We start from the raw sequence: 144179 nt of genomic DNA, 5'->3' as shown, positions 1-144179 counted from the left end.
ATAGGAGATCAGAAGATAATCGGCCCCATTTAAATGGATCGATTGTCGTGGATTGCCCAGATGAAGGCAGCACGGTAGCATTGTGGATAGCACAATTGCTTCACAGCTCCAAGGTCCCAGGTTCGATTCCAGCTTGGGTCACTGTCTGTGCAGAGTCTGCATATCCTCCCCGTGTGTGCGTGGGTTTCCTCCGGGTGCTCCGGTTTCCTCCCACAATCCAAAGATGTGCGGGTTAGGTGGATTGGCCATGCTAAATTGCCCTTAGTGTTGGGTGGAGTTACTGGGTTAGGGTGGAGGTGTGGACCTTGGGTGGGGGTGCTCTTTCTAAGAGCCGGTGCAGACTCGATGGGCCGAATGGCCTCCTTCTGCACTGTAAATTCTATGATATCTATGAAGCCAGACTTTCTGACACCTAGATTTCTCGCCTTTACCTTATATGGGACACGATGATGTGCGGACAATGCACCTGAAGGTGGACGGGATGTGGTGGAGGTGAGGGGGGAAAGTGGGAGGGGAGGGGTGGGGAGGACTTTCCTGGTGTCCTGCCGAGTTGCAATTAGCAACTCAATTGGGTTTTGGGATCCCCACCCAGCGATCTCATTGGCTGAGGGCCAGAGAAACATCTGGAACGGCATGTAAAGAGGGATAAGAGGGACCCTCCCCAGCGAAGACACGACGCAGAGGCAGCGGAGAAGACTCCAGGGCGGGCCAGAGGACGGACGGAAGTGGCGAGCGAGACCCACCGTCCCAGACGCGGGTCCTGAGACAACTAAGTCCCAGAGGATTGGACCCGCAGCTCGGTCCAGTTCATCGGTACGGGTGGTGTTAGAATCTTGGACAGATAATATTTGGGATAATTTGGGTGGGGGGGGGGATAACAATTTTGTCATGTTTGTGAACAAACTTGGGTTGAACCGTGAACCTGTGTTTGACCTTTGTTCAACTTGCAAATAGGGGCACCTGGGTAAAATGTTTTAATCATAAACTCGTCGAGGTTTCTGATAAATTACAGACAACAGGGACATTGACACTGGACCCGATGTCTTCTCGATCCACTGCAAGCTCCCGACTCTCGCCTCAGGTAAGGTTTGATTTATTAGTTATAAAAAGTATTGGAGATAGGAAAAAGGACTGATTTTTCACCTGGTTGAAAGTCCAGGCACAGGCCCAGCCAGTGTCGCCCACGCTACCTTGACAACACACAGCATAGGGTGGATGTCTGGCCTGAAACTTTACCTAGAAGGGTTGCTGATTAGGAATCCAGGTGCCGAGGCTGTGCTGTATCCTGAACTGCCTGCAACCCTTCAATTAAATATTAGCAAAGTGCCATCAGTCCTGGCAGTTTCCCCAATGTGATTAACATTTAACCAACATTCGAAGGAACTCGCATTCACTTTGTGCTTTTTTTAACACCTCGGGACATCACAAAGGGCTTCAGAGGCAATGAAGTCTGTGAACCGCAAGTTGTTCCTTGGCCTTGAAATGTTTTGCGAAGCCCTGAGCATGTGACAGGTGTTGTACAAATGTAAGTTATTTTCTGATTCGCCATCTGTTTCTACTCCTGTGAAGTGCTTTGGGCCAGCTACGCTGTAAAGACATAATGGAAATTCAGGGGCTACGTTATCATTCAAACCAGCCAGTTCTGCACCGCTCAGATGAGGGCCTCTGATATAACAGCATCTTAAAATTGAAGGTACCTGCAAGTTACCCTCCAAGCCACTCACCAGCCTAACTTGGAAAAATGTCGGCTGTTCCTTCACTGTCAGCACGGTAGCACAAGTGGCTAGCACTGTGGCTTCACAGCGCCAGGGTCCCAGGTTCGATTCCCCGCTGGGTCACTGTCTGTGCGGAGTCTGCACGTTCTCCCCGTGTCTGCGTGGGTTTCCTCCGGGTGCTCCGGTTTCCTCCCACAGTCCAAAGACGTGCGGGTTAGGTGAATTGGCCATGATAAATTGCCCTGAGTGACCAGAAAAGGTTAGGAGGGGTTATTGGGTTACGGGGATAGGGTGGAAGTGAGGGATTAAGTGGGTCGGTGCAGACTCGATGGGCCGAATGAAATGAAATGAAAATCGCTTATTGTCACGAGTAGGCTTCAATGAAGTTACTGTGAAAAGCCCCTAGTCGCCACATTCCGGCGCCTGTTTGGGGAGGCTGGTATGGGAATTGAACCGTGCTGCTGGCCTGCCTTGGTCTGCTTTAAAAGCCAGTGATTTAGCCCAGTGTGCTAAACCAGCCCCAGTATGGCCTCCTTCTGCACTGTATGTTCTATGTTGCTGAGTCAAAATCCTAGAGATTCCCTCACTAACAGTGCAATGGGCGTACCTACACCACATGGACTGTAGCGGTTCAAGAAGGCGGCTCCTCACCGCCTTCTCATGGGGCAATTAGGGAACGGCAATAAATGGCAATAAATGCTGGCTGACCCAGCCGTCCCCATATCCTACGAAAGAATATACATTTAAGGAAAAAATTAAATGCTTGAAAACTGTGTCAGCATTCATGAAGAATAAATACAAGTCGAGGTTTCAGGGGTATTCCCCTCAGAAGGTCCACATTGAAACTTTCATTTGAATATTACTGAAAAAAGACATGGAGAATGCACCAGTTAATGGTGACTGACAGTTAACTGACAAACCGTGCCCTAAGAGCAATGCCTTCAACAACCAGAGTCAAGCCGCTTGGTTTAAATTTGCAAACGATGCTTGGCAGTGATGCACTATCAATTACGACGAGACGAGAGTAGAGAGTAATCGAGGCTTTATTACGCAGAGATGTGTTGCCTCCTACAGCTCCGGCCGAAATAGCTGCAGCTCGGTGAGCACACACATTTATACTCTGCCTACTGGGCGGAGCCAGCAGGCAGGGGTCTAGCCCCGTACCTGTAGTACAGGAGCCTTACCATATTACATCACATGTGTGTAATATATACAACAGTGGTGACTACCACATTCACTTCCTGTTAGAAAAGTGTCCAGCGGGGGTGGTGGAAAACTATTTACATGTAAGTGAGCATTTTTAAGGTGTACAGTTTGGGAAAAGTTCACAAATTTAGCCAGTCGGGTGCCTTAATCCTCCGTTGTGAGCGCCGCAGTCCCGGTGGCGATGCAGGCGCCGGCTTGGTCGCCGGTGTCTCCGGGAGCGGGCAGTCCTCACCTTCATCCCCGTGTGGAACCAATGGGAGGATGGATTGTCCTGGAGTGGGGGCTGTGGCGAGGTGCGCTAGGGGGAGGATGGGTGGCGCCAGGGCAGTTGGAGGGTGTGGGGTGGGGACCCAGCTGGTGCCAGGTCCCTGAGGGAGACTGTGTCTTGGCAGCCGTCGGGGCACGCCACGTAGGCGTCCTGCAGGTTTGCATGGAGTAGCTGTACCCTCCCGACCAACGGGTCTGCCTTGTGGAGCCGCACGTGTTTGCGGAGGAGAATGGGTCCTGGAGCGGCCAGCCACGTTGGGAGCGAAACCCCAGAGGTGGACATCCTAGGGAAGGCAAGGAGACGTTCATGGGGGGTTGCATTAGTCGCAGAGCAAAGTAGCGATCGGATGGAGTGGAGGGCGTCGGGGAGGACCTCCTGCCAGCGGGAGACCGGGAGATTTCTAGACCGTAGGGCCAGCAGGATGGCTTTCCAGACCGTCCCATTCACTCTCTCCACCTGCCCTTTTCCACGGGGGTTGTAGGTGGTCATCCTGCTCGAGGCAATGCCCTTGCTGAGCAGGAATTGACGCAGCTAATCACTCATAAATGAGGATCCCCGGTCGCTGTGGACGTAAGCGGGGAAACCAAACAGAGTGAAGATGGTATTGAGGGCCTTGATGACTGTGGCAAACGTCATATCGGGGCATGGAATGGCGAAGGGAAATCTGGAGTATTCGTCGATCACGTTAAGGAAGTACGTGTTTCGGTCGGAGGAGGGGAGGGGCCCTTTGAAGTCCATGCTGAGGCGTTCAAAGGGGCGGGAGGCCTTCACCAGGTGTGCTCGATCTGGCCGGTAGAAGTGCGGTTTGCACTCCGCGCAGACCTGGCAGTCTTCGGTGACCGTCCTGACTTCCGCAATGGAGTAGGGTAGGTTGCGGGCCTTTATGAAGTGAAAGAACCGGGTGAGCCCTTGGTGACAGAAACCATCGTGTAGGGCCCGGAGTCGGTCCACTTGTGCGCTGGCACACGTACCTCAGCATAGGGCATCGGGGGGCTCGTTGAGCTTACCGGGGTGATACAAAATCTCGTAATTGTAGGTGGAGAGCTCGATCCTCCACCTCAAGATTTTATCATTTTTGATCTTACCCCGCTGTGTGTTGTTAAACATGACGGCAACTGACCGTTGGTCAGTGAGGAGAGTGAATCTCCTGCCGGCCAGGTAATGCCTCCAATGCCGCACAGCTCCAATGATCGCTTGGGCCTCCTTTTCGACGGAGGATTGCGGAATTTCAGAGGCGTGGAGGGTGCGGGAAAAGAATGCCACGAGTCTGCCTGCCTTGTTGAGGGTGGCGGCCAGAGCGACGTCTGATGCATCGCTCTCAACTTGGAAGGGGAGGGTCTCGTTGACAGCATGCATCGCGGCCTTGGCGATGTAGGCCTTGATACGGTTGAAGGCCTGGTGAGCCTCGGCCGTCAGGTGGAAAACTGTGGAGTGAATGAGTGGGCGTGCCTTGTCCGCATAGTTAGGGACCCACTGGGCATAGTATGAGAAGAACCCCAGGCATTGTTTGAGGGCCTTGGGGCAGTGGGGGAGGGGGAGTTCCATGAGGGAGTGCATGCGGTCGGGGTCGGGCCCTAGAACTCCATTTTGCACCACATAACCAAGGATGGCTAAGCGGTTGGTGCTGAACACGCACTTCTCCTTGTTATACGTTAGGTTCAGGAGTTTGGTGGTGTGGAGAAACTTGGAGAGGTTAGCGTCGTGGTCCTGCTGGTCGTGGCCGCAGATGGTGATGTTATCCAGGTACGGGAAGGTGGTCCGCAGTCCGTACCGGTCAACCATTCGGTCCATCTCCCATTGGAAGACCGAGGCCCCATTAGTGACGCCGAAGGGAACCCTAAGGAAGTAGTAAAGACAACCGTCTGCTTCGAACACAGTGTATTGGCGGTCCGCCTTGCGGATGGGGAGCTGGTGGTAGGCATATTTCAGGTCCACTGTAGAGAAGACCCAGTACTGTGCAATCTGATTGACCATATCAGATATGCGTGGGAGGGGGTACGCGTCGAGCTGCTTGTACCGATTGATGGTCTGACTGTAGTCAATGACCATCCTGTGTTTCTCCCCAGTCTTTACAACTACCACTTGGGCTCTCCAGGGGCTGTTGCTGGCCTCGATGATACCTTCCCGCAGCAGCCGCTGGACCTCCGACCTGATGAAGGTCCTGTCCTGGGTGCTGTACCGTCTGCTCCTGGTGGCGACGGGTTTGCAATCTGGGATGAGGTTCGCAAGTAGGGAAGGTGGGTCGACCTTAAGGGTCGTGAGGCCGCAGACAGTAAAGGGTGGTAGGGACCCGCCGAATTTCAGAGTTAGACTTTGGAGGTTGCACTGGAAGCCCAGGCCGAGTAGCAAGGCAGCACAGAGGTTGGGGAGGACGTAGAGCCGGAAGTTGCTGAACTCTACGCCCTGGACAGTGAGGGTGGTGGTGCAGAACCCCCAGATCTCCACGAGTGGGATCCGGAAGCCATGGAGATTCGTTGGGTAATGGGGTGCACCGTGAGGGAGCAGCGCCTTACCGTATCGGGTGGATGAAGCTCTCCGTGCTCCCGGAGTCGAGAAGGCACGGTGTCTCGTGGCTATCGACTTTCACTGTCGTTGTCGCAGTTGCAAGGTTGTGTGGCTGGGACGGGTCGAGCGTGATGGAGGCGAGCTGTGGCTGGTGTTGGCCCCGGGCTGGTCGGCGGCGGTTGCGGGCGATGAGTGGCCCGGTGAGGTGCCCGACAAGCAGGGGTCCTGAGGCGCCATCCGAAATGGCGCCTAAGATGGTGGCGTTAAAGATGGCGGCGCCCACGGGCCGCATGAGTCCATAACTAAGGCGTCCCTGATTAGGAGTTCGGAATGTTCAACGGCCGAAACTGCCGGGCAATCACAGTTCCTTACCAGGGCGTGCAGGGCACGTCAGAAATCTTCCAATGACTCACCGGGAAGTTGTTGCCGCGTGGACAGGAGGTGCCTGGCGTAGAGTTTGTTGATCGGCCGTGTGTAGTTCTCTTTCAGAAGCGCCTTGGCCTCAGTGTAGTTGGGCGCGTCCCGGATAAGAGGAAAAATATCGGAGCTCAACCGTGTGTACAGGACCTGCAGCTTCTGTGCTCCTGAGGGTGGTTCTGTCGCTGATCCGATGTAGGCTTCAAAGCAAGCTAGCCAGTGGTCGAGGGCTGACGTAGCGTTGTCTGCTTGAGGGTGCAGCTGCAGGCGATCTGGCTTGATGCGAAGGTCCATCTCTGAAAAATCTCTGCGTAATAAATTGATGCACTATCAATTATGGAGAGACGAGAGTAGAGAGTAATCAAGGCTTTATCACGCAGAGATGTGTTGCCTCCTACAGCTCCGGCCGAAATAGCTGCAGCTCGGTGAGCACACACATTTATACTCCGCCTACTGGGCGGAGCCAGCAGGCAGGGATCGACCCCCATACCTGCAGTACAGGAGTCTTACCGTATTACATCTTGGGCGAGATTCTCCGACCCCCCACCGGGTCGGAGAATCGCCGGGGGCTTGTGTGAATCCCGCCCCCTCCGGTTGCCGAATTCTCCGGCACCAGATATTCGGCGGGGGCGGGAATCGCGCCGCGCTGGTTGGCGGGTTCCCCCCCCCGGCGATTCTCTGGCCTGGATGGGCCGAAGTCCCGCTGCTAAAATGCCTGTCCCGCCGGCGTAGATTAAACCACCTACCTTATCGGCGGGACAAGGCGGCGCGGGCGGGCTCCGGGGTCCTGGGGGGGGGGGGGCGCGGGGCGATCTGGCCCCGGGGGGTGCCCCCACGGTGGCCTGGCCCGCAATCGGGGCCCACTGATCTGCGGGCGGGCCTGTGCCGTGGGGGCACTCTTTTCCTTCCGCCTTCGCCACGATCTCCACCATGGTGGAGGCGGAAGAGACTCCCTCCACAGCGCATGCGCGGGGATGCCGTGAGCGGCCGCTAACGCTCCCGCGCATGCGCCGCCCGGAGATGTCATTTCCGCGCCAGCTGGCGGGGCACCAAAGGCCTTTTCCGCCAGCTGGCGGGACGGAAATTCATCCGGCGCGGGCCTAGCCCCTTAAGGTTGGGGCTCGGCCCCCCAAGATGCAGAGGATTCCGCACCTTTGGGGCGGCGCGATGCCCGACTGATTTGCGCCGTTTTTGGCGCCGGTCGGCGGACATCGCGCCGATACCGGAGAATTTCGCCCCTCATATGTGTAATATATACATCAGTGGTGACTACCACAGGCAGTTAACTGTCAGTCACCATGAACTGGTGCATTCCCCATGGCATCGCCTCCACCAATCAGAGTCCACCTGCCAACTCTCTCCCCATCCAGTTTAAAGTTGTTGGGCGCGGAAAGGCTAATTTTATTAGAGATCCTAAGCGAAAAATACCCGGAGTCACAAAATCATAAGCGAGGAGTGAAGACCTGCAGCTCATCATGACACATCCTGAAACACTCGGACATCTCCAATTTCAACATCCAAGGATACCACGTTTTCTCACCTGTACCTCTGATTCTGAGGGTCCAGCTGAAGGGATGGGAGTACGAGTAGTCCATTCAGTCCCTCAAGCTTATCCGCCATCCATCTTATCAGGATCGCTCCAAACCTCAACTCGTTTTTCTGCCTTACCACCATATCCCCTTGTTAAAACAAATCTGTCAGTCCTAGTCTTGAAAGGTCCATTTTGTGGATAATATTCCAGATTTCTGCTCTCCTTGGTGTGAAGAAATACTCCTGATTTACTCTCTCAATGGCCTACTTCGAGTTTTTCCAAATTATTTCCCCCCTGTCCCATTCCTGATTGCCCCACTGGGAGAATTAGGCGGGATTCTCCAATCCCAAGGCAGAGTGTCCTCGCCGTCGTAAACATCGTCGCGTTTTACCATCGCGTGAACGGGCCGCTGCCAGGCCTAATTCTGGCCCCTACAGGGGGCCAGCTCGGCGCTGGAGCGTTACACGCCGCTCCAGCTGCCGATCCCGGCACGAACTGTGCGCCGTGGGATCCGCACATGCGCAGTGAGCTCCTTCAACACGCTGGCCCCGACGCAACATGGTGCAGGATTACAGGGGCCGGCGCGTAGGAAAGGAGGCCCCCAGCCAGAGAGGCCGGCCCACCGATCGGTGGGCCCCGATCGCGGGCCAGGCCATGTCGGAGGCCCCCCCCCACTGGGTCGGAGACCCCCCCCCCCCCCCCAAACACAGGCCGCCACCCGACCGTTCAACGCCAAGGTCCCGCCAGCTCAGGGCAGGTTAGATCCCCACGTAAGATTGCACAGCAATTGCCTGGGAAGCTCAAACGCCTGTTGGGCAATTGCCCTGCAAACGGAACCATCCGGAACAGGAACTGTTGGAGAATTAAAACTACTTCCACATTCTGGGTAACTATAGTAGTGACCAACTCCCTCCCCCAACCCCTCCGTGGGTCATCACCCCCCCCCCCCCACCCCCACCAGAGGACACCCTCTAAAGCCTCCAATGCTCGGAGTACCTGGCTACTACGCGTCCTGCCCCCCGCCCCCAACTCCCCGACAATCCTATGGACTCCCCAGACAATCATAGAATTTATCACAGAATTTACAGTGCAGAAGGAGGCCATTCGGCCCATCAAGTCTGCAACAGCTCTTAGAAAGAGCACCCTACCCAAGGTCAACACCTCCACCCCATCCCCATAACCCAGTAACCCCACCCAACACTAAGGGCAATTTTGGACACGAAGGGCTATTTATCATGGCCAATCCACCTAACCTGCACATCTTTGGACTGTGGGAGGAAACCCACGCACACACGGGGAGGATGTGCAGACTCCGCACAGACAGTGACCCAAGCCAGAATTGAACCTTGGACCCTGGAGCTGTGAAGCAATTGTGCTATCCACAATGCTACCGTGCTGCCCCTACAAACACACAACCCCCCTACAGGACCTCCCCAAATGCTCTCCCCAACCCTGATTACCCCTCCCCTGACTACGTGAACCCTAGTACCCCTCCTGACATCCCTCCCCTATCTGCCTTCCCCATTCCCAACCACCTTTCACCTATCCGCCTCCTGACTACCCCCACCAGCCCTTGAATTTACCCAATGGCTCCAGCCCCTCCAACTACCCTCCCCATCCCCTGACAATACCACCCCCTACCCCAGGTTACCTGCATCCGCTACACCCACCAGACTACCTTCCTCACCCACCCCACTGACCACTTGACCACCTCCACTGACTTCATCCCTACCACTGACCACCCTTCCACTGATCATCCACATAACCCCATGACCACCCCCTGACAACCTCCCCCCCCCCCCCCCCCCCCCCCACACACACACACACACTCCACTACTGAACACTCGGTCCCTCCTACCACTGACCACTCATCTCTGCTGACCACCGACCAACCCTCCCCTCCACTGAACACCCACAGACAACGTGCCCTAGCCCCCCCACTCCCCCAGTGATCAACCAATCCACCCTACCCCTATCCACTGCCAGCCCTACAATCCTGCCCTTTTACCTCAGCTGCTCCCTGGCTTTTCAAACTGACTGGACCTTTAAACCTACCCGCTTTATGGCAGCTGGTGCTGTAAGAAAGGTGGGCGTGGCTTCCTCACGTCCAACCCAGCTGCCCTCGGCCGACCCTCAGGATCCGCCTGGGTATCCTCAGGATCTAATCCTCCCGGCCTATTTCATATTCATACGTATTGGGGCAGGACGGTAGCACAACTGATTAGCACTGTGGCTTCGCAGCGCCAGGGTCCCAGGTTCGATTCCCGGCTTGGGTCACTGTCTGTGCGGAGTCTGCACGTTCTCCCCGTGTCTGCGTGGGTTTCCTCCGGGTGCTCCGGTTTCCTCCCACAGTCCAAAGACGTGCAGGTTAGGTGGATTGGCCATGATAAATTGTCCTTAGTGACCAGAAAAGGTTAGATGGGGTTATTGGGTTACAGGGATAGGGTGGAAGTGAGGGCTTAAGTGGGTCGGTGCAAACTCGACGGGCCGAATGGCCTCCTTCGGCACTGTATGTTCTGTGTTATTCATGGTGCAGTGTGCGAAGTCGCACTTCCTATTATCAGCCCTGAATATGCTTTTATTAGTTTCGCACTCTGTCAGAATAAACATTGCGGGAATTCAGAATTTTTTATATTGTAGGATTTAACATATTTTTCAATGGTATTTCTGTGCGCTGAAATAGCACTCGAAACACGGAGAAAAAGTGTTAAAACTGAAGAGGTTCCGTTGCCATGGAGATAACAGTGATAACCTCAATGCAGCACCATCTGATAAGATCCAACCACTATCTGTGAGAGTGCATTTTGATTCCAGAAAAGAAATCTCCTGTCAGAGGATGTGAGGGGGTTCAATATGGTTTTTGTGTGTTGGTATTGTCATTGAAGGAGTAATTCAGAAACCCAGGGTCTGGGGACCAGGGTTCAAATCCCACAATGGCAGATGGTGAAATTTGAATTCAATAGAATCCTGGAATTACAAGTCCAACGATGACCTTGAGACCACTGTCGTAAAAACCCATCTAATGTCCTTCCCGAAAGGAAGGAAATCTGCCATCCCTACATGGTCTGGCCTACATGTGACTCCAGATTCATAGCAATGTCGTTGACGCATAAATAATGTCCTCACAGGCAGCACGGTGGCGCAGTGGGTTAGCCCTGCTGCCTCAAGGCGCCGAGGTCCCAGGCTCGATCCCGGCTCTGGGTCACTGTCTGTGTGAAGTTTGCACATTCTCCCCGTGTCTGCATGGGTTTCGCCCCCACAACCCAAAGATGTGCAGGGTAGGAGGAATGGCCACACTAAATTGCCCCTTAATTGGAAAAAATGAATTAGGTACTCCAAATTTTTTTTAAAATGTCCTCACACCCAGGTAAAGGGCAATAAATGTATCATTCACACAGAATCCCTACAGTCCCTACAAAAGGAGACCATTTAGCCGATCGAGTCTGCACCAATCTCTGAATGATCACTCTACCTAGGCCCACACCCTCACCCTATCCCATTAACCCCACCCCCATCTTTTGAGGCACGATGGGGCAATTTAGCACTCCATCTAACCTGCACATCTTTGGACTGTGGAAGGAAACCAGAGCACGCTGAGGAAACACACAGGTAGAACGTACAAACTCCACACAGTTACTCAAAGCTGGAATCGAACCCGGGTCCCCGGCGCTGTGAGGTAGCAGTGCTGCCCATGGAATAATTTTTTTAAAATTCCAACGGTCATGTCCTGAGCTCTGCAGCCAGGTCAAAATCATGGAACTCCCTCTCCAACAGCACCGTAGGTATTCAGGTTTCAAGATCTTCCGAGGCCTGTGGAGTGGAGCCGATGACCCGATTCCTCCCGAACCGGCATAATCAAAGACCCCTCCCACCCGGCTTACTCACTCTTCCAACTTCTTCCATCGGGCAGGAGATACAGAAGTCTGAGAACACGCACGAACAGACTCAAAAACAGCTTCTTGCCCGCTCTTATGGACTGACCTGACTAACATAGAACATAGAACGATACAGCGCAGTACAGGCCATTCGGCCCACGATGTTGCACCGAAACAAAAGCCATCTAACCTACACTATGCCATTATCATCCATATGTTTATCCAATAAACTTTTAAATGCCCTCAATGTTGGCGAGTTCACTACTGTAGCAGGTAGGGCATTCCACGGCCTCACTACTCTTTGCGTAAAGAACCTACCTCTGACCTCTGTCCTATATCTATTACCCCTCAGTTTAAAGTTATGTCCACTCGTGCCAGCCATATCCATCCGCGGGAGAAGGCTCTCACTGTCCACCCTATCCAACCCCCTGATCATTTTGTATGCCTCTATTAAGTCTCCTCTTAACCTTCTTCTCTCCAACGAAAACAACCTCAAGTCCATCAGCCTTTCCTCATAAGATTTTCCCTCCATACCAGGCAACATCCTGGTAAATCTCCTCTGCACCCGCTCCAAAGCCTCCACGTCCTTCCTATAATGCGGTGACCAGAACTGTACGCAATACTCCAAATGCGGCCGTACCAGAGTTCTGTACAGCTGCAACATGACCTCCCGACTCCGGAACTCAATCCCTCTACCAATAAAGGCCAACACTCCATAGGCCTTCTTCACAACCCTATCAACCTGGGTGGCAACTTTCAGGGATCTATGTACATGGACACCTAGATCCCTCTGCTCATCCACACTTTCAAGAACTTTACCATTAGCCAAATATTCCGCATTCCTGTTATTCCTTCCAAAGTGAATCACCTCACACTTCTCTACATTAAACTCCATTTGCCACCTCTCAGCCCAGCTCTGCAGCTTATCTATATCCCTCTGTAACCTGCTACATCCTTCCACACTATCGACAACACCACCGACTTTAGTATCGTCTGCAAATTTACTCACACACCCTTCTGCGCCTTCCTCTAGGTCATTGATAAAAATGACAAACAGCAACGGCCCCAGAACAGATCCTTGTGGTACTCCACTTGTGACTGTACTCCATTCTGAACATTTCCCATCAACCACCACCCTCTGTCTTCTTTCAGCTAGCCAATTTCTGATCCACATCTCTAAATCACCCTCAATCCCCAGCCTCCGTATTTTTTGCAATAGCCTACCGTGGGGAACCTTATCAAACGCTTTGCTGAAATCCATATACACCACATCAACTGCTCTACCCTCGTCTACCTGTTCAGTCACCTTCTCAAAGAACTCAATAAGGTTTGTGAGGCATGACCTACCCTTCACAAAGCCATGCTGACTATCCCTGATCATATTATTCCTATCTAGATGATTATAAATCTTGTCTCTTATAATCCCCTCCAAGACTTTACCCACTACAGACGTGAGTCTCACCGGTCTATAGTTGCCGGGGTTGTCTCTGCTCCCCTTTTTGAACAAAGGGACCACATTTGCTGTCCTCCAGTCCTCTGGCACTATTCCTGTAGCCAATGATGACATAAAAATCAAAGCCAAAGGTCCAGCAATCTCTTCCCTGGCCTCCCAGAGAATCCTAGGATAAATCCCATCAGGTCCCGGGGACTTATCTATTTTCAGCCTGTCCAGAATTGCCAACACCTCTTCCCTACGTGCCTCAATGCCATCTATTCTATTAGCCTGGGGCTCAGCATTCTCCTCCACAACATTATCTTTTTCCTGAGTGAATACTGACGAAAAATATTCATTTAGTATCTCGCCTATCTCTTCAGACTCCACACACAATTTCCCATCCCTGTCCTTGACTGGTCCTACTCTTTCCCTAGTCATTCGCTTATTCCTGACATACCTATAGAAAGCTTTTGGGTTTTCCTTGATCCTTCCTGCCAAATACTTCTCATGTCCCCTCCTTGCTCGTCTTAGCTCTCTCTTTAGATCCTTCCTCGCTACCTTGTAACTATCCATCGCCCCAACCGAAACTTCACACTTCATCTTCACATAGGCCTCCTTCTTCCTCTTAACAAGAGATTCCACTTCCTTGGTAAACCACGGTTCCCTCGCTCGACGCCTTCCTCCCTGTCTGACCGGTACATACTTATCAAGAACACGCAGTAGCTGATCCTTGAACAAGCCCCACTTATCCAGTGTGCCCAACACTTGCAGCCTACTTCTCCACCTTATCCCCCCCAAGTCACGTCTAATGGCATCATAATTGCCCTTCCCCCAGCTATAACTCTTGCCCTGCGGTGTATACTTATCCCTTCCCATCATTAACGTAAACGTCACCGAATTGTGGTCACTGTCCCCAAAGTGCTCTCCTACCTCCAAATCAAACACCTGGCCTGGTTCATTACCCAAAACCAAATCCAACGTGGCCTCGCCTCTTGTTGGCCTGTCAACATATTGTTTCAGGAAACCCTCCTGCACACACTGTACAAAAAACGACCCATCTATTGTACTCGAACTATATCTTTTCCAGTCAATATTTGGAAAGTTAAAGTCTCCCATAATAACTACCCTGTTACTTTCGCTCATATCCAGAATCATCTTCGCCATCCTTTCCTCTACATCCCTAGAACTATTAGGAGGCCTATAAAAAAAACTCCCAACAGGGTGACCTCTCCTTTCCTGTTTCTAACTTCAGCCCATACTACCTCGGAAGAAGAGTCCCCATCTAGCATCCTCTCTGCCACCGTAATACTGCTCTTGACTAGCAGCGCCACACCTCCCCCTCTTTTGCCTCCTTCTCTGAGCTTACTAAAACACCTAAACCCCGGAACCTGCAACATCCATTCCTGTCCCTGCTCTATCCATGTCACCGAAATGGCCACAACATCGAAGTCCCAGGTATCAACCCATGCTGCCAGTTCCCCTACCTTGTTTCGTATACTCCTGGCATTGAAGTAGACACACTTCCAACCACCTACCTGATCACTGGCCCCCTCCTGCGACGTCAAATCTGTGCTCCTGACCTCTATACTCTCATTCTCCCTTACCCTAAAACTACAATCCAGGTTCCCATGCCCCTGCTGCATTAGTTTAAACTACTACGGGTGAAGCATACACTCCTGTATGCTTCACCCGATGTCAGTGCCTATGTAGTTACATTGTGTACCTTGTGTTGCCCTATTATGTATTTTCTTTTTATTTTATTTTATTTTCACATACTAAATGATCTGTTTGAGCTGCGCGCAGAAAAATGCTTTTCACTGTACCTCGGTACACGTGACAATAAGCACATCCAAGATAAGTTCCAATCCAAGGTCTAACCAGATGGAGCATAGCAGTTCAAGGAGAGAGCTTATTGCCACCTTTCCAAAGGCAATGACAATTAGGGTTTGGGCAATAAATGTTGGTCTTGTCAGCAATGCTCATCTTAACCCCCCCCGCGCCAACCAACCCCATGAGCAAATATCAAAAAAACTGTTATGGGAATGGGAACTTAGACAAAAAAAGGTATGGGATTGAAATTAGACTAAAATGGCTCCCATGGAGGTAACTGGTACAGTCAATAGTTTACTGTTGTGCTATTATGCTCCATAATTCAATGGAAACATGAGAGAAAATTGCAACATTACTGGAGGGGAGTGAAATTGCAGAGGAGTGGAACTAATTGGATGATCCTTTCAAACGCGCAGCACTAGCATGACGGACCGAATGGCCTCATGCTGTGCTGTAAGATGCGACAACTTTATCGGCGGGTTAAGCAATCTCATTAACAGCTCCGATCTCACCTGCAGCATTGCGACCATGAGCTGCACAAGGCTGTCACCTTGGTTTATACTCCGATACTGTGACTCACTGCTCTCTGCATGCCAAACATTCCCTGGTCTCTCGGTGGACGTTTTGTGAAGTGTTAAAGTGTTCACTCCCTGCCAGTTCATCTGATGATATTGGAGCTCCCCTCATTCTCATGATGTGCCATCATGTCACTTGATATAGGTTGGAGGCTCAAATGTTAGCCAAAGTTGTCCAGTGTATGCTTGCTGAGCCCTTCTAATGTGATGACTTCAATGGGCAATGATTGTCCGGCACCATCAGGCATTGGCCATCTGCAGTTAAGGCTTTCATCATCTCTATTGCTATTATTAGACAATACAAAATTAGACAGTGAGACGATCATATCAATCTTTATTTTGCATTTACCAAATTCTCTTGGGGCCACACGGTGGCCCAGTGGTTAGCGCTGCTGCTTACGACGCTGAGGATCCGGGTTCGAATCCCAGCCCTGGGTCGCTGTCTATGTGGAGTTTGCACATTCCCCCCGTGTCTGCGTGGGGTTTCACCCCCACAACCCAAAGATGCGCAGGATAAGTGGATTGTCCGCACTAAATTGCCCCTTAATTGCAAAAAATAATTGGGTACTCTAAAATTTAAAAAACATATAAAATTCTCATCTAGTGGAGTTGGGTATGTTAATAGCTCCCTTAAAATAATGGAATCAAGAATCCTGTATGAATGAGTCTAACTCATAAGATCACGCATAGTTATTCTCAGCTGTTTCTTGTCTCATGGTGATAATGGGATTGGGATTTTCCTCCCAGATACCTTGTGGATCAAGGTGATTTTGCTTCTCGACAAAATAGTTCATGTTTAATTTTAAAGACTTGGATTAACATCCCAACCTCTGGTGGTAGTGCTCAGAACCATTATTGCAGTGCCAAGATATGATTAAATACCTTACCTAGGATTGCTTTCCGACAGGTACAGAGACAGCCAAGTGTTCAGGCACTAATATTTCATAGTGGAGCAGTTGTTAGGAATTGGGGAAAAGGAAGATAAAAAAAACCAAAGAGTTGATGAGCTCTGATTTCACCGTTCAGTGGAAAACAAGTATTTTACATTTGTGGCTAGAGAAAACATTGGGGCTATCAAGGTGGCAACTTCAAAATGGAGAGATAAGGGTGTTGACATGCATCTGCGAAAAGTCAGCTCCACAGGGTGAATAGCATCAATCTGAAAGAAATGGTATAACTGTAGAATACGAACTAAGGAACAAGAGAGAGACAACTAACATCAAAACGGCAACAGTCTGCAGATAGTCGAGAGAAAGAAGCAGCCAATTTCCGCCTTCTCTGAACCTGAAGACTATTTCCCAGATGTGATCACCTTAAAACGGGTGTGGTAATTATTGGCTGGATTTAGCTCATAGAGTCACTTAATATTGGATGTTGTTTGAGGAAAAGGAATGTCTCAGAAGTAAGGTAACTTTGGTAATTGGGGACCAAGGGATGGTTTAATAATAATAATCTTTATTGTCACAAGTCACTGCAATGAAGTTACTGTGAAAAGCCCCACATTCCGGCGCCTGTTCGGGTACACGGAGGCAGAATGTCCAACTTACCTAACAGCATGTCTTTCGGGACTTGTGGGAGAAAACCGGAGCGCCCGGAGGAAACCCACACACATACAGGAAGAACGTGCAGACTCCGCACACAGACAGTGACCCAAGCTGGGAATTGAACCTGGGACCCTGGCGCTGTGAAGCATCAATGCTAACCACTGTGCTACCATGTTTAATGCAACATTGTGTGTGTTTAGTCATTGGTATTCTTAAGTGTCACAGTGTATTGTAATCCTTCTTGTCGTGGGTGTTTTTGTCTTTCTTTTCCATTCAGTGTTCCATGTTATCCTTCTGGGTTTTGGAAAGCCCTCACATTTAACATCAGCATGGTTTGTAACAAAAATTGGGGGCTCATGCAGGATTTTTAAAAGCAGCATTCCGTAGGTGTAGGGAATTTATGACTTTTTAAATGTAATGAGAGTAGTGAAAACGAGGAACCATGTGACGAGGTGTGTGATTTAAAATAAGGTGACTGCAAATATAGTCCTTACACTGGCGAAGACTTGTACGGGAGTAGACAATGTAACCTTGGAAAGTTTGAAAAGTGTACCTAAAGCTAAATTGATGGAATTGACAAATCTGTTACAATTAGGCACACCTACAGGTAATAAGAAAGCTGAGGTAATTCAAGAAATAGCAATGCATTTACATGTACAAGGGCTGTCTGGCAGACTAAGTATTTCGAAAAGTGAAAAAATTGGATGAGCTAAAATTCAATTGCAACTTGAAATGAAATGCTGGCTATACTTGAACGGGGGAGGTGGTGGAAGCAGATACGATGGTGACTTTTATGGTGCGTCTTGACAAATACATGAATAGGATTGGAATGGAGGGACATGGTCTCCAGAAGGGTAGGGGGTTTTAGCTCAGATGGGCAGCATGGTCGGTGCAGGCTTGGAGGGCGGAAGGGCTGTAATTTTCTTTGTTCTTTGAAATGCCGGAAAAGCAAAACAAAAGTGAAGAGAGGGAAAGAGAAAAAGAGGGAGCTTTAAAAAGGGAATTGGAAATGCATACGTTAGCAATGGCAGAGGGGGAAAAGAGAGAGAGAAAATTTCAACTTCAAATGCGGGCAGTAGGAAAAGAGAGAAGGGAGCAGGTGGAGGAAAGAAGTAATTCTAGACATGAACCTAGTAGAGAGATGGTTAGATTTGTGCCGGCACTTCCAAAATTTGAACAGGTCCTCAAGCTTTTTTCTATTCATTGGAGAAAATGGCTAGACAAATGAAATGGTCGCAAGATATTTGGACACTGCTCTGACAGAGTAAACTTGTAGATAGAGCTAGTGAAGTCTATAAGTCTTTGTCAGAGGCAAGGTAATAGGGAAATCGTAAGGTACAAGAAAGCCAGCACTGTTGATCCCTGTTCCAGCTTTCGAAGAACCTTTTGCAAGAGTTCTAGTCGACTGTGTAGGACCGTTGTAAAAAATCCAAAGTGGAAATCAATTCTTATTAACTATTATAGATATACCCTCTCGATTTCCTGAAGCCGTACGGTTAAGAAAGATCACAGCCGAGAGTGTGGTTGAGGAATTAACTAAGTTCTTTACTAGAAGTGGCTTACTGAAAGAGATACAATCAGATCAAGGGTCAAGTTTCATGTTCGGATTATTTAAAGAGGTCATGAATGTAGTGTTGGGTGTTCTGATGAACCAACACGGTTGTATTTGGTACAACGCTGTTTTATTTCAACTTGTTATTTACAGTTCTGTCTTGATACTCTGCCAGTGGTGACTCCCTGTGTGTGATGTTAATCAGGTCCTGTCCTTGTCCTGGTCTCCAGATCTATTGGCCACCAGGTGTCGTGTTTCTTCTCTTATACTGTCTCTGTCCTTGTCTATGATTGGTTGTGGTGTTGTGTGTGCTGATTTGTCTGTTGGCGTGTCTATCATGATGTGTGTGTTTGAATATCATGACAATGAATAGCCTGGAACTAAAACAGTAACAGTCATCGGCGTATCGTCCAGAGTCACAGGGAGCATTGGAAAGGTGGCATCAAACTTTGAAAACAGTGATGAGAGCGTATAGTCAAGATTACCTTCATGATTGGGGCAAAAGGATTCCATTTTTATTGTGTGCCATTAGGGATGCACCAAATGCTTCTACCAGATTTAGTCCTTTAGAATTGGTCGATGGACATGAAGTTAGAGGACCACTGAAATTAATGAAAGCAACTGAATAAGAAGTCAGTGGATGAGGGGAAGGGGTGGAGGGGGGGGGGGGGGGCAAGGCTCTGAGCCCAAGCGGCCAAAAATCAGCCAGCACTGAATTGCTGTCATAGTCTGCAGCCCTAAGGAGCAATTACTTGAGTTCTACAAAAACGAACTCTCAAAAATGCCCACACTCTTACATGGAATAGACTCTGTTAAGGACCACTGGGTAGGCCATGTAATATCTGGAACAACATGATCCTGCAATACATTGATCCTCCCAGTTATGGGAGGACATTTTTGCTGCTTCTGCTACACATGATGTGTCGTGACGTCAGCAGAGCGTTTGCACGGAATATGAGCAGATCGCCACCTTGGCTGTACATCCTGGATAAACCTCTCATCGTATTTTACAAGAATACAGAGTGTGGACACCCCCATACATTTATCTTTGTAGCAACAAAGAAATGTAATACTCCCATACGTAATTGCAAGTGCAACTGGGGCACAATAACCAGAGTTGAACCCCAACTGGCATACTTTAAACAGTTTTTCACCCGTTTTGCACTGGACGTGCTAGGTGCCCATTTAAAGATCAGGTTGGGGATGAAATCAAGCAAGCCATAGGTCTCAAGGGTGGGGAGCGTGAGTAGGAGGCAAGGTGCCCATCCCATTTTCCCCTGCCGCTTGCTTTGGGGTTTTTTTCAGTTGCAAAATTGTCAGCCGGCATTTGAAAATCACCCCTCCCCACCTTAGAATGGACTTGCAGGGCTTGCAAGAGAGAAGATTGGCTCAAGGATAACCGGCCTACAAAGTGAATTTCTCCACTAAGCCAACAGAGATGCTTCATTTAACATAGAAATAACATAGAATTTACGGTGCAGAAGGAGGCCATTCGGCCCATCGAGACTGCACCGGCTCTTGGAAAGAGCACCCGACCCAAGGTCAACATCTCCACCCTATCCCCATAACCCAGTAACCCCACCCAACACTCAGGGCAATTTTGGACACTAAGGGCAATTTATCATGGCCAATCCACCTAACCTGCACATCTTTGGGCTGTGGGAGGAAACCGGAGCACCTGGAGGAAACCCACGCACACACGGGGAGGATGTGCAGACTCCGCACAGACAGTGACCAAAGCCGGAATCGAACTTATGACCCTGGAGCTGTGAAGCAGTTGTGCTAACCACTATGCTATTTTCTGATTTCTGTTGGTTATTGCAATGCAGTTAATCCAAAATCAGTGGAATCGGTGCCAAACGTTGCACAAATTGTGCAAAGTATGTATTGGGCCAGGGTTTAGAGAACCCCAAAGTGTATCATGGAGTTCACCTGACCCACAACTTTTAATAGATTGTGGTTTGGGGAGCACATGGCCCACTCTACAGGTGTGGTACAGCAGAAATGGAAAAGTATTTTTCAAAGCAAAACAATGTTTATTCTATGAACTCAAGTTAACCTTTTTAAAACATACAGTGAACAGCTTAGCAACCATTAATTCAAATACAACCACCAAAGAATACAACACTAAGTAATCCTTTAAGCGTTCCTTTAAACATCCATAAGACTTAAAACACCTTTTAGCAGAAGTACATCAGATTAAAGTCATTACTGTTGTGAGTTTTAAATCACCAGGATCGATTTACAGTCTTTAGATTACAGAGAGAGATTCATACACCTTCTGGCTGTGACTGCAGCTATTCAGCTCTGAAAACGAAACTAAAACACACCCAGCAGCAGTCTAAAATGAAAGTAAAAAGCTGACAGACAGCCCAGCTCCACCCGCTATCTGACATCACTGCAGTAATACACACCCATTTCTTAAAGATACTCTCACATGACAAGTGAATGATCCAGTTTCTACAAACGTTTTGCATTAGTTTTAGAGACATCAGGCTAGAAGTAAGGCCTGTCCATAAACACTGTAGGGTAGGTGGTATTGTCACAGGACGAGTAATTCAGAGCCCCTGGGTTCAAATCCCACCATGGCAATAAATATTTGTAATTCAAAGTCTAATGATGACCATGAAACCATTGTCTACTGTCGTAAAAAAAACCAGCTGGCTCACTAATGTCCTTCAGGGAAGGAAATCTGCCATCCTTACCCGGTCTGGCCTACATGTGACCCCCAGACCCACAAAGCGATGCAGTTGACTCTTAACTACTCCCCACTGAAATGGCCGAGCAAACCACACAGTTCACGAGTAATTAGGGATGGGCAACAAAGGCTCCCACATCCCAAGAACGAATAAAAGAAAACTGGAATTAATTACCAATGGGATTTGCCACAAATTGTACTCTTTTGCAGGTATCCATGGCAGCGCTACAAAACTAATCTGGATCCGGGGGAAGCGGTGACGTTGTGTTATTGTCACTGGACTAGTAATCCAGAGACTCACGGTAATTCTCTGGGGACCTGGGTTCAAATCCCACCACGGCAGATGTTGGAATTAATGAAGGGGAACAAATGTGGCCCGGCCAGCGATACCCACATTCCGTAAGGAAAGAAAACAAAATTGATCACAAAGCACACTAATAGGTGCACTTTCAAAGGTTTTGAATATACACTTTAAAACAAAAAGAAGAAACTGTGGTGGGATTCTCCGACCACCCCCTGCCAGCACCAGAAATTTGGCGGGGGCGTGAATCACGCCGCGCCGGTCCGCAGGCCCCACCGCGGCGATTCTCCGGCCTGTGATGGGCCGAAGTCCCGCTGCTGTCATGCCAGTCCCGCCGACGTGAATCAAACCACCTACCTTATCGGTGGGACTGGCGGCGCGGGCGGGCTCCCGGGTCCTGGGGGGCGCGCGGGGCGATCTGGCCCCGGGGGGTGCCCCCACCCCCCGGTGGCCTGGCCCACGATTGGGGCCCACCGATCCGCGGGCGGGCCTGTGCTGTGGGGGCACTCTTTTTCTTCCGCCTCGGCCACAGTCATCACCATGGCCGATGCGGAAGTGACCCCCCCCCCTGCACATGCGCGGGGATGATGTCAGCCGCTGCTGACGCTCCCGCGCTTCCGCGGACCTCCGCCGATCGGCGAAGTCCTTTCGGCCACGGCTGGCGTGGCGCCAAAAGCCTTTCCCGCCAGCTGCCGGCGTGCCAACCACTCCGGCGCGGGGCTAGCCCCTCAAGATGAGAGCTTGGTCCCTAAAGGTGCGGAGATATCCGCACCTTTGGGGCGGCCCGACGCCGAAATAATTCCCACCACTCCATCCCGCCCCTGGTTTCTGGGGGGGGTGGGGGGGAATGGGGGGGAGGGTGTTTTGAGTCTTTCTTTTTGTACTCATTCTGTTTGGGGTGGGGTGTGTTTTTTTCATTACGTATAAAACGTTAAAATCTGAATGAAAATATTGCAAAAAAAAAATTCTGGATTCTAATCTAACTAGAAAATGTGATAATAATATTAATCTTTATTATTGTCACAAGTAGGCTTACCATTAACACTGCAATGAAGTTACTGTGAAAAGCCCCTAGTCGCCACAGAGGGAGAATTCAGAATGTCCAATTCACCTAACAAGCACGTCTTTTGTATATTTGTTAAAGACAATTCCGAGGCGTTGGAGTAGCACGGTGATTTAAAATGCAGATCTTTTGCAGTCAAGCCATTTTCAGTGGTGCTGATGAAACTTGCAGTGAGTTACGTCATGCATAGAACATAGAACGATACAGCGCAGTACAGGCCCTTCGGCCCACGATGGTGCACCGAAACAAAAGCCATCTAACCTACACTATGCCATTATCATCCATATGTTTATCCAATAAACTTTTAAATTCCTTTTAAGAGCAAACTTGTGATTTCTGAAAGAAATTCCTGTTTGCCGTGCCCAATTATTGGTTGAACAACAGATTTTGCGTTCAGAAGTACGCAAGCGAGCTTGAGCACAAAGCATGGGGGTGCACACTTTTCAAAATCAACGCAACTTTGGGCAAAACGTGCACTGGAATGGGATGACTGCACCTAAAGCAGAGACTTCATTCAAAGGCCTTTATGGTCCAACCACTGAAATGCATTGAATCTCCCGATGAAAACTATATTCAGTCCATTCATAGATTTCAGATCCTCCTCCAGCCGGTTTGCTGAATTTTATTCAGTCATTTTTATAGTGCTTTGCAATTGAGTTACTGCATGGTTGGAGATTGCACAGAGGCTCCAAAATCACAATATCCAGTCATTGCTACACCTCTGTGTTTCCACTATTTTTTCATTAGATATTACACAAGAAAAGTGATCTTGCATCTGTGACTGATAAGTGCCACTTGAAAACATCTGGGGCAGCCTAAATCTCTCAAGCATCAACTCACACCATTCTGCCTGTTGACAGATGTTGGCTTTTTTTCTCAACATGAAAATGGGATCAGCATTTGGAAGTCAGTGAGCAGGTGGGGGGTGGATGGGGGGGGGGGGGGGGGAGGTGAAGTGTACACATCAGGGGCAGCACGGTAGCATAGTGGTTAGCACAATTGCTTCACAGCTCCAGGGTCCCGGGTTCGATTCCCGGCTTGGGTCACTGCCTGTGCGGAGTCTGCACGTTCTCCCCGTGTCTGCGTGGGTTTCCTCCGGGTGCTCCGGTTTCCTCCCACAGTCCAAACATGTGCAGGTTAGGTGGATTGGCCGTGCTAAATTGCCCTTAGTGTCCAAAATTGCCCTTCGTGTTGGGTGGCGTTACTGGGTTATGGGGATAGGGTGGAGGTCTGGGATTGGGTAGGGTGCTCTTTCCAAGAGCCGGTGCAGACTCGATGGGCCGAATGGCCTCCTTCTGCACTGTAAATCCTATGAATCTATGAACTGTCAGCAGAGTTTTGCCGGGTCTGAGTAGAGGGCAACCTGGAGCAGAAGAACTTAGGTCTGCAGTCAAAGCAGGTGTCAGTTTAAAACTTAACCTTCAGCATCACTGCACTTTTAAGCCAGTGAATTCACAATGGGGACTTGCGGGGGAAAAAATACATTCTTTAGGTAGAAATGAAGTCAGAGGGTTGACTCTGAAACTCTTAAAACGGATTGCCCGGGACTCCCTCGCATACCAATTAACCCCCCCCCCCCCCCCCCCCAACTACTCCTTGACAACCTGTTTCCTTCACATGATACAATGATACAACAGCCTTTAGCTCGATCCCCACAGAGTTGACGTAACTGAACGCTGTCTGCATCACAGGAGCTGCCGAGGAATAATGGGATAGCTAATCGACTGCAACAAATTCTGGTCAACAGCTAACAAATTCCGGCCAACCGCTCCAGCCGATTTAAACATTCACTTCTTGCCGGAACCAGGGGTGGAGAGGTGGGGGTGGGGGGGGGTATGCAGGGGGGGGGGGGGGGGGAGGAGACACAAAACCCTCCCGCTGCCCTAATGTCATGCTTGATCACTCAGGAGTCGCATGGAGGAATTCCATTCAGCATTTTGCAGGTCAGTTTACAAACAGCGAGCATCCTAGGCTGCATCATGCATGTCAATGATGTCAGAAGTGGAGAGAGGAAAAGAGAGAGAGGAGGTGGGTAACGTTGAAATTAATATTGCATTAGCCTGATGGTAATGTATTGCAGGCAGAAAGGACTAGCTGTTTTATGGAAGAAATACTGTAGGTGGGTACTCGGTTTTCTTGATATAAACATATTGTAGTGCATTCCATGTTCACGAAGGGTGATTAATCATTTAATTATTTTGCCTCTTAAAACTTCACTGGTCCGAAAAGCGTAAGTGGTAATTATGCAAAAAGTCTGAGTGTTTATGCAGCGATGGCAGTGCTAAACCTTGGTTAATCTATCAGCTGAACGTGGTTAAGACATAATATGAATGGACAGGGAGTGACATGTGCCAAAACTAAAAGCAGAAACACTGCAAAGCCCCTTTTATCGTACAACCATCATGTGTCCATGCAAGTCTGGCGTCTGACGTGAGGTTGAAATGTTACATAAAATGTGCTACTCTTACCCCCCAAACTGTGTTCCAAACACCTGTTATGGTAGGTTCCTTAACAAAAGAAATGAGAAATGCTGGAAATACACCCTGGTTAAGCCAGCATTAGAATGAGGTCATGGATAATGGTTCATTAAGGTCACTGTTCATCAGTGAGTATGTCACATTTTGGGGCTCCGGAAGCAAGAGTATGTCATGATATGCAAACATGCAACCAATGAACACTCAGGATAGGACACAGCCAATGGGCAGTCAGGACACTCCGAGGTGGCATCACCACAAGGGGGCATGACATAAACACTATAAAAGGGATGAGGCACTCACACCCTGCCTCTTTCCACAGCCAGACATCTAGAGAGTGAGACAGGGTTGATCAGCAGCATCACACCCCAGCACGTGGCTTAGAGCAGGCTGCTACAGTTAGACTGAGTTACTACAGTTAGATTAGCAGAGAGTCGAACTTATTTGAGAACTGTGTTAATAGTTCAATAAACACGTTGAACTCATTTCAGAGTCTGGAGCATCCTTTAGTTAAGACTGCATCAAGTAGCAGCCTGTGTTATCCAAAGCAGCATAACACAACAGAGTTCGGATTCGTGTTGGCAACAACAGGACCAAGCCTGTGGCAGGTGGACTGAGGGACCATAGACCCGTGTCTCCTGTCAGATCAGAATAAGAATCGAACCTCAAACGTTTCCTGCTCCACACCTCCCAGTGCCACACCAGGCCTCCCGGAAAGTCAAAATGTTACTTGCATTGTTAGAAAATTAAAAATGGAGACAATTTTTTTTATTATGCATGCTGACACATTCGAGGAGAAGGAAAGACTGTTGTTTTTATTCGGTGCCTCAAAATCATCCCCAAGTGCTTCACTTGCAATTAATGTTTTTGTCTGAAATGTTAACCTGTCCTACTTGTTGATTTGCCTCAAGCTTTTACATTAAATTTCCTGAATTTTCATACTTCGGTTTGTAATGTCTTTTGCGCTGTGACAACGCTCAGGCGACGCACGGGCACGACCCCATTGATCTCCATGTGGGGCTCGTGGAATACGAGCTCCCCCACTGATGGGCGGGGGCCTTTCAACTGGGGCTCATGAAATCAAACCTTAAAAGCCGGCCCAGGTTGGGACTGGCATGATTGGCAGCCCCGATTGGGACCAATGTGTTGTACGTCGTGTTGTGGCCTTTTGTTTTGCTTAGAAATAAACCGACATCTGAACCACCTTCTCGGGACCCCTGAAGCTTTTACACTGATGATGAGGAAAAGCTACGGCTGCGATTCTGGATGTCCGGACCGCACTTGAATTCCTCTGCGCAAGAGCGAGGTCGGAGAGAATTTTAAAATGCTGCCTTTTGGAAGGCCAGGGGCCTTTGAGGCAGGCGTGGGAGATTGGGCCCAGTATACCGAACGGATGCGATATTTCTTCCAGGCAATGCTATTGAAGGAGATGATCGGCAAAAGGGAATAATCCTGACCGCCTACAGAGCCCAACTTTCAGCGTGATCAAAATCCTTACCTACTTCTTATCTGGCAGTACCAGATTCGAAGACCTTTATGAGCTTGTAAAGCTTGTCGCAAACCATTACGACCCTAAACCATCAGTAATCGTGCAGAGGCACCGTTTCAACATGGCTTGGTGAACCCAGGGGGAATCGGTCACTAAATTCCTGACATGCCTTTGCACTCATTGTGACCACAGGTCATCCCTCCCAGAGATGGTGCGAGATCGCCTAGTAAATGGAATGTATAACATGGTGACCCAATGGAAATTGTTGATGGTACTATCCTTGGATCTAAAAAGAGCCATAGAACAATTGCTCTCAAGTGAAAATTCAGAAAAGGGAATCCAGGATATTCTAGGGCTCCATGGACTAGGATGTGCATAGCATTGGCTGCCCCCATTCTGGCAAGTAACACCTCCCTGTGGGACTCAATCGCCACCTGAGCAACATCATGGTCAGACCCATTGGCCATGACGCGCCGCAGCCCGATGTGACACCTACCCTGAGGTCCAGGAAGAAGACGCGCAGTAGAGCTTACTTGTGGTCGCAGAAACCGTGGGACCGGGCTTGCCAGAACTGACAGCGAACACGTTGCCCCGGTCGGGTGATACAACCACCCCAAGCCAGGGCCCTACATTTAGCCCAGCCCGATGAGGATGATTGCCTGAAACCAAATTGCATCATGGCACCAAAAGTATCCCCCATCAAGATCACCATCCATGTGAATGGCCACCCTTTAAAGATGGAAATAGATACAGGGGCTGCTGTCTCGGTCATTGAACAACAAACATACGGGAAAATATGTTTGGGGATCCAGCAGCTGGGCCTAAGGGACACTCAGGCATGGGTGGCGATGTATACCGGAGAACCATAAACCATCATTGGGACAACGATGACTCCAGTTACCTACGGACAATAATCACTTTGACTGATTAGTGGTGCAAGGGCCCGGACCCAGTCTTCTGTGCCGCGACTGGTTACAGAGACTCCACCTAGATTGGCAACAGATCTTTAGAATGAGTACAGGCGGATTGTATGAGGTCCTGGGAAAATACTTGGAAATCTGCCAAGATGGCTTCGGGAAGATTAAGGGGGTCATGGCTAAAATTTACATTGACCCAGAAGCCAAGTATTGCAGGGCCCTGCCCAGTTCCGTACACCCTGCTGGCGAAGGTGGATGATGAGCTGAGCCGACTGGAGAACTTAGGGATTATTCGACCGGTCCAATTCACGGAATGGGCAGCACCAGTGGTCCCAGTGCTGAAGCTGCTTGTGTGGCAGCTATAAAATGGTGGTCAGCAGGGACGGGGACCCAATGCCACATGTGGAAAACCAATATGTGAAGCTGGTTGGAGGCCATTCTTGCTACTAGCTACATGTGAGCCATTAAAAACTTCCAGCTGGAATTGAACACGGTGTCCAGAAAATACATAACTATTAACACCAACAGTGGACTGTATGAGTAAACCAGGCTCCCATTTGGGAGTATCATCCACTTGTGCAATCGTCCAACGGGTTATGGAGGGCATTATTCAGGAACTCCACAGGGTGGTGGTCTACCTAAACGACGTGTTGACTACAGGAGCCTCTGAGAAGGAACCTCTACACAACCTAGAAGATGTCTTCTGCTATTTCTTGGAAGTATGTGTCTGCCTGAAAAGGGGCAATTGCATCTTCCAGGCGAGACAGGCCATATACCTGGATACCGGGTCAATAGGATGGGTTGCATCCACTGGAATGAAAGTCCGAGCTATTAAGCGGGCCCCAAGGCCAGAGAATGCGACAGAGTTAAGGTCATTCCTAGGGCTGGTTAGCTATTATGGAAAATTTATTCCAAATCTGGCAACCATACTGGTGCGGCTACATGTGTTCTTAAAAAAGTACCAGAAATGGGCATGGAAGGCGCCACAAGAGGAGGCATTTTCCAAAGTAAAGCGATGACTATTATCCTTCAGGGTCTAAACGGCTCATAATTACATGTGATGTCTCCTCATATGGCATCGGGGCGGTGCCCCATCGGTGGGAAGATGGGACAGAGCGGCCGGTAGCCTGTGTTTCAGAACCTTAGCTGACGTAGGGCGCAGGTACGCCCAAATTGAAAAGGATGGACTGGCCGTAATCTTTGCAGTTAAACAGCTTCATCAGTATGTCTGTGGACAACACTTTGCAATGATCACGGACGACAAGCCCTTACTTGGCCTTTCAAAGGAGGCAAAGGGGCTGGTTTAGCACTGGGCTAAATCGCTGGCTTTGAAAGCAGACCATGGCATGCCAGCAGTACGGTTCGATTCCCGTACCAGCCTCCCCGAACAGGCGCCGGAATGTGGTGACTAGGGGCTTTTCACAGTAACTTCATTTGAAGCCTACTTTGACAATAAACGATTTTCATTTCAAAGTGACACCGCCGATAGCTTCGGCCAGGATCTAGCAATCGGCATTGCTGTTGAATACTTTTGAGTACCACACAAGTCCTCAGATTGTGCACATGGATGTTCCTAGCCAGCTCAAACTCCTATACGCTCGCCTTCCAGCCAGTGGCGGACAAAGTTGTGTTGGCACATAGTTTTATGGAAATATTGCCTGACACGGTCTCACAAATTCATGCGTGGACTCCAATCGTCGGCAAAATTGCGCCACATCGTCCTAAATGGGGGGGGGGGGGGGGCTATTGGGGACACTGCCTGAAGAACTGCGAGCATTCACAACCAGTGTAAAGCATGGCATTCTCCTGCGGGGAGCCCGTGTGATCGTCCCGAGGAAAGGCCGAAAAAACATTCTCCAGGACTTGCACAGTGAACATTCGGGGGTTTCCAAAATGAAGATGCTCGCCAGGAGCTAGTGAGGTGACCAGGGTGGAGATATTGAGAGGTTGGCGTGTCGTGCCAAGAACATCAAAAGCTCCCATCATCAGCCTTGCTCCACCCATGGGAGTGGCATGGGAGCCCTTGGGTGCGTTTCCATGCCAACTTTGCCAGGCGCATTCTGGAGCCCATGTTTCCGCTGTTGATCGATGCCCACTCAAAGTGGATGGATGTATACCACCCACCACTTTTCAAGCCACCATAGAAAAGCTACGCCCATCATTCAGCATCCACGTTATCCCGGAGGTTCTTGTCACAATAACGACACCCCCTTCACAAGTGAGGAATTTCTGGGTTTCATACAGGTAAAGCACATTCGAACCACCACATATCACCTTCAAGAGCGGAATGCCAAAACAAACCACAAGGTCAGTTGAAATGAACGGACCACGCCTTTTGTTTAACCATCAGACCACGCCATATGTGATCACCAGGGTTGCGCCAGCAGAGTTACTGAGAGGCCGACAGCTCCGAACCCGTCTAAGTTTGACATTTCGCAAACTTGATGGGAAGGTGGAGAAGAAACACAACCTCCAGGACACAGGGTTTAAGCCAGGGAACGTGATATACGTCCGAAACTTTGGGGACAGTGCCTGGGGACAGTGCCAGGATCCTGGGGACTATAGTGGAGAAAACAGGACCAGTCTCCTAGACGGTCAAAACCAGAGAGCGCACTGTATTGAAGCATGTGGACGATCTCAAAGGCAGGGAACCCGCACCGGAGGCAGCCCCACTGGATGGATCAGTCCCTCGTCGTGTTGTCCATCATCCGTGAGCCAGGGAGCACAACTCTCCAAGGACCAGGGCACAGGTCTATATGAGATGGAAGACTCTACAGAGACGGAATCCTCCATACTCTCGGATGACAGTATGGTCAGGGACGGACCTCTAGCAGGACCTCCCCAATGGTTGGTGTGGAAAAAGCTCCCCGCCGCGTTATCCACGCCCCGGCCCAGCTCCACAGCCTTTTGGAAGACCAGCCGCGAGCAAACCAACAAAGGAGACCTCCTCTGCAACCAACAATAGAAGGACCTATTGACTTCGGGGGGGGGGGGGGGGGGTGGAAGGGTTGTAATAACCCTCACAAAATCCACAGGGACGACCCGATTGGGATCTCCCCATAGGGCTGGTGGAATATAAGCACCCCACTGATGGGAGGGAGACCTATCAGCTGGGGCTCATGAAATCAACCCTTAAAAGCAGGCCCGACTTGGGACCGGCATGATCGGTAGTTCCAGTTGCGACTATGTCCTGTACACCTTGTTGTGGCCTATTCTTTTGGTTAGAAACAAACCTGTATTTGAATACCCTTCTCAGTAGTCCTGAAGCTTTTCGAAGCGCATTCTGCTGTGTCCAATTTGAAGCTATCTTGATCGAGGTTGCAATCAAAGTGGATATTAGCAAAAAGAAAGTTATTTGCACTCGGGTTATTCCTTGCTGGTAAATATAATGGGGGAATCCAGGACTAACGCCGTGTACAATCAGAATGAGAAATGTAATGTGCAAACAATGTCAACATCTTCCGCTAATGTCGTCTGGAGGTAGGCTCTTGAATATGGCTGTCAGCAAATACAGAAATGTGACAAAATAGTTACTAAGGTTTCTGCAATTGCTTGCTAAATCTCTCCAGAGGTCTGTAATCTTTCACGAATGAAATCAGAGGGCAACAGGTTGCCGAGTGATTTTCGTCCTCGGAGATTGCTGAAGCACAACTTCAGCATTCTAATTCTTTCACTTAACTGGCTCACCTTTCTTATTATATAAGCAGGTTGAAACTTGCCTGAGTGTTTTGCTGTTGGCGCTGATTGATTCTCCCACAGAAGGCTAAACATAAACAGGTTGGTCTCCCTTCAACGATACCATTTGGTTCCGTTAGTTGGCACAGTCTCCAGAACCGAAGAAAAAGAATGACATGCCTCTATAAAATTTTGAATGAACAGTTAAATATTTCTAAGCCGTACGTTAAGCCCAAAAGTGACCGAGCCTGAAGCATTCAATTCCGGCTTTGGTTGACTGTGCGGGGTCTGCACGTTTTCCCCGTGGTCTACGTGGGTTTCTTCCGGGTGCTCCGGTTTCCTCCCACAGTCCAAAGTTGTGCAGGCTAGGTGGATTGGCCAGACTAAATTTTCCCTCAGTGTCCAAAAGGTTAGGTATGGTTACGGGGGGGGTGTTGATTGGTCTTGCTGTGTGTCCATCAGTGTGTGTGTATCTGCACCATGATATACTGATGTATATTGTGACAGGTAACCCTTCTGCAGTTTGGGCACAGACTGTTCCATTGATTTGTGCCCATCCCATGCCTGAAAAGCAGACCAGTGCATACCAATTACTACCCTATTATCTTACATGTTATCTTACTGTTCTCTATCTTAGCTCTTGTAAATGGTCTAATTAGAGGAGGCACTGTTCACGGAAATAATGAGAAATTGATGCAGAGAGAACAAAGAAGTTTAAGTGCACTTAGGTTTACCGTGTCAAAAATTAGGTTCATTTTTGTAAAGAATTAGTAACAACGGTGCAAATCAATGATTCACTGATAATTGCTGACGGCCCGATGGGTCAAACGCTTCTTTTGTTCGTGATTTAGGATTGCAAACTCAAAGAAACGCTTCCTTTCATTGTTTTGTACGAGGGGAGGGATTAAGGGAGGGTGGGGGGTATCTCAGTCAGAGCTCCCATTGCTCTCACTGTTCTGGAGAGAAGCTAATCTGCCTGTGATTTCCCTCGTGGGCCAGGGACGCTGACTTCCTAACCCAATTCCGAATTTAAAGTCTGGATCAATCCAAATACTCATCCCTAAAACCTTGTAATAATTGGCCCCAGGTTATAGCCACACAGTGATGGTAAGCGCAGTCTTTATCCAACTTTCCTTCAGTGAATACACTTTTCATCACGGGCCCTGCTTGCTGATTCCCCTGACAACCAGCACACAAGCCAATCAAATGGTGCTGGGTGAAAGGTTGCACAACCAGGTATTGGAATGGCAATAGGAGCTGGGTCAACCAAATTCACAAGAGTATTTTTGTCAAAATTACCATAAAGATTTCTGCAAAGACACAAACATCAAAGAGGGCAGCAATGAACTGAAATGACTCTCTCTGCTGGAACATTTGTCAATTCTTCCACGATAAATTCCTCTTTGACACGTCGTAAGACTTGAGATTTAAGGCGCGATTCAACGGCCTCGACCCGCCCGACTTGGTGTCGGGACGTGGCCTCTCGCGAGATTCACGGCGCCCAAAACGTCGTGAGCTGGATCTCGCTCTCGCTGTGCGTGATCCAGATCAGCATGTTTAAATGAGCCTTTAGGCTGTGTCTGGGCGACCCTGCCACAGCGCCGTTTAGTACTTGTCCACCCAAGCATGGACCAGTCATAACGGCACCTGGCGTCGGGCATTGGAGACCTCCGGGTGGTTGGGCATTGGGCACATTGGCACCCTGGCACTCCTGCTGGCACCCTGCCACTCCTGCTAGCACCTGGCCACCTTGGCGCTGCCATCCTTGCACCTTGGTCTTGCCACCCGAGCATCCAATGCAGTGCCAAGGTTCCCAGATACCAGGTTGGCACTGACAAGGTTCAGGGCCTGAGTGGGCCATGCCCATGAAAGGGGAGTTGGGGGGGTATAAAGATTGGGGGGGGGGGGGGGGGGAGGTCGAGGGGGTATGAAGGAACCTCATAAAGGTTTGGGGGATGAAGGGGGGTCAAAAAGGGAGGTGGGGATATCTGAAAGGGGGGATCCTCGCGGTTGGTGGACTGGAGAATCCTGCCTTACGTATTGGTGAATACCGGTCTGGATCTCACCCAAAAGGTCAGCGGTAAACACTTCACCAAACTCACCCAAAATGAACTTGGAGCCGATTCTCCCAAAAGAGAATAAAGTCCCACAGCGAGCGCGTTTAGCGTGTTTCCCGGCGGTCAAAATGCCGAGAAACACATGGCTATTCATTGCAACTTGTGTTGAATAAGGGGCCTGAACTGGGAATGTGCAGCCACTTTGTACAGTGGGGAGCTGCACGCGCCGGAATTCCCCAGCGTAGCGAGGGACCAGTACACCGGAGCTCCAAACCAGGTCTCTTCAGAAATGTGGAGCTTGCCTTATCTTAGAGTCCTTCTTCTTAGGCCAGGGTTGGAATGTGTGTGAGTGCGGCAAGTGGATAGAATGGGTAGGGAGAGTAAGGTGCCATCTGGAAAGGGTGTCATGGTGGGCAGTATGGCAAGGTGGGTAGGGTACTAGACATCACAACGGGTGGAGTGATAGCACCGTAGGGTGCAAGCTGGGTAGAGTGGACAGGGTCGCAGGGTGGGTGGGGTGGCATGGTGATAGGTATCGTGGCATGGGTGGGTAGGTGAGGTCGGGTCAGATCAGACCTGGGGGAATTCAGAGGGTTCTGGGCGGTGAGGGAGCTAGTGGCTCAGCGGAGAGTTGGAGGGTAATGGAGAAGTCAGAAGTGGTCAGGGACAGCTGGGGTATCTCTGGGGTACAGCTATCTAGAGACTGGAAGATCTGGGCTATTATGACTCAGAGGTTAGAGCACTGTCAAATGAGTCACAACTGGACAGTGCAAAGACCTTGTGACAGGATTGTAAACGTAAACAAAGGAATTATGAATGGAACTCAAAAATGATACCCTGGTCCAATATTCCCTTATCGTTTAATACATTTCCTCTAAAGATTGTCGTGACTCAATACCATAGGAGAAAGATGTCTATGCAACAACATGTTCAATCATCCTTTCTTTTTATAGCTGAAACTCCCACTTCATACCATTCCAAGCACTGTTCATTGGTTCTTTCTAGATCCAGTTCCCATTCTTGGAGATTGAATTTCCTCGCCCATTTTCCTCTCCTGTTCTATTTGATCCTACGCCGGGCAATCAGTTTCAGTTCCAGCAGTCCAGTGCCAACTCTGGTCAGAACTATTTCTGAAGGTACCATCATGTGGTACAGATGATTAAGAAGGCGAATGGAGTTTTGTCCTTCATTGCTAGAGGGATGGAGTTTAAGACTAGGGAGGTTATGCTGCAATTGTATAAGGTGTTGGTGAGGCCACACCTGGAGCATTGTGTTCAGTTTTGGTCTCCTTACCTGAGAAAGGACGTACTGGCGCTGGAGGGTGTGCAGAGGAGATTCACTAGGTTAATCCCAGAGTTGAGGGGGTTGGATTACGAGGAGAGGTTGAGTAGACTGGGACAGTACTCGTTGGAATTTAGAAGGATGTGGGGGGATCTTATAGAAACATATAAAATTATGAAGGGAATAGATGCGGGAGGTTGTTTCCACTGGCGGGTGAAAGCAGAACTAGGGGGCACAGCCTCAAAATAAGGGGAAGTAGATTTAGGACTGAGCTTAGGAGGAACTTCTTCACCCAAAGGGTTATGAATCTATGGAATTCGCTGCCCAGTGAAGCAGTAGAGGCTCCTTCATTAAATGTTTTTCAGATAAAGATAGATAGTTTTTTGAAGAATAAAGGGATTAAGAGTTATGGTGTTCGGGCCGGAAAGTGGAGCTGAGTCCACAAAAGATCAGCCATGATCTCATTGAATGGCGGAGCAGGCTTGAAGGGCCAGATGGCCTACTCCTGCTCCTCGTTCTTATGTTCTTACCATGTGATCCCCTGTCGCCAACTGTCCCAACGCCACACTCCTCGCATTGGGTGCCTAACTTCCTCCATCCACACTGGCCGCCACCTTCCCGTTGCCAAACTCTTCGGCGCCCAAGGGAATGCTCCTTGACTCTGAAATTCTCAGCCTTTTCTGTTTAATAATGTTTTATTGCCGCTCTGGTTTTTCTCCTGGGCTGTCTCCTGGAGACAACATGATCATCTTGGAGGAACGGCAATTCTATCTATTCCGACAACTAATTGATTATTGATAAGGCCATAAGACACAGGAGCAGAATGAGGCCACTCGGCCCATCGGGTCTGCTCCGCCATTCAATCATGGCTGATATTTTCTCATCCCCATTCTCCTGCCTTCTCCATAAGTTCATTTGAAACTTGACTATGGGAACTTGACTTCCCAATCAGGAACAGTGCTGTACAGCATCAATCATCTGCATCAAAAAGAAAGAGAACATGAATTACTTTTTCCCTTCCTTGCTCTCTGAACAAAGACTTTGCAGCACCCTACTTAAAATCAATCAAATGAGCACAAACCAGAGATCATCAGAAACTTTCCTGATCTCTATTGCTGAGTACCACACATGGTGGGCGTGATTCTCTCAGCTCAGGCACGGCCGGAGAATTGCCGGGACGGGCGTGAATCCCGCGACGCCGGTCTGCCGATTCTCCGGAGAGGCCCCCCTGCGATTCTCCGCCTGGGAAGGGCCGAGCGGCCGTGCAAAAACTCCGAGTCCTGCCATCGCCGTCCACGTGTGCTCCTACCCGGCGGGACCTCGGCGTGCATGCATCCGGGGCGGCCTGGTGGGGGGGGGGGGGGGGGGGTCCGCTGTGTCCTGGCCCGCAATCAGGGCCTTCCGACCGGTGGGCCGGCCTCTCGGGCTGGGGGCCTCTTTTGTTCCGTGCCGGCCCCTGTAGCCCCACGCCATGTTGCGTCGGCGCCGGCGCAGAGAAGGGAGCCACTGCGCATGCGCGCATTGCCGCCGGTCCCACTGCACATGCGCAGACCCGCGGCACCCATCTGACGCCGGGATTGGCAGCTGGAGCGGCGTGAGCGGCGTGGGTCGCTCCAGTGCCGTGCTGGCCCCCTCTTCGGGTCAGAATCGCTGCTCCTGAGGCCATGTTGACACCGTGTGAAACGCGACGGCGTTTACGACAGCGTCAACACTTAGCCTCAGGATCAGAGAATCCCGCCGGATATGTTTAGCTTTCGGCAATGAAAAACAAGCTGCCGTTCCTTTAACAAATGTAAGCTCATTACCATCACAGTTGCACCTATCATATCTATAAACCCAGCTGGAGGAGCTGGGAGCGAAATGATCAAAAATATAAAAGCAGAAATCTAACATTCAGGATACACCAACTCTGGTCAGACATATACCTGGAGGTATTGTGACATCATCCACATTGGAGTGAGAACGTTACAACAATGTGACAAGCTTAGTTTGCAGAATGTTAATGGGTAAATAAATCATTTTTTTAAAACCACAGCAAGAAATACTTTGCTGACATTTTTTTCGAGCTGTATCTATCTACCCAGTAATCTGGTTGCTTCCTGTTTAGCATTTTGTTGTCGGTTTGTCACTCTGAGCTCATCGTCTTCACAATTCCGGAGAAGGTCATTTGGACGAGTCAATTAAAGATAGGTTTTCAAAGATAGGCAATGGTTCTGGTTGAATGATGCCGACCCAAATGTGACCCATTTATTCCTTATCGCTGCTCTCCGTCCACTGGGTGGCCTTGTGGTGCAGTGGGTAGCATCCTCACCTCTGAGTTGAAGTCCCACTTCGGGAGTTGATGGCGACAGAAGGTGCATTCATACCTGGTGGAATTGCTCTATTTGGAGAAGATCAAATACACCATCCAAGGATCCGAGAAAGGCTTCCTCAAAACATGGGGACAATTCGTCGGCCTGTCCCAGGACATGTTCGAAGACAACAGGGGAAAAGTGAGAGATGGGAGAAGACAGGCAGGAACACACAACTCTTGGGGGAGCGGGGGAGGTAGGAAGAGAGGAGGGAACTACAGAACTACAGGGAGAGGCACGGGGGGAGGGAGAGGGCGCGGAAGGCCCCAACCCCCAACCCCCCAAACCTACAAGGCAGGCAGCAGAAAACATAAATGGAAGGGGGAGAAAAGGGGAGAATGGGAGCCAGGAGAGAGTACACCATGAATGAAAAAGGGGGATACCAAGGAGTGGCCAGCAGAGGGGGGGGGGGAGAAGGGAAGGTGGGGGAGGAGGACACAGCGAGACAGACAATATCAATATGTATATAAGAACCACGCGTGCTGTAAATATTACACGTAAAGTGCTGCTGTGCATAAATTGAAAATACCAATACAAATATATTTTTTTATAGTCAGAGGCTTTTTCCCAGGGTAGAGGGGTCAATTACTAGGGGCATAGGTTTAAGGTGCAAGGGGCAAGGTTTAGAGGAGATGTACGAGGCAAGTTTTTTACACAGCGGGTAGTGGGTGCCTGGAACTCGCTACCGGAGGAGGTGGTGGAAGCAGGGACGAGAGTGACATTTAAGGGGCATCTTGACAAATACATGAATAGGACGGGAATAGAGGGATACGGACCCAGGAAGTGTAGAAGATTTTAGTTCAGACGGGCAGCACGGTCGGCGCAGGCTTGGAGGGCCAAAGGGCCTGTTCCTGTGCTGTACTTTTCTTTGTTCTTTGTTCTTTGTTTAATGTGGCCAAACAGGTTGGTTATCAGCCTGCAAATCCTTCCAACACGCCTGATGGCAGGCGGCAAGATGGGGAGTATTTCCTGGTCAGCCACACTATAGAAGGCAGCGGTCACACCACTGCAGTACTTGTTCAAGCATAATCATAGGATGGGTCCACCGTTGTCAATACCCTCTTGGGACATGGCACTTGAAGGAGCAGGTGGCATTTCTTGGCCATTGACTAGTCCTTGGTACATGCAAATATATTCCCCCCAAACCCTTGAGCCCTAATTCTGTACAATTCTGAGCAATCAATGTTGTCCTTGTCAGTGAGGCCCACGGCTTGGAATTTTGTTTTGAAGATGGCAGCAATAACCTGGGTCACATTGTGATCCAAAAAGACGAGGTGTTGGGTGTCTTAAAAAATATTAAGGTAGATAAGTCCCCAGGGCCTGATGGGATCTACCCCAGAATACTGAAGGAGGCTGGAGAGGAAATTGCTGAGGCCTTGACAGAAATCTTTGGATCCTCGCTGTCTTCAGGGGATGTCCCGGAGGACTGGAGAATAGCCAATGTTGTTCCTCTGTTTAAGAAGGGTAGCAAGGATAATCCCGGGAACTACAGGCCGGTGAGCCTTACTTCAGTGGTAGGGAAATTACTGGAGAGAATTCTTCGAGACAGGATCTACTCCCATTTGGAAGCAAATGGACGTATTAGTGAGAGGCAGCACGGTTTTGTGAAGGGGAGGTCGTGTCTCACTAACTTGATAGAGTTTTTCGAGGAGGTCACTAAGATGATTGATGCAGGTAGGGCAGTAGATGTTGTCTATATGGACTTCAGTAAGGCCTTTGACAAGGTCCCTCATGGTAGACTAGTACAAAAGGTGAAGTCACACGGGATCAGGGGTGAACTGGCAAGGTGGATACAGAACTGGCTAGGCCATAGAAGGCAGAGGGTAGCAATGGAGGGATGCTTTTCTAATTGGAGGGCTGTGACCAGTGGTGTTCCACAGGGATCAGTGTTGGGACCTTTGCTGTTTGTAGTATATATAAATGATTTGGAGGAAAATGTAACTGGTCTGATTAGTAAGTTTGCAGATGACACAAAGGTTGGTGGAATTGCGGATAGCGATGAGGACTGTCTGAGGATACAGCAGGATTTAGATTGTCTGGAGACTTGGGCGGAGAGATGGCAGATGGAGTTTAATCCGGACAAATGTGAGGTAATGCATTTTGGAAGGGCTAATGCAGGTAGGGAATATACAGTGAATGGTAGAACCCTCAAGAGTATTGAAAGTCAAAGAGATCTAGGAGTACAGGTCCACAGGTCATTGAAAGGGGCAACACAGGTGGAGAAGGTAGTCAAGAAGGCATACGGCATGCTTGCCTTCATTGGCCGGGGCATTGAGTATAAGAATTGGCAAGTCATGTTGCAGCTGTATAGAACCTTAGTTAGGCCACACTTGGAGTATAGTGTTCAATTCTGGTCGTCACACTACCAGAAGGATGTGGAGGCTTTAGAGAGGGTGCAGAAGAGATTTACCAGAATGTTGCCTGGTATGGAGGGCATAAGCTATGAGGAGCGATTGAATAAACTCGGTTTGTTCTCACTGGAACGAAGGAGGTTGAGGGGCGACCTGATAGAGGTATACAAAATTATGAGGGGCATAGACAGAGTGGATAGTCAGAGGCTTTTCCCCAGGGTAGAGGGGTCAATTACTAGGGGGCATAGGTTTAAGGTGAGAGGGGCAAGGTTTAGAGTAGATGTACGAGGCAAGTTTTTTACGCAGAGGGTAGTGGGTGCCTGGAACTCGCTACCGGAGGAGGTAGTGGAAGCAGGGACGATAGGGACATTTAAGGGGCATCTTGACAAATATATGAATAGGATGGGAATAGAAGGATACGGACCCAGGAAGTGTAGAAGATTGTAGTTTAGTCGGGCAGTATGGTCGGCACGGGCTTGGAGGGCCGAAGGGCCTGTTCCTGTGCTGTACATTTCTTTGTTCTTTGTTCTTTGTTCTTTGTCCAGGCAGAAAATTAGTTCTTGGATCAGAATTTGTCCCAATTTTTCTGCCTGTGCATCCATCAGCCAGAGACATTACTTTGGGTGCAGGTAAGTGATTGGGTGAGTTCTACCTTTTTCCCTCCAAATGGGGCAGTTGTAAGTACAATGGAGTACAATGTAAGTACATAAGAACTATGAGCAGGAGTAGGCCATCATGCCCCTCAAGCCTGCTCCGCCATTCAATGAGATCATGGCTGATCTTTTGTGGACTCAGCTCCACTTTCCGGCCCGAACACCATAACCCTTATTCCCTTTATTCTTCAAAAAACTATCTATCTTCATCTGAAAAAAATAAATGAAGGAGCCTCCACTGCTTCACTGGGCAAGGAATTCCATAGATTCACAACCCTTTGGGTGAAGAAGTTCCTCCTAACCTCAGTCCTAAATCTACTTCCCCTTATTTTGAGGCTATGCCCCCTAGTTCTGCTTTCACTCGCCAGTGGAAACAACCTGCCCGCATCTATCCTACCTATTCCCTTCATAATTTTATATGTTTCTATAAGATCCCCCCTCATCCTTCTAAATTCCAATGAGTACAGTCCCAGTCTACTCAGCCTCTCCTCGTAATCCAACCCCTTCAGCTCTGGGATTAACCGAGTGAATCTCCTCTGCACACCCTCCAGTTCCAGTACGTCCTTTCTCAAGAAAGGAGACCAAAACTGAACACAATACTCCAGGTGTGGCCTCACTAACACCATATACAATTGCAGCATAACCTCCCAAGTCTTAAAATCCATCCCTCTAGCAATGAAGGACAAAAATTCATTTGCCTTCTTAATCACCTGTTGCACCTGTAAACCAACTGTTTGCGACTCATGCACTAGCACACCCAGGTCTCTCTGCACAGCAGCATGTTTTAATGTTTTATCATTTAAATAATAATCCCTTTTGCTGTTATACCTACCAAAATGGATGACCTCACATTTGTCAACATTGTATTCCATCTGCCAGACCCTAGCCCATTCACTTAGCCTATCCAAATCCCTCTTCAGACTTCCAGTATCCTCTGCACTTTTGCTTTACCACTCATCTTAGTGTCGTCTGCAAACTTGGACACATTGCCCTTGGTCCCCAACTCCAAATCATCTATGTAAATTGTGAACAGTTGTGGGCCCAACACTGATCCCTGAGAGACACGACTAGCTACTGATTGCCAACCAGAGAAACACCCATTAATCCCCACTCTTTGCTTTTTATTAATTAACCAATCCTCTATCCATGCTACTACTTTCCCCTTAATGCCATGCATCTTTATCTTATGCAGCAACCTTTTGTGTGGCACCTTGTCAAAGGCTTTCTGGAAATCCAGATATACCACATCCATTGGCTCCCCGTTATCTACTGCACTGGTAATGTCCTCAAAAAATTCCATTAAATTAGTTAGGCACGACCTGCCCTTTATGAACCCATGCTGCGTCTGCCCAAGGGGACAATTTCCATCCAGATGCCTCGCTATTTCTTCCTTGATGATAGATTCCAGCATCTTCCCTACTACCGAAGATAAGCTCACTGGCCTACATTTACTCGCTTTCTGCCTACCTCCTTTTTTAAACAGTGGTGTCAAGTTTGCTAATTTCCAATCCACGGGACCACCCCAGAGTCGAGTGAATTTTGATAAATTATCACTAGTGCATTTGCAATTTCCCTAGCCATCTCTTTTAGCACTCTGGGATGCATTCCATCAGGGCCAGGAAACCTGTCTACCTTTAGGCCCATTAGCTTGCCCATCATACCTCCTTAGTGATAACAATCCTCTCAAGGTCCTCACCTGTCATAGACTCATTTCTATCAGTCACTGGCATGTTATTTGTGTCTTCCACAGTGAAGACCGAGCCAAAAAACCTGTTCAGTTCCTCAGCCATTTCCTTATCTCCCATTATCAAATCTCCCTTATCATCCTCTAAAGGACCAATATTTACATTAGCCACTCTTTTTTGTTTTATATATTTGTAGAAACTTTTACTATCTGTTTTTATATTCTGAGCAAGTTTACTCTCATAATCTATCTTGCTCTTCTTTATAGCTTTTTTAGTAGCTTTCTGTTGCCCCCTAAAGATTTCCCAGTCCTCTCGTCTCCCACTAATCTTTGCCACTTTCTATGCTTTTTCCTTCAATTTGATACTCTCCCTTATTTCCTTAGATACCCACGGTCGATTTTCCCTCTTTTTACCATCCTTCCTTTTTTTGGTATAAACCTTTGCTGAACACTGTGAAAAATCGCTTGGAAGGTTCTCCACTGTTCGTTAACTGTTTCACCATAAAGTCTTTGCTCCCAGTCTTCCTTAGCTAGTTCTTTGCTATCCCATTGTAATCTCCTTTGTTTAAGCACAATACGCTCGTGTTTGATTTTACCTTCTCATCCTCCATCTGTATTTTAAATTCCACCATATTGTGATCGCTCCTTCCGAGAGGATTCCTAAATATGAGATCATGAATCAATCCTGTCTCATTACACTGGACCAGATCTAGGACCGCTTGTTCCCTCGTAGATTCCATTACATACTGTTCTGGGAAACTATCACGGATACATTCTATAAACTCCTCCTCAAGGCTGCCTTGACCGACCTGGTTAAACCAATCGACATGGAGATTAAAATGATAACTGCTGTACCATTTCTACATGCATCCGTTATTTCTTTGTTTATTGCCTGCCCCACCATAATGTTACTATTTGGTGGCCTATAGACTACTCCTATCAGTGACTTTTTTGCTTTAATATTCCTGATTTCCACCCAAATGGATTCAACCTTATCCTACATAGCACCGATGTCATCCCTTACTATTGCCTGGATGTCATCCTTAAATAACAGAGCTACACCACCTCCCTTACCATCCACTCTGTCCTTCCGAATAGTTTGATACCCTTGGATATTTAACTCCCAGTCTTGACCATCCTTTAACCATGTTTCAGTAATGGCCACTAAATCATAGTCATTCATAATGATTTGCGCCATCAACTCATTTACCTTATTCCGAATACTACGAGCCTTCAGGTAAAATTGGCTTTTTTACCTCTGTTTTGAATCTTAACACCTCGATCAGTAACCTCTCCTAAGTTATATTTCCTCTTAACTTTTCTCCTAATTTTCCTTGTCGTTGAACCCATATCTTCATGTAACAAACTGCCGCGTCGCTTACCATTAATGTTTTTGCTTCCCATTTTATTCCTTTTAATATTACTGGTCCTATTCACTGACCTCCCCTCAGTAACTGTACCTTGTACTGTCGCCCTTTTTGATTTTTGACTATGGCTTCTCTGCCTTACACTTTCCCCCTTACTGCCTTTTGTTTCTGTCCCTGTTTTACTACCTTCCAACTTCCTGCATCGGTTCCCATCCCCCTGCCACATTAGTTTAAACCCTCCCCAACAGCTCTAGCAAACACCCCCCCTAGGACATCGGTTCCAGTCCTGCCCAGGTGCAGACCGTCCGGTTTGTACTGGTCCCACCTCCCCAGAACCGGTTCCAATGCCCCAGGAATTTGAATCCCTCCCTCTTGCACCATCTCTCAAACCACGCATTCATCCTATCTATCTTGACATTCGTACTCTGACTAGCTCGTGGCACTGGTAGCAATCCTGAGATTACTACCTTTGAGGTCCTACTTTTTAGTTTAACTCCTAACTCCCTGAATTCAGCTTGTAGGACCTCGTCCCGTTTTTTACCTATATCGTTGGTGCCTATGTGCACCACAACAGCTGGCTGTTCACCCCCCATCCCCCTCCACCAGAATGTCCTGCAGCCGCTCCGAGACATCTTTGACCCTTGCACCAGGGAGGCAACATACCATCCTGGAGTCTCGATTGCGTCCGCAGAACCGCCTGTCTATTCCCCTTACAATTCAGTCCCCTATCACTATAGCCCTGCCATTCTTCATCCTGCCCAGCTGCGCAGCAGAGCCAGCCAAGGTGCCATGAACCTGGCTGCTGCTGCCTTCCCCTGGTGAGCCATCTCCCTCAACAGTATCCAAAGCGGTATATCTGTTTTGCAAGGAGATGACCGCAGGGGACACCTGCACTGCCTTTCTACTCTTGCACTGTCTTTTGGTTGCCCATTTTCTATCTCCCTCAGTAACTTTCACCTGCGGTGTGACCAACTCGCTAAACGTGCTATCCACGACGTCCTCAGCATCGTGGATGCTCCAAAGTGAGTCCATCCGCAGCTCCAGAGCTGTCATGCGGCCTAACAGGAGCTGCAACTGGACACACGTTTTGCACGTGAAGGAGCCAGGGACAGTTGACATGAGCTCCCACATCGCACACGAGGAGCATGACACGGGTCTGAGATCTCCTGCCATGTCTGAAACCTTAGGTAAACTTATACAACTACAATTCCAAAAAACGAAAGAAAAAATAAATAAATTACACAATGAAAAGAAAAACAACTTACCAGTCACTTAGCAGGGATAAATAGCACTTCCTCCCCACCCAGCTTCGAATTCCCACCTAGATTCAAATTCCCAAACTCACTCTTTGCTGTCTCACTCTGGCTGTGTCTTCTCTGGCTCACTGGGAGAACTCACTGGGAGTGAGTTACAAGTTGCTCTTTTTAAATTGGCCTGAGTTGATTCCCCTCCCCCACCTGCTTTTAGATCAAAGTAGATTCAAGTGACTGACACTTAACTGCCAACCAGTTATGTGTGTGGGTGGGGCAGCCCTTGTTAACCTACACTGCACAATACTAGCTTAATTTAAATTAATTTAAACTCCTGAAATTTAAAAGGAACTGTCTTACCGATTGGATTGGATTCAATTCCCACCTAGATTCAAATTCCCAAACTCACTCTTTGCTGTCTCACCCTGGCTGTGTCTTCTCTGGCTCACTGGGAGAACTGGGAGAAGTTTAATATTAAAGTTATCGGAAACTATGTTCATAATATGACTACAGATAAACATTGAGTGATATTCTAATCTTGAAACCTGATTATTTAAATATAAACAAATAAAAATGGTCGGGGAGGTGATGTGTTGCAGCTTTAGCATGTGGATATGTGTGCTATCCTCAGCAACACATCTACATCCCACCAGAGCAGATGGCGAAATCTGAATTCAATCAAAAATCTGGAATTAAAAGACTAGTGATGACCATGAAACCATTGTCGATTGTCGTAAAAATCCATCTGGTTCACTAATGTCCTTTAGGGAAGGAAATCTACCGTCCTTACCTGGTCTGGCCTACATGTGATTCCAGACCCACAGCAATGTGGCTGACTCTTAAAATACCACTCAGTTCAAGGGCAATTAAGGGTGGGCAGCAAATGCAGGCCTTGCCTGCAAGGCCCACATTCCTTCAAAGGATTTTTAATGAGTAAGAGTCTACAACTTGAGGAAATGCGGCTCAGAGTTGATGAGTTGGTGTCCGAACTTTGGACATTGCGTAGGGGGACAGTTACCTGTACATCTTGTTCCAGGAGGCAATCACACCCAATAGGCTAGTTAATTCAGATTTGGGCCATGGTCGGGAATAGGGGAATGCGACTGTAAGAGAGGTTAATATGGGAATGCAGAAGGTTTCAATTGAGGAACCTCGGTCCTTGAAAGTGTCTAAAAGGTTTGAGGTTCGTGAGAGCCAGGACTGCAGGGAGGATGGCCAAACTGACCGCAGTATCGCGATGTGGGGGCCATTCAAGTAGAGGGAGTTAAAAGGAACATGGTGATAGTGGGGGACAGTATAGTTACAATGATCACACAGTGCAGCGGAGAGCGTGAGCCTCAACGGCTGTGTTGTCTATCTGGTGCCACGGTTAAAGACATCATTGCGGGGTTGGAGATGAACCCAGAGTGGGAGGGTAAGGATCAAGTCATTGTGGTCCACGAGGCTACTAATGACATAGATAGGAAGAAGAAATAGTTTCTGATAAGGTGTCATGAGTAACTAGGGGCCAAATTAAAAAGCAGAACCACAAGGGTAATAATTACCTGAGCCACATGTAAAATCAGAAAGGAAGATCAGAGAATTGAAAGCATGGCTCCAAGATTGATGAGAGATGTTTTCCCTCTTGGGGAAATCTTGAACTAGGGGGCCAAGTTTAAAAATAAAGTGTCTCCCATTTATGACGGACTGAGGACGAATTTCTTCTCTCTATGAGTCTTTAGAATTCTTTTCCCCAGAGAGCAGTAAGATCTGGGTCATTGAATATAGTTATGGCTGAGTTAGACAGATCTTTGATAGACAAGGGGGTCAAGGGTTAAAGGGGACAGGTCGGAAAGAGAAATTAGAGCCACAAGCAGATTAACCAAGTCTCGGGGGGATGGGGCTGAATGGCCTACTCCTTGTCTTAGATTTATGACCCTATGATCTCATAATTCTAACTATGTTATGCTTTTCTTTACCTCTCTCTCTTCCTGTGAGCTAGCAACCCATAAACCTGTTGTGCATCCTGTTTAGGACGACTGAGCTATGTAGCACATAGTGATGGACTTTGGAGTTTTTGTCTCAGACACATAGCATCACCACTTCCGAGAAGCCCAGAGAGCCGGCCCCTTGCTGAGCACTCTTGTGGTCTGCCTGGAGTGAATCAGGGGCCGGCTGGGATACCTAAAATCAGTGACCCAGCCTTTGAACGCAGGACTCTGGGTAGTAATGGAAGAGGGCACACTGGGTGAACTGCCTTTGGGCCTGTAACTGGTCACTGCCCTCAGAAACGGTTCCTTCTCGTCCAACTCAGACAGAAGAATCGGAACAGCCAGGCTTCCAACCACATTTGGTGCGACTTTTAATGCAGAAGTAATTGGCAAGACTTCAGCAAGTGTAAATTTCGCAAACAGGAGGTTTGACCACTGGGCGGCACATTAGCACAGTGGTTAGCACCGTTGCTTCACAGCACTAGGGTCCAGGGTTCCATTCCCGCTTGAGTCATTGACTGTGCCGAGTCTGCATGTTCTCCCCATGTCTGCGTGGGTTTCCTCCGGGTGCTCCGGTTTCCTCCCACAAGTCCCGAAAGACGTGCTTGTTAGGTGAATTGGACATTCTGAATTCTCCCTCAGTGTACCCGAACAGGCGCCGGAGTGTGGTGACTAGGGGCTTTTCACAGTAACTTCATTGCAGTGTTAACGTAAGCCTACTTGTGACACTAATAAAGATTATTGTGAAAGGCAGAAAAAAATAGAAGAAAATTAAAGTATCACAGAATCACACAGCGCAGAAGAGGCCCTTCGGCCCATCGAGTCTGCACCGACACATGAAAAACACCTGACCTGCCTACCTAACCCCATTGTCCAGCACTTGGCCCATAGCCTAGAATGTTATGACGTGCTAAGTGCTCATCCAGGTACTTTCTAAAGGATGTGAGGCAACCCACCTCCACCACCCTCCCAGGCCGTGCATTCCATTTGTCACCACCCTCTGGGTAAAGAAGATTTTCCTCAATTCCCCCCTCCACCTCCTGCCCTTCACCTTGAACTTGTGTCCCCCTCGTGACTGACCCTTCAATGAAGGGGAACAGCTGCTCCCTATCCCCCCTGTCCATTCCCCCCATAATCTTGTACACCTCAGCATGCGGCATGTTCAAGGTAGAAGGAGAGGAATGTGGATGAGAGCAGCGACTGCAGGCACTCGAAAAGAATTGGTGCACTTCAACAGCAAAGACTGCAGAAACTGCTGCAAATTTCCTTTGAGATTAAAGCAAGCCAGTCACATGAGGTGAATGCTGGGGGTGAGCCTCATCTTATTTCACGTAATTCAGCGTGAGAGCCTACTTTAATTATCGTTCTGCATTGAAGGTTTCTGCAGGCTTGAAACCGCATATCATATAAAAGAGTAGGTGCATGACTTGGCAAACCCCATGTAACACCCATTGTCTGCCGTCAATGAAGCTTCACATCTGGAGCAGTGCCTCTGAAAATCAGTGTTAGATCTCTTGATGGGGCACATTGGGTGCCTTAACGTGATAACGTACCACCCTCTACAAAATACAAAATGGTAATATTTTATTCTGACCTTGGAGTATTTCATCCCATTGAAAACTGAGCAACGATTAGCAGCACACGAAAACTCATTGGAATATATTTCAGTTATATATGTTTCCCACTGATTATCCTATTTATCTTACAAAAAAAAAGTGTCTGGTCTATTTTGACACTCAATTGATGAATGCGAATTTCAAAGGCCTACATTGGTAGTGCTACTCCCACTCTTTGCCGCTCGTTCTAACAATACGTCACCATCAAAATTACATCTGCTAATGGAGTGTACAGTTTTACGCTGAACTGCTCATAGCTTCCTTCTTTAAAGATGGAATTCAGTGAGCTTTTGAGGAATGGAGCAAAAGCTCTGTGCTTTTGCCCAGCAAATGGCAATGGCCAGAATTTTACAGTCCCCACGCCACTCCCCCCCCCCCCCCCCCCCCCACCGCCACCCCCTTCTATGGGTTGTGAGGGTCCTGAACCCTCCAGGTTTCCGTCCACCCTGACATTGCAGGGATTTACACGGGAGTGGGCCTCGCACGGAAAGCCCGTCCTTGCCCCAATTATAGAACCATAGAATTTGCAGTGCAGACGGAGGCCATTCGGCCCATCGAGTCTGCACCGGCTCCTGGAAAGAGCGCCCTACCTAAGCCCACACCCCCCTCCCCATCCCCGCAACCCAGTAACCCCACCTCACATAAGGGCAATTTAGCATGGCCAATCTACCTAACCTGCACATCTCTGGACTGTGGGAGGAAACCCACGCAGGTACGGGGAGAACGTGCATACTCTGCGCAGACAGTGACCCAAGCCGGGAATCGAACCTGTGACCGTGGAGCTGTGAAGCAACTGTGCTAACCACTGTGCTACCGTGCTGCCCTAATTAAGGCCCTTAAGAGGCCACTTAAAAGCCATTTCCTGTTCAACTTCATTTGACTGGCATGCGGATGATAGCTCGGGAGGGAGGGGGGCAACCCAGAAATGAAGAGAGTTAGATCATGTGTGGGAAGTGGGGAGGGGTGGTTCTCGTCCATCAGAAGCCCTATGCTGACTGGGGATGCACCTCCCCTTAAGGCCTGGTGACCCCCGGAAACCCCTCCCACCCGCCCGCCCCACCAGCCTGTTGCCAGACACCCCAATTTCCGCCCACCGCCTGCCCCACTAACCTCCCCAGGCATTCCCTATCCTCTCTACTCAGATCCCTGACACACATTTCTCCCTGGTTGCCAGGACAAAGGCTCAGTAAGCTTCATGCAGTGCCTCTTCTGGCCACCGCAGCGCTGTCCCTGGAGGGACTTCCTCCCAACTAAGGGGCGGAAATCCCGCTTTTGCCAATTAACACATGCCAGAGTGTAAAATGGCAGCAGAGTTGGTGGGGGGCTCCTAAAACTTTGTGCCGGTGTGCTGACCATCTACAGCTTTGTTCGCGAATTAATCTAGGCTGGCTCAAGGTCACTTATACATAAACAACAAAAGAGAACAGAAACAAGACTTTAGGCCTTGGAAAATTGTGAAAACAATCCCTTCACTATAAGTTATTATCCAACAGTCACGAAACCTGTTCTCAGTGCGCATAATAAGACTGAAACTAATTTTTGACAGATGGCAAGCCATACGTTTCATCCAATTCGTTACTTAAATTTTTTAAAAATTTTTTTAGCACCCCTCAGAACCTCAGAAATCTCCTCGCCTCAGTTTAAGTTCTTGTTGAACATTATCTAGCAGCTGTTGTGCTACTGCAGCACGTTCGTCACGGTCGCAGTCCCAAGTATTGTCAGAAGTATTAAGCACCGCCACCCCCCACTGATTAGGGAACTGTATGTTCTGGGTGAATAACCAAACAAATATAGGAGTGGATACACCAAGATCTAACCCATAATAGCTTTATAAACCTGGGCTCATCCATCTGCAGCCGATTTGCTAACTCGCACCAAGTCCCACGCATGCCTTCCTTGGCCTCCATTGATTACTGGTCCAGCAACAACACCTCACTGTTGTAATTCACGTTCCTATGTTCTAATCCCACCATGGCCTTAATTGGCACTCCTTAGATACATAGTTACATCGAAGTTAGGAGCAGGAGGAGGCCTTTTGGCCCTTCGAGCCTGCTCCGCCATTCATCACGATCATGGCTCATCATCCAACTCAATAGCCTAATCCTGCTTTCTCCCCATAGTCTTTGATCCCATTCTCCCCAAGTGCTATATCCAGCCGCCTCTTGAATATATTCAAAGTTTTAGCATCAACTACTTCCTGTGGTAATGAATTCCGCAGGCTCACCACTCTTTGTGTGAAGAAGTGTCTCCTTATCTCTGTCCGAAATGGTTTACCCTGAATCCTCAGGCTGTGACCCCTGGTTCTGGACACACCCATCATTGGGAACATCTTCCCTGCATCTACCCTGTCTAGTCCTGTTAGAATCTTATAAGTCTCTATGAGATCCCTCCCTCATTCTTCTGAACTCCAGCGAGAACAATCCCAACCTAGTCAATCTCTCCTCATACGACAGTCCCGCCATCCCTGGAATCAGACTGATAAACCTTCGCTGCACTCCCTCGAGAGCAAGAACATCCTTCCTCAGAGAAGGAGACCAAAACTGCCCACAATACTCCAAGTGTGGCCTCACCAAGGTCCTGTACAATTGCAGCAACACATCCCTGCTTCTGTACTCGAAACATCTTGCAATGAAGGCCAACATACCATTAGCCTTCTTTACCGCCTGCTGCACCTGCATGCTTATCTTCATCGAATGGTGCACAAGGACACCCAGGTCCCGCTGCACACTCCCCTCTCCCAATTTACAACCATTCAGGTAGTAATCTGCCTTCCTGTTTTTGCTTCCAAAGTGAATAACCTCACACTTATCCAAATTATACTGCATCTGCCATTTATTTGCCCACTCGCCCAACCTGTCCAGATCTTGCTGTAGGATCCCTGCATCCTCGTCACAATTCACCCTCCCACCTAATTTGGTATCATCTGCAAACTTTGAGATGTTACATTTCGTTCCTTCATCCAAATCATTCATATATATTGTGAATCCCTGTGGTACCCCACTGGTTACCGCCTGCCAATTTGAAAAGTACCCATTAATCCCTTATCTTTGTTTCCTATCTGCCAACCAGTTTTCTATCCACCTCAATACATTTCCCCCAATCCCATGTGCTTTAATTTTGCACAATAATCTCTTATGCGGGACTTTGTCAAACGCCTTCTGAAAGTCCAAATATACCACATCGACTGTCTCCCCCCTTGTCGACAGTACTGGTTACCTTTTCAAAGAATTCCAACAGATTTGTCAAGCACGATTTTCCCTTCATAAATCCATGCTGACTCTGACTGATCCTGCCACTGCTTTCTAATATGTTCCGCTATAAAGTCCTTGATAATGGATTCAAGCATTTTCCCCACTACCGTTGTTAGGCTTACTGGTCTATAATTCCCTGCTTTCTCTCTACCTCCCTTTTTGAATATCGGAGTGATGTGAGCTACCCTCCAATCTGCAGGGACAGTTCCAAAGTCTATAGAATCCCGGAAGATGACCACCAATACATCCACTATTTCCAGAGTCACCTCCTTAAGCACTCTGGGATGCAGATTCTCAGGCCCTGGGGATTTATCCGCCTTCAATCCCATCAGTTTTCCCAGCACCATTTCTCTACTAATGTTGATCTCCCTCAGTTCTTCCCTCTCACTAAACCTTTCATTCTCCAACATTTCTGGGATCTGATTTTTGTCCTCATTTGTGAAGACAGAGCCAAAGTATGCATTTAATTGCTCAGCCATTTCTTTGTCCCTTACTATGCATTCCCCTGTTTCTGACTGTAGTGGGCCTACATTTCTCTTTACCAATCTCTTTCTCTTCACATATCTGGAGAAATTCTTAGTGTCAGTCTTTATGTTCCCTGCAAGCTTCCTTTCGGACTATACTTTCCCCATCTTAATCAATCCCTTTGTCCTTCTTTGCTGAATTCTAAACTGCTCCCAATCCTTAGACCTATTATTTTTCTTGGCCAATCTGTATCCTTCTTCCTTGGATTGGATACTATTTCTAATTTCCTTTGTAAGCCATGGATTGGCCCTCTTAGCCCGTTTGCTTTTGTGCCAGACAGGAATGAACAGTTCCCGCAGTTCCTCCATGCGTTCCTTGAATGTTTGCCATTGTCTATCCACTGTCATCCCTTTCAGTAACTCTCCCTAATCTATCAAGGCCAACTCACGCCTCGTATCCTCATAGTTCCCTTTATTAAGATTCAGCACCCGAGTCTCCGAATCAACTACTTCACTCTTCACCTTGATAAAAAATTCTATCATATTATGGTCGCTCATCCCCAAGGGGTCTTGTACAGCCAGATTGGCAATAATTCCCTTCTCATTACACAGTACCCAGTCTAATATGGCCTGCTCTCTAGTTGGTTCCTCCACATATTGGTCAAGAAAACCATCCCGTATACACTCCAGGAATTCCTCCTCTACGGCATTGTGGCTAATTTGATTTGCCCAATCTATGTGAAGATTAAAATCACCCATGATCACCGATATTCCCTTATTACATGCATCTCGAATTTCTTGTTTAATGCCATTCCCAACCTCACCAGTGCAGTTTGGGGGTCTATATATGACACCCACTAATGTTTTTTGTCCCTTGGTATTTCTCAACTCTACCCATACAGATTCCACATTGTCAGAGCTAATATCCTTTCTCACTATTGTGTTAATTTCCTCTTTAACCAGCAGGGCCACGCCACCACCTTTTCTTTTATGCCTGTCCTTCCTAAATACTGATAACCCTGGGACATTCAGTTCCCATCCCTGGTCACCCTGCAGCCATGTCTCCGTAATCCCAATTATATCATACCCATTTACATCTATCTGCGTGATTAGTTCATCCACTTTATTGCAAATGTTCCGTGCATTAAGGCACGGAGCCTTTAAGCTTGTCTTTTTCACAATGCTTGTCTTGCTCCCAGTATTTTTCTCTGCTGCCCTGTTTGAATTTTGTCCTTGGTTTCACTTTTCTTATTCACTTTTCTACCTTTTGCTTTTGTCCTTGCTCCCTCTTTCTCTGACTCCTTGCGTAGGTTCCCATCCCCCTGGGATTTTAGTTTTAACCCTCCCCAACCGCTCTAGCTTATTTCAGTCACCTCTGCAAGCCCTCCAAGCCCCTGAGGTCCCGGCGTGCCTCGTGTCCATCCCAGATGTCCTCCACTCCACCGTCGATTGATGTGCCGGTAGGCCTCAATCTCTGAAATTCCTTCCTTTAACCTTCTCCCTCTTTTCAGTTGCTATTTAAATCCTAACTCTGGCCAAGCTTTTGGGCACTTGAATTAAAGTCTCTGCAGTGGCTCAGTGAAAAACGACAATTTAAGCACTTAGCCAAGAGTTTATGTTGTCAGGATAAGTGGGTGTTCCTCACAGAGCTTTTATTGAAAAGGCAATGACAAAAATAAGGGTCCATGCAACATATACATGTCACATTATGGTAGCTAGAAGGTCTCCTTAAATCATTCCCAATTATAAGCTGATTAACTCATGGCAGATGTGTCCCTTACATTTGGTTCTGCCTTTTAACTGAATCATAAATCTAATTGCGGATACTATTCCCATGTCCCTCATGAAGAGTATCAAAACACATTATTCAGCCCAGTACATGGTTTGGGCAGCACGGTAGCACAGTGGATAGCATTGTGGCTTCACAGCGCCAGGGTCCCAGGTTCGATTCCCCGCTGGGTCACTGTCTGTGCGGAGTCTGCATGTTCTCCCCGTGTCTGCATGAGTTTCCTACGGGTGCTCCGGTTTCCTCCCACATTCCAAAGGCGTGCAGGTTAGGTGGATTGGCTGTGCTAAATTGCCCTTAGTGTCCAAAAAGCTTAGGAGGGGTTATTGGGTTACGGGGATAGGGTGGAAGTGAGGGCTTAAGTGGGTCGGTGCAGACTCGATGGGCCGAATGGCCTCCTTCTGTTCTGTATGTTCTATGGTTGAAATCCTCCTTTCCAAAATTTTCTCGCACAGGAGCAAAAAGGAAGACGGGGATTTGGATCGGGTTGTTGTTTAGTCCGGTGACGATTAAGCAATGTTGAGGGCTAGGTCTGGCCTAACCAAGTTGGGTTGGAATGCAGATAGCTTCAAAAACCCTTTGAAAACCGTGTCATGCTTTTCAAATCGGCTGTGAGATCGCGGTATTCAACTTGAATAGTCTTCACAACCGATAAATGCAAACCCATGACAATGATAACTAATCGGTGGTTGGGTTATTGCGCCAATTATCACTTGCGCCTGACCAACTCACCGTTAATTCAATTAACCCTCTTTGGAATGATGAAAGCGCTCCTCCCGAATAGGATTAACAGTGATTGCTTCCAGTTAAACATTCAGTCTTCATGAGTTTGGCAACAAAATTGTTTGCACATTATTTCCCTTGTCATAAGGTCAGTGTGGACATGGCCACTGTTATTGGCCAACTATTCTGGGGCAGTAAACGGAGTAACTGCATCCTTGGAGGTCACGACCTCCGATCCACTCGGGCGCTAAGAGAGAAAGGCCGGAATTTCCCCGCGGACGGAATCTTCTTGTCCCGCTGTTGGACAATCCATCACCGCAGGTTTCCTGGTGGCACCGGGGGGGGGGGGGGGGGGGGGGTGGCATACAACGGGAAACCCTGTTGACAGCGGCGGGTCCAAGAGAGCCCGCCGCACGCCAATGGGGGGGGGGGGGGTGCTTCTGCCACCGCAAAATACGTTTCACGGGACGTGGGAACTCCCGCCCAGAGAATACACCAGGTGAGGAGGCGAGAGAATTCGTAGAAGAGGGGCCTAGATCAGCAGGTAGGAAGGACCTGCTTCCCCGACTGAGAGGTCAATTGCCGGGGGACATTTGGATTTAAGGTGATTGGTAGAGGGATGAGAGAGGGCACGAGGACACCCCCAGAGGGTGGTGGGCGGCAGGGATTCATTGTCCAAATTGAGACAACGGTTCTCAACTCATTTACAGCACCTGAGGTGCCATAAACGTGCTGGAAAGTGAGATTGAGTTTCTTTTCTTCCCTCTTCTTTGGCCGGCACACACACGATGGGCCGAGTGGCCTATTTCTGCACCGTAACCTTCCCATGGTTTAATGTACGTCAGCAACCGAGTCTCGAATAACCTTCAGCATCATTGTGAGGTAATTGAATCTCTTCCTGCCGTGTGTGGCAGTTCTTGGGTCACTGGAGGTTGAGCTGACTGTATATGCTGCCTTCATCCTGACAGCCGGTACCACTCCCTCCTGCGGCTCCCAGCCCTGAATGCATATCGTGCTGCCCTTTCCAGCCTTCACCTCTGCATCTCTGCAGATGCACAGGGAAATATCTGGATCCTTTCAACCTCTGGTCCTCCTGAGGCCACTGCTGCCTCTACTATCTTGTCCAAAATTACCTTCGGCTGGAAGTGATTGGAACCTTTTAAAGGTAACCCAGAACTTTGTTCCCAGCCTCAGTGAGCAAATATAGGGTGGGTTTTAGGCCCCCAAGTCACTTCACGTGACAGAACAGGGTTTCAGAAGGGGTCAAAGGTGGACATACATAATAGACGGGCAGGAACAAAGAACAAAAGAACATACAGTGCAGAAGGAAGCCATTCGGCCCATCAAGTCTGCATCGACCCACTTAAGCCCTCACTTCCACCCTATCCCCATAACCCAATAACCCCTCCAAACCATTTTGGTCACTAAGGGCAATTTAGCATGGCCAATCCACCTAACCTGCACGTCTTTGGACTGTGGGTGGAAATCGAAGCACCAGGAGGAAACCCACGCAGACACGGGGAATGTGATTCCTTCTCTTGCAGTTGATGCTTTCTCTCCCTCTCTCCGTAGAGAGTAGACAATGTTGTCACCGTGGATTGACACTGAGGAAACTGAAGAAAGGTCCAGTTGGCCCCTCAGGCTCGTCCCACACTGATGGTGGCATTATAAGTAAACCAGGCTCAATCGGGGTCACATACTCTGGACGATTGGGGTGGTTTTATATTGTAATGCTCTGGAACCACGCAGCTGTGAACTCAATGGAAGAGGAAGAATCCCAATCATCATCTTTCTAGACAGTAGGTGGGCTTAAAGCTGGAGTTCTAGACTGAGTGTGATGGTCTAGAATTAATTTGTTCTTGAAAAACACAATCATTAGAAATTAGGAAACCGTGGACCATTTTTGAGAGAGAATTGTCTTGTAGTTCACATTCTCTCCTCTCCTGACACTCAACATCCGGGGATGCGAATTCAGAGGTGACCTGTCAATTGGTCAGCCATCGTGAGGTCGCATTTAGATGGTGCACCATTGAGTCAAGTGGAGTTAGCACCTAGAAAACCTTCTCCATGGAGAAGGTTCCATGCTCTGTGCCCAAGGTCTGATTTACCATAATCCTTGGAAAATTAGGGGTGATTTTGGTTGAATACTTTAGGTGTTACGAGGTGAAGAGATGGTCAAGGTGGGATCGTAAGCCAACTTCACCTTCATTTCACACAGAATGCTATCTTGGCAAAGGTACTGAAGTCATAACAATCTACGTAACAGTCCCGCCCAACCTCCCTCCCTCCCCCCGAGGATTGTTACCAGGGTTGATTGACAATAATTAAGCTGCCTGCTGGCACTCATTTTAGTGATTATTGCTTCATTTAACGACGTCTCCTTACAGTGACCAACTGGACAGGAGCAAACATGTAATTGCCGAGGATTTTGAGTGCTCCTTAAAGGTACACCATCTTTTCCTGTTCACTGGCTGCTGGAGGTTTGAAGAGGAATTTTGAGGGACACCAGGAGTCTTTCTTGGACACTTTGTCAAGTCTTCACCAACCATCGATGACCATTTATTCTAGAAATTATCTGAGGACTTCACCTGAAAAGAGTGCCATGCTACTTGACTTTATAGGAGGCACTAAAGGAATCACCAGGAGAGTAGGAGTACTTGGCCATCAGCATCTTATTAAGTGCTCCCCCCTTGGTCTGCAGGGGGGATGGGAAGTGGACATGGGACCAGGCAGAGCATCAAAATCGGTAGGAGGAACATGAGAGTGAAGTGGACTGCTTCCCACTGTGGAATCTCCTCCTCCTCCGATCTCCTCACCAGCACTTCCAGTGTCACGTCTGAGAACCTGAGTTCATATTCATGTCCCTGTGGCAGCCACCAGACTCCACATCTTCAGAGGAAGAGGGTACAAGGAACCTAGACAGAGTGCTCCAGGATAATTGCAGCAAATCAGCACTTGCGTGCTAAGCCTGATATAAATCTGAATAAGTCACTGATTTATTGCCTCCAGGCAATTTCACATCATGGTAATCAGCATTAAAACCATAAAATGTGTGCGAAAACGGAACTTTTAGAGAGGTGCAACTTATTAGTACATCAACCCTCTACAAAAATAACCTCCTTTCAACAAATCAAAATTGAATTTTAGGATCTTTAAGGCAGTCCTATGTCTTGAAACATTCTTATTATTAATCCTTTGCTTTGCCGCAAAGGTATTTTGCACTTTATTTTCTCATTCCTTCCTCAATAAACTGCGCTAATAACTGCGGATGATGTGGATGCTGCACTGTTGCAGGCGTCACGCAACCTCCAAGTCATCCGAAGAAACCGGAAACAACTGTACGAGTCATGTAAATACCATGGCTACAAGAGTCTGTGCAGAGTCTGCACATCCTCCCCGTGTGTGCGTGGGTTTCCTCCGGGTGCTCCGGTTTCCTCCCACAGTCCAAAGATGTGCAGGTTAGGTGGATTGGCCATGATAAATTGCCCTTAGTGTCCAAAATTGCCCTTAGTGTTTAGATGAGGTTACTGGGTTATGGGGATAGGGTGGAGGTGTTGACCTTGGGTAGGGTGCTCTTTCCAAGAGCTGGTGCAGACTCAATGGGCTGAATGGCCTACTTCTGCACTGCAAATCCTATGATAATCTAAGAGCAGGTCAGAGGCTGGGATTCCTGTGACAAGTATTTCACCTCCTGAGTCCCCAAAGCCTGTTAACCATAGAAAGGTACAAGTCAAGCAGTGTGATGTAATACTCTCCACTTACCTGGATGTGAGCAGCTCTGACAACACTCAAGAAGCTCAACTAGGGGCAGCACGGTAGCACACGTGAATAGCACTGTGGCTTCACAGCGCCAGGGTCCCAGGTTCGATTCCCCGCTTGGGTCATTGTCTGTGCGGAGTCTGCACGTTCTCCCCATGTCTGCGTGGGTTTCCACCGGGTGCTCCGGTTTCCTCCCACAGCCCAAAGACATGCAGGTTAGGTGGATTGGCTATGATAAATTACCCTCAGTGACCAAAAAGGTTAGGAGGGGTTATTGGGTTACGGGGATAGGGTGGAAGTGAGGGCTTAAGTGGGTCGGTGCAAACTCGATAGGCCGAATGGCCTCCTTCATCACTGTATGTTCTGTGTTCTATGTTCTCGGAATTAGCAGCTCTCCTTGTGGGTACCCCTTCCACAAATATTCAATCCCTGCACCACCAACGCACAGTAGCAGCTGTGTGTGCCATCTACAAGGTGCACTGCAGAAATTCACCAAACTTCCTCAGGCAGCACCTTCCAGGGTATGAAAGCATATTGGATTGCCACTACTTACAGGATTAATCAGTTTTTAAGGAAACAAAACTGAAGGTAAAAGTCATTACAGACAAATCAATATTTGTTTGTTTTCTTTTACCATCAGTAATGTATCTATTTTAATCTGCTTAAATTTTCTGACTATGCGAGTGATCCAAAACCCAAAATGGCCACCTTTTTTGTCTTGTATGGCTAACCTTAGCCAATTCTGAGCTGGGTTCCTGCTGACACGTGTTCAGTTTTAAGGAGAAGGAATAATGATTAAGATCTGCTCCATCTTCAACAACCGTATCTCATGTTGATTGATTGATTGAATTATTGTTGAAGTACAGTGAAAAGTATTTTTCTGCAGCCACAGGAATATACACAGACAAAAGAATAACCAAGAGAGTACATTGACAGATGGTACATCAACAAACAGTGATTGGTTACAGTGCGGAACAAGGGGCCACACAAAGCAAATACATGAGCAAGAGCAGCATAGGGCATCGTGAATCGTGTTCTTACAGGGAACTGATCAGTCTGAGGGGGAGTCGTTGAGGAGTCTAGTACAAAGAACAAAGAAATGTACAGCACAGGAACAGGCCCTTCGGCCCTCCAAGCCCGTGCCGATCATGCTGCCCGACTAAACTACAATCTTCTACACTTCCTGGGTCCGTATCCTTCTATTCCCATCCTATTCATATATTTGTCAAGATGCCCCTTAAATGTCCCTATCGTCCCTGCTTCCACCACCTCCTCCGGTAGCAAGTTCCAGGCACCCACTACCCTCTGCGTAAAAAATTTGCCTCGTACATCTACTCTAAACCTTGCCCCTCTCACCTTAAACCTATGCCCCCTAGTAATTGATCCCTCTACCCTGGGGAAAAGCCTCTGACTATCCACTCTGTCTATGCCCCTCATAATTTTGTATACCTCTATCAGGTCTCCCCTCGACCTCCTTCGTTCCAGTGAGAACAAACCGAGTTTATTCAATCGCTCCTCATAGCTAATGCCCTCCATACCAGGCAACATTCTGGTAAATCTCTTCTGCACCCTCTCTAAAGCCTCCACATCCTTCTGGTAGTGTGGCGACCAGAATTGAACACTCTCCTCCAAGTGTGGCCTAACTAAGGTTCTATACAGCTGCAACATGACTTGCCAATTCTTATACTCAATGCCCCGGCCAATGAAGGCAAGCATGCCGTATGCTTTCTTGACTACCTTCTCCACCTGTGTTGCCCCTTTCAGTGACCTGTGGACCTGTACTCCTAGATCTCTTTGACTTTCAATACTCGAGGGTTCTACCATTCACTGTATATTCCCTACCTGCATTAGACCTTCCAAAATGCATCACCTCACATTTGTCCGGATTAAACTCCATCTGCCATCTCTCCGCCCAAGTCTCCAGACAATCTAAATCCTGCTGTATCCTCCGACAGTCCTCATCGCTATCCGCAATTCCACCAACCTTTGTGTCGTCTGCAAACTTACTAATCAGACCAGTTAAATTTTCCTCCAAATCATTTATATATACTACAAAGAGCAAAGGTCCCAGCACTGATCCCTGTGGAACACCACTGGTCACAGCCCTCCAATTAGAAAAGCATCCCTCCATTGCTATTCTCTGCCTTCTATGGCCTAGCCAGTTCTGTATCCACCTTGCCAGCTCACCCCTGATCCCGTGTGACTTCACCTTTTGTACTAGTCTACCATGAGGGACCTTGTCAAAGGCCTTACTGAAGTCCATATAGACAACATCTACTGCCCTACCTGCATCAATCATCTTAGTGACCTCCTCGAAAAACTCTATCAAGTTAGTGAGACACGACCTCCCCTTCACAAAACCGTGCTGCCTCTCACTAATACGAAGAAACCTGTTCCTATGTCTGGATGTACGGGTCTTCAGACTTCTGTATCTTCTGCCTGATGGAAGGGTCTGGAAGAGGGCAAAGCCTGGGTGGGGGGGGGGTCTCTGATAATGCGGTCTGCCTTCCTGAGGCAGCGGGCGGTGTAGACAGAATTAACGGGAGAGTGGCAAGCTTGTGTGATGCGTTGGGCTGGGTTCACGACTCACTGCAGTTTCTTGCGATCTGTTGTACAATCACGGAGCAGCGGTGGTAAATTTAGAATGTCTGCCTCATTCTAATGGAAGGAACATGTGCCAAGCAGCAGTGGGAACCTAAGAGCGGAGGAAAGATATTTAAGCTGTGGAAGAAGAATACGAGTTGTACATTTTTGTTTTGTACTGCATAGCCTCACGCAGGGATGATACATGAGGATTAACTGGAGATTATCACCTTCGAACAGAGGAGTGGAGCTCAGTTTAAAAAAGAATGAGCAGGAATATGATCCAATCAGTTAGTCAGTTGTCATAACCAGACTGACCACAGATATGATATGATTTGTTCATAAGCTCTTCAGGTTCCTTCAGCTGTCTCTCTCTGTCATTCCTCTGTTCGTCTTTTCGCACAGTTAATCCAACCATCCCGACTTCGGTTTATCTGTCACCTCAGCTCGGCCCACTCCCTCATCCAGTGACGCTACTCTTCGGCCACAAAGGAAAAGGCCTGCATTTATATGGCGCCTTGCGAGGCTTCAGGACATCCCAGAGCACTCCACAGCTGATGAGGTGCTTCTGAAGAGTTGGGACTGTTGTAAGGCAGGAAATGTGGCAGGCAATATGGGTGGCACAGTAGCACAGTGGTTAGCACTGTTGCTTCACTGCGCCAGAGTCTCAGGTTCGATTTCCGGCTCGGGTCACTGTCTGTGCGGAGTCTGCCCGTGTCTTCGTTGGTTGCCTCCGGGTGCTCCGGTTTCCTCCCACAAGTCCCGAATAACGTGCTGTTAGGTAATTTGGACTTTCTGAATTCTCCCTCTGTGTTCTCGAACAGGCGCCGGAGAGTGGCGACAAGGGGATTTTCACGCTAACTTCATTGCAGTGTTAATGTAAGCCTACTTGTGACACTAATAAAGATTATTATTACAACTTGCACACAGCAAGGTTTCATGAACACACTCAATAAAGAAGCACAACTTGAAAACTTCCCGATCTCGGTGCACCCAGTGCGGACAGCTCCTCATGGGCCTGCTCCTGGGCCTAGCCAAGCTGGCCATTAATAGTTCCAGGCATCGGGCGGTCGAGGGAGTCAACCGTCCCTGCAACAATTTGTTGCCTGCCCCTCTACCGCAGCATGTTTGCTGCCAGGTATCCCTGGAAAAAGTGCACGGAGTATAATCTATCAAAATCTTTCAGCCATGGCATTGCGTCCTTTTCCCTTCATCAGACAGAGAACCCAGCTGGTACAAACCATCTGTTACTTCCTCCTTCACACCACCGAGCTTTAGTTTGCTGACTTCACCCCTCTGGGCCTTTCCTCATATGTAAGCTCAGTTGGAAAGCTGATACTGAGCAACCACCACTTTGACATCTAACTTCTAATTCACCATAATTAAAGCATCGAAGATCGAATGAAAATGGTATCTGAATAGTACATTTTCTTTTAGTAGGTCCTGACACCTCTATAGGTGTCCCTACTTTCCATTATCCTGCTCATTATATAGTCGGAAACAGAGTGAGGAAATGAGATAAAAGTATAATTCAAATGAGCTCCTGACTCCACTTGGAACCATTGTAAACATTTTCATTCAAAACATTGTATACATCTCTTTCCACATTTGATAATCTTTCCACCGAATCTATTGAATCGCAGCAACCCCTTTATTATATGTATGAGTTTGTAGAAAGCCTCGAGGCGCAGTTCACTAGTATCATCCAAGATTGAGGATTTCAAAGATTTGAAACCCTCTACTTGAAGAATTTGTTCCTCATCTCAGCCCCAAAAGGCCGACCCCTTATCCCGAGACGTTGGCTTCTAGTTCGGGAAACAGTCTTTTGTTGGCAAAGAATGATGTGTGGCAATTGGAAGATGTTAGGAAAATTGGATTATAAACGTAGTGGGCAATTTAAGGGTTAGAAGCCTGGGGTTAAAATGTGTCTGTTTAAAACAAATTCTGTTTTGCAGGGCCTGGTTTTTTTTTTTTAAAGCAGCCAGCAGGTGCAATTGAGGGAGGAATGTGTTTTACAGTCTAGGCTAATGGACTGTGGTTTGCCTGGGGAGGTCCCTGGGGCGTTGTGCTTTGCAGCTGGCAGAGATAAGTTGTTTTTTCAGCTTGGGGAGATGAGGTCATTGCTGGGTGGAGCCAAGGAAGGCAGAGAGACATTTTAGAAGCATTAGAGAGGCAATTGGAGGAGGAACTTTGGAGAGAGGAGTTGAATTCTGATTTGCCTGACGCTGAGTCCACAATTCCCCCATAGTAAGATAGTTTGAGAGCTGTATGTTTGCTTTCTTGGTGTTTAATGGGAAACAAACAAGGTAATGATCAATAAATAAGCTAGGAAAACTGAAACCAACTCCTTTTAAGGGATGGGTGTGTGTCACTAAACCCCTATCCCGCTGTTCTTAGTCAGAAGACGTGGTCCCTCAAACATCATGGTCTAACTCTAGGCTATGTCCCATTGTTCTGTCCTCCCCTACCAGAGAAAATGGTGTCTTTCTCTCTCTATCCTATCGAATCCTTGAACCCTATTTAATGACTTAGGTTGCCCCTTAATTCTTTATACTGAAGGCGTGCATTTCTGTGGGAATTTTCCTACTCATCTGACACATTTTCACAGAAGACATATGGAAATACTGGAAAAAACGTAACAAACACGACATCTGTGGCAAACAGGTGAGAGAATCCTCAAAGAAATTCATCCCCATAGTCCAATTTATATGGGTAGGGAACAACTAAAATTAGCCGATATTACGTCCATTCAACCCAAGTTCCACTTTGCTCTTCCTCCAGACCTTCATCAATGCATTCCCTCTTTCTACCCCTCGACGGTGACTTCAAACAGTAAAGTTCCATTTAGTGACATTGCCTCCTCAATTCCTCAGCCTCTCCATCTTCCACACCTCCTTTAAGGGCCTTTTTTAAACCCACCTCTTTGAGCTTTTGCTCACCTCTTCTTTGGTTCAACCCATGTCTTCCTTGAGCCACAATGAAGCATCTTCGGGACATTTATCCAAAGGTACTACTGCCTAAATGAAACTTGTTTATTCTCAGTCTCAACTGCTGTTCAGTAAAAAAAGATTTGGGACTGCCATTGATATTTGGGAGCTGAAGCAGCCTGTGATTATAACTCTGTCACAGAGATCTAGGAGTGGATAAATTCATAGCTGCTTTCTTTCATGAATCACTGGCTGATGTCTCATCATTTTCGGTCTTCCCACCCTACCCCATAGTCCTACAGCCCATGTGTGACTGTCCATCAACTTGCACTCTGAGATCACTATACCAAGGGCCCTGGGGAACTTAGTCACTGTATCCATCGCCTATTATAGTATTGCTTGTCTGCATATAAGGCTATGGGGGTGGGGTGGGGGGGGATTACTAGACTAAGCAGAGAACTGGAAAGTGTGCCGTTCTCTTACTTGAGATACCCTGAGCACGTCTTCTGGCCTTCTTAGCTGAGAGGTAAGTGTCTGAAACTTCAAGACAACTTGCCCCGTAAGTTCAATTCTACTCTGAATTGCCCCAGATGACTGCACAGCACACACAGGAGATTACTCTGAAGTTTCGCTCTCAAAAAACTGAGTTGGTCCAGAAAGATTACCAAGATTACAAAATGCATTGTTGATGTCAGTCATCTGAATCAGAAGGCCAACGGTCTGATATTAAATGCCCAGCACAAGCGAAAAGCAACGATGGCAGAATAATGGGATTTACTGGATCAAAGCACAACACAAAATCACTCCTTGTTAACCTTGAGTCCCTAATTCGCAGCAAGGTGACACAGCGATGACCTGCATTGGAAAAGTCAGATCTTGTCCCTGTAGATGACTGTTATACTGGCAAAGGTAATGACCACACTTATTTTGACCTGATGATGCAACGCTTCTATTTATGGGACCTAGAAAATCAATCAAGGATCAAATGCGCTGCCCTGGCTTTGATTCCTCCCAATGTGTGCGGAAACATGTTATTTGGAAAGTAAAAGCACATTCCGATCAAAAGCATTTCTTATGCTTTTAGGGGGGGACTTCAGATTGTTTCAGCTGCAGCCCGAGGCATTCATTCTAGAAGATAGAGTAAGTAGCCCGTCAAAATAACTACCCAAATATAAAAATAGCTGACCCGCCTGTTTGTTACATCTGAGTGATACCCGACACTGACAGTATCGCAATGCATGTGCTCGCTTCCCCATCTCATCAACTCTTTTTTGGTTTCTGCTTTCCTAGAGTCTATTTAAGTACCTCTTACTGACCCTGACTCCCCCTGCAATTTTTCAGTCCCTGCCCGTGGATCGCACAAGATTCTTCAAGAGGTCTGTCGAGTACCTTTCTTTCGAAATGATTTTTAAGTGTGGTAAGATGGCACAGAAAGACTAACACAAATCACTTGCTTTTCACCACAGCTGCCCTGAACTGTATGAAAAGCATTCCTAGGTCACCAGTTAGCACAAACTGAGGAAGAATCTGGAATGCAAGTACTTCAATTGCGACCAGAAAAACGAATACAGTGATGGTAAGTTTAACCTCTCTTTGTACTCATCAAATTTTTTTTACAATCTGCCTAATTCTAAGGTGTAAATATATCAAACCTGAGTTGTAAACAAAAATAACTGGGTACAATTAATTGGGTTCATGATCAAGAGTCCAGTAGATTGTGCAATTTTTGAGTATTCATTTTGAATGAAGAGTTTCCCCTTGCTGAATGTGCCAAGTATAAATGAAAAATTAAATGAAATCGTTTATTGTCACAAGTAGGCTTCAAATGAAGTTATTGTGAAAAGCCCCTAGTCGCCACATTCCGGTGCCTGTTCCGGGAGGCTGGTACGGGAATTGAACCCGTGCTGCTGGCCTGCCTTGGTCTGCTTTCAAAGCCAGCGATTTAGCCCTGTGCGAAACCAGCCCCTCCTGTGCTAAACCAGCCCCTTTAATGGGAAAGCATAGATGGGTAAATGATTTCCGATCTTTATTGACCGTTCCCAAGTGTTACTTAAGCTATGTCATGTCTGGTCTTGGAGACCTTGGTCATCTTGCAGAGGGGCTATGCCGAATGTGCCATTGGCAGCGGAAGAACTCAGAGCCACTGTCTGAGAAAGGTCTGAGTGACAGCTGTCAACTGTGAGCTGCTTGGCTGAAATAAAAATGTGCCCGCTTCATTTCATTATTGCAGACAAGTTATGCGCTTGTGCATTTGCTTATCGCTAATAACTAACTCAGACCGTTTGTACCATATTACCAATAAAAGCAGATTTTCAGTTTGCATAGACAAGTTGATAGAGAAGCCTTTGGTGGTTATTGGCGAAAGGCAACGCTTACGTCTAGCTGTGAACATCAACACAATTATGATTTTAATGTCAAAAATTAGCAATGTCTCTGTTGAGCCAGCCTTTAGTTCATTCGACTGGTGATGGAGGGTCTCTATGTTGCTTAAACGTTTATAGCAAGTTGCTGAATGCTTTGGACAGCAGGAGCTACCTATTGTCAGGCATGAGGTGCATAATTATGTGGGTCAGCGTGGGGGTAAAGGGTAGGGATGTGCCCTCAGCTGGGTATCTCATAATACAAACATCTTGTTCTATGGTTTTAAGCCAACTGTTCAGGTACTTCCACAATATCCTATAGGCTCACATGATATTGGTCTCCACTGTTAGTGACATGGCTTCTTTGTCCAAATAAGTTCTCACAGAATTACAAAATTACTATGTTGCAGAATGAGGCCATTCAGTCCATTGCATCTGCACCGGCTCTCCCAACGAGCATCGTGACTTTGTGCCATTCCCCCAAACCCCTGCACATTATTTCCATTCAAACAATCATCTCAGGCCCTTTGAGTGCCTCGATTGAACCTGCCTCCCCCACACTTCCAGGCAGCACATTCCAGACACCAAACCACCCGTTGTCTGAAAAGGTTTTAATTTTATGTTCACCTGATGTGCATCATTTGGTAACACGTTCTGTAATCTCCCTTAAAAACCCTGTCCAAATACAGGTCTATGGGTTGATCATTATCAACACTTGTGTTTGTTTACGTTCAGGTGTAGACAATTTGCAACACTCCATATTCTCAATGGCCAATGGCAACGAAAACCGATAAAATTAACGCTGATCTATAACTCCCGATGTTAAGACAATAGAAGCAAAAGCTATCCTTACTTGGAGCATTGCCAAGACCACCCTGACTTGTGAACAGTTAGATTCTTGTTTTGTTTGGAATCAAGAACACACTTATAGTTTCGGCAGATGTTCTTCTGATTCTTTCAGTCTGTTAATCAAGAGGTTGAACTCCAGTGTGAGATTTGCTGCGTGATGAGAACGAGGATGTCTGTGATGTCCTTTGCAAGACAGGGCTAAGATCAAACTACAGGGAACCTGTGGTACTTGTAAATCTGGAACCTTGCGGAAAGTCTAAACAGTTATGATCTCCAAATAGAGAAGGAATTTATTGTCTTTTGTACAGTGTATTGGCACAAGCTGCAACTATATATTGCATTCCAATGCTATGAAAACATAGGCCTTTTTTTTAGCATTGCTTAACTTTGTTCTTCCCTTATTACGTGACCCTTTGTCAATTATGTGAACACTTTAAAAAATAATCTTTTAATAATCTTTATTGTCACAAGTACGCTTATATTAACACTGCAATGAAGTTACTGTGAAAAGCCCATTCTCGCCACATTCCCGCGCCTGTTCGGGTACACGGAGGGAGAATTCAGAATGTCCAAATTACCTAACAGCACGTCTTTCGGGACTTATGGGAGGAAACCGGAGCACCCGGAATAAACCCATGCAGACATGGGAGAACATGCAGACTCCACACAGACAGTGACCCAAGCCGGGAATTGAACCCGGGACCCTGGCACTCTGAAACAACAGCGCTAATCACTATTCTACCGCACCGTCCATCTTCTGCCATATGTTCAAATGGACTTTTCCCATTCGCAACAGACTGGCGTTTAAAAGTTTGAGTTCTTGAACTGGAAGTTGGGTCAGTAAACTGCATGGTTAACCACGGTGAAGGTGGGTACGGAGACAGCAACCAATCAGCCAGCACAATTTGAATCAATCTGACCGTTGGTGAGCCTGACCAATCTGACTCAAACCACGAGGTGCCATCCAGTTGGAGGGACCGAAACTTGTGGAACAAATCAGCTGGGCACTCTCTTTTTCAAATGTTGTGTGGTCAAGAGTTTTTCAAAGAGGTCACAAAGATGATTGATGCAGGTAAGGCAGTGGATGTTGTCTATATGGACTTCAGTAAAGCCTTTGACAAGGTCCCTCATGGCAGACTGGTACAAAAGGTGAAGTCACACAGGATCAGGGGTGAGCTGGCAAGATGGATACAGAACTGGCTAAGTCATAGAAGGCAGAGAGTAGCAATAGAAGCAATGCTTTCTGATTGGAGGACTGTGACTAGTGGTGTTCCGCAGGGATCAGTGCTGGGACCTTTGCTGTTCGTAGTATATATAAATGATTTGGAGGAAAATGTAACTGGTCTGATTAGTAAGTTTGCTGATGACACAAAGGTTGGTGGAATTGCGGATGGCAATGAGCACTGTCAGAGGATACAGCAGGGTTTAGATCATTTGGCGACTTGGGTGGAGAGATGGCAGATGGAGGTCACTGAAAGGTGCAACACAGGTGGAGAAGGTTGTCAAGAAGGCAAATGGCATGCTTGCATTCATTGGCCGGGGCATTGAGTATAAGAATTGGCAAATCATGTTGCAGCTGTATAGAACCTTAGTTAGGCCACACTTGGAGTATAGTGTTCAATTCTGGTCGCCACACTACCAGAAGGATGTGGAGGCTTTAGAGAGGGTGCAGAAGAGATTTACCAGAATGTTGCCCGGTATGGAGGGCATTAGCTATGAGGAGCGGTTGAATAAACTCGGTTTGTTCTCACTGGAACGACGGAGGTTGAGGGGCGACCTGATAGAGGTCTACAAAATTATGAGGGGCATAGACAGAGGGCATAGTCGGAGGCTTTTTCCCAGGGTAGAGGGGTCAATTACTAGGGGGCATAGGTTTAAGGTGCGAGGGGCAAGGTTTAGAGGAGATGTACGAGGTAAGTTTTTTACACAGAGGGTAGTGGGCGCCTGGAACTCGCTGCCGGAGGAGGTGGTGGAAGCAGGGACAATAGTGATGTTTAAGGGGCATCTTGACAAATACATGAATAGGATGGGAATAGATGGAAACTGACCCAGGAAGTGTAGAAGATTTTAGTTTGTAGCAGAGTGGTTAGCACAGTTGCTTCACAGCTCCAGAGTCCCAGGTTCGATTCCCGGCTTGGGTCACTGTCTGTGTGGAGTCTGCACTTTCTCCCCGTGTGTGCGTGGGTTTCCTCCGGGTGCTCCAGTTTCCTCCCACAGTCCAAAGATGTGCAGGTTAGGTGGATTGGCCATTCTAAATTGCCCTTAGTGTCCAAAAAGGTTAGGTTGGGTTACGGGGATAAAGGGGATAGGGTGGAGGAGTGGGGCTTAGGTAGGGTGCGCTTTCCAAGGGCCGGTGCAGACTCGATGAGCTGAATGGCCTCCTTCTGCACTGTAAATTCTATGAAATTCTATGAAATAAATCTAAATCTACCCAGGTCCACCCCACCCTATCCCCATTGGCATGCAGCCCAACCTGTGCATCGCTGGACACCTAAGGGCAATTTAGTAGCATCTTGCCTTCAAGGCCTATTTAGAGCATTGACCAGGTTTTTTTTTACATGTGGAGAGATGAATAGAATGGAATAGATTTCCAGTTTAGTAGTAAAGACAAATTGTTTAGAATTGTGGAAGAAGGAATTAAAATCAGGAAGCAAAATGGGGTTGTATTTTCCATGAGCAAGCTGGCATGTTTTGGACAAGGGGCATGTAAAGTAGACTGGATGCCCACCCCTCCATCTTCCCGCCCTCCTCTGAGGTCACCCTCATAAAACGGTGGGCGGGCGCCAAAATAGACAACCCGTCCACCACATTCAAATAAGTAATCAAGGGTCAATTAGACTTTTTATCAAGCCAAACATGTCCCCCACAATCTTCTGCTTGGCCTACACCAGACTAACCAGGTCCGTGGATCCATGGGCCTTTCTCCTCCTCCTGCAGCCCCAGCTTCGGCCTCTTGGGGCTGCTGTGACTGATGGCGTTGCCAGACGATTGGATTCGCCGGCAGATCCAGAGGGCAGGACACCCCTCCTCACTGAGGGGCGGAGGTCCCATGGCCCTCATTTAGTCACCCGTGGCGCTTTACGGTTGTGGGGGCAGGTCAGCGTGAGGACGTTTGCTCCCCAGCAACTTTGTTTCCAGCGGGTTTAGGGAGCCATCCAACCGCCCACCTGCCCGCCCCTTAATATTCAGCGGATTTTCTTTCTGGTTAGGAGAATAAAGATGGGCTGAATGGCTTGCCTCCTCTGTTCGCAACTTGTGATTTTGAACTCTAAGGCTGTAATTTGTCCTTTTATTTTCGCCTGACAGCGGGTTATGATTTCTGTGCCGTTGCTAAACATTTCTATTGAGTTGTCTTTCTGGGTCCCAACAACCCAGGGGGTAAATGCAATACTTATGAGTTCAAACAGACCAGGGGGGGCTCTCCAGTATGTATCCAGTTGGCTAAACTTGACCAAGTATTTGGTGGGAATATTATAACTGGCCTTAGTCTCATCATAGAATAATAGAATGGCTACAGCACAGCAGGAGGCCATTCTGCCCATCGAGTCCATGCTCTGCATAACCAATCCAGCTACTTCCACTCCCCGCCACGCCCCGTAACCCTGAGAATCTTTTTACCTTCAAGAACTTACCTGGGGCAGTACGGTGATGCTGTGGGTAGCACTGCTGCCTCACGGCGCTGATGACCTGGGTTCGATCCTGGCCCCGGGTCGCTGTCCATGTGGAGTTTGCACATTCTCCCCGTGTGTGCTTGGGTCTCACCCCCACAACCCAAAGATGTGTAGGGTTGGTGGATTGGGCCCGCTAAATTGCCCCTGATGCATGATCAATGACCACTAAAGCGGGGTTGTAGTCCAACTGAAGGCTTTAATAAGCTAGATGTTTCCCCCAGCAGCTCAGGTACAGAATGAAGGCTGCTGGGGCGGCACGGGCTCTTATACCCCACCTAGCAGGACGGAGCTACCATACATCCTAACCAATAGAAAGCACACAGTTTCCACCAATGGTGCTCCAGCCTATCAGGTACCGTAATACCTCTAATACCACAGCCCCTTAATTGGAATTTTTAAAAATAAAAAACTTACCTAACTACTTTTTGTAAGCAATGATTGAATTTGCCTCCACCACATTTCCAGGCTATCTAGCCTGCTTGTGTAAAGTTCCATAGGGTGGCTGGTGTCTGTGGAATTGGGTCGTACAGGGTTTGGCGTCCTGTAAAGGCAATTGGCGCAAAAGACTGTTGAAAGATCCTATCATGCCGAGGCAGCACTAATAGCTTGCTCAGAAGGTGTTCGCTCATTTGAAAGTGAGATGAGGAGAATTGTTTTCTCTCAGAGGGCGGTGACTCTTTGGAACTCTCTTCCTCAAAAGGCGGTGGATGCAGAATATTTGAATACCTTTAAGGCAGAGCTAGATAGATTTGTGATTAGCAAGGGGGTGAAAGGTTATCGGGGTCAGCAGGAATGTGGGGTTGAGGTTACAATCAGGTCAGCATGATCTTATTGAATGGCGGAGCGGGTCCGAGGGTCCTAGGGGCCTACTCCTGCTCCTAATTCATATGTTTGCTTGTTCGTAAGCCTCCATTAGGCTGGATATGTACTGCTAACTCAGACCAGTGTGAGGCAACCTTCTGGATTACGTGTGCTCAGAAATTAGATTGGGTGGAGGCTTCCGGTGGCGACCATAGAGGAGTAGGTCGCACATTCGATAGCTCCCGCCCGGAACGGACTTTCGGACCTTTTTTCCTGACGTTTCTCGGACTTTAGGGGATAGATCGGTGCAGTGGGCAATATTAAGAAGGATTCCCCCTCCGATGTATGGCTAATTGGACTGGAAGTGGCCGTGTGAAAAGACTCAGCCTGGATAGAGTGAAGCAGTCGGAGCTGGAGAACAGGTCCAGGAGGCAGAACATAAGGATTGTTGGTCACGCACGAACACCGGCATTTTTACTTTGAGGCACCGGACGATGTATGGTCATTTATTAAAGAAAAGAAGTTGGAAGCATCTTAAAGGACACTTAAGTCTCAAAGAAGTTATGTGACGGCGGTTTGTAATCTGTGTAATTAATCGGTTCAAATAAGATTGTATGTAGTCCTGGGTTAAGTATTGGGCTGGGGTGGTGGTTTGAGGGTGCTTTGTTTTTGCAGGGATTTGTTGCGGAGGGGGGAGGGGGCCCCGAAGTTGGTGCTATTCTGTGGGAGGTTGGGTCTTGTTTCAAGCAATTGTTTCTTCATTGGTTTATATTAATTTCTTTTACTTGAGGTTGTTGACTTCCTGGGGAATGCAATGTTGTTAAATGGTTTATTCACATCAGGAGAGGGGTTCGAACAATAGGGAGCCAGACTGTTTGGCACCAGGGGCGGGGGTTGTCGGGGTCAGCATGGTTCAGCGGACTCTCGGTTGCGAGGTGGGGGGTGAGCATGTGCTAAGATGATGCTTGACCTGGGGGATCAGGTTTCGGGTGCTGGTGTGGGGAAGGGGTGGGGTGGGGGAGGGGCGGGGGGGGGGGGGGGGGAGACTGCTTCGCTGACAGGGGAGGAACTATTATCGGGGAACAAGAGGGAGGTCGGGGGCAGTTGCTGCTTGTGGGGGAGCTCGGGGAAGCGGGGGGCGCGGGCTCGGTGCTGGCCAAAAAATGTTATGGCTAGTCGGCGAGGTGGGGGGGGGGGGGGGGTGGTAGCCCCCCCGTCCAGGCTGATTACGTGGTATGCGTATGCGAGAGGTTTGAATGGGTCGGTCAAAAGGGCTCGTGTTTTCGCGCATTTAAAGGGACTGAAGGCAGACGTAGCACTTCAGGAGACACATCTAAAGATTATTGACCAGACGAGATTGAGAAAGGGGTGGGTTGGTCAGGTGTTTCACTCTGGGCTGGACTCAAAGACCAGGGGTGTAGCAATATTGATCAGCAAGCGGGTGGCGTTTGAGGCTGGAAGAATTGTGGCAGATAAGGGGGATAGATATATAATGGTGAGTGGGAAATTGGAGGGTGTACGAGTGGTGCTTGTGAACATATATGCGCCAGACTGGGACGATGGGGGATTTATGAGGCGGGTGTTCGGCAAGATGCCGGACCTGGAGTCTCACGGCCTGATCATGGGAGGGGGACTTTAACACGGTCATTGATCCCAATCTGGACCGGTCAAAATCCAGGACTGGGAGGAGGCCTGCTGAGGAGAAGGAGTTGAGGGGTTTCATGGAGCAGATGGGGGGGGGGGGTCGACCCGTGGAGATTCGAACGGCCGAGGGCGAAGGAGTTCTCGTTTTTGTCTCATGTCCATAAAGTTTACTCCCGCATTGATTTTTTCTGAGCAGGGCGCTAATTCCGAAGGTGGCGGGAACGGAATAGTCGTCAATTGCGGTCTCTGATCATGCCCCGCATTGGATGGATTTGCAGTTGAGTGAGGAGAGAGGGCAGCGCCCGCTGTGGAGACTGGATGTGGGGTTGTTAGTGGTCTGTCAGTGCCTCCCCATCTTCATCCCTAAGGCTTTTTTCAAGCGGGTAAACAAGATTATTTCAGGCTTCGTATGGGCGAATAAAACCCCGCGTGTGAAGAAAATGTTGTTGAAGCGCAGTCGGGGGGAGGGTGGGTTGACGCTGCCAAACGTCTGCAACTACTACTGGGCGGCGAATATAGTGATGATTAGGAAGTGGGTGGTGGGGGAGGAGTCGACATGGGAGCGGATGGAGGCGGTGTCATGCAAAGGCACCAGTTTGGCAGCACTGGTAACTGCACCTCTGCCGTTCTTGCCGGCCCGTTACTCCACTAGCCCGGTGGTGGTGGCGGCATTGAGGATCTGGGGGCAATGGAGGAGGTATAAGAGGGTGGAGGGTGCGTCGGTCTGGACCCCGATTTGCAATAACCACAGGTTTGCACCGGGCAGGATAGATGAAGGGTTCCAGAGCTGGCAGAGAGCAGGAATTAGACGGATGGGAGATCTATTCATAGACTGGAGTTTTCCCAGTCTGAAGATGCTGGAGGACAAGTTCAAGTTGCCGCCGGGGAATGGTTTCAGATATCTGCAAGTGCGGGACTTTGAGGAAACAGGTGTTGGCTTTCCCGCTGTTGCCGCCACGGGGGATACAGGACAGAGTAGTGTCTGGTACCTGGCTAGGGGAGGGGAAACTGTCGGATATCCATCAAGGAGTTGTTGGAGGCGGAGGAAAACCCGGTGGAGGAACTGAAGGGCAAGTGGGAGGAGGAGCTAGGTGGGGAGATAGAGGCGGGTCTGTGGGCGGATGCCCTTAGCAGGGTTAATTCCTCCTCATCATGTGCCAGGCTCAGTCTAATATAGTTTAAGGTGGTACACTGGGCACGCATGATGGCGGCGAGGATGAGCAGGTTTTTCGGGTTAGAAGACAGATGTGCGAGGTGTGCGGGAAGCCCCGCAAACCATGTCCACATGTTCTGGGCATGCCCGAAGCTTGGAGGATTCTGGCAGGGGTTTGCCAAGGCAATGTCCAAGGTGCTAGGTACGCGGGTGATGCCGAGTCCAGAGATGGCGATCTTTGGAGTGTCAGAAGACCCGGGAGTTCAGGGAGTGAAAGAGGCCGACGTTATGGCCTTTGCCTCCCTGGTATCCCAGAGACGGATCCTTTTAATATGGAGGGACTCGAAGCCCACCGAGTGTGGAGACTTGGGTCAGTGACAGGCTGGGTTTCTCAAGCTGGATAAAATAAAGTTTGCGTTGAGGGGGTCAATGCTGGGGTTCTCTCGGAGGTGGCATCGTTCGTCGACTTTCTCGGGGAAAATTAAAATGTCAGCAGAAGCAGCATTCTGAAGGGGGGGGGGGGCAATATGGTTAAGGGATGTACAGAAGGGGTTGGGTGGGAAATGTCTAGTTTACCATGTTGATGTTTATGTTATTATTTTGTTTGTTATTGTTACAAAAATTTTGCAAATACTTCAATAAAAATATTTTTTTTAAAAAAAAGAAATTAGATTGGGTGTGAATTACAAGTTATACTGGTATCAATTCGTGTCAATATGAATATACAACATTGTATTCCGGTTTGGGACAACACACTGTGTAAAAAATACTGCTCCGCACCTTCCCATTCCCAATTTTTTTTTTTTAAATAATTTTTATTAAAGGTTTTCAGAAAATATCAATAACAAAATGAGAAAGAAAAAAGAACCCAACAGGGGTAAGTACAAAACACAATCTAAAAAAGCAACCCCCCAAACCCCTCCCCTCCCTGTACATAAATAATAAATTAACATTAACACCCCGACTTAAGACAACAGGTGTATACACCCCCTCAGACCCTTCCAGTGTAAATAACATAAACAAAAATAAAGTAAACCCGCCCCCCCCCCCCCCGCCCCGAGCTGCTGCTTGACCAATGTCTAGCGTTCTGCCAGAAAGTCTAAGAACGGTTGCCACCGCCTAATGAACCCTTGTACCGACCCTCTCAAGGCGAATTTCACCCTCTCCAATTTAATGAACACTGCCATATCGCTGATCCAGGATTCCACGCTTGGGGGCCTCGCATCTTTCCACTGAAGGAGAATCCTTCACCGGGCTACCAGGGACGCAAAGGCCAGAACCAATTTTTTTTTAACAACTATCTTACATCTGTTTCCTTTGATTGCCGATCCACTTTATTTACTCAATCAAAATTCCATTTCATAAGAACATAAGAACTAGGAGCAGGAGTAGGCCATCTGGCCCCTCGAGCCTGCTCCGCCATTCAATGAGATCGTGGCTGATCTTCCCTTCTGTTCATATTTTATATATTTTGCCCAAACTTTTATTGAATTACCAGCGGTAAGACACTTATCACTCTGGACATGATGAAGAAAATTGTTTTTGCCATTTCCACTATCACTGAATCACTGGAAAAATGAACGGGGTAACAACTGGAAAACCTCAGGGCATGGAGTCACCACATTTATTGAAACAAATACAAACAGGGACACTAAATGTGCTGTTCCTGTCTAGCCCTGGGTTTTATGTCTGAGGAAAGGGAGTAGTTCGGGGGTTGGGGAAAGTCTGAAAACAGTCTCTCTGACCACCTGAGGAAACCAAAAATAGCCCAGGAGACCATCGAGAGCCCGAACATTGTTCAAGGTGATTTCCAGCCGCAAAGAGGTTCAGCTCTCGCTTGAAGGAATTCAGCGAATCACCGTTCACCACACGCGATGGCAGAATGTTCCAGAGGTCTATTTACCTCCTGACATCGGACCTCGATCTGGCCTCACATACGTTGGGGTTGGGGCCCCAGTCCTCGCCTCATTCATGGAACCAACACTTCACACAAATAGAATCTATGCCAACACCTTATAAACCTCAATCAAATCATTCCTATAATATGCTTCTCGAGAGAGTAACTAAGATGCTTTAAAGGAGTTAGGATCACAGGAGCAGGGGTAGGGTTTAATCTTGGGGTGTTCTACTGCAGCCTCTCCAAAGCCACAGTTTTGTGTAGAAACCTTTGCTTTCATCCCTCATCGCTGCATCTTTTGAATCATTCCACAGTTTCTATCTCTCCCCATCATGAAGGAGATGCATGTTATTCATGTCTCATAGGTAGAAGAGCTCCTCAGCATCAATCCTAAACTTATGGACCCATAAAATTGTTTGAGCACGAAACGAGACCATTCGACCCATCATATCCCTGCCAGCTCTCTCCATGGGCAGCACGGTAGCACAGTGGTTAGCACAATTGCTTCACAGCTCCAGGGTCCCAGGTTCGATTCCCGGCGTGGGTCACTGCCTGTGCGCAGTCTGCACGTTCGCCCTGTGTCTGCGTGGATTTCCTCCGGGTGCTCCGGTTTCCTCCCACAGTGCAAAGATGTGCAGGCTAGGTGGATTGGCCATGCTAAGTTGCCCTTTGTGTCCAAAATTGACCTTCGTGTTGGGTGGGGTTACTGGGTTATGGGGATAGGGTGGAGGTGTGGGCTTGAGAGGGTGCTCTTTCCAAGAGCCGGTGCAGACTCGATGGGCCGAATGGCTTCCTTCTGCACTATAAATTCAATGTTCTATGATTCTATGATGAGCATTTCGCCGAGTGCCATTCAGTCACAGCCCTTCAAAGACTTTCGAAAGCCACACTTGAAACAAACTGAGTTTTTAACGACAGCCTGTTAGTTTCCGTGGCCATGTTTCCCTGGCGGTAGCCAGCAGATTATCAGATTGATTGAATTCCACTGTACAGCTTTTCTTTCACAGGGTGGAATTTGAAAACTCTCCCTGTGGGGTGTCAGGGCGGTATCACAAATCCTGCATCACCACACACCGTCCCCGGAAAAACCCGCCACTTAAAATGTGCAGCCATATTTCCCTGACCCGCAGCCATGTGTTAATCGCTGGTTACTTATAACCCAACATGCTGTCGCAGGATGAGCTTCTGTCGTACTGAGCCAGACAGATACCGTTTCAAGTTAGATGACCCAGTGTTCTTCATTTGGAAGGACGTGGGACATTAGATCTTTTATCTTCTTCCATCTGACTGGAGCTGTTTGATGCCGTCTCCCACATAAGCAGATGGAAAGTAAATCATGTTACAGTTTAAACTAAAGATACGTGCTTCCAGCAACTTTAAATGCCAGGAGGTCAGGCCTCCTAATTATGAACCATTCGATCCCATCAGTTACAGTATGGTTGGTCATGAAAAGCGTATAATGCCAGAGCCTCAATCTTCAACCATACCCTTGGACATCCCAGCCTCCTCCGAATATTATTTAAACGGAGAAGTGTTGCAGGATACAAAAGGAGCTGTGCATCCTTGTACCACAGGCAAGCTACAGCTGTACAGAACATTGGTGAGGCCACATAACCTCCCTACTTTTCACCTCACAATAAATTCTAACATTCTATTAGCTTCCCTAATTACTTGCTGTATCTGTACACTAGCATTTTGTGATTCATGTACCGGGACGCCCTGATCCCTCTGCAACTCAGAGCTCTGCAATCTCTCACCATTCAGATATCAAGCTTTTTTTTTTATTCTTCCCGCCGGTTCTAACCTGCCTGCTTACCACTGGCTGAGGACTAATGGCAATCCCACAATCCTTAGAGAGTATGAGCTTCCCCAATGAGGGGGGGGGGGGGGGGGGCGGAGAAATCATGAGCAGAGTCCCTGCATAAATAGAGCTGGCCAGTATGGAACCAGCTAGAGAGGAGTGAGCAGCAAGGGAGTTACTGCTGCTGTTGTATATATGTAATTGTAAATAAAGTTATTTCTTTCTATTCTACAAACTCGTGCTGGATTCTTCGTGGCCCTCACAAAACCGCCAAAATGGGCAGCTGCACATTTGCGCACATTATACCCCATCCGCCAGATTTTTGCCAACCCACTTAACCTTTCTATGTCCCTTTGTAGCCTCCTTACGTCTTCTTCACAATTTACTTTCCGGCCTATTATTTCATTTCATCCTGTGTGGTTCAGTTTGTCGCCCTCCTCACCGCTGAATTGGAAGGTTGCTCACTCAAATCCGTAGCTTTAACTGTGACAATTGGATTTCAATGTCGGCAACAGCAATGTCACCAACTTTGGTCTGAAAAAGATAAATCTAAATACTTTCGGAAGGATGGAAAGCAAGAAAAAATGACGGTCCACACCCACAAATCATTAACCAGAAACCAACCTAAAAGGCTAATGGGACGAAAACAGAAAATGCTGGTAAAACCCTGCAGGTCTGGCTACAAATGTGGAGAGAGAAAATAGAGTTAACGTTTTGGGTCTGTGTGGCTCTTCTTCAGAGCGAAAGAGAGGGAACAATGTGATGGATTATACACTGTGAGTGAGGGTGGAGTAGCTTCAGCAGAAAGTCAGTGATGGGTGGGAGCTAGGAGACAAAGTTGGGTCTGTCATGAGACAGAGGAAGCATTAATGGCCGGAGAAGGTAGCAGTATTGCAAAAAGTTGACTGTGTGGAGTTTGCATGTTCTCCCTGTGTCTGCGTGGGTTTCCTTTGGATGCTCCGGTTTCCTCCCACAGTCCAAAGGTGTGCAGGTTAGGTGAATTGGCCATGATCAAAGTACCGGTTACGGGGATAGGGCAGGGTAGATGGCCTGGGTAGGGTGCTCTTTCGGAGGGTCATGCAGACTCGATGGGCTGAATGGCCTCCTTCTGCTCTATAGGGATTCTATGGAAACTAAAGATATTAGAATGGGCCAATGGGAAAATAAAGGTCAGCGCTCAGTGAAAGCAAAACTAAAGAACAAGTTACAGATAGCTGGGGGAGGGAAGGGGCTTTGCATCGAGACAATAAATATGTTGTGGACATAAGAAAAGGGGTTAAGATGGAAGAGAAAGGTCACAGTCTAAGGTTCTTGAACTCAATTGAGTCTTGAGAGCTGTAATGTGCCTAAAGGAATGCAGGCCTTTCGACGATGAAATACAAGGGTCTCGAAGTTACAGATACGCAAAGTATTAGCTGTCCAAGCCTGGAGCACTGAGTAATGGTGGGCATCAGACGTTGGAATGAAAGTTTGGCCTTGGAGAGAGTGCAGTGCTGATTTACCAGAATGACACGTGGACTCGAAGGTTTAAACCACGAGATTGGATTACACAAATTAGGAATTGTAGCCCTTGCAGCTTGGAAAGTAATGAGACCAAAGTTTTCAAGATATGAAGAGAAGCTGTGACTTAACAAATTGCACTGTAATCTCGGAGTCAGAACAGTGTGGGTCAAGTCCCTCTCCAAACAGATAAGTACGGAGATCCCATCTGCCACTGACACTGATTACCTGAAAACTCTACATTCCCCCCACCACTACCATCACCGCCCCCCTCGCTGCTCTGGCACCTAGGTGGGTGGGTGGGGGGGGGGGGGGGGGGGGGGAGATGCCAGGAACGGGAGGATGAAATTGCATGGATGGGATTCCCTCCTGGTTCCTATCTGCCCCAACCTGGTAGAGATTTGACACTGGGGCAGGCAGGGCCTGGGATGGAAGGCCCACATCCTTGCGCCAATTACGGCCATTCTCATGCCCACTGGGTGGGTCTTTGGGTCTTTCCCCACCCAGCCTCAACTTCATGGCTGGCGGACAGAACACAGATTGCCCAGTCATCCGAGGAGGGGGAAAGGCAAAAATAAAGTAAGCTCGATCTTGGACAGGAAGGTGTCATGTGAGAGAACCTTTAAGAAATGGGTGTTTATAAATAGGTGTGTATATAAGTATATGTAGTGAGAGTACCTTTAAGAAATGGGTATTTAATACTCTGTGATGTCAGAGAGTGGGTGGAGCTGGGCTGTCTGTCAGCTTTTTACTTTCCCTTTAGGCTTTTTTGCTGCAGGGTGGGTTTGGTTTCATTTTAGTTTTGGAGAAGCTGAAATCACAGCAGGATGTGTGTGAATCTCTGCAAGCTTATGAATGTTCATTTGCTGATTTCAACGTAGTAACTGTTCTCAGTAGTGAAGTTAAGCCTGATGTCTTTCTGTAAAAAGGTGTTTTTAAGTCTTATGGATGTTAAAAGGAAAGCTTAAAGGATTACTTAGTGTTGTATTCTTTGGGGGCTGTATTTGAATTAATGGTTGTTAAGATGTTCACTGTTTGTTTTAAAAAGGTTAACTTGAGTTCATAGAATAAACATTGTTTTGCTTTAGAAAATACTTTTCCATTTCTGCTGTACCACACCTGTAGAGTGGGCCGTGTGCTCCCCATACCACAATCTATTACAAGTTGTGAGTCAGGTAAACTCCATGACACACTTTGGGGTTCTCTAAACACTGGCCCATAACAACGTGGCTGAGGAATGGTGACTTTAATCAGGCCCTCAAGGCCTGGTGACTTTCAGGCCTCACTCACCCCCAAACCTATCCCTCGAGACCCCGCACCAGGCATTCCCTACCCTCCCTGCCCTGGGAACCCTGCTGCTGACCTATCCCCCAGATCTCCGACAGTCTGATTGGCTGGATGCTCTCCGAGGCGAGGCTTCCTCCCGGGTGAGTGGCGGAAGTGCCACCTTATGCCAATCAACACTCGTTAGAGAGTAAAATGGCATCCGGGCTCCCATCCCTGACCACTCTTTTCCTGAAAATTCGGGCCCGTTTACTTTTTGGTGCAAAATAACATCGAGAGGAACGTAGTGGAATACACGGGAATGTGCCCGTGCAATGCTGCGCGGGGTTTTGGCTTGGTAACCAGGTGTTCTTCCCTCCAGGAAGGACGAACCTCAGTGAAAGTAATAAATGATACAATTCAATCCAATTCGATTACGATTTAAATAATTGAGCAGATTGTCTCTCAGAAACTGGATCTTAATAGAAGCAAATTGATTTTTTTTCCCCTTGATCTTCTCTTAGGCTGGGCAAAGGCCAGTTACTGCATCACCTTCCACGATCAGCTGACTGTCCTGACAAAGGCACTTGCAGACAATCTTTGGCTCAATGTCACACGTTTTTCTTTAATTGCCACTTCAGTGCAGCCTTTTCACACAGGCTCAAAGTGTTGCATTTTTCTTTAATTTCTCCATCTGCTGTTGCTATTTGCAGGGTAATTTTCTGTAACAACATCCTGGTTATGTTGTTGAAAACAGTATGTTTTTCTGGTGCTAATGGAAGCAGACGTCCCCAGAACAAAATCATGCCACGGCCTCGCCATGCAATTCAAAACGGCTGATGGTTTTCCCAGAATCGCAGAATTGTTAGGGGGCAGAAGGAGGACATTTGGCCCATCGCACCGGTGCTCTCCGAGTGTGCAGCATGACATGGTGCCATTGCCCTGCACAGTGTTTCCATTCAAACAATCATCTAACGCCTTCTTGAATGCCTCAACTGTACCTGCCCCCACCACATTTCCAGCCAGTGTCTTCCAGACCCAATCATTCGCTGCGTGAAAAGGTTTTTTCTCAGATCGGATCACTTTAAATCTTTATCGAGCCTTTTATGAGCAGGAACATGACTCCCGATCTACATTGTCCAGCCCCCTCATGATTTTGAACATTTCTATCAGCCTGTTCCTGCACTCCCTCCAGTGCATTCAAGTCCTTCCAATAGTATCATGCCCAGAACTCTACAGAATGATGTGCCGTGTATAAGTTCCGCATAATCTCCTTGCTCTTCTACTCTATGTCCCTATTAATAAAGTCCAGAACACTGTATGTTTTATTAACTGCTCTCCTCACCTGTACTGCCACCTTCAATGACATACACATAATAATATCTGTATTGTCACAAGTAGGCTTACATTAACACTGCAATGAAGTTATTAATAATAATAATAATAATAATAATAATAATAATAATAATAATAATAATCGCTTATTGTCACAATGAAGTTACTGTGAAAAGTTCCTAGTCACCACAATCCGGCGCCTGTTCGGGGAGGCCGATCCGGGAATTGAACCCGTGCTGCTGGCATTGTTCTGCATTACAAGCCAGCTGTTTAGCCTGCTGTGCTAAACCAGCCCCTAGTGTGAAAGGCACCTCGTCGCCACATTCTGGTGCCTGTTCAGGTACACGGAGGGAGAATTCAGAATGTCCAAATTACCCAACAGCATGGGCGGGATTCACTTTTTGCCGGCAGCCCGGGGGTATCCCGACGGCGTGGGGCTGCCCCACAATGGGAAACCCCATTGACCAGCTGGCGTAATGGAGAATCCCGCCGGCTGGCCGGGCAGAAATGTGGCAGGGCGGGGCGGAGAATACAGCCCCATGTCTTTCGGGACTTGTGGGAGGAAACCGGAGCACCCAGACGAAACCCACGCAGATACAGGGAGAACGAGCAGACTCGACACAGACAGTGACCCAAGTCGGGAATCGAACCTGGGACCCTGGCACTGTGAAGCAACAGTGCTAACCACTGTGCTACCGTGCCCTACAGGGCTCTGTGCTCCTGTCCCTCTTTAAGAATTTTACCATTTATTTTATATTGTCTCTCCATGTTCGTCCTCCCAAAAGGAAGGCAAATGCAAATTAGTATTCATGTTGAGAGGGCTAGAATACAAGAGCAGGGATTTATGTCTGAGGTTGTAGAAGACTCTGGTCAGACCCCATTTGGAGTATTGTGAGAAGTTCTGAGCCCCGTGTATAAGGAAGGGTGTGCTGGCCTTGGAAAGGGTCCAGAGGAGGTTCACAAGAATGATCCTTGGAATGAAGAGCTTGTCTTATGTGGAACGGTTGAGGGACTGGGACTGTACTCGTTGGAGTTTAGAAGTATGAGGGGGGATCTTATTGAAACTTACAGGATACTGAGAGGCCTGGATAGAGTGGACGTAGAGAGGATGTTTCCACTAGTACGAAAAACTAGAACCTGAGTCACAGCCTCAGACTGATCCTTTAAACCTGAGATGAGGAGGAATTTCTTCAGCTAGAGGGTGGTGAAACTGTAGAACTCTTTGCCGCAGAAGGCTGAGAAGGCCAAATCACCGAGTGTCTTTAAGACAGAGAAAGATAGGTCCTTGATTAATAAGGGGACCAAGGGTTATGGGGAGAATGGGCATGAGAAACATTATCAGCCATGATTGAATGACGAAGCAGACTCGATGGGCCGAATGGCCTAATTCTGCTCCTATGTCAGATGGTCTTATGGTCTTAAAGTACATCACCTCACACTTCTCCACATTGAACATCATCTGCCCCCTATCTGCCCACTCCACCAAGTTGTATATGTCCTTTTGAAGTCCCACACTGTCATTTTCACAGTTTACAATACTGTGTCATCCGCAACCTTTCAAATCCCCTGCACATCTGGAAGAGCTCTAGGGAACACCACTACACACCCCTCCACCAGCTCGAAAAATACCCATTGGCCATTATTCTCTACTTCCTATTATTCGTCCAATGTTGTATTTGTGATGCTACTGATCCTTTTATTCCATTAGCTATACATTTTGTGCAGAAGTCTGTTGTGTGGCACTATATCGAATGTCTTCTGAAAATCCATGTGCACCACATCAACAGCATGACCCTCATCGACCCATTCTTTTACCTCCAGCAAGTTAGTTTAGAAATCCATGCTGGCTCTTCCTAATCAAACCTGGTCTTTTGTGATGCATAGCACTCACATGAGTTGATCGGGAAGAACTGTCCAGAGAAAGTTACCAACACCCTCCACAAAAAGCTGCCGGCGACAGTCTTCGTCAACGGAAATAAGACAGAAACCTTTGAGGTCAAGACTGGAGTAATACAGGGATGTGTCACCGTCCCCACCCTTTTCTCCATGTTCATCGCCACCATACTTCATCTTGGCAAGAGCAAGTTGCCCAACGGAGTGGACATCGTCTCGGTAAATGGTAAAGTTGCCATAATCCCATCGGCTGCTTTCCCCTGTGAGGGGGAGAGCTGTCTGGTGGTGATTTAACCTGAGGGTCACCACACCTCAGGCGAGCGGCAAGGTTGAGAATGAATAACCTCCAGGATTTGAACCTGCCTTGCTCTACATCACGAACCAGCAGTCTAGCCAAATGAGCTAAACCAGCCCCACCATCGACAAGATGGAGGGAAAACTTTTCAAACGCAAGCATTTGAAATCCAAGAAGGAACCGGCACTGACATCGGTCGTGGAACTTCAGTATGTGGATGACATTTCCATCTCCACTCTCTCAGAAGAGAATCTCCGACTTCCGGTTGCGGCTATGCCTGGGTAGGTCGCACGTTCGGCAGCTCCCGCCGTGAACGGACCTTTGGGCCCTTTTGAGGAGCCCCAGCAGCACTTGGACCATGATTCCCGGTGTGGGAAGGCAGCAGTTACGTTCCCCCAGGACTGTATGGAGTGGACCAGGAGTGGAGCGGTCAAAATAGTGATCTTGGAGAAGAGAGGAACAAGTAAGATGGCGGCGGGCGGAGACCAGGCAGCGTGGGCGCAATGGTCGCGGGAGCAGCAGGAGTTCCTGAAAAGCTGCTTTGCGGAGCTGAAAGCAGAGATGCTGGCCCCAATGAAAGCGTCGATTGAGAGGCTGGTGGAGACCCAGAATGCTCAAGGGACGGCGATTAGAGAGGTGCAGCAGAAAGCCTCCGAAAACGAGGACGAGATCATGGGCCTGGCGGTGAAAGTGGAAGCGCACGAGGCGCTGCATAAAAAGTGGCAGGAAAAGTTTGAGGACCTGGAGAATAGGTCGAGGAGGAAGATTCTCCGGATTCAGGGTCTCCCTGAAGGCGTGGAGGGGTCCGACATTGGGGCATATGTAGCCACGATGCTGAATACGCTAATGGGCGCGGGAGCCTTCCGAGGCCCCTGGAGCGGGATGGGGCTCACAGAGTCCTGGCAAGGAGGCCTAAGGCAAATGTGCCGCCAAGGGCCGTAGTGGTGAGGTTTCACCGCTTCACGGACAGAGAGTGTGTCCTGAGATGGGCCAAGAAAGAACGGAGCAGGAGGTGGGAGAATACGGAGATCCGCATCTACCAAGACTGGAGTGCAGAGCTGGCCAAGAAGAGGGCAGGATTCAACCGGTCCAAAGCGGTTCTCCACCGAAAGGGGGTGAAGTTAGGGCTGTTGCAGCCAGCGCGATTGTGGGTCACTTTTCAGGACCGCCACCATTATTTTGATACGCCAGAGGAGGCGTGGACGAAAAATTCAGAACGAAAAATTGGACTCGAACTAATGGTTTGCTGTGGGTTTTGGGAAAGCTGGGGAGTGGGAAGGGGGGATTGGATGTGATGTGTGTGTTTTAATGGGCATGGGTATTGTTTTGGAGGGGCCGTTCCTCGCGTTCGAAGAGGGGAGGGGGGCAGGAGGCCCTGGGTCGTCGCGAATTGGGGAGAGGCTGCAGGAGGAAGGAGCTGCGCCACAGGGGGCGGGGCCGGCCCAGGTAGGAAATTGCGGGCTTTTTTCCCGCGCTAAAGAAGAGAGGGGCGTGGCCCGACGGAAGGGGGGGTGCCGGAGGGGTGTCCGTATCGACTTGAAGGGGGAGGGGGGACTTTGACGGGGAATCTAAACGGGGGATCGGTGGCAGACGGGGGTTCGGACGCGGGAGCGGCTGGGGTCAGTAGGAGTCAGCTGACTTACGGGAGTGCAATGGGGGGAGCAAGGGGGCTGGACAGTTTTCTAGCCGGGGGGGCCAGTCCCCCGATCCGGCTGGTCACATGGAACGTGAGGGGCCTGAACGGGCCGGTCAAGAGGGCCCGGGTGTTCACGCACTTAAAGGGACTGAGGGCAGACGTTGCCATGTTGCAGGAGACGCACTTGAAGGTGGTGGATCAGATCAGACTGAGAAAGGGATGGGTAGGGCAGGTCTTTCATTCGGGGCTGGATGCGAAGAACAGAGAGGTTGCAATCCTGGTGAGTAAGCGGGTGTCGTTCGAGGCACTGAACATTGTGGCTGATAATGGGGGTCGATACGTGATGGTGAGTGGTAGGCTGCAGGGGACCCGGGTGGTGCTGGTGAATGTGTATGCCCCAAATTGGGACGATGCAGGGTTCATGAAGCGCATGCTGAGTCGGATCCCGGATCTGGAAGCGGGGAGCCTGATAATGGGGGCGGACATTAATACGGTACTGGACCCGGCATTGGACCGATCCAGGTCAAGGACGGGTAAGAGGCCAGCTGCGGCCAAGGTTCTCAGGGGGTTTATGGATCAGATGGGGGGAGTGGATCCGTGGAGGTTTGCTAGGCCGGCGGCCAGAGAGTTCTCTTTTTTCTCCCACATGCATAAGGCCTATTCACGGATCGACTTCTTTGTGGTGAGCAGGGCACTGATTCCAAGAATGGAGGGAACGGAATATTCGGCCATAGCGATTTCAGACCACGCCCCGCACTGGGTGGAGTTGGAGTTGGGGGAGGAGAGGGACCAGGGCCCGCTGGACATGTGACTGTTGGCAGATGAGGAGGTTTGTGGGCGGGTCCGGGGGTGCATTCAGAGATACATAGAGACCAATGATGACAGGGAAGTACCGGTTGGTGTGGTTTGGGAGTCTCTGAAAGCGGTGGTTAGGGGAGAGTTAATCTCAATTAGGGCTCACAGGGAGAAGAGAGAGAGGACGGAGAGGGAGAGGTTGGTGGGGGAGATATTAAGGGTGGATAGGAGGTATGCGGATACCCCTGAAGAGGGGCTGCTGAAGGAGCGACGGAGCCTGCAAACGGAATTTGATTTGTTGACCACGGGGAAAGCTGAGACCCAGTGGAGGAAGGTGCAGGGGGCAGTATGCAAATATGGGAGAAGGCGAGTCGGATGCAGGCGCATCAACTACACAAAAGGGAGGTGGCGAGGGAAATTGGAGGAATCAGGGACAGAGGGGGGAACACGGTGCGGAGTTTGGCCAAAATAAATGAGGTATTCAGGGATTTCTATGGGAACCTGTATAAGTCAGAACACCCGGGAGGGGGGGGGGGGGGGGGGGGGGGGGAGATACGGCGGTTCCTGGACCTATTGAGGTTCCCGAGAGTGGAGGATGGGCAAGTGGAAGGCCTGGGGGCCCCGATTGGGATAGAGGAGCTGGTTCCGGGGTTGGGGAGCATGCAGGCGGGCAAGGCCCCGGGGCCTGATGGGTTCCCGGTCGAATTCTACAGGAAGTTTGTGGATCTGCTGGGTCCGCTGCTGACGAGAACCTTCAACGGGGCGAGGGAGGAAAGGATTCAACCCCCCGACAATGTCTCGGGCGCTGATCTCGCTGATCCTCAAGCGGGACAAGGACCCGCTGCAATGTGGCTCGTATAGGCCGACCTCGCTCCTTAATGTAGATGCCAAGTTGCTGGCAAAGGTCCTAGCCACAAGGATCGAGGATTGTGTCCCGGGAGTGATACACGAGGACCAGACGGGGTTCGTGAGGGGCAGGCAGTTAAATGCAAACGTGCGGAGGCTCCTGAATGTGATTATGATGCCCTCGGAGGGGGGGAGGCAGAAGTGGTGGTGGCAATGGATGCGGAGAAGGCCTTTGACCGGGTGGAGTGGGAGTACCTATGGGAAGTGCTTGGCAGGTTTGGGTTCAGGGAGGCGTTCATAGGGTGGGTCAAATTGTTATACCAGGCCCCGGTGGCGAGCGTATCTACGAACCGGCGGAGATCAGAATATTTTAGGTTGTACCGGGGAACGAGACAGGGGTGCCCCCTGTCCCCTCTGTTGTTTGCTTTGGCAATTGAGCCGCTGCCCATGGCGTTGAGGGAATCTAGAAACTGGAGGGGGTTGGTCCTGGGCGGGGAGGAACATCGGGTCTCGTTGTATGCTGATGACCTGCTTTTATACATCGCAGAGCCAGTGGAGGGGATGGTGGAGGTAATGCGGATCCTTAGGGAGTTTGGGGACTTCTCAGGCTACAAGCTTAACGTGGGGAAGAGTGAGCTCTTTGTGGTGCATGGGAGGGGCCAAGAAAAGGGGCTGGAGGAGCTGCCGCTTAAGAGGGCGGAGAGGAGTTTCCGATATTTGGGTATTCAGGTGGCCAGGAGTTGGGGGGCCCTGCATAAGCTTAATTTGGCGCGGTTGGTAGACCAGATGGAGGAAGACTTTAGGAGATGGGACGTGTTGCCACTCTCCCTGGCGGGCAGGTGCAGTCCGTTAAGATGACAGTCCTCCCTAGGTTCCTGTTTGTGTTCCAGTGCCTCCCATCCTCAACCCCAAGGCCTTTTTTAAGCGAGTAAGCAGGAGCATTATGGGGTTTGTCTGGGCAAGTAAGACCCCGAGGGTCAAGAGGCTGTTTCTGGAGGGTAGGCGGGACGGGGGTGGGCTGGCGCTACCGAACCTGTGTAGTTACTACTGGGCAGCCAATGTGGCAATGATTCGGAAATGGGTAATGGAGGGAGAGGGGGTTGCATGGAAAAGATTAGAGGCAGCGTCATGCGTGGGCACTAGCTTGGGAGCGCTGGTGACGGCACCTTTGCCGCTACCGCTGACGCGGAACACCACGGGCACGGTGGTGGCGGCGATACTGAGGATCAGGGGGCAGTGGAGACGGCACAGGGGTGAGTTGGGGGCCTCAATTTGGTCCCCAATACGGAATAATCATAGGTTTGCACCGGACAGGACAGATGGCGGATTTCTGAGCTGGCATCGGGCCAGGATTAAAAGGATTGGGGACCTATTTATTGACGGGGGTTTTGCTAGCCTGGGGGCGCTGGATGAGAAATTTGGGTTATCCTCCGGAAACGCTGGTGACGGTGTTTGTGAGAAGGCAGGTGAGGGAATTTCCGCTGCTTCCCGCACGGAGGATTCAGGACAGGGTGACCTCGGGTGTATGAGTGGGAGAGGGCAAGGTCTCGGCGATCTATCAGGAGTTGCAGGAGGCGGAGGAAGCCTTGGTGGAGGAGCTGAAGGGCAAGTGGGAGGAGGAGCTGGACGAGGCCCTGGACAATGTTAACTCCTCCTCGTCTTGCGCCAGACATAGCCTGATCCAGTTCAAAGTGGTTCACAGGGCACATATGACAGGGCCGAGGATGTGCAAGTTTTTTGGGGTGGAGGACAGCTGCGTGAGGTGCTCGGGGAGCCCAGAAAATCACGCCCATATGTTCTGGGCGTGCCCAGCACTAGAGGGGTTCTGGAGGGGCTTCGCAAAGACTATGTCCAAAGCCTTGGACACTCGGGTAAAACTGAGCTGGGGATAGCAATATTCGGGGTATCAGATGAGCCGGGAGTACAGGAGCCGAAAGAGGCCGGAGTTCTGGCCTTTGCGTCCTTGGTAGCCCGGAGGAGGATCCTACTAATGTGGAGGGATGCGAAACCTCCAAGCGTGGAGGCTTGGATTAATGTCATGGCAGGGTTCATCAAGTTGGAGAGGATAAAGTTTGCCTTGCGAGGGTCTGTGCAGGGGTTCTCCAGGCGGTGGCAACCGTTCCTAGACTTTCTCGCAGAACGTTAGGTGGAGGTCAAGAGCAGCAGAAACTCAGGGGGGAGGGGGGGGCGGGGTTTGGCTTGTTTTTATTATTGTAAGGGGCGTTTGCCCCATTTTTATTCTTAGTTTGTCAGATAGTTTAATGTTTAGTGGTTTAAGTTGTTGGAGGGGATGGCGTAAGGCCCCCCCTTTTTATTTTTCTTAGGTATATTTTCCTTCCTTTTTGGGGTGTTTTGTAAAAGTTTATGAAAACCTTGAATAAACATATTTTAAAAACAAATAAAGAAGAGAATCTCCAAGCCGGGCGTGACACCGTCGCAGGAGGATAACTCAGCCTCAACCTCAAGAAAGACTTCCGAACAAGAGGAGGACACACAAAGCAAAGCCAGACTCCTCGGCGCCAGCAGAAGCCAACACAAAGGAGGTGAACGAGCACCTCAAGACCGCCCATCGATCAGGGAACCGCTCCAGTATTGGAGAAAATTGAACCAAGCGATTGGGACAAAGTCCAATCACTTGGGACCAGGTACAGGGTCCGCCCCGAAAGGCGGGAAACCCCTGGGGACTATAAGAGTTAAGCCCCAAGTTCAAATCGCTCTCTCTTCACCTCTTCTTCCCAGCAACACGAACCAACATTGTCCGTGACCGGTGCAGTGATCATCGACTGAAGTAAGTCTTAATTCAACGCTCGCTACGGGATAGGCGCTCCTAGCTACCAGTCCGTACCAACTTCAAATCCCGCAGACTCAGAACCCGAACGAAAGGCCATTTGTTCCCCTGACCTGGTGGGGCCAGTCCGAAGCTAAGTATAGGCCTGTTAGTTGTAGAAGTAGCTTAGAAGTAGAATTTGTGCATGAGTAGCGATTACTGTGTATAATAAATGTGCTTTGATTTAAATCTTACTAATCGGTGTACTGGGTTATTGATCATTACTCTGACTTGATCCTCGTGGCGGTATCATAAGGATACCTGGCGACTCGAGAGCAAAGGTAATAAAACAGAGCAATTGAACCAAGGAGAAAATCAGCAACTCATGCAATAGAATTCAACTTTTCTCCTTATAGCATTTTGCAAAGTGGGCTGCTTCAATCCAGTTTCATATGGTTGATATTTACAATGAACATTCTATGTCAGGCATACAGCATGAGAGGTTCGACACAGTTTCCAGCCCCTCGGTGTATTACGGCTGAAAGGCCTTAGATGGCAGGCTTCCCTCATTGTGCCAACCTGTGTTAGCTGGTCCAAGCTCTAGTCCATCTCTCAGCACATAGCCCTTGATCTTAGAATGTGGCATGTCTGCAGCACTCCGTCATGGACAACCTTCCGCACTGGTAGACCAGCGATTTGCATTGCAGACCAAAGAGCCATTCTTGTTCACAACATTATGTCACGACAGAGATAGCTTGAGACTGCAGTGTCGAGTGTTGACTTGGTTGGTTCGCACAGTGTTCGAGAGTAGCTAGCTTCTTAAGAATCTGCTTAATCTTTGTCTTCCATTTGACATTGTACTTCCTCTGTACATGAAGTGGCCTCTCTGGTCATCAATGTTGCTTACAATATCTTTTTGCTGTGCCACATGCATGCAACTTAAACATTGTCCACTGTCGGTTTGTTCCCTGTTAGATGTTTTTTTTTAATTTATGGAAAAGGGTTGACCCCCTGTCTTGATGGTAATGGTAGAGTGAGGGACATACCAGGCCATGAGGTTACAGATTCTTGGTGACTGATGGCCCACAGTATTTCATGAACACCCAATCTTGAGTTGCTGGATCTGTTCACGATATATCTCATTTAGCACGGTTGTAGTGACACATACCACAAAGGAGGGGGTCCAAAATAAAGGGAGGCTCTTCTGGTGACTCTATTGATGTTGTATAATTTGTTGGAATATTATGTATTAATCCACTGACCCAAGCTTGTGGGTTTCTGGGTCTCTTTTTTTTGGCACTGTGTCAGCGATCCTGAACATTGAGCTGGAGCCCTGGTCTTCTGCAGCTATATTTGGGGTTTCGGACTTCCCCGGTGGTGCGGACGAGTGCGGCTGCAGATGTCCTTGCCTTCGCCTCGTTGGATGCTTGGATGGCAGAGGGACCCAGTGGGCTTGTTGTGAGATGGGGAATTGTGTAGATGAAATTGTTTTCTTTCTAAAGTTTACTGTTGGTGCTTGTATTTTTGTAGAAAATTGCAAAAGCTTAATAAAAATATTTTTTTAAAATACTGTCACAGACAGATGCAATTATTCTTGAGAAGGTGGTGGTGAGCTGCCTCCTTGAACCGCTGCAATCCGTGTGATGCAGGTACACCCACAGTGCTATTGGGGAAGGAGTTCCAGGAATTTGACCCAACACTGAAGGACCAACGACATAGTTCCAGGTCAGGATGCCTTGTGGAAGGGAATGTGCAGATGGTGGCGTTCCCTTGCATCTGCTGTCCTTGTCCTTCTGGCTGTCGAGGTCACAGGTTTGCAAGGTATTGTCGAAGGGACCTTGGCAAGTTGCCGCAGTGCATCTTGCAGATGGCACACACTACTACCATTGAGCATTGATGGTGGAGGGAGTGAATAGGACTGCCATCCAATGGCAGTGGGTGATGTGCCAATCAAGTGGGCTGCTTTGTCCTGGATGGTGTCAAGTGTCTCGAGTATTGTTGGAGCTGCACTCATCCAGGCAAATGTAGAGTGTTCCATCTCACTCCTGTGCCTCGAAGATGGCGGATAAGCTTTGGGGAGTTCCGGATTGTTGCAGTTACACAGTTCACAGGGGTCATGAGCGTACACATCAGCTGCTTTACACACGTGAAGTTTTGAAATCAGAAACATGATCGAAAATGAAATCGCAATCAAAGAAGATCTTCATGAACGCAGTTCCCAATTCTTCCCTTTCAATTCAGTTCTGCAGGAGCTGAATTTGTCAGCAATTGCTTACTTTGCTTCATCAAATCAAACTTGGCTTACTTTTCTAAACCTCGTCCATCAGTAAGAGATTTTCTGATGAGTACACCTTCCACTTTTTCATTTCACTTTCAGCATTGGCCAAATTTCCTATTGTTAATTTGATGTCAGGAGCACAGCGCTGTACATTTGTCATGGCTCTTCAGGTGACTCGATAATTTGTTGGAATATTGTGTATTAATCCTCTGAACCAGAAGCAATGCCTTATTGAAAACTATATACTGAATAGAATCACAAGACTCTGTTGAAAAGCGAAATGGATGGCACAGCCTCCTTCTTGAACTTAAGCTTCCCCAGGATCAAAAATTGAGAACATGGGAAAATGTAGGAGCATTAAAGATCATGGGCTGGATCCTCTGATTCTGAGACTAAGTGCTGACACCGGCTGGAACGTGCTGGGAACGATGGCCGTTTACGACCGAAACAATGGCGCAAAATGGCCACCGATCCCCCGTCTGGTGGGGGGGCTAGCAGGCACGCAGCTACAGCACCTGGCTCTAGCTGCCGATACGGCTAGAGAATTGCCGGGTTCGTGGCCGCGCATGTGCATGGCGGCAGCAACATGCGCCGGCTGTGCGTGGACCCGGCCTGCCAAATAGTGCCCCATTTTGGCCAGGCTCGCCACCCCCCCGGACCACCCCCCACCAGTGCCCCCAGTCCTGCCTGCCCATGGGTCAGCTTTGCCCCGACTGTGGCGGCGCCTGGACTCATTCCGCAGCCGCCACGTCAAGCTCCCGACAAAAATTAGCATGAGAGGCACACGCCGTCGGGATCTCGGCCAATCAGGGGCGGAGCATCGGGGGCAGGGCCTCAGGTAATGTCCTGAGGCCGTCCATACGGCATGCGGCTTACACCTGGAGTATGCCACTTTGGAGGGGGTGGAGCATCACAAAAGCGGAGCCGTCGCCGATTTCGGCGCCAATGTGGAATCTCCGGCGGATCGGCGAACGCGATTCCGCTGTCGGAGACCGGAGAACCCCGCCCCTGCTATCTGTTTCCAGTCTCTTGGAAATCTCGCACCCTGCATACCTTCCACTGAGAAAAGGTCTCCTCTCGTGTAGGAATGTAGAACTAGGAGACACAGGTTAAAGATAATGGCATCTCCCATTTAAGATTGAGATGAGGAGGAATTTCTTCTCTCAGCGGCCTGTTTGTCTTTGGGGCTCTCTTCCTAAGAGAACAATGGAGGTGAGGCCATTGAATACATTCATGATTGCATTAGGTACATTTTTTGATTGACAAGGGAGTCAACCGTTATGGGAAACAGGCAATAAAGTGGTCCTCAGGTCACAATCAAATGTCTTACGACCTTATTAAATGGCAGAGTAGACTCGATGGGCTGAATGGCCTACCTCTGTTCCTACGTCTTGTGATTGATGCTCGATCAATAACTCCAGAAGCGAGATTGGATGACAATTGAAGGCTTTATTGGACTAGATGTTTCCCCCAGCAGCGCAGGTACAGAATGCAGCTGCTAAGGAGACACAGACTCTTATACTCCGCCTTACTGGGCGGAACCAGCAGGCAGTCTTCACCAATGATATTGCTGTCTCAGGTACCTCCCACACCAATGGTCTTACAGCATCAACCTGGGTACCGTAATACCCCTAATACCGACTACCACAGTGATCATGTGTTCTACTTGAATTTTCCAATAGAGTTAACCCTCATTGCCATGTTTGGCAATCTGTTCCATGTTTCACTACCTTCTGGGTAAAGTAGTTCAGTTATCTTTTCACCCTTGCTAGTCTAACTTTGAAACATTGCCCTGAGTGTAGAGTCTGTATTGATGTTTATCTTGCTTCCTCAAGAATGGCCAGCGTTCCAGGGGAGGACAAAGTGAAACATTTCGAAGACCTTCTGAAGCTCACCCCGAAGTGCAGCCAGCGTTGACATGAGTGACGGGGAGGAGCTGACTCCAATTGTTCAGAATGGCGGCAACTCGTCCATCAAACTGCATCAAGTTTCAAGTCACAGGGATGAGATGGAGCTCCTGCAGGAAAGGAAGGAAATCCTGTGCTCCGGATCCCACTACCTCGTGGGACACCCTGCCCCAAGTGCTCAAACATCTGCGTGTCGAGGATCATCCTGTTCAGTCATGTGAAGACCCAAGGTGGAAATGCACAACCCTGAATGAACATAGTCTTTGAATCAATGGGGAGCCAATGGCGATAATGATGATCTAGCTTCTAATATTTTCAATATGTCATTGAGTTCACGGTTGTCTTCACTTTTCTGTTGTGACGAATTCTCGCCTCTGTAGCTCATGACTCAAGTGTCTAACCCCCCCCCCCCCCCCGCCCCCCTTGACCCTGACCCGTCAACCTTTGATCCCTCCTCTGTATTATCCCATGTACCACAGTGCTACTTATGCACGGTAGCATAGTGGTTAGCACTGTTTCTTCACAGCTCCAGGGACCCGGGTTCGATTCCCGGCTTGGGTCACTGTCTGTGTGGAGTCTGCACGTTCTCCCCGTGTCTGCGTGGGTTTCCTCCGGGTGCTCCGACTTCCTCCCCCAAGTCCCGAAAGACGTGCTTGTTCGGTGAATTGGACATTCTGAATTCTCCCTTTGTGTACCCGGAACAGGCCCCGGAGTGTGGTGCCGAGGGGCTTTTCACAGTAACTTCATTGCAGTGTTAATGGAAGCCTACTTGTGACAATAATAAAGATTATTTATTATTTTATAGAAGTAGGCCATTTGGCCGTTTGATCACGGCAGACCCTGGGCGGGATTCTCCGCAATCGGCGTGATGTCCGCCGACCAGCACCAAAAACGGCGCAAATCAGTCCGGCATCGCGCCGCCCCAAAGGTGCGGAATTCTCCGCATCTTGAGGGGCCAAGCCCTCACCTTGAGGGGTTAGGCACGCGCCGGACTGATTTCCGCCCCGCCAGCTGGCGGGAAAGGCCTTTGGTGCCCCGCCAGCTGGCGCGGAAATGACTTTGCCGTGCGGCGCATGCGCGGGAGCGCAGTGGAGGGGGTCTCTTCCGCCTCCGCCATAGTGGAGACCATGGCGAAGGCGGAAGGAAAAGAGTGCCCCCACGGCACAGGCCCGCCCGCGGATCGGTTGGCCCCGATCGCGGGCCAGGCCACCGCGGGGGCACCCCCCCCGTGCCAGAGCACCCCGCGCCCCCCCCAGGACCACGGAGCCCGCCCGCGCCGCCTTGTCCCGCCGGTAAGAGAGGTGGTTTGATTCTCGCCGGCGGGACAGGCATTCCAGCAGCGGGACTTCAGCCCATCGCGGGCCGGAGAATCGCCGGGAGGGGGGGCCGCCAACCGGCGCGGCGCGATTCCCACCCCCGCCGAACATCCGGTGCCGGAGAATTCGGCAACCGGCGGGGGCGGGATTCACGCCAGCCCCCGGCGATTCTCCGACCCGGCAGGGGGTCGGAGAATCCCGCCCCCTATCTCAACGCCATACTCTTGCACTCTGCCCATACCCCTTGACACCTTTAGAGTTTAAAAATCTATCTATTCCCTTCTCAAATCTCTTCAGTGATTTAGCCTCCATTGCCTTCTGCGGCAGAGAATTCCACAGGTTTACCCCCCCCCCCCGCCCAGATATCCTGAAACTGTGTCACTCCGAGCCAGAGGAAACTACAGCCCTGCATCCAGTTCTGCCCGGCTCTGTCAGAGTTTTATACGTTTCGATTAAATCCCCTCTCATTCAGCCCAATCTCTCCTCGTGCGACAAACCTGCCATCCCTGACGCACAAACAGCTTTTCCTTCCTGTGGCTTTCGGCAACTTTTGATCCGCTTCAGTGGCAGGGCCCATATTTCTGTAACTTCCATCCATGTGGCACGTTATCCAAAGTATTGCTAAAATAATGGGACTCTTCTGTCATTCTCCAGGAGGTGTTTTTTTTTTTTACAGCTGGAGCTTGGATCGTTCACGTAGCCCTGGTTTATTTATTTCTTTTGAAAACATTTTTATTCAAATTTTCAACATGTTTACAAAAAATAAGCACAAACCCCTGTCCCCAGCCCCCCAAAACTGCACCCCCATTCCCAGACCCCTTGACAGCAACCAGATCCCCAAAGTGTCAGGCAAACAAACCCTGGGCACGATCCTCCGAGCCCCACGCCGGGCCGGAGAATTGCCGCAACCACGCCACGACGCCAGCGCGTGATTCTCCGAGATGCGGAAAATCGGCGCAATATTCGCCGGCGCGTTTGATGCGGCGCCGGCCGCGGGGCGCTGGAATCGGCGGGGCCGCCGAGCGGTCGCGCAGAAAAAGCAGAGTACCGCTGCCGCCATTCGCCCATGGTCGCTGCCGGCGGGAACTCCGCGCGAAGGGTCGGGGGGCGGCCTGTGGGGCGTGAAACGCTCCACTGCCGTGCTGGCCCCCTGTGGGGGACAGAATCTGCCGTCCCCGCGCCCGTTTCCCGCCGTCGTGAAACGCGATGGCGTTCACGACGGCGCAAACACATGTTTGTACTCTGTGTGGGAATCATTAAACCTGGGTGTGGTGGCTAAGAGAGGGGAGCTGTAGGCAAGCATCGGTAAGCATGAAGGAGCAGACATTTTAAAGCATTGAATGAAACTCCTATTACACTCATGTATCATCTCTGAATATCTCCAAGGCAGAAAATACAACATATCTCTCCCGATTTTCAGTTAAGTGAAATGGAATAAAATTTGGGAGAGATCTATAACAGACGGCGCAATAGATATTGCCCCTTTGGGTGGCACGGCAGCACAGTGGTTAGCACTGTTGCTTCACAGCGCCAGAGATCAGAATTCTATTCCTGGCTTGGGTCACTGTCTGTCTGGAGTCTGCACGTTCTCCCCGTGTCTGCGTGGGTTTCCTCCGGGTGCTCCAGTTTCCTCCCACAAGTCCCGAAAGACGTGCTTGTTAGGTGAATTGGACATTCTGAATTCTCCCTCTGTGTACCCGAACAGGCGCCGGAATATGGTGACTAGGGGTTTTGCACAGTAACATGACTGCAGTAGATGCTACACTGTCAGAGGTGTTGTCCTTTGGATGCGATGTTTGTCAGAAGACCTGCTTGCTGGAATACCTCTTACACAATTTTTATAACAGCAAAGAATATCACTGTTTCTGGCCAACAGTCTTTACTCAACCCCAACAATTAACAACTGAAATGGTCTATTATCGGAGCATGCTATGGTTATAAAAATGGCTGCCTTGTTTACATACATTGCAGCAGTAACTATGCTTCAACAATAATTAATAGCATGCGGATGTGAGGTGATAAGGTGTGACATAAATATTAGCTTTTATTTTCTGCGTAGGATTTGCACTGTGAAGTAATAAAAAGCCAATGGTGTAGAGCAAAATATCGACACAAAAAGCACATGGTCAGAATGGAAATCTGAAACAAAAACATGTAAATGCAGAAAAATTCAGTGAATTGCTTGGCATTTGGGGAGAACCGGTGGCATTGTGGTAATGTCACTGGTCTAGTAATTCAGACGAAGGGTCTGGGGACATGGGTCCAAATCTCATTATGGTAGCCGGCGGAACTTAAATTAATAATCTTTAACCTTTAAAGAATCGATGACTGAATTTGATGTTTCAGGGACTGAATTTATATATTTGCAAATATATAATTTTGCCAGAAAGATTTTTCCGTTTTTTCGAGAGTTACCGCTTTCCTTATTATTAGGTCAAATTCTATCATTACTTGGAAAGAAGGAGGGAGTTTATAAGAGATTTATAGCGCAGGAAGCTACATCTTTAGTTGGGATTGTAACCAAATGGGAAGAGGAGCTGGCATTTGATCTTGAAGATGGGGGACGGGATTCTCTCAGCCCCGGGCCGGAGAATCCCCACGACCGGCGCAAATCGCGCCACGCCGCCCCGATGCTGGCACGTGATTCTCTGCAGCCCGGAGAATCGGCGCCGGCGTGGTTGGCACCGTGACGGTCGGGGGCCGCTCTAGGCGGCCGGCCCACTGATTCTCTGCCCAGGATGGGCCAAGCGGCCGTCGTAAAAACGCTGAGTCCCGCCTGCGCCGTCCACACCTGTTCTCAGCCGGCGGTATCTCAGCATGGAAGGGTCGGGGGGGGTGGCCTGTTGGGGGGTGAGGGGGGTCCGATCACGGGGGGGGGCCTCCGATGTGGCCTGGCCCAAGATCGGGGCCCACGAATCGGCAGGCCGGCCCCAGTAGTCCTGCGCCATGTTGCGTCGGGGCCGGCGCGTTGAAGGGAGCCACTGCGCATGTGCGCGTTGGCGCCACTGTGCATCCGCGGATCCCGAGCCACCCAGTTCGCGCCGGGATCAGCAGCTGGAGCGGCGTTAACTGCTCCAGTGCCGTGCTGACCCCTTTTGCGGGCCAGAATTTGTCGTCTGGTCGGCGTGGACACTCTGCCGCGGGATTAGAGAATCCCGCCCGGGGTGTGGTGTGAAATTCTACGAAGAATAAACGCTCGGCAGCATGTGCTAGATTAGGATTTAATAAATTGAAAGTTGCACTTAGAGACCAATTAACCAAATCAAAGATAAGTAGGATTTTTATAGGGTTGAAAGGTGAGTGTGAACGGTGTGGAATTAACCAGGCCAATCATGTGTATATGTTTTGGTCTTATCCTAAACACATCGATTTTTGGGTCTCCTTCTTCAGCACCATGTCGGCCATTTACAAATGAGATTGGATCCCTTCCTCCAGTAGCCATAGTTGGAATATCGCACTTGCCGAATTTACAGACAGGAAAAGAGAATGATGTTCTCACCTATGCTTCATTGATTGCTCTTGGGTGATAATAATGAGATGCAGATTTTCTTCTCCACCAAGTGCCTCAATATGGCTTGAAGGTATTATGGAATTTTTTTATTTTGTAAAATGAAGTACATTATAAAGGGCTCAATTGATGGATTCCACCGGAGATAGAACAAAGAACAAAGAAAAATACAGCACAGGAACAGGCCCTTCGGCCCTCCAAGCCTGTGCCGACCATGCTGCCCATCTAAACTAAAATCTTCTACACTTCCGGGGTCGTATCCCTCTATTCCCATCCTATTTATATATCTGTCAAGATGCCCCTTAAACGTCACTATCGTCCCTACTTCCACCACCTCCTCCAGCAGCAAGTTCCAGGCACCCACTACCCTCGGTGTAAAAATCTTACCTCGTTCATCTCCTCTAAACCTTGCCCCTCGCACCTTAAACCTATGCCCCCTAGTAATTTACCCCTCCACCCTGGGAAAAAGTCTTTGACTATCCACTCTGTCTATGCCCCTCATAATTTTGTAGACCTCTATCAGGTCGCCCCTCAACCTCCGTCGTTCCAGTGAGAACAAACCAAATTTATTCAATCTCTCCTCATAACTAATGCTCTCCATACCAGGCAACATCCTGGTAAATCTCTTCTGCACCCTCTCCAAAGCCTCCATATCCTTCTGATAGTGTGGCGACCAGAATTGAACACTATACTCCAAGTGTGGCCTAACTAAGGTTCTATACAGCTGCAACACGACTTGCCAATTTTTATACTCAATGCCCCAGCCAATTAAGGTAAGCATGCCGTATGCCTTCTTGACTACCTTCTCCACCTGTGTTGCCACTTTCAGTGGGACCTGTACACCTAGATTGGGACTGTTGTTTTATACTTTAAAGAGTGACCACCATTAATTGTTGAAAGAAATGGGGGGTGGGAAAAGGGCTACGTTTATTATTCATTATTATTGCTACTGAGATAGAATTTGTTGTTATTATTGTTGTTTGTGTTTTTTAAATTGGATCAAAAATATATATTTTTTAAAATTGATAATCTGCAATTGAAAAGCTAATCTCAGGAATAGTGTCCGTTAAACTCGTGTCAATTTTTGTAAAAGCCCACCTGGAAATCTCCTGTCCTTACCCGGTCTGGCCTACATGTGGCTCCAGACCCACAGCAATGTGGTTGACTCTTAACTACCCTCTGAAATGGTTTGGCTAGCCTCTCTGGTCAAGGGAAATTAAGGATGGGTAACAGTTGTTGGCGTGGCTGCGATGTCTACAGCCCGTGAAAGAATAGAAAAAAAAAAACATTGTGGATTGAACAAAACATAGGACTGTATGGAAATTATAAAATATGGTTACTTGGATCTATCAAGCTGTGCTGGCAATCCTCTCCATGAGCAGCAGTCTAACCCCATGTGTGAATTTTGTTCCAATCATCTCCCTTTCCTTCATCTACCTGTCTGTCTATTGAGAAATGTTGACATGAAATAAGCTCTGCTCACTGATTTGGTTTCTCTGGGGTTTTGCTGAGGTTTTATTTGGCTTCAGAGGCGAAACATAATCTACAGTGTTTGAAGATCTGGGGTACTACAGTGAAAGGGAACTGGAGGTGCTCTCTGGATGAACTGGCCCAATAGCTCCCTGGGGCGGGATTCTCAGACCCCCCGCCGGGTCGGAGAATCACCAGGGGCTGGCGTAAATCCCGCCCCCGCTGGTTGCCGAATTCTCCGGCACCGGATATTTGGCGGGGGCGGGAATCGCGTTGTGCCGGTCGGCGGCCCCCCCCCCCCCCCCCCCCCCCCCCGGTGATTCTCCGGCCCGCGATGGGCCGAAGTCCCGCTGCTGTCATGCCAGTCCTGCCGGCGAGAATCAAACCACCTCTCTTACCGGCGGGACTAGGTGGCGCGGGCGGGCTCCGGGGTCCTGGGGTGGCGCGGGGCGATCTGGCCCCGCGGGGTGCCCCCATGGTGGCCTGGCCCACAATCGGGGCCCACCGACCCGCAGGCGGGCCTGTGCCGTGGGGGCACTCTTTTCCCTCCGCCTCGGCCACAGCCTTCACCATGGCCGACGCGCAAGAGACACCCCCCTCTGCGCATGCGCGGGGATGACGTCAGCAGCCGCTGAGGTTCCCACGCATGCGCGGACTTCTGCCGGCCGGCGAAGTCCTTTCAGCCCCGGCTGGCGTGGCGCCAAATGCCTTTCCCGCCGGCTGGCAGCGCGCCAACCACTCCGGCGCGGGGCTTGCTCCTCAAGCTGAGACTTGGCCCCTAAAGGTGCGGAGAAATCCACACCTTTGGGGCGGCCCGACGCCGGAGTGGTTCCCGCCACTCCATCCCGCCGGGGCCCCCCCCCGCCCCGCCGGTTAGGGGAGAATCCCGGCCCTCGCCTGTATCTGTGTGTCTCTGGTAGCGATGTACTAAACTGCTAAGCCATGCTATGAGCCACCTGTTCATACCAGCTGACCCTTGGCAAAGTGATCCTCAATCTCAATCAGGCCATTGGGGAAATGCAGAAAAGAAAGTGGTAAAATATGGCAAAGTATGTTTCTAACCACCATCAGATATTTCTGGGGAAACCTTTTCTCCCCTTTTAATTGATTTCGCATTCTCCCAACACAGGTGGTCAACTGGAATGTTTAAAACGTCTGATATACTGAGTGTCGTCTTTGTGTCCCCAAAGAAAAGATTGGAACCTGAGCAATTTAGCATAGATTTGACCTCATGGATCACTCAGCCGCTTGCGTTCCAACTCGCACCAGATCGCATTCACCCAGCACCCCTCTGCTCGCTGACTTCACTCCAGCAATGCCTGACGTTGAAATTCTCATACCTGTTTTCAAATCCTTCTATGGCCTTAAGCTTTCCTACCTCCAACCTCCTCCAAGCCTATGAACCTCAGAGATATCTATGCTCTACCCATCTCAGCCTCTTGGCCATCAGCGATTTTCATTGTGTGATGAATGTAGAAATTGTTATATATTATGTTTCATATTTTTGGCGGTAATGCTATTAAAAGCCAGGGTTAAGGTATATATTTGTTGCAGTAATATTACTAAAGAACCTAAGTTAAGGTGTCCATACAGCCCCGGCTGGGGCTGTAGTGTGCTATGCTGGCAATGGAGCAAGATAGACTGGGGTTGTAGTGTGCTAGAATAATAATAATCTTTCTTAGTGTCACAAGTAGTCTTACATCAACACTGCAATGAAGTTACTGTGAAAAGCCCCTAGTCGCCAGATTCCGGCGCCTGTTCAGGTACACAGAGGGAGAATTCAGAATGTCCAAATTACCTAACAAACTCGTCTTTCGGGTTTGCTAAAGCTGTACTTAAGAAGACGTAAAAGGTGAGGCAGTGATTGAGTCTAACTTGTTTACATACAGAGGCCTAGTGAGGCATTGTTATGATTGTTGGAGATTCCCTGGAGAGTAAATCATTTATGAGGGGTTGTATTTAGTCCGAGCTAAGCAGGTCATGTGACATCTTAGTGGGATACAGATGATGCAATTCATGGGAGGAGCCAAGTCTGTCGATAGCTTTGCAGTTTGCCACAGAATTTGTGTCTGACAAGACGGAAGGATTTTAAGTTGAACAGCAGTTTTGCCACATGCTGTTAGGTTGAGCAGAAGTGTACTGGTTCTGCTCCTGAAAGGGTCTCTCTCTCCAAATGTTTCTACATAACTAAGCAAGCAATCTGTTTGTTAACTTTATTTATAAGTGCCATTTGAAATGTATTGGGTTGCTTAACTGACGTTAGTAGTAGATATAAGATAGTACGTTTAGGCTTTTCTTTGTGTTTAAACACTGACTAACTAATAATTGTAAAGCTATTTTCTTTGATGGCAATATGGTTAATTATGTATTGAATTAAAATTTGTTTTAATAATAAAAGATACCTGTTGCTCAGAGGCATCATTCCTGAGGCGAAGCATCCTTTACTCACAGCTTTACAAATTAAATAAAATTGTTTGGGGTTCTTGACCAGTTTCTTAACAAAGAGCCTACTTGTGACAATAACAATTATTATTATAGCACACTACAACACCAGTCTATCGTGCTCCATCACCAGTATAGCACACTATAACACCAGTCTATCTTGCTCCATCCCCAGTATACCAAACTACAACACCAGTTTATCTTGCGCCATCCCCAGTATAGCACACTACAACACCAGTCTATCTTGCTGCATCACCAGTATAGCACACTACACCAGTTTATCTTGCTCCATCACCAGTGTAGCACTCTACAACACCAGTCTATATTGCTGCATCACCAGTATAGCACAGTACAACTCCAGTCTATATTGCTGCATCACCAGTATAGCACACTACAACACCAGGCTATATTGCTGCATCACCAGTATAACACATTACAACACCAATCTATATTGCTGCATCACCAGTATAGCACACTACACCAGTCTATCTTGCTGCATCACCAGTATAGCACAGTACAACACCAGTCTATCTTGCTGCATCACCAGTATAGCACAATACAACACCAGTTTATCTTGCTCCATCACCAGTATAGCACACTGCACCAGTCTATATTGCTGCATCACCATTGTAGCACACTACAACTCCAGTCTATCTTGCTGCAGCACCAGTATAGCACACTAAAACACCTGTCTATCTTGCTGCATCACCAGTATAGCACACTACAACACCAGTCTATCTTGCTCCATCACCAGTATAGCACACTACAGCACCAGTCTATATTGCTGCATCACCAGTATAGCACACTACAACACCAGTCTATCTTGCTCCATCACCAGTATAGCACACTACAGCACCAGTCTATCTTGCTGCATCACCAGTATAGCACACTACAGCACCAGTCTATCTTGCTGCATCACCAGTATAGCACACTAAAACATCTGTCTATCTTGCTGCATCACCAGTATAGCACACTACAACACCAGTCTATCTTGCTGCATCACCAGTATAGCACACTACAGCACCAGTCTATATTGCTGCATCACCAGTATAACACACTACAACACCAGTCTATCTTGCTGCATCACCAGTATAGCACACTACAACACCAGTCTATATTGCTGCATCACCAGTGTAGCACACTACAACTCCAGTCTATCTTGCTGCATCACCAGTATAGCACAGTACAACACCAGTCTATCTTGCTGCATCACCAGTATAGCACACTACACCCGTCTATCTTGCTCCATCACCAGTATAGCACACTACACCACCAGTCTATATTGCTGCATCACCAGTGTAGCACACTACAACTCCAGTCTATCTTGCTGCATCACCAGTATAGCACACTATAACACCAGTCTATCTTGCTGCATCACCAGTATAGCACACTAAAACACCTGTCTATCTTGCTGCATCACCAGTATAGCACACTACAACACCAGTCTATCTTGCTCCATCACCAGTATAGCACACTACAGCACCAGTCTATATTGCTGCATCACCAGTATAGCACAATACAACACCAGTCTATCTTGCTCCATCACCAGTATAGCACACTACAGCACCAGTCTATCTTGCTGCATCACCAGTATAGCACACTACAACACCAGTCTATCTTGCTCCATCACCAGTATAGCACACTACAGCACCAGTCTATCTTGCTGCATCACCAGTATAGCACACTAAAACACCAGTCTATATTGCTGCATCACCAGTATAGCACACTACAACACCAGTCTATATTGCTGCATCACCAGTATAACACACTACAACACCAGTCTAACTTGCTGCATCACCAGTATAGCACACTACAACACCAGTCTATCTTGCTGCATCACCAGTATAGCACACTACAGCAGCAGTCTATCTTGCTGCATCACCAGTATAGCACACTACAACACCAGTCTATCTTGCTCCATCACCAGTATAGCACACTACAGCACCAGTCTATCTTGCTGCATCACCAGTATAGCACACTAAAACACCAGTCTATATTGCTGCATCACCAGTATAGCACACTACAACACCAGTCTATATTGCTGCATCACCAGTATAACACACTACAACACCAGTCTATCTTGCTGCATCACCAGTATAGCACACTACAACACCAATCTATCTTGCTGCATCACCAGTATAGCACACTACAACAGCAGTCTATATTGCTGCATCACCAGTGTAGCACACTACAACACCAGTCTATCTGGCTCCATCTCCAGTATAGCACACTACAACACCAGTTTATCTTGCTCCATCACCAGTATAGCACACTACAACACCAGTCTATCGTGCTCCATCACCAGTATAGCACACTACAACACCAGTCTATATTGCTGAATCACCAGTATAGCACACTACAACACCGGTCTATCTTGCTGCATCACCAGTATAGCACACTACAACACCAGTCTTTATTGCTGCATCACCAGTATCGCACTCTACAACACCAGTCTATATTGCTGCATCACCAGTATAGCACACTACAACACCAGTCTATCTTGCTGCATCACCAGTACAGCACACTACCACAGTCTATCTTGCTCCATCTCCAGTATAGCACACAACAACACCAGTTTATCTTGCTCCATCACCAGTATAGCACACTACAACACCAGTCTATCGTGCACCATCACCAGTATAGCACACTACAACACCAGTCTATATTGCTGAATCACCAGTATAGCACACTACAACACCAGTCTATATTGCTGCATCACCAGTATAGCACTCTACAACACCAGTCTATATTGCTGCAACACCAGTATAGAACTCTACAACACCAGTCTATATTGCTGCATCACCAGTATAGCACACTACACCACCAGTCTATATTGCTGCATCACCAGTGTAGCACACTACAACTCCAGTCTATCTTGCTGCATCACCAGTATAGCACACTACAACACCAGTCTATCTTGCTGCATCACCAGTATAGCACACTAAAACACCAGTCTATATTGCTGCATCACCAGTATAGCACACTACAACACCAGTCTATATTGCTGCATAACCAGTATAACACATTACAACACCAGTCTATCTTTCTGCATCACCAGTATAGCACACTACAACACCAGTCTATCTTGCTGCATCACCAGTATAGCACACTACAACACCAGTCTATATTGCTGCATCACCAGTGTAGCACACTACAACACCAGTCTATCTGGCTCCATCTCCAGTATAGCACACTACAACACCAGTTTATCTTGCTCCATCACCAGTATAGCACACTACAACACCAGTCTATCTTGCTGCATCACCAGTATAGCACACTACAACACCAGTCTATATCGCTGCATCACCAGTGTAGCACACTACAACACCAGTCTATCTTACTGCATCACCAGTATAGCACACTACAACACCAGTCTATATTGCTGCATCACCAGTATAGCACACTACAGCACAACACCAGTATAGCACACTACAACACCAGTCTATCTTGCTGCATCACCAGTATAGCACACTACAACACCAGTCTATCTTGCTGCATCACCAGTATAGCACACTGCAGCACAAGTCTATCTTGCTGCATCACCAGTATAGCACACTACAACATCAGTCTATCTTGCTGCATCACCAGTATAGCACACTACAACACCAGTCTATCTTGCTGCATCACCAGTATAGCACACTACAACACCAGTCTATATTGCTGCATCACCAGTATAGCACACTACAACACCAGTCTGTATTGCTTCATCATCAGGATATCAGACCACACCATGAGTCTCTATTGATGCATCACCAGTAGAGCACATAAGAACAGCAGGCTATTGTGCTGCAGTACCAGTACAGCACACTACAACACCAGTCTAACTTGCTGCATCACATGTATAGCACATTGCTGCAGTAACATTATCACACACAAAATACCTGTCTAGATTGCTGCATCACCAATAAACATAATACACATCACTCTATCTTCCCGCAGTCCCAATATAGCACAATCAACAACAGTCTATATTGCTGCATCTCCAGTATAGCACACTACACCAGTCTATCTAACTGAATCACCAGTATAGCATGCTACAACACAAGTCTATATTGCTGACTCACCACAAACATACCACACACCAGTCTATCAGCCTGCAGTGCCAGCGGCATAGTAGCACAGTGGTTAGCACTGTTGCTTCACAGCGTCAGGGTCCCTGGTTCGATTCCCGGCTTGGGTCACTGTCTGTGCGGAGTCTGCACGTTCTCCCAGTGTCTGCCTGGGTTTCCACCGGGTGCTCCGGTTTCCTCCCGAAAGACGAGTTTGTTAGGTAATTTGGACATTCTGAATTCTCCCTCTGTGTACCCGAACAGGCGCCGGAATCTGGCGACTAGGGGCGTTTCACAGTAACTTCATTGCAGTGTTGATGTAAGACTACTTGTGACACTAAGAAAGATTATTATTAATCTAGCACACTACAACACCAGTCTATATTGCTGCATCACCAGTATTGCACACTACAACACCAGTCTATCTTCCTGCATCACCAGTATAGCACACTATAACCCCAGTCTATCTTCCTGCAGTACCAGTATAGCACACTATAACCGCAGTCTGTCTTGCTCCGTTGCCAGTATAGCACACTACAACACCAGTCTATCTTCCTGCAGTACCAGTATAACACACTACAACACCAGGCTATATTGGTCCATCACGAGTATAGCACATTGCAAAACCAGTCTTTATTGCTGCAGCACCAGTTTAGCACACTACAACACCAGTCTATCTTGCTGCATCACCAGTATAGCACACTACAACACCAGTCTTTATTGCTGCATCACCAGTATAGCACACTACAACACCAGTCTATAGTGCTGCATCACCAGTATAGCACACTACAACACCAGTCTATATTGCTGCATCACCAGTATAGCACACTACAACACCAGTCTATATTGCTGCATCACCAGTATGGCACACTACACCAGTCCATATTGCTGCATCATCAGTGAAGCACACTACAACACCAGTCTATCTTGCTGCATCACCAGTATAGCACACTACAACACCAATCTATCTTGCTGCATCACCAGTATAGCACACTACAACAGCAGTCTATATTGCTGCATCACCAGTGTAGCACACTACAACACCAGTCTATCTGGCTCCATCTCCAGTATAGCACACTACAACACCAGTTTATCTTGCTCCATCACCAGTATAGCACACTACAACACCAGTCTATCGTGCTCCATCACCAGTATAGCACACTACAACACCAGTCTATATTGCTGAATCACCAGTATAGCACACTACAACACCGGTCTATCTTGCTGCATCACCAGTATAGCACACTACAACACCAGTCTTTATTGCTGCATCACCAGTATCGCACTCTACAACACCAGTCTATATTGCTGCATCACCAGTATAGCACACTACAACACCAGTCTATCTTGCTGCATCACCAGTACAGCACACTACCACAGTCTATCTTGCTCCATCTCCAGTATAGCACACAACAACACCAGTTTATCTTGCTCCATCACCAGTATAGCACACTACAACACCAGTCTATCGTGCACCATCACCAGTATAGCACACTACAACACCAGTCTATATTGCTGAATCACCAGTATAGCACACTACAACACCAGTCTATATTGCTGCATCACCAGTATAGCACTCTACAACACCAGTCTATATTGCTGCAACACCAGTATAGAACTCTACAACACCAGTCTATATTGCTGCATCACCAGTATAGCACACTACACCACCAGTCTATATTGCTGCATCACCAGTGTAGCACACTACAACTCCAGTCTATCTTGCTGCATCACCAGTATAGCACACTACAACACCAGTCTATCTTGCTGCATCACCAGTATAGCACACTAAAACACCAGTCTATATTGCTGCATCACCAGTATAGCACACTACAACACCAGTCTATATTGCTGCATAACCAGTATAACACATTACAACACCAGTCTATCTTTCTGCATCACCAGTATAGCACACTACAACACCAGTCTATCTTGCTGCATCACCAGTATAGCACACTACAACACCAGTCTATATTGCTGCATCACCAGTGTAGCACACTACAACACCAGTCTATCTGGCTCCATCTCCAGTATAGCACACTACAACACCAGTTTATCTTGCTCCATCACCAGTATAGCACACTACAACACCAGTCTATCTTGCTGCATCACCAGTATAGCACACTACAACACCAGTCTATATCGCTGCATCACCAGTGTAGCACACTACAACACCAGTCTATCTTACTGCATCACCAGTATAGCACACTACAACACCAGTCTATATTGCTGCATCACCAGTATAGCACACTACAGCACAACACCAGTATAGCACACTACAACACCAGTCTATCTTGCTGCATCACCAGTATAGCACACTACAACACCAGTCTATCTTGCTGCATCACCAGTATAGCACACTGCAGCACAAGTCTATCTTGCTGCATCACCAGTATAGCACACTACAACATCAGTCTATCTTGCTGCATCACCAGTATAGCACACTACAACACCAGTCTATCTTGCTGCATCACCAGTATAGCACACTACAACACCAGTCTATATTGCTGCATCACCAGTATAGCACACTACAACACCAGTCTGTATTGCTTCATCATCAGGATATCAGACCACACCATGAGTCTCTATTGATGCATCACCAGTAGAGCACATAAGAACAGCAGGCTATTGTGCTGCAGTACCAGTACAGCACACTACAACACCAGTCTAACTTGCTGCATCACATGTATAGCACATTGCTGCAGTAACATTATCACACACAAAATACCTGTCTAGATTGCTGCATCACCAATAAACATAATACACATCACTCTATCTTCCCGCAGTCCCAATATAGCACAATCAACAACAGTCTATATTGCTGCATCTCCAGTATAGCACACTACACCAGTCTATCTAACTGAATCACCAGTATAGCATGCTACAACACAAGTCTATATTGCTGACTCACCACAAACATACCACACACCAGTCTATCAGCCTGCAGTGCCAGCGGCATAGTAGCACAGTGGTTAGCACTGTTGCTTCACAGCGTCAGGGTCCCTGGTTCGATTCCCGGCTTGGGTCACTGTCTGTGCGGAGTCTGCACGTTCTCCCAGTGTCTGCCTGGGTTTCCACCGGGTGCTCCGGTTTCCTCCCGAAAGACGAGTTTGTTAGGTAATTTGGACATTCTGAATTCTCCCTCTGTGTACCCGAACAGGCGCCGGAATCTGGCGACTAGGGGCGTTTCACAGTAACTTCATTGCAGTGTTGATGTAAGACTACTTGTGACACTAAGAAAGATTATTATTAATCTAGCACACTACAACACCAGTCTATATTGCTGCATCACCAGTATTGCACACTACAACACCAGTCTATCTTCCTGCATCACCAGTATAGCACACTATAACCCCAGTCTATCTTCCTGCAGTACCAGTATAGCACACTATAACCGCAGTCTGTCTTGCTCCGTTGCCAGTATAGCACACTACAACACCAGTCTATCTTCCTGCAGTACCAGTATAACACACTACAACACCAGGCTATATTGGTCCATCACGAGTATAGCACATTGCAAAACCAGTCTTTATTGCTGCAGCACCAGTTTAGCACACTACAACACCAGTCTATCTTGCTGCATCACCAGTATAGCACACTACAACACCAGTCTTTATTGCTGCATCACCAGTATAGCACACTACAACACCAGTCTATAGTGCTGCATCACCAGTATAGCACACTACAACACCAGTCTATATTGCTGCATCACCAGTATAGCACACTACAACACCAGTCTATATTGCTGCATCACCAGTATGGCACACTACACCAGTCCATATTGCTGCATCATCAGTGAAGCACACTACAACACCAGTCTATATTGCTGCATCACCAGTATAGCACAGTACAACACCAGTCTATATTGCTGCATCACCAGTATAGCACACTACAACACCAGTCTATATAGCTGCATCACCAGTATAGCACACTACAACACCAGTCTATATTGCTGCATCACCAGTATAGCACAGTACAACACCAGTCTATATTGCTGCATCACCAGTACAGCACAGTATAACACCAGTCTATATTGCTGCATCACCAGTATAGCACACTACAACACCAGTCTATATTGCTGCATCACCAGTATAGCACACTACAACACCAGTCTATATTGCTGCATCACCAGTCTATCTTGCTGCATCACCAGTATAGCACAGTACAACACCAGTCTATCTTGCTGCATCGCCAGTATAGCACAGTACAACACCAGTCTATCTTGCTGCATCACCAGTATAGCACACTACAACACCAGTCTATATTGCTGCATCACCAGTATAGCACACTACAACACCAGTCTATATTGCTGCATCACAAGCATAGCACACTACAACACCAGTCTGTATTGCTTCATCATCAGGATATCAGACCACACCATGAGTCTCTATTGATGCATCACCAGTAGAGCACATAAGAACAGCAGGCTATTGTGCTGCAGTACCAGTACAGCACACTACAACACCAGTCTATCTTCCTGCATCACCAGTATAGCACACTATAACCCCAGTCTATCTTCCTGCAGTACCAGTATAGCACACTATAACCGCAGTCTGTCTTGCTCCGTTGCCAGTATAGCACACTACAACACCAGTCTATCTTCCTGCAGTACCAGTATAACACACTACAACACCAGGCTATATTGGTCCATCACGAGTATAGCACATTGCAAAACCAGTCTTTATTGCTGCAGCACCAGTATAGCACACTACAACACCAGTCTATTTAGCTGCATCACCAGTATAGCACACTACAACACCAGTCTATATTGCTGCATCACCAGTTTAGCACACTACAACACCAGTCTATATTGCTGCATCACCAGTTTAGCACACTACAACACCAGTCTATATTGCTGCATCACCAGTATAGCACAGTACAACACCAGTCTGCATTGCTGCATCACCAGTATAGCACACTACAACACCAGTCTATATTGCTGCATCACCAGTATAGCACACTACAACACCAGTCTATATTGCTGCATCACCAGTATAGCACACTACAGCACCAGTCTATATTGCTGCATCACTAGTATAGCACAGTATAACACCAGTCTATATTGCTGCATCACCAGTATAGCACACTACAACACCAGTCTATATTGCTGCATCACCAGTATAGCACACTACAACACCAGTCTATATTGCTGCATCACCAGTCTATCTTGCTGCATCACCAGTATAGCACAGTACACCAGTCTATCTTGCTGCATCGCCAGTATAGCACAGTACAACACCAGTCTATCTTGCTGCATCACCAGTATAGCACAGTACAACACCAGTCTATATTGCTGCATCACCAGTATAGCATACTACAACACCAGTCTATATTGCTGCATCACAAGCATAGTATTCGACAACACCAGTCTATATTGCTTCATTACCAGTATAGCACACTACAACACCAGTCTATATTGCTTCATCACCAGTATAGCACTTTACAACACCAGTCTATATTGCTGCATCACCAGTATAGCACACTACAACACCAGTCTATATTGCTGCATCACAAGCATAGTATTCGACAACACCAGTCTATATTGCTTCATCACCAGCATAGCACACTACAACACCAATCTATATAGCTGCATATCCAGTAGAGCACAATACAATACCAGTGTTTATTGCTGCATCACCAGTATAGCACACTGCAACACCAGTCTATATAGCTGCATATCCAGTACAGCACAATACAACCCCAGTCTATCTTGCTCCATCACCAGCATAGCACACTACAGCACCAGTCTATCTTGCTGCATCACCAGTATAGCACACTACAACACCAGTCTATATCGCTGCATCACAAGCATAGTATTCGACAACACCAGTCTATATTGCTTCATCACCAGCATAGCACACTACAACACCAATCTATATAGCTGCATATCCAGTAGAGCACAATACAATACCAGTGTTTATTGCTGCATCACCAGTATAGCACACTGCAACACCAGTCTATATAGCTGCATATCCAGTACAGCACAATACAACCCCAGTCTATCTTGCTCCATCACCAGCATAGCACACTACAGCACCAGTCTATCTTGCTGCATCACCAGTATAGCACACTGCAACACCAGTCTTTCTTACTGAATCACCAATATAACGCACTCCAATAGTCTGTCTTACTCCATCACCAGTATAGCACAATACAACAGTCTAACGTGCTCCATCACAAGTAGAGCACAATACAATGGGCCCGTAAACCGCAACATGAATCTGAACCACCTCTGCGATGAAGGGGGTGGACAACTGAGGGGTAATTCTTATGCTGAACAGTTCACGTAAAGAACTTGATAAAGTGATTATGTTTGACATACATTTTTCCTCACATATTTTAGATAAGCAAGGGAGCCTGTTTGATTGTAAAGTCAGTGCAACATTCTTACGCTGCATGTGAAATCATGAGTAGTGCCATTCCAAAACAGGAAAAACAATCTCCGGATTGCTTGGAGCAGTCGGGATTGAAAATAGACCGCACGTGTGTGTGTGGAACCAAGCAGAGGTGAACTATTTTAAAATGTTCAGGACACACTTTTGGTTGTTGCACACAGTAGCACAGTGGTTAGAACATAGAACATACAGTGCAGAAGGAGGCCATTTGGCCCATCGAGTCCGCACCGACCCACTTAAGCCCTCACTTCCACCCTATCCCCGTAACCCAATAACCCCTCCTAACCTTTTTGGTCACTAAGGGCAATTTATCATGGCCAATCCACCTAACCTGCACGTCTGTGGACTGTGGGAGGAAACCGGAGCACCCGGAGGAAACCCACGCACACACGGGGAGAACGTGCAGACTCCACACAGACAGTGACCCAGCGGGGAATCGAACCTGGGACCCTGGCGCTGTGAAGCCTCAGTGCTATCCACTTGTGCTACCGTGCTGCCCACTGCTGTCTCTCAGCGCCCGGGATGAATTTCGGCCTGCGGGGGGAGGGGGGGTTGACTGTGCGGAGTTTGCATTTTCTCCCCGAGTCTCCGTGGAATTCCTACAGGTGCTCCGGTTTCATCCCACAGTCCAATGATGTGCAGGTTAGGAGGGGTTAGGAAGATAGCACGGGTGTGTGGACCTGGGTAGGGCGCTCTTTTGGAGGGTCGGTGCAGACACAATGGGCCGAATGGCCTCATTCTGCACTGCAGGGATTCAATGTGTCTAAATCTCCTGCCTTTCATCTTGAACTTGTGTCCCCTCCTGACTAACCCTTTAACCGAGGGGAACAGCTCCTCCCTGTCGCTGCCACTCTCCCGGTAAAGGAGCTGCACCCTGAAAGCTAGTGATTCAAAACAAACCTGTTGGACTTTAACCTGGTGCTGTGAGACTTCTTTGTGCCCACCCCAGTCCAACGCCGGCATCTCCATCTCATAATCTCGCACACCTCGATCAGGTCACCCATCAGAATTCTCTGCTCCATTGAAAAGAGCCCAAGCCTATCCACTCAACATTCCAGACTGGGTCTTCTCTGGAACACTGGCCGGAATTTTCCGGCCACTCTCGCCAGCGGGTCTCCCGGTGCCCCCAAAGTCAATGGACGGTTCAACGGCTCGCCCCATCCGTCACGGTGGAACCCATCACAGGCGGGACTGGAAAATCTTGTCCTCTGATCCCTGTGATGAATGTGGAGACACTTCTAATCCCCACAACCTACTCCAGGTTTCTAGATAGTGTGGTGGCACCAGTGGCTGTTTGCTGGAGGCAATATTTCCCCCATGCTAAACCCCCCCAGTTTGTGAACAGAGATTCCCCTCCCAAGATGGCTGGTGACAGGAAGTCACATGACAGACAGAAGCTGAATCAGTGCAACAAGGAACAGCTGTGCAGCCTGATCAGACTATATAAGCAGAGCACCGAGTCTAGCGAGAAAATAAGTCCACTTGTGGCTTGTGCAGGGGCTGTTTAGCACAGGGCTAAATCGCTGGCTTTGAAAGCAGACCAAGGCAGGCCAGCAGCACGGTTCAATTCTCGTAACAGTCTCCCCGAACAGGCGCAGGAATGTGGCGACTAGGGGCTTTTCACAGTAACTTCATTTGAAGCCTACTTGTGACAATAAGCGATTTTCTTTGAAGCAGGAGGGGGGAGGGAGCTGTTAGCTGTTAGCTGTGTGCAAATTTAGGTTTAAGGCTAGGTATTTATCTCCTTTTCTTTTCCTGTTTTGCTGAATGGTTGAAGATCTGTAAACAAACATTCATCTTTATATTGTATGTGGACAGCTGTGGGGTTATTAAACTGAGAGAGAACTCCACCCCACCTATCGCAATCCCCAGCCCCTGGAGACATCACAGTAGTAAAGGCATCAAGGGATATGGGGATAGTGCAGGAAAATTGTGTTGAGTAAAAGATCAACCATGATTGAATTGAATGATGGGGCAGACACGAGGGGTCATATGACCTACTCCAGTTCCTATTTCCTACGTTCCTAACTGTGAATTCCAGTTTGCCGGAAGGTTTACTTTACTTGACTGTCGGCTTTGAGAAGACATATCAATAGCAGCTAACGAGGGCTGCATCAATTGTGCATTCAACGCAAATTATCATATTGATCCAGTTCCTAGTCCTGTGCTAGCTTTTGAAGAGAAACGTGGCAGAAGTTGAGTGTGAGGTAATTCCGGACTGGATTTAGTGTTCCTTTTAGTCCTTCCTCGGGGCAGGGAAAAGAACGCCCAGCATAATCTCTCCATAAAAGGTGCCAATTCAATCAACTTTAATCGCCAGTGCTCCAGTTATAAAGGAGCACTTTCCAAACAGTCTCGTGCCCTGACACTTCACTGCAGTGTCGACATTGGCACTGACCATCATGGGCTAGATCGTTGTGCTTTCCTGTTTGAAACTCCACTGTCAAATTTATCCCACAACCTGTTGAGAAATTAATTGGATTACATTACAGCGAGCATAGCCGAGGGAGTCCTGTCTGTCCTCTCAGGTGACTTTAAAACATCCCACGTTAATATTGGACAAACAAGGAAACTCTCCCCAGTGTCCTGGCCAACATTCATCCCTCAACCAACATCAGCAAGAACCGTTTGGTTAGTTATTTATCTCGGTGTAATTTTTGGAAGTTCACCATGTGCAGAATGTCCGCTGCACTTCCCTCGATTGCAACAATGATCACCCCTCAAAAGCCATTAATGGCTGTGAAATATCTCAGGAGGTCATGAAAGGCAGGAAATGTTGCTCTTTAAGGACTATTTTGATATCTGTCTGGTCAGTTCATTAGGTGGAGCTGTGAGCTGCCCTCTCAAAACCACCCTTTCCTGTTTGAGTTGTATAAACACTATGGAAACTAAAGGATTTTAATCTTCAATTCATCAGTCTGTAATCCCAGTGCTATTTCTGTTTTGCCACTTGGATTGTAACACCATGTGAATAGATATATTGGGTGCAATTGATCAAAAACGTTGCACTGAAGACCGCGCGCCCCAACATGACCGATAGAAGCCGGGAGACACTGCTCCCGGGATTTAATGCGATCTCTGGGTGCCAGCCTGGCACTGCCAAGGTGCCCATGTGGCACTGCCAAGGTGCCCATGTGGCACTGCCAAGGTGACCATGTGGCACTGCCAAGGTGCCTGGGTGGCACTGCCAGCTGGCAGGGGCACTGCCAGGGTGCCAGCCTGGCACTGTCACGGTGCCCAGGTGGCATTGCTAGCTGGCAGGGGCACGGCCAGGGTATTAGGTTGGCACTTCTTGTGCAGCAGCGATTGATTGCCTTGCGTGGGTGGCGAGAGGGAGGAACAGGAGTGGCCACTCGAGCCTGCTCTGCCAGTCAATAAGATCGTGGCTGATCGGATTGTAACTTCAACCCCACATTCCTGCCAATCCCCCCCCGATAACCTTTCACCTTTCACCCCCCCTTGTTAATCAAAAATCTAGCGAGTTCTGCCTTAAAAATATTCAAAGATTCTGCTTCCACTGCCTTCTGAGTAAGAGAGTGCCAGAGACCCATGACCCCCGATGAGGAAAAAATGACTCTTCATCTCCGGATTAAATGAGCGACCGCTTATTTTTATAGCCGTGTCCCCTAGTCCGTGTTTCTCCCACAAGAGGAACCATCCTCTTCACATCCACCCTGTCGATACCCCTCAGGATCTTTAAAGGTTTCGATCAGGTCTCCTCTTACTCTTCTCAACGCCAATGGATACAAACCTAACCTCTCCTACCTTTCCTCATAAGACAACCCACCCATTCCTGGTATTAGTCTAGTAAACCTTCTCTGAACTGTTCCTGATGCATTTGCATCTTTCCTTAGGAAATGAGACTAATACCGTATACAATACCAGCTTTAATAATTACTTACCGTTCTAGTACCTTTTGTGATTCATGCACTAGGACATGCAGGTCCCTCTGCACCTCGGAGCTTTGCAACATCTCCGCATTTAGATAATAAGCTTTTTATTCTTCCTGTCAAAATGTCAGAGAACCTGCACCCACTGGATAAATATAATGTTTTAGTAGTTTGCATTAGAGATGCCAGATACTATGCCACTGAATAACTAAATAGACATATAATGTCAGTAAACAATTAGACCACAAAGGACTATAGGCATCTCTCTACATTCGAGAGCGAATGACAGGGACAAGCGGTAATGTATAGCTCGAGGAGTGACTAAACTCTACAAACATGGGGCAAAGTGAGGAGGCTGGCCTCCAAGAACTAGCACAGCTGAGACAGGAATTGAACAGCCAGTGCGAAAGGAGAATCCCAAAGGCCGGAGAATTCCGGACATGGGGCGGGATTTTCCGACCCCGCGCCAGGTCCGAGAATCGGCGGGGGGGCGGCGTGAGTCCCGCCGCCGCTGGCCGCCGAATTCTCCGGCACCGAAAATTTGGCCTGGGCAGGAATCGCGTCGCGCAGGCGATTCTCCGGCCCGCGATGGGCCGAAGTCCCGCTGCTGTCATGCCAGTCCCGCTGGCGTGAATCAAACCACCTACCTTACCGGCGGGACTGGCGGTGCGGGCAAGCTCCAGGGTCCTGGGGTGATCTGGCCCCTCGGGGTGCCCCCACGGTGGCCTGGCCCACGATCGGGGCCCATCGATCCGCGGGCGGGCCTGTGCCGTGGGGGCACTCTTTTCCTTCCACCTCAGCCATAGCCTCCGTGATGGCCGATGCGCGGGGATGACGTCAGCAGCTGCTGACGCTCCCGCACATGCGCGGACTTCCGTTGACCGGCAGAGTCCCTTCGGCCCCGGCTGGCGTGGCGCCAAAGGCCTTTCCCGCCGGCGGCACGCCAACCACTCCGGCGCGGGTCTAGCCTCTCAAGGTGAGGGCTTGGCCCCTAAAGGTGCAGTGAAATCCACACCTTTAGGGCGGCCCGACGCCGGAGTGGTTCCCGCCACTCCATCACGCCGGGGCCCCCCCGCCCCGCCGGGTAGGGGAGAATCCCGGCCATGACTCCTGTGATTACACCAGAGGTACTAAGCTCACCAGTGTCATCCTGGAATGGTCTCAGTGGGTGTTAATTCAGAAAATTGGATCTTGCCATTGATGAGGGAGCAGATCTATAATAATTAGCTCGGAGCTCCAACCTTTCTCAATACAAACTGCACAGATGAACTATGGTATTGAATACAAATTACCAACATGAAGTATTGTAACTGGAGAGATCGGTTGCACAGAATGAAATAGATTGGGTAAGGAAACTGCTCTTTTCACCAAAGCTTGAAAATAAAAAGACTATCTGTGCACTAAAAGACCTGAGGCAAGAGGCAGCTGAAGTGGGACAAAGTCTGTGTATTGGAGGCAGCTTTATATGAGTCTCTGCAAATGTATTTCAGGCAGAAGAAAGGTTCAAGAAAGGGTCGTGTGGCCATATTGTGCGACTTGTGTTAAACTGCAACAGGTGATACTCAAGAGGTCAGTAAAGGGAAGAGGCAATAGAGTGAAAACAGCCGAGGGGCTGATTTGGGCTGGTGGAAGGCATCACGGACATTGCTATGAGGAAGTAAATGAAGCTTTAAAAGCTGACTTCGGAGGCATCAGGAGCCACCTTCGTGCTGGTTACCAGCTTCAGCTCTGCTGACCTATTTGACCTACGACTTGGTTTCTAGGTATCGTTTGAACTTCATAAGCCTGGAGGCTTACAAATCTTCATCAGTTCAGTTGCCTTCTTAATGGAGACCTCCAAACGAACACATTTTGTAGGTGAGCTGTTGTCACTAGACTGTTATGATTTGGAAAACAGCAGGTTGCTTGGCTCCGGCATAATGAGCAACTTTTCTTTCCAGTTATACTTGGAAAACTTAGATTTTTTTTTTTAAATCTTTATTGGCACAAGTAGGCTTACATTAACACCGCAATGAAGTTACTGTGAAAAGCCTCTAGTCGCCACACTCCGGCACCTGTTCGGGTACACAGAGGGAGAATTCAGAATGTCCAATTCACCTAACAAGCTCGTCTTTCAGGACTTGTGGGAGGAACCCGGAGCACCCGGAGGAAACCCACGCAGACACGGGGAGAACGTGCAGACTCCGCACAGACAGTGACCCAAGCCGGGAATCAAACCTGGGGTCCTGGTGCTGTGAAGCAACAGTGCTAACCACTGTGCTACCTTAGGCATGTTAAGACCTTAGTTTAAATTCAAATTAAGATTACATGATTACAACTTTATATTTGGCCCTGGGAACAATTAAACAGCCAACCAAGCCTGAAAGCCTCTCGTCCTACAGTTATTGGCCAAAGTTAAATAGCTTGCTGACGGGAACTTTATTCTACCTTAAAGTCCTGTGACAGGTTTACAGACAATTAATTCAGAAAATTGTTTTGTCAGTGAACATCCGGCAAAGTGCTCCCAAACTGGGAGAAAACGTGCAGCCAGAGGCTGTGTTCCAATTGCTTGTGGATCCCAGTCACCTGATATCTGGGCAGCCGGTTCGTACATCCCATCCTTCTTACTCAGCCTTCACTGCGATACGGGACGATTCTCACAGACCAGCTGTCTGGTGGGAAGGCAGTACATTACTATAATATTCACCGGAGTCCCGAAAAGGCTCAAACTGAAAGGTTTATTCAGTTAGAGAAATGCACGGCCTCCACTTCTCAGTGGGGAAGCTTGTATTCTACGAGTCCCATGGGGAGGTTAATCGGGTCATCCCCGTGGGGGTTATTACAGTTAGAGTGCACTTTCAGCGGTTCGGTGCAGACTGGATGGGCCAAATGGCCTCCTGCACTGTAGGGATTCTATGCAATTCTATAATGATTGAATGCATGCTCTAGTTGTGTGAAGAACAGCTGACACTGCTGACAGAATGGTTGGGACACAAGCATATGAACCAGTTCCTATCTGTGCAGGGGCTGGGGGGTTGCTGTGTGGGAGGAGTAACTGACCTGCACTTACGTTGTACTAGACTTTGTAAATTAACCCCTTTGTTGAAGTCAGACTGGCTCCAGTTTCTTCCTTTCTTGCCAGATAGACATTCAGCCACTTAATATGGATACCACTTTCAAGGCCAGCATTTATTGCCCCTCCCGAGTTGACCCTGCGAAGGTGATGGTGAGCTATCTTCTTGAACACCCACGGTGCTGTTAAGTAGTGCCAGAGATTTGCACTAAGCCTTAAAATCACTGGCGGCTGGTCTTCAATAGGGACCAGGCAGGGTCAAGTTCAATTTAGTTTCTTTCCTCCCATTTGTTGAAATCGCACATATCCCTACTAGTCAGGAACAAAGACCTAGACAGAGGGGACTCGCTGCAGAAACTTTTCACTTGGCTAAGAAGGCCACACTGAGTAAAAGTGTGTGGTTTCAGAAACATTAGTGACTACCTTAGTGCATTCGCAACCCCATCCAAGCATGATCTCCAAAGTACTGCTCCAAACTATTACCCTGATGTCACAGGTAACCTCCTCTAGCCCTGCGCCCCTTTCAGAACTCTGCATTTGGTAAGTCTGGCCTCTTACGCCTCCTCTGCGCTACCACTGGCAGCCATGCCCTTCAGATGTCCATTGTAATCTTCTCAGCACCTCCAACTCTCAATCGCTTTAAGATACTCCTTCGAGCCTACCTCTTTGACCCGGGTTCGATTCCCAGCTTGGGTCACTGTCTGTGCGGAGTCTGCACGTTCTCCCCGTGCCTGCGTGGGTTTCCGTCGGGTGCTCCAGTTTCCTCCCACAAGTCCTGAAAGACGTGCTTGTTAGGTGAATTGGACATTCTGAATTCTCCCTCAGTGTACCCAAACAGGTGCCAGAATGTGGCGACGAGGGGATTTTCACAGTAACTTGATTGCAGTGTTAATGTAAGTCTACTTGTGACAATAATAAAGATTATTATTATTACCAAGCTTTTGTTCAGCTGTTCAAATATATCTTTACGTGGCTGGGTGTGACTTTTTGTCTGATTATAAGTCCTGCAAAGTGACTGGGGTTTTCTTCCTGCGTTCGAGTAGCATTGTAAATCTAGGTTCTTCTTTATCTTCACCTTCTACCAAACACCAAACCAGGATCCAAAGCCACACATTGATTATGGGATATAATTCAGCCTACGCACAAGGCTAATACTCCACTGCAACAGTCTGTCTGAGGAAAACGGTGTGCCTCGATACTTGTAACAGTGTAGACTCAATCAAGATGTACTTGCATTTTGCTAGCCTAGCTGTACCTGATGTTCCGAGGAGTCAGCAGATGCAGCAATGTGGCTCCTCCCAGCTATTTCAACAGCTCCTGTGGTCATAGCTTTGTGTGAAGTCTGAACTGTCATTGCACTGAAGTGACCGTCGTGGTCATCCTTCAAACATCCAGGCTCCATTGTAGGACTGGTGAGGTGTCATCCTCTTTTAGAAAAAGTACTCGTCAGAACCAGTATGTCATTATCAATGTTAGATGGTGAGAGACATATCGGGTGAATGGAACCTCTGACTCATCTTTATCTGCCTAACTTATGTTGTAAACTTCTGTATGTGAGCTTGTAGAAACTTCTTCCACAATTAGGTTGACACCACCCATCTAGGATGTAAACTACACCCTATTTTAAGAAATAAAAGTCAATTTTTCCATTAGGTTCTCTGCTTCATGTTAATTATTACTTGATGCCTTTGTCAGTGAGTTCTGGAAACAATGTGGAACAGATTTGGCTCGGAATGGCCAGTTTATTCCAAGGTGTCTCCCGGACAGTCAATTCCCTCGGGAATTCCTCACTGTGTACATCAATCCTTCTACCATCCAGTGCCATCCTTCGACCTTTCCCCTTCACTTCCACTGTTTAAGTTTGCCCTGTCCCTAGATCCTTTCCAAAACTCACAAGGCAAAAAAGAGCAACTGATCAAGAGACAGGAGCTGATCTTGCAATAGTCCTGTACTGATCTTGGTGGTCTTGATGTCCAGAGAAGCGCATGAATTTATAAGCCAAGTTTGAGAAAATATCTCGATCCAGGATTTTTTCCAATCATTCCCAGAACTCTCAAACAAACACATTATCAACCAGCAACTCTGTGTCAAGTTCTGCTTTGAACACTCCAATGTCATGCCTTGTGATACTGTATTACATTCCAGGCAGCATATAAATAAAAGTTGTTATTGTCTCATTACATTCCTCATGGATCTACACAAATGTTGACACACCATGGACCTGTTGATGAATGTAGGAAATTTTTAGGTATATTGTATTAAGTGCCTGTTGTAGTAATGTTACTAAAATAATTTGGAGTAAGGGGCGGGATTCTCCGACCCCCCCCCACCGGGTCGGAGAATCGCCGGGGAGCGGCGTGAATCCCGCCGCCGCCGGCCGCCAAATTCTCCGGTGCCAGAGATTCGGCGGCGGCGGGAATCGCGCTGCGCCGGTCGGCGGGCACCCCCGGCGATTCTCCGGCCCGCGATGGGCCGAAGTCCCGCTGCTCTGTTTTTAGTTTCATTATTTTGAGTTCTGCTTTGGTTTCTGAGGAAACGTATGTTTCTCAGACTGACTTCTGAAAGTTTCTCTCCCAAGGACGTTGAGTGCATTAATTTTTTTTAAATAAATTTAGAATACCCAATTATTTTTCCCAATTAAGGGGCAATTTAGCGTGGCCAATCCACCTACCCTGCACATCTTTGGGTTGTGGGGGTGAGGCCCACGCAGACACGGGGAGAATGTGCAAGCTCCACACAGACAGTGACCCGGGGCCGGGATTCGAACCTGGGTCCTCAGCGCCGTAGGCAGCAATGCTAACCACTGTGCCGCCGTGCTGCCCCCTGTTAACTGTATTAATAAGTGGCATTTGACCTGTGTGTGTGTGTGTGTGTGTGTGTGTGTGTGTGTGTGGATTTTGCTTAATTGAAATTTTCGAAGAAGGTGGGACGTGAACCCCCAAATCTTTATTTTTGCAAGAATGTTTAACTGGTAATTGAGAAGCTGTTTTTTTCTCTCTTGGATGTTAATGGGATTGATCCTGTGTTAATAATAAGGTTTGTTTTAATATAAAAGGTCCCGAGTTGTCAGTGGAATCACTCCTGGAGTGAAGCATCTTTTCCTCACAGTTCGCAAAATGAAAAATTGCTGGGGTCTCGTCCGGCTTCCTAATATAAATTGGGGGTCTGGTCCAGGTACCATAACAGACTGAAGAGCCGGCCAAGTTGATACTTGGTAGAGCCACGATTCAGCACCTTGGCACAATCGAGCATGCTGATCCGCAGAATAGATGGAGGCATATAGATAATGGGCTTCCAAGGAAGCGGGGTCCCAGGTTTATCCAACTTTCCATCAAACTCATTCTGGATCAGACTTACTCCCATCGAAAGTCAAACTCAACATGCAAAGTTGCACTTTTATACTTAGCTAAGAACAGTTTAGGATGCCGTACAATACAAATCTAACAGTTGCTCACACCTGGCGATAAATAAGCAGGTGTTAAACTGACCCGTAAGTGAACAATATCAGAGATAGAACATACAATGCAGAAGGAGGCCATTCGGCCCATCGAGTCTGCACCGACCCACTCAAGCCCTCACTTCCACCCTATCCCCAAAACCCAATAACCCCTCCTAACCTTTTTGGGCACTACGGGCAATTTAGCACCAATCCACCTAACCTGCACGCCTTTGCACTGTGGGAGGAAACCCCGCAGACACGGGGAGAACGTGCAGACTCCGCACAGACAGTGACCCAACGGGGGAATCGAACCTGGGACCCCGGCGCTGTGAAGCCACAGTGCTATCCACTTGTGCTACCGTGCTGCCCTTTATGGGAAGTGGCATTTCCTTTATGTACAGATTAATTACCCATCCTTTGTGTGTGAGAGGTGGGTGGGCCGTTATTTATATAGCCGAACCTCTTGCTGTGGAAATGCTGCTGCAAAACATTGGGATCTCCCCTAAACTCGGGGGTTTCCCCTACTTCAAGGTAGGGTTGCCAACGCTCCAGGATTGCCCTGGAGTCTCTAGGGATTAAAGGTTGATCTTGGCTGTTGACGACACCTCAGGAGAAACATCACAGCAGAAGTCAGGACTTAGTGTATCTTCTTCATTTTCTTTGTACTCTTTTGCTGATCAGTTGTTAAGGTATTAGAGATTGGGGGAGGGGGAAAGAACGGCTGTTTGAATTGTAGTGGTGGGAGGTAGGAGGCCATGTGACTAAACCTCCAGGATTATATCCAACCAGAGCTGGCAGCGCTGCTTAGACCGCAAGGTGAAGTTAAGATCATGGCGTTGCTCCAATGACTGCATTGCACAAGTGTTCAGACTTTAACAACTCCGGCTTCAACCTCACCAGAGTCACTAGGAGACGTGCACTGGCCAGTTAATGTTAAAGTTGGACTGTCAGTTTACGGGGCTGGGTTGATACATGGTGGCTTGACAGAGAGAGCTGCTGGCAGTTGACATATGTGCTTATTTTTGGCTGCAGTTGGTTTCCAAAGACGGGCAGCAACCACCATTCAGCACCCCCCCCCCCCCCCCCCGAGCCAGCTCCGCTAGCCGCTAAGTTCGATTGTTGCCTTAACTTTACTTTCCTTCCTAACCTCCCACCTCCTGCCCCAGAACCCTTGACTCTCTTGCCAATCAAATATCTCTCTAACTCAGCCTTACATATATTCAATGACCCAGCCTCTCATTGGGGAAGGGAGTTTCAGCGAATGACCACCCTCCGAGATTAGAAATTTCCCCTCGCCTCCCCCTTATTTTGAAACTCTGTCCACAATGTTCTCGGTTCCTTCATGAGAGGAATTATCCTCTGAGCATCTAGGGCGTGATTCAACGGGCCGGGTGGTTGTGGACAGGGCAAGGTACTCCCCTTGGCATCTGGGCACCTTGGGACTTCCAGCCTGGCACCTTCACACTGCCAGCCTGGCACTGCCAGGGTGCCTGGATGGTGCTAGCAGAGGCAAGATGCCCAAGCGCAAGGTTGTCCATGCCTGGGGTTGGGCCCGGGGAGGGGGCCTTGCCCATCAGAGGTGGGTTGAATTGGGGACTCTAGGACCCAGGAACAGGTAAGTTGGGTAAAGTGGTGAGCACTCAGCTCGTCAGTGCAGGACATGACGGGGTGTTCCTTGGCGAGGCCAAAGAAAATGGCAATGTGCTGTTGAATAGCGGCAGTCTGTCTCGGCGTTGCAGCCGCCAAGAAACACCCCGCTAAACGTGCTGTTCAGCGGACTTTAACTTGAGACTGCTGAATCGCGCCCTTACTCTTTCATGTTCCCTCAGAATCTTAAAAGTTTCAATATGACCACCTCTTATTCTTCTAATCTCCAATGCGTTAACCTGGTCAGCCTTTCCTCATAAGGCAACCACTTAATCCCAGGAATCAGTCCAGAGAACCTTCTCTGGACTGTTTCCAATGCAAGTGTGTCCCTCCTTAAGTAAGGTGGTGAAAACTGTACGCCGTCTGGTGTGATCTCATCAATGCCCTGTACACTTGTAGCAAAACGTCCTGACTTTAATATTCCATCCGCCTTGCAATAAGACACAACATTCCATTTGCCTTCCTAACTACTTGACTTAACTGCATGCTGACCTTTTTATGATTCATGGACAAGGCCATCCAGATCCCTCTGTACTGCAGCATGTTGCAGTCTCTCCCCATTTAAATCATACTCTGCTAGCCTAGTGGTTAGCACTGTTGCTTCACAGCGCCAAGGTCCCAGGTTCGATTCCCGGCTTGAATCACGGTCTGTGCGGAGTCTGTACGTTCTCCCTGTCTTTGCGAGGGTTTCCTCCAGGGCTCCGGTTTCCTCCCGCAAATCCCGAAGGATGTGCTTGTTAGGTGAATTAGACATTCTGAATTCTCCCTCTGTGTACTCGAACAGACACCGGAGTGTGGCAACTAGGGGCTCTTCACAGTGACTTTATTGCAGTATTAATATAAGCCTACTTGTGACAATACTAAAGATAAAGAGTATTCTCTTCTTCCTGCTAAAGTGGATAGCTTCACGTTTTCCCACATTATACGTCACCTGCCAAATCTTTGCCCACATACTTATCCCGACCATATCCCTTTTGCAGATGGTTTGTACCCTCTTCACAACTTGCTTTCCTACCTACCTTTGTAATGTCTGCAAATTTACCTACAATACAGCCAATCCCTTCACCAAGCATGTAATATAGATCGTAAATAATCGAGGCCCAACACCGACCTGTGGCACTTCACTAGTTATAAAGTGCCATTCTGAAAATGGCCCTTTTATCCTGACTCTGTTTCCTGTTAATTTGCCATTCCTCTGTCTAATATATCACCCCCAACATGAAACATTCTTAACTTGGAGAGTAACCTTTCATCTGACACCTTATCAAATGCCTTTTGGATTTCTAAATACACTACATCTACCGGTTCCCCTTCATCCACCCTGGCTTGCTACATCCTCAAAGAACTCAATGTATTTGTCAAACACGATTTCCTTTTCGCAAAACCATGTGGGCTCTGCCTATGATTTTCTAAATGTCCTGCTACAACCTCTTCAATAATACATTCTCACATGTTCCCAGTGACTGAAGTTAGGCTATCTGACCTATAATTTCTTATTTTCTGTCTCCCTCCTTTCTTGAGCAAAGCTGTTACGTTTATAGCTTACCAATCCACCGAGACCTTTCCAGAATCTGGGGAATTTTGTAAGATTATAAGCAATGCATCTCCTATCTCTGCAGTCCCATTTTTAAGGCCCAAGAATACAGTCCATCAGGTCCCTTGGGTCTTGTCAGCTTTAAGTTCCATTAGTTTTCCCATTACTTTTTCTCTGGTTATAGTATTTGCTTTATGTTCCTCTTTCCCTTTACCTCTTGAATTTCTAGTACTCTGGAGATGGATTTTGTGTCTTCTATTATTCAAAGCCTCTGCCGTTCCTTCTTTTCATATTAATGCAACGGCTCACAGACTAAGGGATCTATATTCACTTTAGCTACTCTTTTGTTTTTATATACTTTTAGAAACTTTCACAGTTTGGTTTTATGTTCCTTTCTAGTATTCTATTTTCTCCCTCCTTTATTTGTTTTTGGTCATCACATTCTGTCTTCTAAAATTTTCCCAGTCTTCTAAGAACAAAGAGAATTACAGCACAGGAACAGGCCCTTCAGCCCTCCCAGCCTGCGCCAATCCAGATCCTTTATCTAAATCTGTCACTTATTTTCCAAGGATCTACATCCCTCTGTTCCCCGCCCATTCATATATCTGTCTAGATGCATCTTAAATGATGCTATTGTGCCCGCCTGTACCACCTCCGCTGGCAAAGCGTTCCAGGCACCCACCACCCTCTGCATAAAAAACTTTCCACGCACATCTCCCTTAAACTTGCCCCCTCTCACCTTGAAATCGTGACCCCTTGTAATTGACACCCCCACTCTTGGAAAAAGCTTGTTGCTATCCACCCTGTCCATACCTCTCAATTTTGTAGACCTCAATCAGGTCCCCCCTCAACCTCCGTATTTCCAATGAAAACAATCCTAATCTACTCAACCTTTCTTCATACCTAGCACCCTCCATACCAGGCAACATCCTGGTGAACCTCCTCTGCACCCTCTCTAAAGCATCCACATCCTTCTGGTAATGTGGCGACCAGAACTGCACGCAGTATTCCAAATGTGGCCTAACCAAAGTCCTATACAACTGTAACATGACCTGCTGACTCTTGTATTCAATACCCCGTCCGATGAAGGCAAGCATGTTGTATGCCTTCTTGACCACTCTATCGACCTGCGTTGCCACCTTCAGGGTACAATGGACCTGAGCTCCCAGATCTCTCTGTACATCAATTTTCCTCAGGACTCTTCCATTGACCGTATAGTCCACTCTTGAATTAGATCTTCCAAAATGCATCACCTCGCATTTGCCTGGATTGAACTCCATCTGCCATTTCTCTGCCCAACTCTCCAATCTATTTATGTTTTGCTGTATTCTCTGACAGTCCTCCTCGCTATCTGCAACTCCACCAATCTTAGTATCATCTGCAAACTTGCTAATCAGACCACCTATACCTTCGTCCAGATCATTTATGTATTTCACAAACAACAGTGGTCCGAGCACGGATCCCTGTGGAACACCATTAGTCACCTTTCTCCACCACTACTCTGTCTCCTGTTGCCCAGCCAGTTCTTTATCCATCTAGCTAGTACACCCTGAACCCCATACGACTTCACTTTTTCTATCAACCTGCCATGGGAAACTTTATCAAATGCCTTACTGAAGTCCATGTATATGAAATCTACAGCCCTTCCCTCATCAATTAACGTTGTCACTTCCTCAAAGAATTCTATTAGGTTTGTAAGACATGACCTTCCCTGCACAAAACCATGCTGCCTATCACTGATAAGTCTATTTTCTTCCAAATGTGAATAGATCCTATCCCTCAGTATCTTCTCCAACAGTTTGCCTACCACTGACATCAAGCTCACAGGTCTATAATTCCCTGGATTATCTCTGCTACCCTTCTTAAACAAAGGGACAACATTAGCAATTCTCCAGTCCTCCGGGACCTCACCCGTGCTCAAGGATGCTGCAAAGATATCTGTTAAGGCCCCAGCTATTTCTTCCCTCGCTTCCCTCAGTAACCTGGGATAGATCCCATCCGGACCTGGGGACTTGTCCACCTTAATGCCTTTTAGAATACCCAAAACTTCCCCCTTCCTTATGCCGACTTGACCTAGAGTATTTAAACATCCATCCTTAGCTTCAACATCCGTCATGTCCCTCTCCTTGGTGAATACCGATACAAAGTACTCATTAAGAATCTCACCCATTTCCTCTGACTCCACGCATAAATTCCCTCTTTTGTCTTTGAGTGGGCCAATCCTTTCTCTAGTTACCCTCTTGCTCCTTCTATACGAATAAAAGGCTTTGGGATTTTCCTTAACCCTGCCAGCCAAAGATATTTTGTGACTGCTTTTAGCCCTCTTTATTGCGTGTTTGAGATTTGTCCTACTTTCCCGATATTCCTCCAAAGCTTCATCAGATTTAAGTCGCCTAGATCTTATGTATGCTTCCTTTTTCATCTTAGCTAGTCTCACAATTCCACCCGTCATCCATGGTTCCCTAATCTTGCCATTTCTATCCCTCATTTTCACAGGGACATGTCTGTCCTGCACTCTAATCAACCTTTCCTTAAAAGACTCCCACATTTCAAATGTGGATTTACCCTTAAAGAGCTGCTCCCAATCCACATTCCCGAGCTCCTGCCGAATTTTGTTATACTTGGCCTTTCCCCAATTTAGCACTCTTTCTTTAGGACCACTCTCGTCTTTGTCCATGAGTATTCTAAAACTTACGGAATTGTGATCGCTATTACCAAAGTAATCACCGACTGAAACTTTAACCACCTGGCCAGGATCATTCCCCAATACCAGGTCCAGTATGGCCCCTTGCCGAGTTGGACTATTTACATACTGCTCTAAAAAAACTCTCCTGGATGCTCCTTACAAATTCTGCTCCATTTACACCTCCAACACTACATGAGTCCCATTCAATATTGGGGAAGTTAAAATCTCCCATCACGACCACCCTATTCCTACATTTTTCTATAATCTGTCTACATATTTGTACCTCTACTTCACACTCGCTTTTGGGAAGCCTGGTAGTAAAGTCCCAACAATGTTAGTGCACCCTTCCTATTTCTTAGCTCTACCCATATTGCCTCAGTGCTCGAATCCTCCATCGTGCTCTCCTTAATCATAGCTGTGATATCATCTCTGACCAATAATGCAACTCCTCCATCCCTTTTACCTCCCTCTCTATCCCTCCTGAAGCATCTATACTCGGGATATTTAGTTGCCAGTCTTGCCCTTCCCTCAACCAAGTCTCCGTAATACCAATAACATCATATTCCCAGGTACTAATCCAAGCCCTAAGTTCATCTGCCTTACCTGCTACACTTCTCGCATTGAAACAAATGCACTCAGACCACCTGTCCCTTTGCGTTCATCATTCTTCCCTGTCTACTCTTCCCCTTAGTCACATTGAGTTTATTATCTAGTACCTTACTGGCTTTAGTTTCTGCCTCTTTACTGACCTCTAACTTCCTAATCTGGTTCCCATCCCCCTGCCACATTAGTTTAAAACCTCCCCAACAGTGTTAGCAAAAGCACCTCCTAGGACATTGGTTCCAGTCCTGCCCAGGTGTAGACTATCCGATTTGTAATGGTCCCACCGCCCCCAGAACCGGTTCCAATGTCCCAACAATCTGAACCCCTCCCTCCTGCACCATCTCTCAAGCCACATATTCATTCTGACTATTCTCTAATTTCTACTCTGACTGTCTCGTGGCACTGGTAGCAATCCTGAGATTACTACCTTTTGAGGTCCTACTTTTTAACTTATCTCCTAACTCCCTAAATTCTAATTGTAGGACCTCATCCCGTTTTTTACCTATATCGTTGGTGCCTATATGCACCACGACAACTGGCTGTTCACCCTCCCCCTTCAGTATGTCCTGCAGCCGATCTGAGACATCCCTGACCCGTGCACCCGGGAGGCAACATACCATTCGGGAGTCTCGTTTTCGACCACAGAAACGCCTGTCTACTCCCCTTACGATTGAATCCCCTATGACTATAGCCCTGCCAGTCTTTTTCCTGCCCTTCTGTGCAGCAGAGCCAGCCACGGTGCCATGAGCCTGGCTACTACTGCCATCCCCTGGTGAGTCATCTCCCCCAACAGTATCCAAAACGGTATACCTGTTTTCGAGGGAGATGACCGCAGGGGACACCTGCACTGCCTTCCTACTCTTTTTCTCTGCCTTTTGGTCACCCATTCCCTGTCTCCCTCACCAACCCTAATCTGCGGTGTGACCAACTCACTGAACGTGCTATCCACGACCTCCTCAGCATCGCGGATGCTCCAAAGTGAGTCCATCCGCAGCTCCAGAGCCATCATGTGGTCTAACAGGAGCTGCAGCTGGACACACTTCCCGCACATGAAGGAGTCAGGGGCATCGGCCGCGTCCCTGAACTCCCACATTGAGCATGAGGAGCATAGCATGGGTCTGGGATCTCCTGCCATTTTTACACTTTACCTTAACTGATTACAAATATAATATCAAATAATGAATAAGTGAAAGGAATAAGGATTTTACTTACCAATCACAATACTTATCAACCCATGAAGAGTTAAATTTCTCCCAGCTACCTACCTTCCCGACAGACCCCTGGCCACTGCTCCCGCCGAAAATCTGAAGCTATAACTTGCGGATAAAAGAAAAAGAGAGAGTTTACCTGATATTCACTCACCCCCTTAGGTTAGAGGAGGTGGAAGGGTGGGAGACACTACAAGTGTAGTGTCTCGGGTTTAGCAACCGCCCAACTTAAATAGAGGTAAAAATCAAACACTTGAGCACCTACCTGTTTCCGAAGCTGCGCTCCAGCTCCCACTCTCTCTCCCGCTCCCGGAAATGAAGGCTGCTGGAACCTGGGGGCAAGTTTAAACACCTACCTGAATCCCAAGCTGCACTCACTGCACTCCGGCTCCCTCTCTCTCTCTCTCTCCCGCTCCCGGAAATTCTGTTCTGCATTGTCCGTCTTTTCTTTCCATTTGATACCAATAAGGAGGCCACTCATTTAGGACCAACAGTTACGGATCCTTGGAATTCTCTACCCCTAGGCGTGTGGATGACTCAAGTCTGGGATGGACTGATGGACAGTTGCCAACATCGAGTGTTTCAATCATAAACTGATATGTTCATAACACTTGATGAGTATGAAAGAGCAGTAGTTTAAGGTTCTACGTGATCCATTTTTGCCCTGTATGTTAGTTTGCACTCAGCATTTCTGATGTTAATAATGTGTTTGATCTCTTTCCATCTACCGAGAGAGTTGAAGCAATGTCAAAATTGCTGAAGGTCACAGCTATGCTTAATCGAAGTTTTACAAGCAAAGGATCCAGTTCATTGCACTAAATTTAACTTCTTGCTATAGATGGGCAGCGATGAGACCAAATGAAGGTGAGACAGGAGGCTTTAAGTGTACAGGAACCTGGTCGGAATGCACACATGTCCTGCTACATCAGCTGACACAGCAGGTATGTTTAAGGACAAAACACTTTTCCTCTGTCAAGTCTAAATGCATGTCGTTTATTGTTCAACTAGAATTTTAAAAACGAAATCCTCGTCTGTTTAAAAGCGCCCATTGCATTTTCGGGTATTATTAAGAAGGCACACATTTTCATTTACAATTGGAAGGTGAATTGATAAATCTGAAACATTTATGGCCTCAGTTCTTGTTGTGCATTGCAAAATCCAGTTGTTCCGGGCTCAGAGCCGGTCTCTGGCAACCACGTGGCTTAGCTCAGCTGAGTTTGAACAATTTTGGCAATCTCCTGTTGGTTGTCCATAAAATGATGAAGGCAACAGTCATGGATACCTACTGGGCAAGCTGGCTTTTCATCTCGGAGGGAGGCAAGACGAGGTGTAATCAGTGCTCGCCCTTTTGACATTTCCAGAGGCTGCATCATGCAATGAGAAGTGAATGATTCTCTCACTCATTGACGCAGCAATCCACTTTCTCCCAAAAATCGCCTCATTTGCACCTGCTTTTGGCACCAAATTAAGTCACTGTGCACCGAGGCACTAAGGGAAGAATGCAGGTAAGGTAAATTACAGTTAATGAAGCCACAACTTTATCTGAGCTCTTGGTTCAAGCAGCAACATGCCTTCCCTGTGCTGATCGAGCAGTTCTCAATCGGGCCACTGGAGAATGGGCTGTAAACTAAAGTTGGGGGGGGGGGGGGGGGGGGGTGGCATTTTCAAGGCCCACAATTACAGAATGACTTAAATCACTGACCTATCTGCGTCGGATTCAGGTGTCCGAAACCGACAACAGCCTTAGAAGACTGCATGGCAAGCCTTAGCCACCTGTTACAGGCTGCTTTAATTATGTGCAATGTGTCCCTGTTACCAAGCCAGTATCCAGAGGCAGGCAGATTCAATGTCAGGCAGTATATCCTCAAAACCTTTTTTTTTCAGCTGGTCCTGTACTTCGACACTTCAGTAAGTAGCAGTCAGTTAGGAGATACAATACTTCATGGACCACTCTGCCTTCTACTGGCAGGCCAGTTGTCAGCAGACAATCCCTGCTAAAGATTTTTGAGTTCAATCTTCTCAACAAATTCGAGCAGTTGTTAAATCTCACTTTATTGAGGAAAAATATGGGAACAGACATTCTGTGACATAAACCCCAAGATTAATTTGTAAGATTCAGGTGCATTTTAAATAAAAAAAAATATTTGATAGGGTACTTGTGTGAATTGTACATTTAATATAACCAGCCCATTAGTAACTTGAAAACAAATATGTTTTATTCTAAAACTAATAAATAAGATTACCTTTTATTCAAACTGAGGTGCCGATCAAATCAATATACTTATACAACAAATTGTATCAACCATGTGGTGCAGTAATGACCATTCAAATTTGGTGTTCCATATTTTATATTGCTATGTTTATGAGTAATTTACATCAGTTCAGTCACATGGCAAGTGGGAAATTCCAGAGCATTCTACAATTTATCTTGTAAAGAAAAAGGTTATTTTTAAGTGACCCTTCTTGTTTTCAAGGTCTTCTTCAGCAAATGCATTGAAACCCTATTGCAGTTTGCTTTATTTACAGTAAAGTCAATCTCCATCCGTTCTGGCCCACCAACACATCTCAATTCTGAAGAACCCCAACAACTTTTGGAACACGTTTTTCCACTACTCTCACTTTTGCCAATCGGAGACCGTTGGGAAATGCCCAGTTCAATCTGATGTAGTTTATTAAGTGCTAAGTCCATGGATATTAGTTGAGAGACCAACAAGAATGCTACTATTGGCCAAGGTGCTGAAGAACGAGGGCATGAACCCGTCAGATACGGTCCCTTTTTGGCTCCGGTTTTCATGACCTTTGGGATTAGTCCTATCCTTCCTGCCTAAGAAAATTGGGACGTATAAAATCTGTGGGTTGGTGATGTACAACGAATAATTCATAATCCGGCTCCATCCACCTATTCAAGTGGACACGGTGGATCCCATGGTATGGTTCAAAGAGTAGGGACATTATTTTAGTGGCGGAGGAAAGTGGTGGGGCAGTTACAGAGAGCCAGAGGGGCAGTATACGAGTACAGGGAGAAGGCGAGCAGTATGTTGGCCCATCGGTTGAGGAAGCAAGAGGTGGCGAGGGAGATTGGCAGAATGAGGGATGATAAGGGTAAAGTGGGGATGGAGCCAGAGGGGGTGAATGATGTGTTTGAGGCATTCTACAGAAGGCTATATGAGTCTCGAGCCCCCGGCCAGGAGGGACAGGTGCAGCATTTTCTGGACGGGTTGGAGTTTCCCATGGTAATGGGGGAGCTGGTTCAGGGGCTGGCGGCCCCAATTGGGTTGAGGGAGGTGATGGACAGTATGTGGGCGATGCAGGCTGCGAAGGACCCGGGGCTGGACAGGTTCCCAATGGAGTTATTCTAGTGGCGCAGCCAATATTCCTCCCTCAGTCAACCAGCATCACAAAGAGATTCAGAAAATACTGGACAATCGCAGCAGGTTTGACAGCATCTGTGGAGAGAGAAGGGAGCTAACGTTTCGAGTCTGGGTGACTTAAAGAGCTTTCTAAGGTTCATACATCTTATCAGCCCTGATGGAACACACACAGCTGCAGACGTCTGGCTGGGACCACCCACCTCCCCCACCCTTCCCAATCGGCCCCACCATTCACCATTTATTGTCAAGCTTCTCGCCAGACCCTCGCATTAGACACTGGAGGGTAGCCAGCACGTGTAGGACGGCATGGTAGCATTAGATAAAATCGTCTGGAGACAAAAAACTTGTGGGCAACTCAGTAATCGTGGTGAGGAAGCCGCGCTCAATGGGACCACAGATAGGTCTGCACCATTGTTGCCCTTCGACTGAGCTTCCCGGAGATGTAACTCTCTATGGGAATCACAGAACTAACTCTCAGGATTTATAAGATTAAAATCAAATATTCTGATCTTGATTTTCAGCTAAAATCAAATCCATTATAACTTCGCCTGACCTGTGGACTAATCCATTTCGAGTCAATGAAATTTGAATGTTTAGTTTCAGTTAAGTTGTAAGAGGTCAGTACTTATTTTGTGTCTCAATATTTGTAAATCTGAATTTGAATCCGAGACAACTACAGGTAGGGCTCTATACTCCCCTTGTACGTGCCTCTTTACGAATCAAATGAGCAAAGACAGGTTAACATCCTTATTAATATAAAAATAAAGTAAAAATTAAAACAGGCTTTCTGTTACTAAAGGAACGGTTAGTGATGTTGGAATTACAATCATAAATATATCCATTCATAAGTGTGGCAGAAAATATTAAAACATTTTTGTTGCACGTTATTCGATTTTTAACTAACGTCCACAAGATGCACTGCAACAACTCACCAAGGCTCCTTCAACTGTACCTTCCAAACCCATGGCATCTACTATCTGGAAGGGCAAGAGCAGCAGATGTGTGGGAACACCATTACCTGCAAATTCATTCCCCTCTAAGGCATTCGCATCCTGATTTGGAAATATATCAATCAGCCCTCCCTTCACTGTCATTGGGTCAAGATTCTGGAACTCCCTCGCTAACCGCACAGTGGGTGTACCTACACCACACGGACTGCAGCCGCTCAAGGTGGTGACTCACCACCACATTTTTTTAAAATACATTTAGAGTACCCAATTCTCTTTCTTTCCAATTAAGGGGCAATTTAGCATGGCCAATCCACCTACCTTGCACATCTTTGGGTTGTGGGGGTGAGATGCACGCAGACACGGGGAGAATGTGCAAACTCCACACGGACAGTAACCCGGGACCGGGATCGAACCCGGGTCCTCTGGAAGTGCCCCCTTACCTAGGCCCCTGCCCCGCCCTATCCCCGTAAGCCCACCTAACCTGCACACTTTTGGACTGTGAGAGGGAGCCGGAGGAAACCCATGCAGACACGGGGAGAATGTGCAAACTCCACACAGTCACCCAAGGTTGGAATTGAACCCGCGTCCCTGGGGCTGTGAGGCAGCAGTGCTAACCACTGTGCTACCTTGCCACAATAAATGGCCAATTAATACTGGCCTAGCCAGTGACACCCATATCCTGTGAATGAATGGCTGGACTTTAAGACAATGATGGCATTGTAAATGTCACCATCTGATAATAGAAAATGGACAAAAACGTCAACTTCCGAACTTTCAAGGTTGCCTCCTACTTCAGATTTCCCAAACTCCATGTGATTCTAATTCAATTTAAGGTTCTGTTTTACAGCTAAATTTACAATTGTAATAATTTATGCTGAATGGACAAAGCTGCCGATGGGAGGGAAACGGACAAGACCTCAGTCAGGATTTTGAACCCAAGATGTTCATTATTCTTCGCACATTTCTCGGTCTCCGTCTGGTAATATTTCTCCAAATACTCGAACAAGAGATTTGACCAATGCCCACCCAACATGTGTCCAGTTCAAGGAGGAGTAGAGTGAGTCAACAGAATGACTATAATTGAGAGTTTGGACTGTGTCATTGGTCAGTTTGACCCTTCAGCACACCAATGCCCAGGGAAGATGGCAGCCCTGAATCTATTTGGATGTTTAGGGGAGAGGGGGAGAAAGGAAAATTGATGATTAGCTTAAGGATACGAAGGGAATGGAAACTGGTAAATATGTGGCGGGATGTCCAGTTGTCCCCTACTGGAAATCCCCTCCCTGAGGTCAACGGACCTTCCGCCAGTCAATCATATTAACCATCCCGCCCATGACCATTCCCGCAGTGGACAGTGTCAGTAGATTTCGGCCCATGAGGTAAAGTTCCATTTCTCTGTAAGGTAGGGTTCTTCAATCCAATACCGAATGTGTTGAAATATGGATCATTTGCTGGATGTGTTCCTGGTGAATAGAAGTAGATGCGTTTAGGTTTTTATCTGTCTCATACTGTCTCCTACTGATTTCAAATGGCCTGAAAAAGCCAAATGCCTTTTATTATTCCTTAGCCTATGCTTTCATGAAAGAAAGTAAACAAGTTTGTTTCCCAGCTAATGTTGAATCATTTGTTGGGAATAGATAAGAGCAAAACATTTCCAGTGCAATCTGTACAGGTCATTCTATTTATTTCGTCCTTCGTCAACCCAACCCCTTTGTCTATTCAGTTATAAGTGCTGTTCATATATTTGGCTGCACATCATATATTTTGACACTGAAATATGGACTATAGAACCATAGAATCCCTACAGTGCAGAAGGAGGCCACTCGGCCCATCAAGACCCTCTGAAAGTAACCCCACCCCCCACCCTCTAAACTCCACCCAACAGGCACATCCCCATACACCAATTTAGCATGACTAAATTGAAAGGTCAGTCACGAGGTGACACAAGTTCAAGGTGAGGGGAAGGAGGTTTTGAATCATAGAATGACTACAGTGCAGAAGGAGGCCATTCGGCCCATCAAATCTGTACCAACCCTCCGAAAGAGCACCCTACCTGGGTCCATGCCCCCACCCTATCTCCATCACCTCACCTAACCTACACATTTTAGGCTGTGGGAGGAAACCGGAGCACCCGGAGGAAACCCAGGCAGACACGGGAGAAAGTGCAGACTCCACACAGTCACCCAAGGCCGGAATCGAACCCCAGTCCCTGGCGCTATGAGGCAACAGTGTTAACCACTGTGCCACCATGCCATCTGGTGACTTGTGTCCTGTTGATAAATGCTACCTGGCCTGCTGCTTGTCTCCACGACCTTCAGTTGTGTCTCAGACTTCCAACAGCTGCAGTATTTTGTTTCAACCCCAGTCTCAATTTTCCTTGACCCCAAAATGTGAAAGCTTGCACGATCTGGCGCTGGCAGTGAGGCTTAATTAGAGGGCAGACATTAAGTCAGGGTGGCAAACATTCAGACTTAATTCACTGTTACAACGTCGACGAGATTAATGCAATAACATTTATATCTTTCTTCACACAGGAGAGAAACCCTTGTTCCACGACTTGGTATCTGAATGGATGAAGAATGAAGAAGCTCCAGAAATCTTCAGTACGAAGCCAAACGTTGTAGAAGCACAAACTGGGAGCAGAACTGGATGTGTGTGTCGGTGAAGCAGATTTTGGCCAGAGGACAGGGATTATGAACGCTTTGGAGTTTGCCAAGAACCCAAGGATCATGCAAGGATGTTCCAAGCACGTGGATGGTTTTAGTGATACGTCGAGCGCTGGGAGCATTTTGGATGAGGCGGATAGAGAAGTGAGCCGGTTGACGGAGCGAGCTTTCAAGAGCTTGTGTGTGGCACAAGAGGGTATGTGTAATGATTTGGGTATGATCAGCTCTCCGTCAGCTGCCAGTGGGAATCACGCAGGTGAGCACCCAGGTTCAGACAGGAGCAAGCATTCTACAGGCGAGATGAAAAGCTCCTCGAATGTAATCCAAAAGCAACGAAAAGAACCCCCTGAAACATTCCAGGAATTAATAGTCCAGTGTTCTGTCGAAGAAGTGGACTCCAAAGGTAGCACGGGAAATGGCTTCCCAAGGGAAACCCTTGGGTTAAGTCAGAAACTAGGGAAACAAAAGTCAAAGATTTCCTCGTTGATTGAAGCATTTGATCAAAGTGATGGGGGTGCCACGGGAGAACTGGTACTGAGTGCAAAACAGGTGGGCAGCGGGCACTCTGGGCTGGCAGAGGAAAGCGAGGTTCACATTACACAGTGGGACTCGTCAGCTCTCGTCAACATGCACAAGGAGACATCGAGCTTTTCTGCCGCTTGCCAGGAACATTATTGGCTCAACTGCAAGAAGCAGCTTCCGCCAGCCAAAAGCAGCAGTGTTTTGAGCTACCTGAAAAGTACGCAGCACAGAAAGCAAGGCCATCCCACCGACTCGACCGTTCTGAAACACCTTGTTCAAAGGTCAGAGAAGGCCGGCCGGCTGAGGACACCGGATTCGAAGGGCAACTTCCTCCATAGCGAGCGCAGTGCGTTCAAATCCTGGCACGATCACAACAGGTTTCTTTTTGAGGAAGGTGGCCACGTCGAAAAGCTAAGCCTCGGCCTTCAACCCGGTGTGCAAGTGCGCAACCTGTGCGACGATGGTGCCAGTTGTCGACGGGCACAACCCCTTGCGCAGGCAGCGGTGCCCCCAAAGGAAGCCAAAACTGACCCAGCTCAGAGACCGGTGAACTGTTCTTCCACTGGCAACGATTCAGATTCTCGCCCATTCGTGCCTGAAGCAAACCAGTCTGGTGTCAAAGAAAGTGCGGGGCAGGGCAATAGTTTGCAGGACATTAAAGCTGAAAAGGATAGTGGTGGTGGCACAGTAGAAAACGAGGACGAGGGAAGGGGTTTCCAGCTGTGGAGAAGCTCGAGAAATCCTCAATTTAAAAAGCAAATCGACCCGGAGGTAGTGAGTGGGGAGGTTGTCCACGCAGAGTGTCACCTTGCAGAGGTTTCAACATTGGCTGACCAATGTCCGCGAGGGGAGAGCCCGTCTTTCAGTATCTCAAAGCTCCTGACGCCAAACATTGGCCACAGTGCCAATGGGGCAGAGGCCCAGCCAATGGTAGTGACGCCTCCCCTCATTCAGCTTCCAGTGACTCAGGGGGATGAAGCTAGAGGAGGAGGCGATTACCAATCGCGTGAGAGTTACAAGTCCAAGGCTTCGAGCCTGCTCTATAACCTCAAAGATGTCAGGAAACGAGTGAAGTCCACCTACACCTCGTCTGTTACTCCACAGAGCCTGTCTGAGCAGAGCAAGAACAAGGAGTACATTTTCCAAAACTTACATCAAACCAATGAAAGAACGTCTTCCGCACCTTTAAGACTGGGTACCAGGGAAAACTACACGGGTGACTCCTGCGATCAGGAAAACCCCGACAAGGTGCCCAATGCAGGGAGTGCCACACCCGCTGCCGGGTGTCTCAGTAAAGCTGGAACCATCCACAGAGCTGAGCCAGACACCTGGAAGAACGACGACTATCTCAACGTCAGGTCGCCACAAACAGTGAAAGAAGCCGGGTCGTATCCCTCTTGGAGAACGAGAAACACGAGGCCCCGATCCGCGATGGTCGCCATGGAGGTTGACGTGGAGAGACGTCTGGACAGGAAGGTCGCCTGTCAGCTGAACAAAGTCAGCAGCGAGAGGGGGGCAACGGTACAGAAACGGTCAGCGTTGGCACGAAATAGCCCAGAGGACGCAAAGGCGGTGCTGGGAAGAACAGAAGAGAGGCTGAATAGATCGCATCGGAGCAGGAAACCCGAATGTCCCTTGTTCAGCCAAGTGCACAAAGCTGGCTACCCGAATGAGAATCATTTCAGACTACAAGACGATAGGCTGGCATCACAGAGACCAGAAGAGACTCATCGGCCAATGTTGGAAGCGAATGTGCCAAGCAATGGGGCATCTTCCCATCTCGCGACACAGGACCCGAAGCTGTCCAACCACTCCTATTTTGCCTTAGGAGGTGACCGCTGTCAGGACACAGAACGTGTGCTGGCTGACCACTCAACCGAGAGGGGCACTGGTGGCACAAGAAGCTCTTTAAGTGGCTGCCCCACAGCGGAGGTGTTGAAAGACATTGAAAAGTACGAGGTGCAGTATTATGCATTGAGTGACCATGCCGCGGACTCGGAGGGGAAGGATGAAAATCAAAACCCCCGAACGCCAAGAGACTTAACAGGACATAGAGCGAAAGGTGACAGCCCCTTGGAGATGCTGGGCGAAGAAAAATTCTACAGCATGTTTTCAAAGCAAGAGATACGTGGACAAGGAAATATCACAAACTCACCGAGGCCCACATTGTTTAAAATCAAAGATAACATGCTGAAAACCTCCCCAGTAACGAAAAGTGTGAAGTCCACCATCCCCAAGCCAGCCCCTGGTGGGGTGGATGTGGATCTTAGGAAAGACACGCCAGACATGTCTGTGTCAGAGGCAACCCCAGGATGTGACAACCTTGACTCTGAGGAGTTGGGGGCGGGCAGGTCACTGGCGATGAATCCCAGGCCAGATTCAGCATGCAGCGTAGATTCAAAGACGGCAGCAAAACCTCCCGTCGTCCCTCCAAAGTCTGAAAAAGCGTTGCGCAGAGCCAAAAAATTAGCCACCAGGAGGAAAAGGACTGACGGCAAGCAGAAAAAGCAAGGCGGTGACGAGATAGAACCCGATCCCATTCTCTCGAACACGCCAGAACCCCCCCTATGTGTCCCCATGTCACAAACACCCATTGCGTGTTCTCCGGTAGCTACGCTGCCAATGGATTCCTGTGTTATCCCAGCTGTGCCCAACATCGTGGCATTAAATAGTACTCGGCCGCTCACATCTGTACACTCATTTCCATTAAGCCAGCGAAAACTGCTCCAAGATCCTGAATCTGGCCAGTACTTTTTTGTAGATATCCCCATCCAAGTGCAGACAAAGACACTGTACGACCCGGAAACCGAAAAGTACTTTCAGGTGTCCATACCCTCAACGGGTCAAAATGCATCGCTCGATTTTTTTAATAATTCCTACGTGTTATATCCCGGCTTCCTATCCTTCCCTTTAACTTCAGTGTCAGCCCTCAGGCCTCATTCTCACATGTCGGCACCTGCAATTCTCCTGGATGTCCAAGAAAAAGAGGCCCCTTTAAACGAATGGACAAACACTGACTTGACATGCGCAGGGGAACAAGGAAATGAACCATATATTGAGACACTTTTCGATCCTCAAAATGACACTCAGTGCAGTGCGGTGAGCAGTCAGTTGCAACAAGAAGACCATAATTTGGAGTTAATTGTCATGGGGGATCTGGAGGATATTGCCATAGAAAACAATTAGCGGAAGGTAATGCAGTTCTGAATGGAAGGAACCTCTCGGCCTGTTACAGAATATATCCATGTCTGTAGAATACCTCAGAAATGACAGCTGGAGTGGCAAATACCTGTTACTGCTTTGCGAGATGGTTTATAACAATTCAGATGTTAAACTAGACATGGCATCAGAAATTGGAAACTCAAATAAAGACGCAAATGTATATAAAATATGACTTATTTCTGAATGATTAAGGAAGTGAGTAAACAGGTGCAAAAATGGGTGGCCATTGCCAATCGGATAACTAAAGCACACATCTCTCAAGCTTTGGAGGAAATTTATATTCTGTGATTTCTTTCCATTATTTTACCTTTTTTTTTCTCAAGGTTCAAGTGTCGTGATTCTCTAACCGCGGCAAGCTCCAATTTGTGGCTTTGATGATTTGAGGATGGTCCCGGCTTTGGTAAAAGGTGGCATTATTTTTCAAATTTGATTTGCCCTCATTAAATGAGGAATGCCACGCCGGTCGCCATGCTATCCATTGCCAAGTGTTGGCACCATTCCAGACCTCTTGCACCAATACTCGACGTGAGAAATTTCAGCACCTTCTCCAAGACATATCAATATCAGGTTACCAAATCACCCCCAATCAGAGCAGTTTAAGTTGGAACACAACCTAAAACTACTTAGACTTGTGCCAACTGAAATGCATGCAGGACTCCCTAGTAATCTTACTGGAAGCTAATCTGTGTAACTCCCAATTGATCTAATTCTGGAGCTCCACATTCTCACTCTGTAATGCACTGCACTACACTTTGAACGTGGTATGGTTTAATTCCATACGTTTTCAGAATGCAATTGCACCAAAAATAATCGTCCACATTTTAATTTCTCAGTTCATTTGGAGCATAGTCTGAATTATAAAATAGTTGCTCTCCCCTCTTCCAGGTAGATGGGGGAGAGGCAGGAGAGGAGGAATGTACCATGTGATGAAATGAAAATCGCTTACTGTCACAAGTAGGCTTCAAATGAAGTTACTGTGAAAAGTCCCTAGTCGCCACATTCCGGTGCCTGTTCAGGGAGGCTGGTACGGGAATTGAACCGTGCTGCTGGCCTGCCTTGGTCTGCTTTCAAAGCCAGCTCTTTAGCCCTGTGCTAAACCAGCCTCTGCTGAATTGATCCGTGAATGCCAGTGAGGTCCCAGACTTGAGAGGTTGCTTGCTGTCTCCCATTAAAATTTCATACCACAGAAAGCGCCCCATTGATCAGTTACAGTTTGCCTTTGATTCCAATTTAGGTGGGCCAGGCCCAATCTTACTCCCATTGAAGTTGGTTTCGCTGCAATTATTTATTCTTTTTTATTTCTTTTGTAAATTTTGAGTATCCAATTTCTTTCCAATTAAAGGGCAATTTAGTGTGGCCAATCCACTTACCGTGCACATCTTTTGGGTTGTGGGGGTGAGACCCACGCAAACATGGGAAGAATGTGCAAACTCCACACGGGCAGTCACCCAATGTCGGAATCAAACCCGGGTCCCTGGCGCTGTGAGGGAGCAGTGCTAACCCCTGTGCCACTCAAGTAGCTACTTTCTCTTTAATGAAGTGTGTCTGAATTTGAACAACACCTTCCTTGTAAGTAGGAGTAGGAGTAGAGCCGTTGGCCCCCTCGAGCCCCTGCTCCACCACTCATTCAACACAACCATGGCTCATTTTCTCTATCAACTCCACTTTCCCGCCCATTCCCCATATCCTTGAGAGATCTGTCAACCTCGGCCTTGAATATACTCAGCGATGGAGAATCAGAAGCTTGCAGGATAGAGAGTTCCAAAGATTCACAACCCTCTGCCTGAAGAAATTCCTTCTCATCTCGGTTCAAAACGATCGAGATCCCTTATTCTGAGGCGGTGTCACCATGCTCTAGATATGCCAGGCCTATTAAATGTCTACATATGCATCAACCATATTGCCTAATATACATATATATATATATGCACTGTAAAAGATTTTCCAAAAGAATTCAGTTGTTAGCCTAGTCTGAACTGGGTTTGAGTATATCTCTGCTTAAAAACAACCAAATTTACATGTATTTGAGTGCATCTACTTTTTGTAAAAATAAAGTGTGAACGGAAGAATCTCTAGAACTGAAGCTACATTGATAAATGCTATCTAACTCAATTCTTACTCAAAAATGATTTTAATGTTTAATAACTACATTGATCAGAGCAAAATTACTGATCTAGGCACTCCCATTGGTGACGAATGTACTGTCAAGTTTTTGATTGATTTTGGAAACACCTCATGCCAGACACAGCGGTCTCCTACTGTGTTAATGTGGGTAATAAATGATTTCTCTGATGCTGGAGGACTGCTATAGTGATTGTCTGACTGGACGAATTTTGGCTCATGTCCCAGTTTCAGATTGGATGTTTTTTCCTCTT

At 48.1% G+C, this 144179-nt stretch overlaps 1 protein-coding gene across 2 annotated transcripts; it reads left to right on the top strand.

Annotated features, from left to right (window-relative positions):
* The first annotated feature begins 24368 nt into the window (after window positions 1-24368).
* c28h10orf71 (chromosome 28 C10orf71 homolog) lies at window positions 24369-141971 on the top strand. Of its 2 annotated transcripts, none has more exons than XM_072491722.1 (4): window positions 24369-24458; window positions 64610-64719; window positions 131912-132014; window positions 137929-141971. In XM_072491722.1, exon 4 carries the CDS (start codon window positions 138088-138090, stop codon window positions 141766-141768), a length of 3681 nt encoding a protein of 1226 aa, XP_072347823.1. In that variant the 5' UTR covers window positions 24369-24458; window positions 64610-64719; window positions 131912-132014; window positions 137929-138087; the 3' UTR covers window positions 141769-141971. The 2 variants fall into 2 exon arrangements, with proteins under 2 accessions (XP_072347823.1, XP_072347822.1); XM_072491721.1 differs by lacking the exon at window positions 24369-24458 and adding an exon at window positions 64384-64519.
* Window positions 141972-144179: the final 2208 nt, after the last annotated feature.

Source organism: Scyliorhinus torazame, chromosome 28, assembly GCF_047496885.1.
Source record: "Scyliorhinus torazame isolate Kashiwa2021f chromosome 28, sScyTor2.1, whole genome shotgun sequence".
Classification (NCBI taxonomy): Eukaryota; Metazoa; Chordata; class Chondrichthyes; order Carcharhiniformes; family Scyliorhinidae; genus Scyliorhinus; species Scyliorhinus torazame.
Note: the sequence above shows the minus strand (reverse complement) of the source record. Positions and strands in the feature narration are given on the sequence as shown.

What these genes read in the sequence shown, in the direction of transcription:
- c28h10orf71 (XM_072491722.1), top strand. Translation starts at nt 138,088, where the DNA reads ATGAACGCTTTGGAGTTTGCCAAGAACCCAAGGATCATGCAAGGATGT.